This window comes from Archocentrus centrarchus, chromosome 7 (genome assembly GCF_007364275.1).
Source record: "Archocentrus centrarchus isolate MPI-CPG fArcCen1 chromosome 7, fArcCen1, whole genome shotgun sequence".
Taxonomy (NCBI): Eukaryota; Metazoa; Chordata; class Actinopteri; order Cichliformes; family Cichlidae; genus Archocentrus; species Archocentrus centrarchus.
The window spans coordinates 14,850,818-14,994,996 of record NC_044352.1 but is presented as its reverse complement, the minus strand read 5'-3'; the positions used below and the strand labels follow the sequence as shown (position 1 = coordinate 14,994,996).

The following is a 144,179-nucleotide window of genomic DNA, read 5'->3' as shown; positions in this document are numbered from 1 at the left end:
TAACAGGATTCTCTGACCTTTTTAAAAATCTAATTGGTTAATTGTAACCAATTAGATGAAGTGAAGCAGCTACCCCAGCCTTTTCTGTTGGTTACAAAATTCTGCACATAATCATCTAACTCTAAGAGTTAAAGGGACAATAACAACTGAGATTTCATTCCATACTAATTGACTTAAATACTGAGCCTTAAATGTCATGGTACGAAGATTTGTTAGTTCTGGAGAGAAACAGTTACCTCTAGCTTCATATTTGACAGATATATGAACTATTCTCTTTTAACCTAATGGGTATTGTGCTTTTGAGACAGATGAGAAAGACAGTGTGGTGTTTGCTGCACCCCATTAGGCATAATTATTAATGTTACTAATAGCAAAGAACCTTCATTCTTCATTGTAAACATTCAAATACAACATTGTGTAACAGTAAACAGGCTGCTAACTATAGCACGGGATCTCTTTGAGCAAGGCTGGGCTGCATGCATGTTACTTTTAAGGTTTTAGTTTTATACATTTTTACAGCTTAAAAATATTTTGTATGATTCATATTTCATCTTACACAACACTGGTCCGATTATGGCGTGTGTGCGCGGGTGTGTGTAGGTGCGTGAGTGTTTGTGAGTGTTTGTGAGTCTAAGTGGTTGTTTGAGTAGGTTCGCAGCCCAGATCATTTTTGACTCATAGTGAAAGATATGTTTTTGCAGTTTTTTTTTTGTCTCTCCACCCTCGCCTCTTTGCACTCTGTCAACAGATAAAATCCAAAGCAGACAATTCATGGATGTGAGAGCAAGGAAGTGTGACATCTCCACTCTCACTCTGCTGTAGCATGAGAGGACTTCCCCTAAAGTGGAACAAAAAGATCTGACCTGAGCATCTGATAAATGTATGTGATTTTATTGTTTTATTATCTTTGTGTTATCTGTCTGCTAAGTAAGCAGAAGTGCCTTTTTTATATTCACTCATAAAATGACCTTAATGATGGGTGTTTGTTTTCAAGGGTTTTGTCATTCAGAGATTTATTCTGGTAAAAACATTTAAACCAGAATAATTTGTTTTGCTGTGGAAAAAGGCAACTCCCTGAAGAGAGGGATCAAAAACTGCCAAAAAAAACTTACTTGAAAAAGCATGATTTGAATTTGAAAACTAACTGTCATTATGACAGGCGGGCTTTAAGCCTATTGTAACCTTTGGTTGAACAAATTAAAGTCACACTGTGCCAACATAACTGGAATGAAACAGCAAGGTTTCACATTACACTGTGCAGCACATACTATATGGCTGACACACAATTAATTGTATATACTCACCTAAAAAAAGACATCTTTATATCATTAACCAACAATAACAAATGTGTGTGTGGTGTGGTTTATTAAATCTGCTAAAGCAATCTGTTTCAAAGTTCAGACTTAATTTCCAAGTAAATTATTGAATCAGGAATCTATTGAAGTTGAAACTTCAATTTTATTATTTAGTCATATATATATATATATATATATATATATATATATATATATATATATATATATATATATATATATATATATATATATATATATATATATATATATAGTGGCTGTGTGATAAATAAGCATGTCATGCAGAAAGAAAGATTACATTTGCTGTAAATACATAATCAAGGGTTTAGTACAACTGGCTCCAAATATACAATAGGAAGACATGCATGCAAGAAATGTGAGGATGGCATTTCTTAATATGCATCCCTTATAATTTCCATAATATGACTTATTCAGGTCATGTGTTATCATAAAAAACGACCAGGGGAGAACTGCAATAAGAAATCAAACACATCGAGGGAAGGCAGCAAAAACAGTGAAGGAGAAAAACAGCAACATTGTGGATATTTAACTGTCAGACTGCTGTGGCAAACCCTATCCGATTATTGCGACGGTCAAACTCTGTGTAGTAGCGTGCAATGAAGTTGGCTCCCAAAATCCATACGGGACCTGTAGGCGGCGGCACATCCAAGCCTCTGAAGGTGACAATGCAGACGTCCCCTTCGATCTGTGAGTGCTGGAGCAGTAAAATAAGTAAAATAAATGTGCTACAAGTAAAAATCCTCAACTAAAACTGCACGTACAAAGTATTATCAGTAAAAAGTGATTATAGATGTAGTGCATGGGTGCGCCAGACCTGTAATTTACACATTTTATAGGCTGAACATTAAAAAAAAAACACACAAAAAAAATGGAAATCAAATAAATGTACTTCTGTAAAAATTGCAGTATTTTGAGTAAAAGTATAAATAAAAATGGAAATACATATATCTCAAAATCGTGCTTAACTGTGCTTTACTGTGGTGCTTGAGTGAATACATTGATTCAGGCTCCAACACTACGTGTTTATGTTAAAATGATTTAGTATCAATCAGTCCTCTTACCCATAATATATAATCGTCCTGTGTGAGTGCGTACTCCTGGCCACCAAGGTGGAAAGTGACACTGGGCAACGTCTTCACCGTATCACAGTTGACTTTGTACTGATGAACCACACAGAGTAATAGGTGGTGACATGTCGTGAATTTCTACAAAAATACTTCTTGTGGGAAACTGTGTTGCGTGTGTAAAAGCTTACTCCACTCTCATCCAGCTGTGCTCCGATGGTTTTCATCAGCACAGACACAGATGAGGCCGGGCCTGTGATGTAGGAGGACCCTGTGTCGATCACAGCTGTGCAGCCCTCTGTGCAAAACATCATCTCCCTCCCCACAGACACACTGAAAGAATGAAAGAGGAGGTGGAAAAGAAAACACATGTACTTTCTGAATGGCTACATCTACATATTCATGAAAACACATTATATGATGATAGCACGTAAAGCTCATACCCTTTCATGGTGACTTCCCATTTTCCTGTCTGTGTGGTGTCCATATAATGAAAATTTCCAGTGTAGTAGTTTGGATCTGTTCCACCAAGGACAAGTTCTCCACCTAGGGAGTGTTTTGGGCCCCTGAAAATGATAAATAAGGCTGTTTTTTTAACTCCGTGCAGTCCTTATACCTGATCATTTTCAAAGTAAGTCACTTAACAGTGACCTATATATCACTCTAGACTAAAAAGGCACCTTACTCAAGGGATAAAACAGTATTGTGTCTGTATACAACAGACAACTTAGCAAAGAACACATTTTAAATTATATCTTTAGGCACTTGGTTACTGGCAGCCTATTGCAAAAACACAATCTATTCCCATTTCATTTGCTGAATCCATGAAAAATGCCAAATTTAACACAGTTTGGCAGACATAAAATAGTATTTTTGCACCAACATGGTGATTCCCAAAGAGCTATTATCCAAAAACTTGGCATATCTTGGCTTATTGTGTCCTTAAAAAAAATTGAGGAAACTCAACAAGTGAAGGACAACAGACACAGCACCTGAGAGAAGCATCTGGCTCATATATGGCTATGATCTAATAGTGAAAATGCCTGCATTATTTTTATGTTTACTTGAGTCATACATAATTCTTAGCTCTTATATTAAAAAAAATGCAAAATAGGTCATTTTCATGAGTAAAACATGAGGCAATGCATGTCTCACGAGACATCCAACACATAGAATTTACAACATTTATTATATGTTTTCTCTATTTTGATTCCACCTTCCTTGAGCTGACGTTTAATTCTGTGACCTTTCATTTGTATGGTGCTCCCCGCAGGAAAAGAAAACATCATATTGTTTTTTTCCAAGTGGTTTATTCTGGACATAACTGAGCATAACAAATAGTGAAGAAATATGAGAAAATACACATACATTTTTTTTTGTCTATTTTCTCACAACACCCTTGTGTCTAAGATCTTCTTCGAGTTTTGGTTTTTCTTCTAATTATAATTTTTTGAGCTCTACAAGTAGAAATTGAAAAAACCTGATCTTAAAATCTAACAGATGTTCTAACGAGAGATTATTTATAGTTATAGTTTTAGGGTTTTTTTTTTTTTCTCATTGATCAGTTAAACACTTGGCAGTAAGTAATTTTTTTCACTGCAGCATAAATATTGTTGATTGCTTGATAAATTTTCTTCAGCATTTAAATCATTTTCTCCAGTAGAAATCTTTCACCTCAATAGTTTCTTTCCTCACACTGTCGGACTGCTCAACAATGCCCCATCGCTCTGCTCACTGCTTAATTATTGTGTTACAGTAACACACTTACTCAGGCTTAATGCACACATAATGTTCTACTTACATTTTGCCCCACCCCTTCTACCAAAAACACAACCTTGGCAATAAAACTTAATTCTGATTCTGTTATAAAATGTTAGGTCAGTTTATTTGTATTAACCCACCTGCTGTAGTAGATGGAGAATACGTCTTCTTTGAGGACCTGTTGAGACATGATGCGATCGAACACAGGGGTGATGCCATCAATGGCCACGATGGGGTACCCCATCCCCAACACCCCATCGAACTTGGCAAAGATGAAGGGCATGGCAGACAGAAACGTGGCTTCAGCAAACACTTGCACTACTGGGATACCACCAACCTACAGCAATAAAGCACAGGTAGTCAAAAGTTTGAAGTGTAGAATGCAAGAGGAGGCTCAAGAATTTATGTTAAAAGAAACTCATTTAATTAGTAGGTCTCTGACTTGAAACTCACCACAACCACATCCTCACTCAGGAATCCCCTGACATTTCCAGAGGCATATTGGATGGAAAATCCTGTTCCATTTGCAATGTAAGTCCGGGATTTGGAGGAATCATACCTGTTGTGAGTAACTAAAAGTTCAAAATGCAGTTAAGTCCAACAGCAACTGTTTACTGGGAAAGTTTTATTGAACAATGTTCCCTACAATATCTCATGTATTTTAACCAGAATTAACATATTTTCTTTTATTCATGGCCAATGAACATAAGCTAACATTGTCATCTTTTAAGTTCTCTTTCTGGCCATGTTTTGGCTCCATTTTTGGCATTTCCAAATTCCTCCACTATGTTTGCCTGCTATAGTATTCCCTGTGTCTACTTTCTTTTTCACAAGAAGAAACCTGTAAAGTTGCAGGCCAGACAGTGGAACAACGTGCTGAGAAAACTCTAAAAAAAAAAGGTTGTTCATCTCTATGAGTTTCACTGCTGTGCTGTTTTATTTACAGTTTAAAAAACATTCATTATGGTCATTTTAAGTAGGTTTTAATTTTCCTGTTTGCATTTATGTACATGTACACTTACAGCAGGCAGTGGAAAATGGTGAGCAGCTTTGTGAGGGCACCCACAGGTTGGCTGAGCCTGTGTCAAACACCACATTAAACGTCTGGGCAGGAGATCCAATACTGATTTCTCCAAAGTACTGCGTCTATTGGGAGTAAAAAAAAATGTGCTTTCTTAATGTTGTTTGAATAGTTTTTCAAACCTTTCCCCTTCTGCACTATGTCATTTTTTAGGGCAATGACAAAAAGGTGTGGAGCATCTGACTCATACAAAGAGAATATTTGGAAGATCTGATTCCATCTGCTATTGCCTTGATGATATCTCAGTGTTCTTCCAAGAGAAGTGATGAAGCTTTTAATCTTCGAGCCTAAAGTCTGTTTTTGTCTTCAGATCTTAAACAGCAATCAAGTGGTTTCAATGCTAGATTTCTTATCACCTGTATTATCTGTAGGTCTTATCTATGCATCATATTAAGGTTTCTCACATCCAAGTAGTTGGTTAGCGGTGTGGGAACAGTTCCGTTGTTGGTGTCAGCTGTGCTTTTCTGGGCCAGCTCAGTCATCACCTCCTCTACAGAAACCCCCAGCTCCTGCAGAGTCTCTCTGATGGATGGCATCTTTTTCAGGGCAATCCTGAAACCAGAGCACACAAGAGGAAACATTTTGAATTAAAGCAAAGAGGAAACATGATGGCTACAGAAATATTAAAGAGGTATATGGAGTTTATTTTCCATGCTATGTATCTGTTACATATGTCTGGTGATCATTCCAGTATAAGACCTTTAACAAAGTACAGACTGCTTTGCTCTCAGCACCTAGCCAAACAGATGAATAAAAAACACATGTAAACCCAAATGCTGAAATCATTAGCTTTTGTAATGAATCACTAAAACACATTTGTTTTCCTCTCCTTGTATGATTTATGGTTTGCTGTCACTATGTTTCTGCAGAATGTTAACTAATGCTAATGCAGATATGCAAGGAATTTGATTCTAAACAAATCACTCAGGCATATAAAGGAGTTTTTTTTTTTTTTTACCTTCTCAACGCATGGCTCGTGGTCACTGTCAGTGATAGAACAACCAAACATATCCACTGATTTATCAGTAGTGCCATGGTGACTTCTCTGACGGCAGGAGGAAAATACAGGCCAGCGATGTCGGTTTTATATACTAAGTTGGTTTTCCTGGTTTTGTGAAAATGGCCTCTCTCCCTCTCTCTCTCTCTCTCTCTCTCTCTCTCTCTCTCTCTCTCTCTCTCCTCAACTCTTTTATACCATGTCCTCTTCAAAGTGCACTCACCCATGGGGCTGGCTCTGGCTGGGAGCTTTCCTGGAGGTGACCACTTGAAAACAAACCCCCCCATAACCCCTTACCTCCACCCCCTGCACCCTACCCCTCTGCCTCAATCACAAAACCTCTTCTGTGATAAACAGGTCCCAGTGAAAGATGTGAACTCTGACCCCTTAAAAAACACTGATGACAGAAAGCAGAGGTGCAGAGGTCTGGAGACTGCTGACGTAGGTAAGCTGGGACCTTGTCCGAAGGGCTGTGAGAAGTTTTTGAGAAACCAAATGATGCTGAAAGTTGTCAGGACAGATTAGCTGCATGTTGTTTACTCAACTCAAATACAAGCCATATTACATCCCAGCTGGTACAAGCCTAGCTTTACACTTTTACTTTATTTCTTTAATTTGCGTATGTTTTCATTTTGATAGATCAAGGACTTCCCAGTGTGTTCTGAAGTGGACCACACCAGGAAATCCAAATCCATAATAACCTATAAAAACTCCTAATGTCTCCCTTTCTCTTTAGAGTAAAGATGTGCACTCTTAAAATGCTCACATTTAGCCATCCATTTATAGGCATACAGTAGGTAATGTCTTTGTCAGTGGGAAGGTGGTAAAACAGATGATGAAATTAACATTCCAGACAGCCACGCTTGATGCATTCCATTCATCTACTCACAGCAGAAGGTTTTCTAGCTCAAAATACAGTAAGTAGTCAAAAATTATCCTCCAATTCTCTTCAATTTTCAAGTGAGCGAGATAGGACCCTTTGGCGAGCCGGCTGTGTGTCTAATAACAGATGGGGTTTTGATTTTGAAATTAACAATAGTAATCGAGATTAGTTTTAAGGTTCAGATTAAAAACCGGTATGAACTGAACTTTTGATCAGAGCTTTTGTCGTGTTTAATATTTTGCTTGCCTACATTTCCCACGCCTTTAAATTTCTTAAGTGAAGCAGTCAGGTTTTACGCATCTGCACGCTTCTGATACAAAACTCAGAAAAGGCAAAGGGGGAAGGACAATGCATATCTGTAAGTTCAGTTCAAGGTCTTAGAGAGTGCTGGCAGGAGGAAGAGCCCATGTTGAGTGCATTATACATTCCAGGTGATTGGCAGCGTACTGTGTTTTTTCATTGTACCTTTTGCTGCTCCATTTACATTAAAAAAAAAAAACCCTAAAAACTAAACATCTAGTAATTTGTGCCACTTCTTACTGGGTTTTACCACAGGGGAGATTCCCACGATATCTTGCCTGTCACATTTGGGTGGGGTGTTGGTATTGTACTGACCACTGAGTCAAACCTGGAGATATGTGGAGGTCCATGTCATGCGCAAACTCAGACAGCCATGGCCAAAGCCAGAGGTCAGCTGCTGAGATACTCCCTGTGGACAGATACTCCAGGAAATGATAGCATGGTTTCACACGGCTTCCAGAGGCAGAAGATGATTCACGGCAGAATGATATAGCAGTAAGTTTGGCCAATAAGCAGTGGTTGATGTCTGCCTCTACACAGATTAACCACAATAATCAATTTTATTTAAAAAGGTTCATATTTCTAAATAAATGTTAAATAACTGCTTTTAGTAGCTATAATCAATATTTTCATAGTAATGACAAGTGATAAAGTAAAAGGGATGACTTGCAGTGATGAACCTAAAGAGTATTATCAGTTCAATCTGCGGCTCTCCTTTGGCTTAACTGAGTTCTATAGGGAGTTTAAGTTCATCGTTCAGTTATCTGCCTGAACATTACTGCTTTGGTTCACTCTCACTGCTCTTATTGCAGCTTTTCAGCCCCAGCTCGCAACAAAACAATCTCTGAAAGTCCCCCATTCACCTGCAGCTTAAAAAAGCAAATGCAGATGTAGACACAAGCAATTGCACCTATAGAGCAACTATAGAGACCAAAATCAGAGAAAACAGAGCAAATTAAAGCAAGATAAAGGGGAGTGTGTCAGACTTATATGCATCTTGTTGTGTTTACAACTTTTTCAAGTAGCTAATAAAATAAGTTATTGTAGGTTCAAAGCTTTAATGATTGATTTTTGGCCTCTTGGCAGCTATGCAAGAAGCCATAAACACATTATTATTGTCAAGTGCTTGCTAGATTTACCAGAGAGCTGATGGGGGGAATTGATGGGGGGGTGGGGGGGCAAGTAGAAAAAAAGCTGTCAATGATGATTTTATGAGTGTTTGTCATTATGAAGAATTCTTCCCCCTTTAAAGTTACACACTTTGAAGGTGTGTTATCTTGTAAAAATACTGAGACATTTTTACTTAAGAGACCAGTGCCTGTTTAATCTGTTGCACAATTAGCCCTCACAAGCAGGTTTTGATAGTGCACTTTGGCAGTCTCGCAGACATCTGACTCTTGACCTGACAGGTTAAATGGATACCCATAGGTTTCTTTCCCACACTGCCTAGAGAGACCCGTGCGTAACTCATGGTTGGCCTCCCACCTCTCCAGTGATTCCGCTCTACTGATGCACATGGGAACCGTAAAATTATCTCCCACATAACAATTTATATGAGTTTTATATGTTTTTATATCATTAATATTCCCTAGGAGTCTTTCACATCAAGTCAATATTTAGTTTTTGGCTCTACAGAACTACTCAGAAGTGTATAATTATAAAATAGAATGTAAACAACCAAAAAAGCTGTTGAAAAAGATCCAGCAGACCAAACCACAAATGTGTTTCTGCTGACAGATGCATATCAGAAGCAGAATTCGTGTGAGAGGCTATTGCAGAGCTGCATGGGGATTGTGTTATCTCTCATGATAAGAATGATAAGATGCAGAGCAGTGGTTGTTAGCAGGAAATGAGATTCAAGGAAGTTATCACTCAAACAAATACGCTTGACTCCAAAAGCCACAAAAAATGCAACATTCTCCCCAGCTGGCATGCATATAAATGTGACATGTCACTTTTTTCTAATTAGTTAGTTCATGGAATTAAGTACAAAAAAAAGCAGTGAACAACAATTTGGTTTCACAGATTTTACGCCTAGTTGTGTTTTATAATTTGAAACCCATGAACTTCAAATTAGGAATGATGAGTCTGTGATTCCATCTGGAGACAATATGTATGAAAATATGTGGTGCAGTCTTCACATCAGGAGGTAAAAAATGTAGAAACTGAGATCAAACGTGGCAGTAAAAACATGTTTTATGTGCAACAGAATGATAGCCATTCTCAAGAGTACTGAGTATGTGATTACATTTGATCTTACATATTTTATTTTTATTTTTTATATTGGTAGCTGATTTATCCTCATGAATTGGTGCTTGAATTTCCACATGGATGTAGAGTTTGGGGGGGGGGGGGGGGGGGGGGGGGGGGGGGTTGTTTGTTTGTTTGTTGTTTTGTTTTGTTTTTTCAGATATTTTAATTCATGTGCTGCACCATTCTTGGCCAGATGAGGGTAGCATTTGACTTAAAACTGCATCCTGTGAACAAACTTCATTACTCCTCAGGGGGTCTGTCTGTTCTTTGATCACAGCCAAGTCAAAAATTATGATTATGCGCACATGTCTCCATCCTAATACTTCAAGATAAATTTGTCAAGATGTATCTTGAAACTACATTGGTCTTTTGGTGCCTCCAAAAGAACTCACATGATTTCTGAATGTCCCTGGTGTGAATTTGCTTTTTTAAGGCGCCTAACTGAAGGGACAAACTGTGTTAGCAAACAATTTAGCAAATAATCCATTTTAAACATTATTTTTCGTATCTTTAAACCCTTTATCAGCAACCTGCCTTTCTCCCTGTTTCTATAGTTGAACATATAAAAAATGCCAAACATAACACAGGCTGACAGGCATAAAATAGTATTTTTAACTACAATAAGATGATTCCCAAAAGAGCTATTAACAGAAAACTTGACATATTTTGGCATGGTGTGCAGTGAGTCTTTAAACAATAAAAAATGAGGAAACTGGAGAAGCGGAAGACAATAGAAGGCTTAAAAAATATCTTCAGCAGATGAAGAGTATCTGAAAGTCATGTCCATAAGGAAAAGTAAAAAATGCAGCAAAGATCAGACACAGGACAAAGAGCGAGCCATTTATTTGTCTAAAAAGTTCAAAATGTAAACCCGGAACTTTTACTGTGCCTGGAGATCTATTCCTAAAGACTGCTAGACTTCAGGCTCTCTTGAAAAATAAAGGTGGTCACAGCAAATATTCACTTTCAAGCTTGTTGGAATTGTACAAACCCCTGTTTTTGCCTTATATACGTATTTTTATATATGTTTACACATATTTCAATAAATCCCTGCACTTATTCCCATTTTTCTTGTAAAAACATAAAGAAATGAGGTGTGGCGCAAGACTTTTGCACAGTACTGTACGGCTAAATATGGAAAGAAATGTGAAAATATTGGATTTGTGTCCTTTCAACATGTACTGCAATTCCCAGAGAGCTCTATTAGGAAGCAGGTGCACCGCTAAGATAAAAGCAGCTGGAGAACACACCAGAAACCATGGCAACTGCACTTGTTTTGCTGCTCTGTGTTTGCGACACAACAAAGTGTGCCATCACCTGGACCCATGAATATTTAATACCAGCAGTCGCACAGTGTTGCACAGGTTGAGTGCCTTAATTATAGCTAAGTAGCTCTCATTGATACTTGTTTGGCTCATACTGTACACGTGAATGACAATTCCTGTTAATGGCTGGTAGTACTACTACTCCTCTACTACTACTACTACTACTACTGCCACTATTACTACTATTACTACCACCACTACTGTTACTCTACTACTACGACTACCACTATTACTACTCCTACACTACTCCTATTCTACTACTATGACTACTATAGCTAATAATGATAATAATAGTACATTATCATAAACAGATATGTATAATGGTAATTTTTGCCTTAATTTAATAATAAATTGAGCTAGAAGTCAGACTGGCTTATAGAAAGAGCCAGCAAGTTAAAAAAATAGTTATTTAAAGTGGCATCCTGTCAAATATGTATAACGTTTAATGCCAGCAGCACAAACAATTTACAAATGGGACAAAATGTGCAACTTATGTTTAATTACATTCTACATTACATTCAATCAGTCACATCCTGTGGATGCACGATCAGATATAAATCTGAGTAGTCATTACCTTGGGTTCTTTGTCCTGTTCCTTCCTGAGTAGGTTTTGGGTATAGTAGGGGAGAGGTGACAGGGGGGTGTGAGGTGTACTTGTCTGCAATGTCTGGGTTAGTTTCTGGGTTAGGGTTAGGGACAAACACTGAATAGCAACAAGATCATCAATGCTATTCACTTTAGCTATCAGGTTTTAATATTGTGGCTGACCAGAGTGTGTTATTACATCAGTAAAAATAGTGTAGTATCTTTAAAGTAAGATAACATGAAACATTAGTAAATGGCTTTTACATGTAACATAAAAAACAAGACTCAGAATTGTTCATATTACTTTGTGTTTGTGGGATACGCTTGTAGCCAAACTGTGAACAAATATAAACCACAAGACCATTGTATGCCAGACTTTTATTTTTCAGTGTGCTGTGATGAAAACAAACCAAAAAAAAGCAAAGAAGCATACAAAAAAAAAAAAATCATAGGTTAAAAGTATACAGGCCACACAAAGACTATGTAATCTTCAAAGTCTAAAAAGAAAAATCCTAAATGACGGAGTAAAAACCTCATTAACAAAATGTGATAAGTTCCCCAAAGTGTGTAGGACTGGGGATGAACAGCAACAGCCTTTTGAACAGCAAAATGCAGTATCTGTCAAATCCATTAAATCTTTAAGACTAGCTCTCTCAAAGTTGTTGAGGTTACCTCAAACACATGACAGGATTGTGTGCACAGGATATCCTCATTTGAAAAAGACATCCTCCTCTAATTGCTTAGCTTTGTGACTTCCTGGACAACAAGCACCCATATCCTTGCACCCACCAAACATCCTCTGTGTGGCATTCACAATAATGGGCTGACTCATGTCTGAAGGAGGACAATGGAAATCTCTTATTGTATCAGTTTGATTGTTGTTATCTGTCTTGTGTGCCTGTTTTCTTCTTTGCTGCTACTGTGGCTATCATTACTCATCCAGAAACACACTGCTGGATAGATACAACAGATAAACAACTTTATTATTCAAAGCCAAAAGCATTTGGGGCAAAGTTGTGATATCAGACCAGAGAAAAGTACCCCATTAACTGCTCAGATGGGCTCAAGTCTTTGTTCCATTTTTAACTCTCAGCTTGGGCTAACAGCTACCATCCTAATTTTACCATGACGTGCCTTCAATTATAATACTTAAGAATCTATTTTGTCTGTTTTGCTGTGTTTTTCTCTTCACTCTTCACTTCATGAGAGGAAATGTGTGTTCAGCTGGGTTAGGATCTGGCGATAAACCTTGTCAGTCCAAAACCTTCCATTTTTACCCCCCCCCCGATAAAGTTCTTTCTTGGGGTGACGGTGTGTTTTGGATCATAGAGTTCCTCCTGATTTATTTGGATGCATTTGTCCATAAATTGGCAGACAAAATGATTGATAAGCCCATAAAACTTTGGGGCTCATCTCTGTACTTTTTTGCAAATTTCAATCTGGCGTTCCAATTTTTACTGCTGATGAGTGGGTTTGTGTCTCAGAGTATGGCTTCTATATTGTTGTTCTCTAAATCTCCTTTGAGTAGTAGACCATGAGATTTCCACCTCTGCTCTCTGGAGGTTGCTCATGATGTTATGTACTGTTGTTATGGGAGTTTTCTTTCCTGTTCTCTCCACTTGTCTGTCATCAGTTGTTGTTGTTGTTGTTGTTGTTGTTTGATGCCTGTTGCTCAGTACACCAGCGGTTTCCGTCTTTTCCAGGTCATTTTAAATTGTGGAAGCGGCTCTGCCCGATGTTTTAAAAATATAGTGCTGTGCAAAAGTCTCAAGCCTCTCCTCACTTTTTAAAATATTTTGCTAGGAAAATGGGAAGTACAACAAATTTATTAAAAAATGTAGAAACACACATGTAATACACTATAAAAAGTATATATTTTGACAATATATAAATGAAAGAAGGCATCCTGTCTCTATAATTATTTAAATGTACTTGTAGTAAATACAAGTTACATGTTGTAATCCAGATATTAAAACTCTGAAACATTGAAAAATGCTGTTAATGTCACCAGCTCTAAAAGTTAAGAAAAGAAGTTGCCGTGATTTTTTTGAGTTCTGCCAACTTATTTGGGTTTAGATGAAAACAGAAGTAACAGATCCATCCTGTTACTTTAAATATATAACTATTCTACATAATTTTTTGCAAGAAGTGGATGCATATTTCCTACCCCTCAGCCTCCTGGCAGTAGAAGCTTTAAGTGGCATAAATCCTGTGGAAGCACGAGCTCTAGAACACATAATTACCAGGTCTCAGTAGCTCTAACTGGGCCGCACATGAGTCGTGACTTTATTCGCCATATCAATTCAAAAGCAAATGGCTAAGCAAGAACCAGGAATAAGAAATGCTAAAATCATTATAACTGTAACCACTGAGAATACTGTCACTTTCTGTGATTAGCAGTATTATGGTAAGGACTAAGTTGTCAAAGATTTTTAGTAGATGAATCTTTGGCATCAATTTGAAATTCCTAGGTGCCACCTTTCTCCAGTTATCGTGTTAACAAGGTTGCCGAGATTCAAACTCGTCCAAGATTTTTAGTCGATGCATCTATGGTGTGAATTTGAACATCCTAGGCCACATCGTTCCCAAAGATGACAGTTGGCCGCCCACCCAGTGGGGTAACAACGATGCCCTGTCAGTCGTTTTAGGCTGAGAGGTAAAAAGCACTCTGCTCAAGAATTACATAAAATAACAATAAAGATGTTAACTATAGATGAGAGCAAAAATGTCTGAAAGAAAATTATTCATATCAACCAGCTCTTTGGATCTTTGAATGCTTTCAAACCACATGCTGGCATTTAGTACTTTTAGCTCAAAGCCAAATAACTTTGCATTTAAGCAGGTTTGCTGACCATGACAATTTGTTTCTTTCTTTTTGGTATTTTGTTATGCTCTCTGGCTTTTGTAGGTGTTTATTTTATTTTATTTTTTTGGTTTGGTTTGCAAGTTTGTTATCGCTCCCAACTGATTGAATCCTGATCAATAAAAATGTTTAAATCAACATAGAAAATGTCTATTAACTTATACTCATTTTTTAAGACTATTATTTTTCAAAGGGACAGTAAAGCAGAAAGAGGAGGAGGGAGAATGACTCACAGGAAATGGCCTGGTGCGGAATCAAACCCAGGGCCCTGCAGCAGCCTTTCAGCATATGGATCACCTACTCAACTGGGTAAAGTATACTGGCACCCTCAGTAATTATCACATTTGAAAATAATAACAAATACCATGTTAAAAAGAACGTTTTCACATGCCTGTGTGCAGTCCTGTGAAAAATGAAGTACACCCCATATATCAGTAGCTTGCAGAACCACCTTTAGCATCAACTTGAAGTAAATTTTTTCTCAGGATTTTATCAGTCTTGTGGAGGAATTTTGGTCCACTCCTTTTTACAGGGTTGCTTCAGTTCATTGAGGTTTATGGACCTTTGCACTGCATTTCAATCAGGTTGAGGTCCAGACTTTGACTGGGCCATTGGGTTGTAGGTTTGCTGGTGTGCTCGGGATCATTGTCCTGTTGCAAACCAAAGATTGGACTCTGGGAGCAGGACCCAGAAACCAACAGCAGTTTTACAGCTTTTGCAGCTATTGCAAGAATAAAACGTATGAATAAACAGGTAAATAGTACTGGCCGGATATATCTCCACTGGAATGGAACTGGCATTTCTGCTGGAGATGAGACAGGAGGTTAGTGATGACAAAGGTCTTGCAGATTTTGTAATTAAATTCTGAGGTCTTCTTTGTTTCTTGAGCAGCTGATTCAGAGGAGCAGCTGGCAAGGAGATGGGATTCCAGCAAGGTGGACAGGGATTTGGTAGAGAATGAGTAATTATTTTAGAAGAAACCCGAGGCCTGCCAGGACCATGACAGTGTTTGGTTTTTGCATTATGGTCAAACATCTCCACTTTGGTCTTGTCTGTCCAAAGAACATTGTTCCAGACATCTTACTTTTTGCTCAGATGCAGCTTTGCAGTCCTGAGCCATTCTGCCATGTGCTTTTTAGAGACAACAGGCTTTCTCCTGGCAACCCTTTCAAACAAGCCATATTTGTTCAGTTTGTTTTAAATTTGTACTGTCAACTACGACTACAACTTTAACATTTAACTTTCCTAGGGCATTTAAAAGTAGAATCAGAGGCAGAGCCTTCAGCTTTCAGGTTCCTCTTCTGTGGAACCCGCTCTCAGTTTGGATTCTGGAGACAGACACCCTCTCTACTTTTAAGCTTAGGCTTAAAACTTTCCTTTTTGATCAAGCTCATAGTTAGGGCTGGATCAGATGACCCTCCCAGTTATGCTGCAATAGGCCTAGGCTGCTGGGGAGCTTCCCGTGATACACTGGGTGTTTTTTCTTTACTCACCTCTTTTTACTCTGTTTATACCCCACTCTGCATTTAATCATTAGTTATTATTAATCTCTGGCTCTCTTCCACAACATCTCTTTTCTCCTGTCTCCCTCCTCCCCTGACCCCCAACCAATTGCAGTAGATGGCTGCCCCTCCCTGAGCCTGGTTCTGCCAGAAGGAAAAACTCCCTTTTTTATGCCTTTAGTTCTCATCAGGTGGATTGCTGATGTCTTAAAAGTAGAAATATTGCTTATTTCTCATTCAAACAATATCATTTATCATAGGAAATTAAGATAGGAAACTGTCATCTGCAAAATTAAGGCTTTTCTTTTCAAAGGAGAACAACCTCAGCATATTTACATACCGAAAACATACTAACTTAAAAACAGTTGACAAAGTGAAACACTGAAATTCTTTGATGAAAGAAGATCATTGGTGTCACTAGCAGAGTTTGAGTATCTGTTGCCTATTTTGATCTTTGAGTAGAGGTGGAAGAAAGTCATATAATCTTGTTTGGTGCAATATTTTTAAGTCGAGCATGAGATCTGCGGAGGATGAGAATCTCGTGGCTGGTAATAAAGTGCATTAGACTGAAATATGCTGCTGTGTGTTAGTCTGGAAGCAGGAAATGTGTCTGTGTGCACAGCAGTGTACATAGTTAACTTGTTATGAGAAATCTCATTATCTGTATTTAAAATTGTAATAAAGTTAACACAAAAAAGAAGATTATCTAAAATTAAAACCATGTAAGTAGATTATTATTAAAAATAATGCAATAACATGTACAAATGTACTGGCAGGGAAACAGTCTGAAGATATTTTGAAAGGTACTTTGTTTCTGAGTGCAGCAGAAATTTATGATGAACTGAATTAGCTCAGTTTTAATCTGTAGTATTATATGACCTCTGCAGTCTGTATGTTATACCAGGATTTGCACACATACTCTTCATGGTTCCTACACAATTATGGAAAGATCCACAATGTATTTTTTTAATTCTGCAGCAGATATTGCAACTATACTTTTGTGATTACACAGATGTATTCCCTTTTCCAAGAAAGGTAAAATGTTTAGCTGATCGGTGAAGCTCTAACACGAATAGAAAAACATTTAAAAGAAACAGTGAAGCTTCAACCTGCAACAAGCAGGTCTCTACAGTATTTAGAAGCAGTTAAAAGCAGAAATCTTAAATACAGTGGAAAGGGAAACAGTTCTGTGAATGCTGTTTGTGGTTCAAGCAGCCAAAAAAGAGAGCCTTTCATGATACTTATCCAATTTTCTTTACTTATCCAGTGCCTAACTTTGTTATAAAATGTTAGAATTAGATTAAATGACATTATTGCCTGTCTCAAGGGGATACATAATGTTTTTGTGAAGTGATGTTTCATGGGAATATAAGAAAAAAAGAAGTCTTTGAAATATTACTAAAGTTAAAATCACGTAAGTGGATCATTATTAAAAATGATGCACTAACATGTCCAAAGCCTTAAAATACATTATTAAGCAGTACTTTTCAGACTGATGGGGGCAGCAGAAACAATACAAACTATTGATGTCATTTTATTCTCTCCATTAGGCCAGTATTTTGTGACATCTGCATTCCGTACATTTCTGAATATATCTGTTACATACATTAGAAAGTTCACTTTTTAACCTTTTATCCTACAGCAGATTTTACAGTAATTTTTTTCTTTTTTTGATCACACAGATATCTGCTCTTTTCCCACAAAGATAGCATGTTCTCCTACGCTGGCTCACCTGTTCTCTCTTTCTCTCCACTCTTTAGTTTCTCTCTCCTCCCTCTGTCTTTGTGTGTGAGGGTGTTTGAGTTAACCACACCTTGTGTTTCAGGGGTGGGTCCCACCTCTGCTCCCGCCCTGCAGTCCTGCACACCTGACATTAATGAAATCACCTACTGGTAATCAGCTGGTTTGGTGTGATTAAAGAGGAAGGAAGACCTTCAATCAGTGCCTGATCGTTAATCTGGAAACAGTTTGTGAAGTTAGCTCCTTCTATCAGAATGTTTGCTTGCTACTACTCAGTGCCCTCACCTCACCTGTTTGTTCTCCTCTGCACAGGACTCCAACACTGTCTCTAAGCAAGTTACCAATAGAGAGTATTCCCTATGGCCAGATTTATCCATAAACCTGTCTGTACTGGAACCTTGGATTTGCTAACTGGAAATCCTTCAGCTGTCAAAAATCTTGCCTTTGCTTCATTATAAATAAACCTGTTAACTTTTATTCTGAGTGTGCGTCTGAGTCTCATCCGCACCATAAACTATGACATAAACCTATTATTTCCACTGACTGCTGCACTCTTTGCAGTAGACTTAACATATTTCCAGGCAACAAGATAAGCAGATTGGGGAAATATTAGATTTAAACATTTGTTTTTTCTGAAGGGTAACATTTTATCCTTACAGCCAAATTGGTAATGTATGCTGTATATCAAGACATGAAATACCCTTGAAGCAGGATAATGCAACCTGCCACAGTGCAGGTCACATTTCTGGTTCACAAATGGTTTGAGGAGCACAACAATGAGTTTGAGGTGTTGATGAGGCCTCCAAATTCCCCTGATCTCAATCTAATCGAGCATCTGTGGGATGCACTGGACAAGCAAGGGGATGTTCTTGCAGCTTTCACCCTCATTATCAAGTACGTTTTGTGACAGTGACAGACATTCACGCTCTCTCTCTCTCTCTCTGTCTCACAAACACACACACACACACACACACACACACACACACACACACACACACACACACACACACACACACACACACACACATACACACCAAGATTGTTACTTTGTGTATCTGTTTTTGTTTTTGCATTGTCTGTTCTCCTATTTTCTTCCCCTTTCTATAAAAAAAAAGAAAAACACTCATAAGGAGAGTCTGTTGAGAGTTTATAGAGCTCTTCTTGGAAAAGCAAATGTGTTTGACACAACCGTCCATCCAGATCATGATTTTGATTGCAAAAGCTGCCAGACAGGACAGGTTATTAAAAAAAACAAACAAACAAATAAAAGCTCACTTTCCTGTGGACAGTGATGCTGGTGTTCCAGCAGTTTCCATTTCACGGCAGGCTTGAGCCTTGGTGGTTCCTGGGTTGTTCCTGAACAATCATATCCAATGTCCTCATCCGAGGTTAACAGTTTGGGTCTTCTTCCAGGTCTTAGCAAAAATAACTTGTTCTTACATACAGTTGTTTGAACTGATGATCTTGGAATCTGCAGTTGTTTAGAAGCTTCAAGTTTTTAGCTTCTGTAAATCCACAATTCTCTTCACTGAACTCCTTGGACTTTCCCATTGTTTTGAGTATTGGTCAATCCAGTGAGTGCTGTCAATGAAAATGCTTTTCATGTTGACAAAGAGAAACTAACAGTTGTACTCAATCATGAATGGGAAGTTAATAGGCATTGGCTTTGTCAAGTTAAAAGAGATTGTGTATGTATATATCTGAGCCTTTGTGTATGCTTTTGACCATGTGTGGACTGGAGAAAATCCACACCCTATTCTTGTTTTGTGGTCATGCCAGATTAAGTTAAGTTTTAAGTTTTAACATAGACTGGCAATAGCAGCTGAATAGTTACCTTGTGTCACAGGTGTCCACACATGCATAATAAACAGTTTCATAACAAACAGTACACAGATGAATAACTAACTTTGCCTTTTTAAAATCTCTTTGCTTTATTTTCCAGACTAAAGACAACACAGGCTTCTTCTCCCTGCTGCTGCAATGTTCTCTGTGCCTGAATAATTCAATATTGCTCACTGTCTGCTCCTGTTGTGTACTGCATGGTTAAGAGCCAGTGAAGGGAAAGGCTCAATGCATGGGGACAGGCCTTGTTTTCTACGCCCGCAGCCAAGCGTGTGTCTTATGTAAGGGAGGGGGTTGGATGACCAGAATACAACATCCACTGCATAAAAATTCATGTCACTTTGTCATCATGTGTCTTCCCAACCCCACTTTCACTTTCTATGCAGTACAACCCTACTAATGCTCTATTTTTATGATGTCAGGTCAACATTTTCATCACAAATTCAAAGTTTTTCTGCCATCAGTTCTTTATCGCTCTCATCCCTACCCCAGCACTCTCCTCGGTCTTCTTAAACAGGCAAGAATTCTGAGGGACGCTTCATTTTGATAACAATGTGTTCTGATCGTGCAATTGTGCCATATTAATATAATATATAGACACATTAATTTAAATGTAAATGTGATGCATTAAATGTAACTACACCTACTTCTGCAACTCAAAGAGAAGATGTGAACCTTGTTTCCTGTGAGATTTGTGGAATATGAGAATTCAGTTGGTATTTGCATTATTTAACAAACCCTCCAGCCCTCTGATCTTTCACAGGTGTACCTGAGTCTGTTTCTCATAATCCCGCACCACACAAATAGTATGCCCCTGAATTACAAATAACCATTGACTTCATCTTTTCATCAAGTGTTTCACAGCTTCAAGTTATTTTTCAAAGGTTGTCAGGTTAAAAATTCATACTTCCACAAGATTAAAACACAGCTTTTAAATTCACTTGATCTGCAATACTTAGAAATGTACAGCAATATGGCTCAACACACATGCAGCACAGTGTGTGTGTATTGCAAAGTCAGGGTATGTGGGCATTTTTTTTCATGAGCAGCAGAAATAATTCTCACTAAAGTCCAGTCACCAGCTGTTCAACTGTGTTCTGCTAATCTCTTTCACATGCGCAAGAAGGCATCAGCATGCCCACAGCTCACAGTGTTGGACTCCACTGTAACATTTAAAGCAGCTATAATTGGTATTTGTATAGCCCCATGTATATTTATATAGAGAAAATTGTTACCTGAAAAAGAAAGAGAAAATAAACACTGCTTGGTAACAGCTCCAAGCAATTGGAGGCTAGCTTAGCAGCTAATGGGACAGCTATTTTTCTCAGGAGCAAAGACTCCTGTCAACAGGCCCAGAACGAGCCAATGAGTTTTCAAAGTAAAAGAGCTCACAGTCCTCTGGACCAAAGAAGGCAAGTCAAATTAGTTTCAAGAGATGAACTCATTCCATATCAGGTGGGCGCTTCACCCAGTCACAACAATTTGAAAATGTTAAATTTTTTAGGCTGCACCAGTACAATTACAACTACACACATACTGTCCTATATGCCAGATTTAGCCCAAGAGCTAAGTCACAAACTAAATGAAAATCCGAGGGTTATTGTTTGGACTCTAGGGAGCGTATGTCCATGTATGCACTGTATGCCAGAGTTGTATTGGCAGCTTGTTGACCTCCAGTTCCTATAATAATAAACTGTTACCAAAAACAAACTTTCACATTTTTTGCAATTTTAGGAGAAATTTTAACCCCCCTGAGCCTTCACTTGGGTAAGCTCAGTTTGCAACTTCAGCTTGTGCCTGTATTGGTTTCCTGCCACCAAGGTTAACTAAAACAAATCTAAAAAAGTAACCTGAAAAATAAACAGAAAAAATATTGTGGCAGAATACAAATGAGTCTTTGTCAGTTTGCTCAATTTTTAACAAAACCTGCATGAGGAGGTTTTGATTATTGAGACTCAGATGTCTACGTGACTTTAAGTAGCATGTTGTAACTGTTGTTTCAAACTTCTTAAATCTCGCTCCTGCAAAACGCTACATATATTGTAACAATTACAGTAACTAAACTGAAAGGAGCGAGCCCACTTTGAAAACTAACTGGAGTGAAATGAGATTAATTAACTATGAATGAACTCAGTTCAAATCAGTACAAATGAGAAATGAAAAACTATAACAATGCTGATTCCCGCACACTTTGTCTCTGTGTTAGCTCTGTGACGTACATCACCTCTTGGTCTGTGTCTGGTATGGGCTACAACCCCTTCACATAGTTACACAAACGATTAAGAAAGTGGATGGATGAGCTTTTGTCTGATGGTTTCTTGCTGTAATTAAGGTTTTTTTATGCAAAGGAAGAGCATTTCATTTATAGGATGTGTGTGAGATACAGTCACACAATAAGGACTGTATCTGTGTTTGCAGAAAAAATTTGTGTGTTTGCGTTAGAATGCATAATGTATAAACACATTTAGAAGGACTTTGAATAGATCACCTAAAGAATGAGAATCTTTTACAAAGTGAATAACAGGGATTCACAGCGTGCTCTCATTGATGCAGTATGTTTTTCTGCCTGGTGGCCAGAAGAGATGTATATGTTTCTCTTGCTGGTTAATATTTATCAACTGTGTATTGACTGTGGACTTGTGGCATTCCTGCTGTTTGGACAACTAATTACTGTTACTCATGACACTGTTACACAATAATAGAAGATTTGCATTCATTATTTCACCAGTCATTGCTGCAGGCTTGCCTTTCTGTACCACTCAGGCTCAAGCTTTTATCATTAACAAAGAGACTGGGTAAACACTATTACTGTTTACTTTCTTTTCCTATAAAAGAAACAGTTTGTTCAAATTGTTAATATTTTTATTTTGAATTATTTAACTAACCACCAAGAGAGTGTGCAAGAGTTTGTTTTATGCATTCTTGTTTTTAGGGTGTACATATGCATGCTTGTTTCTTCTGTTTTCTGTTGAAGTGATGATTTTTATGATGTTTTTTTGTTGTTCGCAAGTGCATATAACTGAAAACAATAACAACAAAATACACACCATCTGGGGCAGCATGGTGGCGTGGTGTTTAGCACTGCTGCCTCACAGCTCAAATGACATCTAGAAGATCTGGGTTCAATTCCACCTCGGCCTGGAGTTTGCATGTTCTCCCTGTGCCTGCGTGGGTTTCCTCCCACAGTCCAAAGACATGCAGTTACTGGGGTTAGGTTAATTGGTCACGTGCCCGTAGGTGTGAATGGTTGTCTGTCTCTCTGTGTTAGCCCTGCGGAAGGCTGGCGACCTGTACAGAGTGTACCCTGCCTCTCGCCCTACGTCAGCTGGGATAGGCTCCAGCCCCCCCATGATCCTGAACAGGATAAGCAGAAGAGAATGGATGGATGGGTTACCATCTGCGTCTGTTTCTTTGTCGTTGCTGCTGCAACCTGCATATACTGAGCCCACACAATTCTTCCTTTCGCTCTCCGGCGAAGCCATCAACTTTATCTCTAATGCGGCATAGAGTGACAAAGGACAGGATTTTTCTGATGCTGTCGAGTAGGACAATAGGTCTCAGATTTGCTGATAGACCACAAGGTTTGTTTGGTTTTGGCAGGGTGATCAATATACGTTCTCCCAGGATTTTGATTGGCTTGTGTAGTTCATATGATCTGTTGATGATGTGAGCGATGGGTCCTTTCACATGCTTAAAGAGTTCACTGTTGGTGTCATCAGAGCCTGCTGTATGCCGAGATGGTGATGATGCTGACAAACTTGACAAACATCTTCCTGGTCTGTGAGCTGTGCCTGAAACTACTGCTTTATTGTCTCTGCTTTCCTCGTGTCACTGCCTATAAAATTACCTGCTGCATCTTGAACTGTGATTCCTGGTAATGATTTCATGGTTCTAAGGTGTTTGGCAGCTCTAACCATCATCTGGCAGTCATCTGTTGATGTTTTTTACCTCTACCAGGCAGTCAGTTTTTTTTATGGCTATACTTTTAAGCCTTGCTGATATGTGGCGTAGGATGTTATTCCGCTCTTTCCATCTAGGTCTTGTGCTTATAGCTTGTTCCTGTGCAGCCATGATTAGGGCCCCTGTGCTATCTTTCAGCCCAGCTTTGTCCAGCCATTGGTAGGATTTTTCAGTATCAGCCACTTCTTCCTTGTGCTTGCGGTACAAAGAGGCCATCCTTCCATGATGGTTTCTGTTGTTTTTTCTCGGGTTTCTGCTGCCTGAGGTATTGACTAAGCAACTGATCAGTTGTGGGGGCATTCAACGTATCAGTTGTTATTGGGGCGTGTACCCAATCTCAGTGTGTGGGGATGATGATATCTCCCCCCTGGTGTGACATCCTGGTTTTCCCTTGCTGTAGCATTTGTGTTGTACCTCATTAGTATCTAGCTGCAATAGCAGTTGCTTCTTGTGGATGTTAAAGCACTGAGCTGCTTCTTGTTTCAATGTCAGCCTGGATGTTGGGTGTTGAAAAATGCCTGGGTCGCACATTCTCTTCATTTAACCCCTTTTACTGGTACAGTGGTACCTCAAGATATGAGCTGCTCCACATACACGTTTTTCGAGATACGAGCTGCGGCTCGAGCAAAATTTCTGCTCTAGATACGAGGTCAGTTCCAAGATACGAGCCGAGCTTTGGGACACCACCGATAGTTGGCACGTCGGAGCTCGGTCCCACAATCCTCTCGCATCCCTCATCTCGTTCTTCTCACGTTTTACCGCACAGAGTCAAGTAGTATCCAGTGTTGCCAGATTTTGCGATAGAAACAACCAGCCGGCTCTATGAAAACAAGCCCAACTGGCAACCCACAACACTGTGTTAAACTGAGGCCGCTTTTATTACAAATGTAGCAGCATTCCAGCAGTTTCTGATTCTCATCTCTGTCCAGAAGAGCACAGTCTTAGGAACAGCTAAGATACTGTGCAGGTGCAGGTTTCAGATGGTGATTTCATTTTAGAAACTGTTCACCTGTCCAATTCAGTGCCAGGGATGCCATGTAGCATCACTTTTTATCTCGTATGATCATGACAACAGATCCCACTTTGAAACAGACAGTAAATGATAGCAAGACATGCAAATAATAAAAAAAAAAAAAGTGAATCAAATAATTTTAGATCCGAAAAGAAAAAGAAGGATGAACATCTCCTGGTCATTTGAATCATACACTTTCTATGTGACAAACAGGAGAGGTAAAAGTGTCACTGTTGTCTGACCATGAAAACTTCCAGCACTCAACATTGAGATGAAATGGGATGGAAAGCTGCCTTTCATGCGCTGCTATCCAGGCCACTGCCCTCACTGTAGTAGAGTGCCAGTTATTGTACTTTATCTGAAGAGGCACAGAGAGCCTGTTTATCCCTCGCAGTGGCATGTGTTTCTCACCTGATCCCTCCTCTCTTTTTCCAAACAGCAGGAACCACAGATATTTGCATTGCTCTAGGTGATGTGAATGTGGACACTGTCACCCATTGACAAGAACACTTCTTAAAAAGGCTCATTAATTGAATTAACTTGTTTCACTTGCAAAGATTAGGCAATAAGCTTGGGAGAAATTATTCATGCCTGGTTTGGTGGCATGATTTGCCCTCTTTTTGAGTCATTCGGGTGACTTCCTCTCTTTGAAGTTCACAGGAAGATGGAGGAAGTTGCTCTGATTCTCCTCTGTGTTTCATAGTTTTTCATGAAGCTTCAGTTGAGTACTTCCAAGTGCTCGTTTTGATTTGTTCTGGAAACGGTGACCAAACAGGATCCTCTGCAGGGTTACACATTCCCACAAGCCACAGTGTTTAGGCCACTAAATGACCTTAAACTATGGGTTGCATAGTTGGTAAGAAGGCAACTGCCTGGTGTCTGGGACATAAAGTAATACATTTATCTACTGCTGGAATCATAATTACAGATGATGATATAATTTGTATGTATTCTTTTAGCAGAATAAACAATGCAGACTAAATTAAAAACCTAATATACATAAAACATTAACTTAAACACTGGAGTTATTTATCTGTTATTTATGCACTAATTTATATAATGTAGCTTTACAGATTCAGATTTGATTAACAAATTAAATATAAGACACTAAAATGCATTGCATTCTCCATCATGTATGAAGTAGTTAAGACATTTAGTATTTCACTGAATTGTGCTAATGTGATAATACATTTTTTTCTGTTTTTGTTTCTATACCTCATTAATGTCAGTATATCTTCATTGTAACTGTTCTGTTTAAATAAAGATAATACTATTTTTAAGGAGGTTTTTTTTAAACTCCTTACTTACTGTTTGTTAATTTTTTTGTGCTTGCAAAGGTTTACTTATCCGTTTTATGTAACTAAATGTAAAATTAATCGCAACACCATTGATACTGTCCACTTTCTTTTGTCTATATGTGGATCCTGTTTGTTTAACAAGTCAATTCCAGTAAATGTAAAGTACCGTTTTAACTGTGTATACAGCTTTGACACACGTTATCTCTCTTGTAACAAGTACAGCTAAGGTGTGACTGAATTAATCAGTTTGTGGCTCATCAGCTGTTACATAACTGCTGGGTTTGGACTTTGAACGTAGGGCCCTAATAAACCTGTAGCTCTGTCATATTCGGCCCCCGCTGTGTGTTTCCTTTATTTATGAATAAAGACAACAGGCTGGATCTCCTGGGGGATTAGACGCAGAGATCGCTGTAATCCGTTTGCGGGCCGGCAGGCTGGGAGGAGCTTTAGGACCCTGTAGGTGTGGGCCGGGTAGGATTTTTCCTCGTGGAGCAGCAGCTGGACGCATCCCCCCCCCCCCCCCCCCCCCCCCCCACACACTATTTTTCGAGCCCCGGCCCAGGAGCAAATAGGATAAATTGTCGTGTTATACCTGCTTAAAGGCGCCGCTGTTTGTGTGAAAAGCTCAACCTGCTCACGGGATAGGTACCGGTAAATATTTTTATTCTTAATGGAAAGTTTAAAAAGTGCCACATAGTTAAAGGAAGGAGGCAAAACTAAATGATTACTGAGGACAAGAGTATTTGAATGTAAAGCTAACAATCTGAGAGCGGATTAGATCCCACTGCGAGGAATCAGAGCGTGTGCTGTTGTTAAAGATGCGGAAACAACATCAGAAGCAACAACAATCTGGATTTTGAGCCACTAGGATATTTACATGCACTGGCAGGAGGATGTCTTGGCTCAGGAGAAGGGTAAAAATTCTCCACATTGGACCCAAACACACTAAAGTTTTCTTTCTGGGACAGTTCCAGGGCTGTGAATCGGATGATTTTTACGCCGTTCCTCGGATCTAACGGGTTTGGTTTGGACCTGAATCATCATGTCAAAAGTAATTCAGAGGAAGAACCACTGGATCACCAAAGTAAACGAGTGCGCGGTCATCCGGGACGCGTATGGGGAGCTGAATGTGGAGCTGCGCGGAGGAGCTGAGAATGGAGAGTTTCCATATATCGGACAAGTTAAAGAGGATGCTGTGTTTTATCAGGACGGCAAACTTAACGAAGGAGAACTGCTCTTGGAAGTCGAGGGACTGTCTGTGTCTGGATTACCTCTGTATGACATTTTTACTGTGATCAGTTGCTGCAAAGGTCCCGTAAGGTTGAAAACTGTGCGTCAGGGTAAGTCAGATATATATTTTTCTAAAGTAAGAATGATACATGTTTGTATACATACATGCATACGTGTATGACATGTCTGTGGGAGGGTAACACTAATACACACATATGAAAGCCAGTGGTTGTTGTACAACTGTGGTGCAAAAAGCACAGTAACAAAATGAGGATGTGAGTGAAATAGGGCAGAGGAGTGCTGCTGCTGCTGCTGCTGCTCATCTTCCCTCCACAGCAGCCTGAAGTCTTCACTGGATTTGACATGAAGCTGCCCTGACAGTCATCCTGCCCCCATTTGTCTAATATTGCTAAAGCGACTCTGGGTCAGACTTGCAGCATCACAGATTAGGCCACCTATAATACTCCAACACTTCAAAATGTTCCTATTTCCAGGGCTGCAGCTAATTCAGAATCTAGTAGTTTATTTAGTTATTTATTTTTCAGTTTTTCTAATATATATATATAAAATGAAATACAAGAAAAAAAAAAAAGAACTCAAGGTTATGTCTTCACATGTGTAGTTATTCAGACCAGTGCTACAATCAGCTAGAGAAGCACTTATATTTTCTTCTGCTTGACTGACTGGTCAAAACTTCCTCCCACCTCTTTCTGCAAATTAGTTTTATATTTATGTTCATTGGGAGGAGGATTGCTTGCGAGAGTAACACACCACAAATGGGCAGCAGGGGTTACTTCAGGAAGTGCTCCCTATGTGTTGGATGGGCTTCGTCTGGATCTGTTTGTGAGACAGACAGAGGCAGAAGGATGAGGCCTCAGAGTGAATATGGAAAGAAGTTATAGCTGAAAAAAAACATTTATAAATCAAAGAGCCTTTGTTATATTTCAAATATCTCAAATGTGTCTTTCCACATATTCACATTCACTATTTGACAAAGCATGCTCTCTGGGGAAATCATTAACTGTGTTATATAACTGTGGTTAGTGTCAGTTTAACATCTTTGTACTGTATGTCCATTAGTGGCTCCCCAGTGAACATTTCACCTCTGAAACTGAAGTCTCAACCTCAGGGACAAGAGCTCAGCACTAACTCTGCTCTGTGTTTGCAGAACAGGCATTTGTTTGACATATAATCAGACCAGGTTTGCATCATGGGAGATTTTTAATATCCACAGTGATCCAATAGGTTTCTAATTATTCTTAACTCCTATGGAAACACTCAGCACATAGACATAAAGGATATCTTGGCCCATCTGTCATTAGTTTCTTGCATTAGTCAGCAGATTCTCCTTGTCTCTAATTAAAGGAGGGGGATATTCTTTGATTATCTGAGTAGCTCACAAGGCTTCCATTGTGCCTGGCAGTCCGTTGGGCTCCCATGCAGAACCGGTAAAGGATAGCAATCCAAGTTGTCCCAGACCAGATGACAGGCTGCTGAGACAGATCAGATCTCTCTCTTTTTCATTGCAGAGAGCTGTGGGTCATATTACATGCGACCACATCACCTCAGTGCTGTAGGTGGAAACACAATCAGCATGTGCATGTAGACAGTGCCCACAGGTGTGTCCCTCCCTCTGAGGAATGCACAAAGAAAAGCACCTGAAATAAACCTGAGCATTCCTGCAGAGAGTGTGGAATATTACACCGAGTGGTCTTGACACTTTGCTTTTTTAAAATAAGCTGCAGAATACTTAAAATAAGCAAATAAGACATGTTGACATAGTTGGCATGGTCCTGGGTCTTTGACTCAGTGATTTGAGTTACTGACTTTCAAGCTCTGCTTATTATTAAATATTCTCTTTTGATTCTTATTTTGCTTTTTTTCATTTGTTATCCCAGAATTTGTGTTTTGATTGTTTTGTCAGTTTGAGTTATTTATAGTAATCCTGCATTCTGAGTTCTGTTAGTGTCATCATTCTGTTTTTACTTCTCTCATGATGATGATGATGATGATACTTTATTGATCCCACAATGGGGAAATTACAGTTAACAGAACACCCATCCAAGAAGACAAACAGAACAAACATGGGGAGATAGGTGAACTGTGGCCATGCTGCCCCCCTTCTGATCTGGTATTTGTTTGATTAGCTCGCTGTGTTAGGTATTTTTCCAGTTGAGTTATTTCCTGTATTCACCTGTGCCCCTCGGTTCTTTGTCATGTCGTATTGTTGAGTCTCTGTGTCTCACTGTTGTCTTCCCTCATATGTCTCCTGGTTTGATTTAATGGACTCTTTTTATTATTGGTTGCCACTTGAACTTCTCTGCTATGCCCCAAAAAAAAGTTTTTTTTATGTCCCATAAGTCTGCATTTGGGTCCTCATTCACACATTATATGACACTGGTATTGCATCAATATTGTGCCAGTAGCTGTGTTACAATCACCGTGTCATTGGTTATTCGAGCTCACCTGTTTGGAGCCTCAGGTACTGGGCTAAAAATGCACTGACTGCACATTTGGCCACCAATTTAAGGTATATGGACACGTAATTTTATGTTTCAACTTAAAACTGACTTACTTTCATCATGTTTTCTTGAACAGAAAGTACTTTATTAATACCTAGAATGCTCCCTTGTCAAAGAATCAGAGAAGGCATTCCCTATGAATGCAAATTGTGGCATATACTACGTGTGACGAAATGCAGCCTATATCATTCCCAGTGCTACAGCTACTAACTCTGCTTGTAAATCAGGCAACATATTTTCTTTTTCCCTTCCTGAGGACTGTGGTTACTTCAGAGGTTTTAACAACAGTGATACAAAGGTCAGGTGAATAAAATCATTTCATGTGGCATAACTTTCAGGTTAAAGTCCAAAGAGGGAGTTCTTTGAGACACCTTAAGACTGTGACCTATTTATGTACCTTTTCTCTGTTATCAGTTGAATCCAGCTTATAGATGAACAGTTTTGTTGTCACATTGCTGTATATCATTGCGTTTTGAGTTTGTATGGCTGCTACCTTGGCCATGTCTCCCTTGTAAAAGAGATTTGGTCTCAATAGGACTTCCTGGGATAAAGGCGATAATAATATCCTGACATCTTTTAGTGTCTGTAAAGGTGCAACAGTTGTATCATGTCATTTAATAATACTAGATCAACAGGAGTGCTAGTGAAAGAAACTATTGTCCCGCTTGTAAAATCAGTGTGAACAAAGGTTTTGTGGGCAGCCTTCTCAACAGTTGAGTTGTTTATCTTTTAAGAGAACCACAATACCTTCCAGCAGGCAAGGGTCTGGGCGTTTATGATCATGAGAAGGTGTGGGCCAGGTTTGGGACTGTCTGATCTCCAGTGCAAATGGCCCTTCATTCCCTTAGATCTTGTCTTGAACTTTAGCCAAGCAGAGGGAATCAAGCAAGTCTGCTAGATGCCAGGCATTCCTGAGAGGTGGACATGAGAGTTCAATGGAACACCCTGATGAAACTAGCTATTTTATACATAAAGGTTTTGCCCCTTATCTTCCTTTGTGCTGAACACATACTGTTTCCATTTTTAACATTTTTTCAGTGGAAATAAAAAGCTATCAAAGATGTACGTTGTAATTTTTTTTTTTTGTAATGAAATATGAACCAATCCAGTGTTGTGCTATGCAAATTTTAGAAGTTGTGCATATCTAGACAAATGGCTACAGGCACAATTTTTCTAGCTGGGTGCCTTTCAAACCACTGCAGCAGAAGCGGGCACAACCAAATGATAAAAGCTAGTCAAACATCACATGCTAGAAAATACTGACTGTATTTATTCATATGAAGAAAAATGCAGCATCACCATACCTCAGTCTGTCGTGAGAACTTTTCTTTCTTTTTCCTGTTTTTTTTTTTTTGGACATTTCTGGTAATCCCACGCACATCTTTGATGCTTAAAAAAAAAAAGGAAGAAAACTGCAGTTCTTCCAATGGAAACTTGAGTCTGGGTCCTAAAGCGAATTAATTGTGATAGACTCCCATGTTAAGATGTCCAGCTTAAGAGTAGAAATAAGCCTGTTTACAGTCTAGTATAAACGTGCTATTGGTCTCTTTAGCTTATTCCCCCTTCTTAACAAATGCATAAGTTGGTGAATTTTTATAAAACTCACAAGTTTTGTACTAAGGCTTAAAACTAGCCTGATTGTTGGTGTGGCCACTTTGGGTGATGGGTGGTTCTGCTATCTGTCACTTCAGCTACGCTGAGTCACTAGACTGGACCTCTTGACTGTAGTGTTACAGCACACTCTCGCTTCAGACTGGTCACATAATGTTGCATAGTCAGGAACCCCTTCTCACCACGCTTAAGTTATCAACATGGGGAAGAAGAAAAGCCTACAAGGCAATCACATGACCACCACCTAGTAGACAAGAATTTGACTCCTGCGACAGTTTTGTTTATTCACTTAGGGACTAAAACTACTTGGTTAGATTTAGGGGGAAAATACAGGCCTGTTTTTGTTAAACACACATTAAAAGTTCCATCTCCAACAAGCACTTTGGACATTTCCCAGATTATGACTGAAGAAGAAGACAGTCAGAAGAGCATTTTTGCATGTGGTTTCTGTTTCTGCTGTTTAGGGACAACCACTGACCTGTACTGGACCTCTGTGCATGTTGCTAAATGTCAGTAAAGTAGTGAAATGTGAAGTGTATGGGTCCTGCCTTTAGTATGGGATAATTTGGGAGTGGTTGGTGCCTTTTGGAACATCTTAAATAAATTTTTCTGACAAATAACTCTGCTTGATCTGTACTTAATTTTACTAACAGATTAGCTAAGAAGTTTGTTCTTTTGTTTTTCCTGGTGAGTGTAATGTTTTTAATTATATGTTAATTGGTAGGTAAGTGCCTGTATCTGTGCAATCTATACAAGCTATAGATGCAACTTGCTAACCAACCTAGCTAGTATTAACTTATAACTGAGCACTCCACCTTCTTGTCCAAATGGTCACTTCTGGCTTTAAAATATGAATATCAAAATTGTATTCAGAAACGAACGTGTGATACCACAGTGGCTACATTCATCTGTTATATAATTATATGAATAAATAAATAGAAAGTATACTTAGCAAAACTGGATTTAATTTTAGTTTGGCTTTAAATTAATTTGCCTGTCTTTACAAGTGCGATTTAAAGGTTACACTGTCTTTTATGTGTGGTTAAAAAGGCTTACACACATCCTGTTTGCAGACTCAGAGCTCTTCTGTTATGGGCTTGTTCCAGAATGCAAGTTCCTTGCATTTTTTAAGGACGAAGACTATGTCAGTCTTGATTAAAAGCAACCGCCTGCATGTAAGTATATCCTTGAAAGGCTTGTCAGGGGCTCTGTTTTTTCTGCTTTTTCCTTTCGTTTCCCTAACCACCTCCTCTTTAAGAGCTCTGTTTTAGACAGCAGTGAGACCTCTAAGATGTTTTGTGTGTTCCTATCTTTTCATACGCTTGTGCTTTTTCGTGCACAGAATAAGATTTTGACATTAGAAGAAATGTTTGAGTGGATGTCTTTAAAATAAGTGTAAATATAGCTGTACTTGCTTATGACTCATATTGTGTGAGCAGATGCATTTTTAGGGTTTATATGCTGCAGTTTTACTTGATGAATGCTATTAAAAGCAGCACACCAGCAAAGGAACTATACAAGCAGCACATAAGCAGCATGTGCCATTTGAACAAATGGCCATGCAATTCACAGACTTTGCCTCAGGTGTTGTAACAATGAGGTTAGGATGGAACGCAGGCCAGAAGGGTAACAAGAAACAACCAGTACTCTGCATGTGATGCTCTCTCAGGCAAAGGCATTCATTGTTTCTATTCTGCAGCCATGTAATAGTGGTTTGTCATGTGTACATTATTTTTGCATATATCAAACCATGCAAAACCTGGCATAAAATTTCAGATGTATAATGCTCACTTTACTTGTTCATTGCTTGTGTTTTGTTATTTAACTTTACAAAAGGTAATTTACTAAAGTAAACTAGTATTATATTTTAGCATGAGGCTAGTGCTTATTATTACATTATCAATGACTCTACTAGTTACCAATCATTGTAACCAAAAAATGCAGTAATATACTAAAGATGCATAAATGTCTAACCTAAAATGTGGTTAACATTCTGTGGTTGAGTAAATACTGTAAGCTAGAAGAGTATTATTAAAGTGTGTGTTGCAACGGTGGGGCATACAATTTAGTGGGGCATCCTGGGGGATCTCCTCAAAGATCTGTACCAGGGCATCACTGAGCTCCAGGACAGTCTGAGGTGTATTAGGAATACTTGGTCAGTAGTAACCATGGTCAAAAAAGCACGAAAATTTGTGAATGCATCACTTTGTTACAGCACTGACTGATGTTAGCATAATGGTGATTGGGAGTCAACCAATAGGAGTGGTTGGTCATTTACCAAGCTTTCACATCACTTCATGTTTCATTAAGCTCTTCTTGTGCATTCAGAATTTATCAGCATCAAGAATCTTATGTTAATAACTTTGCTAAATGGTTTCAGTTGAATATAGTTTAGTTCATCAGGAGTGAGAATTTGGTAAAATTCTAAGTACTGTGCATGAAGGTTATGCTGAGAAAATGGAGAGGTGCCTTTAAAACCACAAATATGACCACGAGAGCAATTTCTGTGAAGTTTCACTAAAACTTGATCAACTATCATTTATTTTTTTACCTTTAAAATTAATTTCAGTGCTTAGAATAGCTGGAGCTTTTTGACATCTATAACCAGTTTTCATAAAACAAGACTGTGTAGAAAATTCAAACAATCCAATTGTGGATTTGAGGAAGCATCACTTTTTTTTCATCAGCATGAACTGAAAAAGTGCTTCATTTTTTTGGTAATGACCTCAGCTTGAAAGGAATGCTGCAGGAGATAAAGAAGGGTAAATTCATGTCTGCAGGTTTATGAAGAGATACTCCCATTCTCAGTAACAAACACAAAGCGCCTACTGGGTACATCAAGTACACTCTGATTTACTGTTGTTTGGTGTATATGTCCTTACAGTTTCATGTTTACCATTACACCTAGAGAAAGCACTGAATAGGCAGTGTGTTACTGCATGTAGATTGGCAAAATGAAGACAGCTAACTGACTAACAAAGCAAAATACTCATCATTTCCCTGTTTCTACTAAGCAGTGACCTCAAGGGCTGAAAAATAAAGCCAAAATAATTACTAAATGGCCACCTGGGGTTGGTTATTAAAAAGTGACTCATTCTTCATAGATCCACATGTTAAAATGATCAACTCAACAGCAGAAATTGGCACCTTTTGGAGCAATTTTAATTTAATTTAATCCATCTGACAAAAATATGATTTGATGTGAGGATAATTGTATGAAGAGCCCAAGAAGTCTGTGCTCCAGTTTTGGACAGTAAAATTATTGTATTTTATTTGTATGCTGCTTAGGGGTGATTGGCAAGTATTTGTATCTATGCAATGCCTCCATACATCAATAAGCAAACACTGGTTGATAGCTTAGCACTCCATCCTGGCCCAAACTGGCCAATTTCAGCACAAACTGCAACAGCAAAGGTATGTTGCTGCAGAAATGTCTACACATAGTATTTTAGTAGTTCACAGATAAGGGGAGATGCAACCTCATAATAAAAAGAAAATGATAGACACCAAGCAGTGTGAACATGTTCATACACACAAATGTGCAATTAAATTTGGAATCAGTCAACCTCATCAATTTTGGAAGAGCTACCATTAAGTAGCTTATTTAGTATTATTATAGTATAGATATGATATTACTGTGAGCTAACAAGGTCCACATAAATGCACTATGATTTTTGCTCTGTCTAACTGGATGGTTTTTATTTCAGCACAAGCTGTAGCCTCCAGGTCTTTGGTTTGCCCCAATTAAGGGTCACACCTGTGCTGCTATCTGTAAAACTATCAGTCTAATTACCAAAGTGCCTCTTTTTTAGATGACTATAATCCCTATACTACATATAAGTGCTTACTTTTATATAACTTTCAAGTCTGGCATAAATTTAAATGTAATAAACTGGCTTCTGATGTGCTTGAAATCTCCATAGTTTTTTGTTTTAAACGTGGCAGTGTATTTGCCTCTCGTTCACACACAGACAGACACATTACAACTAATTCTGGATAACCAGCTGAAGTTTTATAGTTTTCTTTTTGTCTATTTTCACTGGAGTACCTCTGATACTCTGTACTCTATCTGAATATTGGTACACTCTTATTTAATACATAAATAGGATTCAGCAAGAAAAGAAAGGAAAAAAAACAAAGACAGCCACAGGCTGTTGTGCTTGTGCAGAACAAAATATTAAAACACTAATGTGTTCACCACAAATTGCATTTAAAGACACCTTCTGTAAGATCACAACAACAGGTAACTAACTATGAGAAACCAACAAAAATAGAGAGAAATGGCAATTTTGGTAATGGAGCTAAATAAGCACCTGCAAACATCACCTGCAGTAGTTAAATGGCATTATTTACTGCCAGTAATTCTTTATGTTAGAGGCAAACATCTCGCAGTGCTTAATTGTTTTTTAAGCTCCACAGGAGCAGAGTATCATTCAGCATAAAGGCTTTCAGGCATAAGTATAATTTGTTACATACAATAAACATGCTGACATAAAATTCTAAAATAGCACACATGCGAAATGTGTAAAAATGCCAAATAAGCTTAATGGAAGATAAGTTAGAGCACAAATGTTTGCCTTGGACATGTTTCAGTTTGAATGATCCCTGACAGTAGTGTGGGCGTTATAAGACCTTTTCAGACAGATTGCCCTTTTATTGCTTTATTCTTTCCAGGTGCAGTTGGTGAGATCAAAGGTGAAGTGTTGCAGGTATTTGTTGTTTTTGTTTTCTACAGAAACTTTTATTCCTGTACGTTAGCCTTTAGGGCGGCTGGAGATTTTGTGGGGAAGAGCTGTCTAAAGAATAAACTCATTGCAAAAATGTCTTTGATGTGTCCTGCCATAGCCTGCAAGCATCATGGTGCACACAAATATTCATTCTCAGGTGTTTCAGCCTGGTGACACAAGTAGAAAAATAAGAGCTTTTTCGACTTTAAACAGTATCACATATAAGAAATTACTGATTAGGGTGAACAGTACCAACCAAGTGTTAAACTATGTACTGTATATATGCATGAAATAGTCTTTTTTGATTGCTTCTGAGACCGTATCAATTGACCAAAAGTAAATCTGTGACTCATCAAACTTCTACCACTGTGGCTAACAAGGTAAAGGAAAAAATCAGCAGCTCTTAAACTCTAAGTAGGATGGTTAAGTGTGGAATACTTAGAGTAATTTACTGTGGGCTGTAATAAATTGCCACAATAGTCAATCAGAATAACCTACTGTACTTCACTGCCGAAAGGCTTTTTCTGCTGACTGTTAATTCATCTACTCTACGGATGGTTGTTCTAGAGCAGGTGAACCAAGAAAAAAAAAATAATAATACTGATGAACTTTTAAGAGCTTGCCTCCAGCTTTCCCCTCTCAGTCTGTCTCTGGCTCTCATACATGACACTCCAAAGTCAATCAAGCACACATCTGCATGCTCACCGCAAGAGAGTCCCATAGGATGGACATTAATTGACATTTAAACTGACTCCTCAATCACACATCTGAAGTGGAACTATTGCAGGCTCTATTTTATACACATGAATCACAGTTCTACTTTTAGCATGTTTCTTTGGTTTTGTTGTGGTTTTTCATGCACAGTAATTACACATTCTTGAAGAAAAAAATTGTGTGTACTCTGTCATCAACTAGGCTTCTATATCAGCTCGAGCAGAATGCCATGCAGACATGAAAATGTCTCTGTAAAGTGCTCATTTGATTATTTGTAAAATAAGATGCTGCTACAAATGTAACTTTATTTTTATCATGTGAACTGAAAGAAAGGCTTGTTGTTCTTCCTTTCACTACTTCTAGTCTGTCACCCTCCAGGGGTTCAGATTGCTCATGAGTGCTTGAGAGGCTAACTCAACCTTTCTGGGTTTTCCAGCATATAAAACATTTTATGCACCATCATCTCCATATCCTGGCTTTAATGCTCACTTGTTTCTGTGTGTTCCAGTAAAAACTAAAAGAACAAAAAGCTGTTGGCCTACAGCTCATCTGCTGGCCACGCTGTTTGTTGAAATTTAATGATTTACAGGGTTGGTGAGTTCATGTTGTACAAGGTTATCTTGACTTGGAAACAGACTTGGAAAATCCCCCAAATGTCTGTACATCTATCACAGGATCAGCACCTGCTTTATTGAAACGGGGAGGCAAAAGTTAAAACCGAAAGTTTGGGGTGATAATTAACATCAGTGCACAAACTTTTATGACAAGGATATGTAATCTCTGGGTACTATGTTAGCCATTTTGACAAGAAATACTTTTCCTGGAACATCATCAGCAGACTGAGCCTGACATTTCTGCTCTGGTACACAAAGTCCAGACTTTTGTCTGGTTTAGCAAACAGCTGTGCCAAGCTTAGTATTTTACAGGCACAATAAAATGGCATTATCCTTTATTTGAATAATAACTAGAAGAACACTCAATAGAGAGCATACCATCACCCTAAATTTTCTGTGTGCTGATACTATGCTGCAATACCACAGATACCGCTCAATGGAGATTTTTTTTACATTTTTGAAAATCTTAGGTGACCTTGTCCTTTGACCCTTAAAATTAAACTATATATTCTTGGACCCCTAAGGAATATTTCCTCAAAGTTTAATCAATTTTGGTTCATAAATGTATGAGTTATATTGCTAAAAGACAAACAAACAAAAAAGCAGGGGCAAGACCATAACCTCATTGGTGGGCAAGGTAATTATGAACTGTAACTGTCTATACCTGAGTACCAAATTTAATCGCAATAGACGATTGCAAATATGTGAATACTGAATATAGTGAATATTGTCTCTATCTCACAATGGTATCCTTTTACAAAATCCTGGATCCAGATAGTGATCCAGATCACCACCAAAATTTCAACAATTGTTCCTCGTACCACCCTCAACAACTCCAGAAATTTTCATCAAAATCCGTTCATAATTTCCTGAGTTATCCTGCAAACAGTCCGATGCTACCTCTCTAAGTGGCTGAGGTAAGAAAACAGCTGGGAGTGCTTGCTGAAATGTAGCTGTACATATAGAGAGCCTCCCAGTGGTAGATTCACGTATGATAATGGTGAATCTGAAATGCTGTAGTAATAAAATAATGCATATATGAATAAAATAGTACATGGGAATAGTATGAACACTATGAAAAGGAAATAACACTGTTTAATGAGCCAGTAGTGTATTGTGTTGCACAGTTCAGCTTTGATTGTTGTTTGAAGCTTCTAATGCACACTGGAGCATAAGAGAGAAATTTAATCATTGTTTTTAGTCACGCGGGTGTTGTGGTTTACAGAGGTGTAAATTCAAAGGAAAGGTTTCTCTTCTCGATGTTACACCTAAACCCGACCTAATACACAGTGACTGGAGTCACTAAGCAGAGCCGGCTTTGATCTTGGAAGTGTGGAAGACCCAGCCTGCTTTTCCCATGATCTTGTTCCCCGACTTTTTGCCCTGTCAGACCAGAAGACTGACAGCTTTGAACAGGTGGAGAAGAAGGTTCAAACACCTTTATGAACTCAGTGCATGTGTGTGGGTCCCAGAGTTCACATTTTCCCCTCTGTTCCCAGTCATATATTTGTGGCTTGTAGTGGGTGGAAGGACGCCTTATCTACATCAAAGCTTTGCAGGATCCATCTGATATTCTCATTACTGTTGTGATGCTTGAAGACAGTTCCGGCTGTGGTGGTCTGAGTTAGTCATAGTAAGAAGGAAAAGAGGCCACAACAATGATTGTGATTTGTGCTGCAAAGAAACATCTTTGCTAGTGTTCATAAGAGTGTGGCTTCTTGAAGAAGTAACACAAAAGTAAGGCAAGTGCTTGCTTTGTGTTTTCTTGATATCCAAGATGGCGGCGCGCACAGACGCAGTGGCTCACGGCTCTTCCTTCTCCAATCTCATTGCACATTCTGTATAATGACAATGAAGGCATTCTATTCTATTCTATATAGACAAGCTTCAGAGTTGCTAATTGCCTACAATCATATCTCATATTACTGACTGATTTTATTTTAACATAATACAAACCAGCTATTCTGCTTTATGACACATTTATGTGCAACCATCATGATCAAAGTCAGCCTGTCTTTTTATCTAGAAAACATGCTTCTGTTTGCACATTGTTTCCTTGGTCCATGTTTTTGGGCATGATCACTGGGTGAACATATCACATAAGCCTTCCCTTAAACCAATATTTTCCCTCAGTCCTCTGGCCTGCTTTCATGGACAAATTTACTACAATCTGACGCATGCCTCCACCGATCAGATCACGTTCTGTTTTTCTTACAGCTGCTCTGAAGCACTGTATTTCCAGAGTAAATTTAGACTTCTTGTCAAAGTGAGATAATTGAAGAAAGCACTTTTACTGAGCTGTCATCGCCAGCTAAGCTCACTTTGAACATTTAGCTTGTGTAACTCACTCTCTGTCTCATCTTTTGTTACACTGCCTTTATAAACTTGACCTGAAGCTGACTTGAATCTTATTGAGTTTGCAGAAGGAAAACAGTGTTGTACTCTTTTATGTTTACTTCTGTTCTCAATATAGAGTTTCTGTGTGAGGTTATATATGGTAGCTCAGTCTATTTAATCAGTCGAACATCACTGCAAATGCCATATTCTGACCAAAATATCCTCAGATAACTGTTTTAAAAATGAGGAGCAGACACAGGAGGATATTTTTAAAACCCTTAGCAGGATACATTATAAGATGATAAAAGCTAAATATCTGTTCCTGCTGTTCTTTAAAGATAAAACAGATCCATGATGCCTTCTGGGACTGTTTGCATGCTTCTGTCTGTACAAGGGAGGGACTGACCTTGAGCTGCAGCTGTTTGTCACAAATTGGCAGCATCTGGCTGTGCTTAGGGGTGAGGTGTGCCTGTGGGGGAGTTGGGCTCACAGAGAGTAGAAATACTTTGTTCCGAGCAGGTTGCATAGAAGATAGGACTAATTAAAGCATAATCATGGATTATGCTTTAATTGCATTCTAGCTTGGAAAGATCTATTTCTGTCTTCCATTTGTAGTACACTGAACATTTAGTTCCTCAGTCCTGAAGTCATCGTCACCTGCTGATGCATTTGCAGGTTGCAGGCATGCATATCGGGGTGCTCACAAAAAGATTGTGTTTGGCACGTCTTTAAATTATGAATTTACCTTATGTATGATGTAATACAGTATTTTAAAAGTTGTTCAACTGAAGTAAATTAGGGTTTAGCCAAGTTTTGATTTTTGTCATTTTAGATATCTCCCTGGGATTTCTATGCCTTTACCCCAACAAAGCTCTAATAAATGTCTGATAACTTTTTAAAACAAACTTTTGTTGAGCTATTGCTTATTTTTGGAGTTAATAGGAAAAAAACTGACAACATATATCACAACTCTCCAGAGCCCAAAGTGTGCAAAAAATAACATTTTGAGAAGTTGTAATAGAAAATATTTGATTACTTAAAGAATTAAAACTTTGTCATTAAATTAAGCCTCCAATATCTGCTTCAAAATGACTGTGCCACAGGTGTTACATAATCAGTTGTTTTGTGGTTTTAATCTGGAAATATAATATAATATAATATAATATAATATAATATAATATAATATAATATAATATAATATAATATAATATAATATATTTCTGTATATAAGTAAATGGCTTTCAGTAATGTAAGTTGCAAGCAAAGGGTTCACTATGCAGATTATTATGATATTAATACGTTTTTATGCATGACTAAATTAATACAATGTTGCACCACATAAATTCTAAATTCTTTTAGTGACCATCTTGGATTTTAGCACAGATGTAACTTAATAATGACACAAATTATTATGTGTAACCGCTGAAATGCTAACAAAGTTATAATTACTTTTATTAATCTTTTAAAATATAATAGATTTGCCATGTTTGATCAAAATATGGTTCAATGATAAATTAGAGAGATAAAAAAATGGCCAAACCAGCTATTTTTGGCTCATCTGAATGGTACTTACTCATATTTCTATACAGTATGTATGCATTTATAAATGTTGTAAAGTTATATTATAGCAACAAGATCATTTTTTCCTGTTTTTTTTTCCTGAAACCACAGCTTCAGGAACTTTTATATTTATGTTATTGCTGATGTTGCAGATGTTTGAATTAAAAATGGATTTTAGATTATTTAGGCTATTTTAACTGTGTGATGGTGTACAGGTAACACCACGATTACACATTGTTTAGATATAGTTTTGACCTATCTTTAAGGATTTTTGGTACTTTTTATGGAGCCATTTGTATAATTGTAAGAGTCTGTATAATTCCTATGAAAAAATAGAAGTGCTTGGCTGTGCCACAGTTGGGATTTCAGTGATTAAAGCTCTTCCTCTTTTTGCAGTCATGCCTATAATGAATCCTGGGCTTCTTCGGATGAAGCTGCCCATTAACATTCAAACAGAAAATGACGTTGTTGTTACGTTATTAAATTTAACACGTTAAAGATGTCTGACACTTTAAAAAATATTGTCCCGTGTCTTGACAAACAGCCAATCGGATCCTGTGGCTCAGCGCTGGTGAAATTTTTTTGGGTCTACCACTTGACTTTTTTGTTCCATAACCATCAGGATCATTTAAAAAAATGCAAAATGACTGTCTTACTGCGTCTGACCTCAGCAGCGATGGTACGCTGTGAGAGGCCTTGCTTATACCTTCAAAGTCAGTGAGCTTTTTTGCTTTTGCCATCAGGAGGTCTTGAAAGTGAAAAGACTTGACAGAAAATGACATGGAATCCAAATTTTTGCACAGCTTTTGGCTTTTAAAGTCTATGGTCTTAAACCTTTGATCAGCTGAAAAAAAATCATGTTTAAGTGTAAATGCAGTTTTCAATAAAGTCCCTGCTCAAAGGTTTTTGTCTCTTGCGCCGATTCCTTCTTTTAGCATTGTGAAGCTCTACTTAGAACCTTCTTAAGATCCAATAGTGCAAAATGCAAATTCTTGCAATTTTTTAACTGGTCTTAAGATTTTGTGTATATACATATACATATACATATACACTGCTCAAAAAAATAAAGAGAACACTCAATTAACGCATACTAGATCTGAATGAATGAAACATTCTCATTGAATACTTTGTTCTGTATAAAGTTGAATGTGCTGACAACAAAATCACACAAAAGTCATCAACGGGAATCAACTTTATTAACCAATGGAGGCCTGGATTTGGAGCCACAAAATTAAAGTGGAAAAACACACTACAGGCTGATCCAACTTTCATGTAATGTCCTTAAAACAAGTCAAAATGAGGCTCAGTATTGTGTGTTGCCTCCACGTGCCTGTATGACCTCCCTACAACGCCTGGGCATGCTCCTGATGAGGTGGCGGATGGTCTCCTGAGGGATCTCCTCCCAGACCTGGACTAAAGCATCCGCCAACTCCTGGACAGTCTGTGGTGCAATGTGACGTTGGTGGATGGAGCGAGACACAATATCCCAGATGTGCTCAATCGGATTCAGGTCTGGGGAACGGGCGGGCCAGTCCATAGCTTCAATGCCTTCATCTTGCAGGAACTGCTAACACACTCCAGCCACATGAGGTCTAGCATTGTCCTGCATTAGGAGGAACCCAGGGCCAACTGCACCTGCATATGGTCTCACAAGGGGTCTGAGGATCTCATCTCGGTACCTAATGGCAGTCATGCTACCTCTGGCAAGCAGGCGGAGGGCTGTGCGGCCCTCCAAAGAAATGCCACCCTGCACCATTACTGACCCACTGCCAAACCGGTCATGCTGGAGGATGTTGCAGGCCTGCTGGAGGTCATTTTGCAGGGCTCTGGCAGTGCTCCTCCTGTTCCTCCTTGCACAAAGGCAGAGGTAGCGGTCGTGCTGCTGGGTTGTTGCCCTCCTACGGCCTCCTCCACGTCTCCTGGTGTACTGGCCTGTCTCCTGGTAGCGCCTCCAGCCTCTGGACACTACGCTGACAGACACAGCAAACCTTCTTGCCACAGCTCGCATTGATATGCCATCCTGGATGAGCTGCACTACCTGAGCCACTTGTGTGGGTTGTAGAGTCTGTCTCATGCTACCACGAGTGTGAAAGCACCACCAACATTCAAAAGTGACCAAAACATCAGCCAGAAAGCATAGGTACTGAGAAGTGGTCTGTGGTCCCCACCTGCAGAACCACTCCTTTATTGAGTGTGTCTCGCTAATTGCCAATAATTTCCACCTGTTGTCTATTCCATTTGCACAACAGCATGAGAAATTGATTGTCAATCAGTGTACAGTTTGATTTCACAGAAGTTTTATTTACTTGGAGTTATATTGTGTTGTTTAAGTGTTCACTTTATTTTTTTTGAGCAGTGTACATCATGTGGTGGCCTCCAACTCGCACTGGAGAAGTTTGTGTGTATGTGTATGAGAATTAGCTCCTCTAAGTTTGAGCCCATGGTCCTCAGCTGTAAAAGGATGGAGTGCCCACTCTGGGCCAGGGACGAGTTGCTGCCCCAAGTGGAGGAGTTTCAGTATCTCATGGTCTTGTTCTTGAGTGAGGGGAGAGGGCTTGTGATACACTAGCCCAAACTATCCGTCTTACATCCGTATTGCACTATTTGTTTTCTTCATGTGAATTGTAGCTTCTAACTGCGTGTTTTCAACAGGAAAAGCTGTCAAAAAGGCACAAGGTTTTAGCTATGTTTGGTGACAATTAAAACACATCCTTCCTTGTGTTAGACCTTGAACTCATCACTGACTTGAATATGCCTGAGTAAGCACTGGAAATGGTCCAGTCCTATTGTCATGGCCTGTTCAGCTGTGGTGGATTTCTTGTCATTAGTATAAAGTGCGTGGGAAGGAAGGGATTACAAATTAGGTATAAACATTCATGTCACAAGAGCCTTTACTGTGACAAACCTACAAGGGACAGAGTGACAAAAGGCAACCATGAATGTTATTTACTATAATCTGAAAACATCTGAAAAAGATTCCTTAATAAATATGTTAGTTTTGGTTGACATTGTATGTGTTGATATGCAGTCACCCATTACCAGCAGACCCTCATTAAGTCAGAGCTCAGAAGCACAAGTACTTGACATATTATGTCACATCAAACACAATGAATCAGTGTCTTATTAAGGTACTTACAGCATTCACAATTAATCTTAACAGAGGCAGAAGTGATTGAGAAGCAGTGCTTAATCTCATTTAAGAGACCTCAACATATTGATGTAAACTGATTATTTAATCATTTCTGGATAAGAAAACTGCTCATTTTATTGTGTTTATTTTTTTAATTATAGACATTTTGACCCACCTCATTACTTTTCAGTCAATATTTCATTGCCAGTTTTTTTTTTTTTCATGTTGCTTGTTCATTTGAAATCAGTCCAAACTCCCAAGATATTGATAGATAAGATCATTTGTTCAGCAACCTGACAGCAGCTTGAAAATAATTGCTTCAAAAAATTTAAGTAAGCAGCTCTTACAAAGCTTGAAAAACTCCTGAAACATTTGATTATAAAAAGAGTTTCCATTTCAGAAGAGTTTCTGTCTTTTAGGATCACTGGTTCACCATCACCACTCGCTTGGTTCAGCAGCATAATGAACCCTGCACACACTGCCTCTTCATTTCTTTAAGGCACCTCTCATACAGCCTGGTCTGTGATTTCTTGTAGTCTGAAGGTCAGAGAATTGATGGTTTGATGGTCAGTGATGCATGAAGGACTGCAGTTTAACATTACACACAGACATATATTCTCTTTTAGTCTGAAGCAGTTCAAGCAGCGGTTTATGAACTGAGCACAAAGGGAAAATCTTAGCCAGCTGACATGGTTTGTGTTGCTCAAAATGTCTTTTTGATGGCACAGTGTACACTGTGTAGAAAATGTCCTAATCTTTTTGCCTTCATCATGTTGTCTCTTTTTATCTGTTTTGGGTTGAAGTCTGTCCATTGTTGCATGTTTTCTACAAAAAGGGACAGGCTCTTCTGTTCTCTGGACCATCTGTTATATTGTCACCCATGGGAATGCCTGGATTTACCCAACCAATAAATCACGTTGCATCACCAAAACCCAGAAGCGGTGCATGAGTTTGGGAAGCAGCATCCTACAACGGATCATCCGAGTTTTCCGTTTACGCTCTGCTGCACTGTTTGATTGACTGATTGTCTCTTTGTGTTCTTTTCTTTAAACATGATGTTTTCATAGCTTCTCTTTTGCCTTCCTCTTTATTTTCTCTCGTCTTGTTCTTAAGGAAATAGAGCTTGTATTGTTTATTGAGGATGATTAGGTTTGAACAGTCAGGACTGGAACACACCTGTGAAGGTTTTCAGCATCATAATAACCACACTGGCTGCTGAGATCTAGGGGCTCTCTTTAATCTTATCTCAGATGCTGATCCCCAGCTGTCAGTCTGCTGTGTGTTATCTCTGCTCATGTGTTCAACTGCAAGTGAAGCAGTCTTGCATTTTTTTTTTCCCCCCTCATCTTTCTGCAAGCAGGTTTCTTGAACCCACTTTAAAACCTGTAATTTTTTCTCACTTTCTGGTTAGGAACACTTTTTTTTCAGCATATTAAATCCTCTGACAAACTTGCACAGCTGGCATTTTTTGAGATACTGCTACAGCTCAGCACAAAATTCTGGTAGCTATTGCACTGCAAACTGAGGAAATTCATATGACAGTGATAATTTAATGGATCTCCCCGTGGGTCCTCTTGTCTTTCAGCTATACAGAGCCCTGTATATTTGATGGATCACCCCTCAGTTAAGATTGCTTTCTAAAAGCCATCCTAACATCCTCATCTTTTCAGAAAAGATCTTTATAAAAGTGGGGCTCCATATACTGTAAATTAATTATTACTAAGTTTAACACAGCAGAGTGCTTTCTGGATGTCCCATCTCCTCTTCTACCCTTCGAGCTAACTTCACTGGTTTGTTTGTGTGCTTGATCAACAGCACAAGCAGCCCCTTCAATTACAACCCTCAAGGTACAAATTAGTGGTTATTACACTGGGTGGGGAAGCTTCCCATTTTCCACTCCTTCATCTAAATGCATATAAACCATAATTCAAACCTAATGTGGTAATTTCTTGTCTTGTGTTTTATTGTGCTTCATTATATTAGCTGGCTGGTGATGACATACTTGTCCCTGTGGTGTGATGTGTTCCAGACGGCTGCAGCCGTTGAGAGAGAGGGAGAGCGGGAGGGACTGAAAGAAGAGGTGGGACACGTATCTCTTCTCTGTCTCATCGCCTGTGGTCATTGGCTCCTGTGAAAGAGGGGACTTTAATGACAGAGGGGCCCTTTGTGCATGTGACGGCCAGGCAGGCAATGACATTTAGCAGAAGCAACCAGTTAGAACTGATGGCATACTCACATACCAACAACTGTAGCTTGATGCTTTCTATCAGCACCAGGGAGGATTCATCTCGCCCAAAGCATCAGTGTTTTTACACGTGTTACCCATGGGAGGAAAATAGATACAATGGTGTATTAAAATAGTTGCTTTGTGTGCAATTTTTTTTTTTTAGAAACATGGCACAAAGAAGTGTTTTTCCTTCACTTTACAAATGAACCTGAGGGATAAGAATAGAGATCCTGCCATCTGGAGTGTGTTGAGTTTGGTGTTCCAGTATTTGACAGGAAAATCTGTTCATGTTTAGTCTGTGTTAAAATATTTTCAGCTGTTTATCTTGGATCGTGCCCACATTATATTAGATCGACCCGTTCTTCAAACCTCAACTTTCTAGTCTTTCTTTTAGTTTTCACAACTGAATAAACCTTTGATTCTCCCCCTTATGCATTTTTCTTTCTTCAACCTTTGTCCTGCTCAGCTAGTAACAGAGAGCAGAGGGAACGGTAGGCCTGGGTTCCTCTGGTTATATTTAGTAATGAACAGATGCAGTGCACTGGAGTGGAACATACTGCCTCTGCTTGCTTAGCCGTGTGTGCTTGTGTGTTTTTGTGTGTGTGTGTGTGTGTGTGTGTGTGTGTGTGTGTGTGTGTGTGTGTGTGTGTGTGTGTGTGTGTGTGTGACTTTGACTCTGACTCTTCCTTCAAACTCGTTTTCTCATCATGCTCTGCTGACTCTGACTCAGCACAGGAGAACTGGGTCAGGACTGGCCTGCCCATACATTTCTGCATGTTAAACTACCAAAACCAGAGGGCCCAACATTTTTTTTTTTTTTTGTCAGCTGTGTGGTGTTCACTCTGGATAATATTATTCAAAATAATACTACACAGAGCAGCAGTCAGACCGGCCCCCTGAAATGTTCTAGCCTTTAAAAATTGCAGAGAAGGAGGGCGTACATTTTCAAGGTATCAAGCTCTTAAAAATGGATTGTGTAATCAATAGTTGTCAGTGTTTTACAGTTAATCATAGCCTGCTGTGCCACACCAAAATAAAGAGATCAAATCGGAGGCATGTGAAAGTGTTTCTTTGGTTTAAGAGAGTTGGATTTGTTTGCAATGACCATCCTGATGGATTTTTCTTTAAACGAGAAAGTTTTTGAAATATACTTGTACAGTTAAAAAAAAAAGGAAATTGTGTTGAAAAGAAGTAACCTTTAAGATAGCTACTTTCTGCTGCTCCCTTATTCACAAGGGGTCACCACAGCTGGCAGTGCCACATGTTTGATCTGGCACATATTAATGCCAGATGCAACCCCTGAGGGATCTGTGTCTCCTCCCAGAATTGATCGTTCACTATGGAGCCACCTTTGACATGCTTAACATTTTTTAATGTTTGTCATTTTTCATGTTTGACAAAAAAAATTGTCAGATTAGTCAGTAATTATAATAATAAAAAAAAGGCCTAATACAATCCTTTCTTGACCATTCTGTTGTTAGTGTAAGTTGTTCTATTCCTCTTTGTGTCACAATAGAACTGCATTTATGAGATATGGCAGTCCAAAAATATGCAGCGAAATGCAAAACAGAAAGAAAACACTCATGTGGTGATGAGAAATATAAGTCTTTGATCAGCTTTGCTTTGTTGTTGTTGCTGCTGACAGGCAATCTTTGCAGAGCTAAAGTCAGTGTCATTGTTAACTTTTTTACTTAAATCTTCTGCTCATCAAAAATAAAAATGTAACTGAAAACAGATATAAGGAATCTGGATCAATATTACTTGTATTATATGATCCTGTTAAAAAGAATTACTTCTTCTTTTTTTTTTAATCACTTTCACTAGTGGTACAAATACCAGCATTGCCCTCAGAATTCAGCACACCCTGCTTCAGTGCACATTCAAAATTACCTCCAGAACTTCATATCAAATCATACTAAAAACCAGTGAAGTTTTAAGCACAAAGTATTCACCAATAAAAAAAAAAGAAAAAAAAAGGCTGTCATAGATTTCTATAGCATTAATGTAGTACATGCACTTTGTACTATGGGAGCTAAAATCAGCCATATCAACTCCTTTGATAGAATGACTTTTGGTTCATGTTAGCTAATCTAAGTAAGAGAAAACTAAGTGTCCTAAATATTAAGGGAGGGAAAAAAACATTTGCTGAATAAGATGGTGTCACTTGGGCTCCTATCTGGTTTCTCCATAGTCCCACTGAGAGCAGGCTTACAGTGGGAGTAACATGAAAGGAGTTCTGGGTGTGGCTGGTTATGGAGGTAATTATAGGAGGAGCTGGCAGAGGACCAGTCCATAGCTGTATGGCAGACCTATCTGTGATTGTTGTTTGTTTTCTCTCCGCCCCTGCCGCTCTGATTGCAGGGCTCGTAGCTGCTAGTGGTGAACATGTACAGATGACCCTAAATACACTTCTTTTCTGTCTCTGTATGTGCATATGAGTGTGAGGGAGGGACAGAAATCACGTATATGCATTCAGTTCCCATGAGCAAAACTGTGAGGCCCATGTTTAATATCACTACTATCAAGTCTTTGTATCAGCTGTCTGACCAGGATAATGGATGTGTAATAGCTGGAGATTTCAGTTACTTTATCACACCAAGTAAGGCACATCACTGAGAGCAGGAGTATTTGATTAGTTTTGTCTCTTGCATCCCACCCAATGTTAACCTCTCTCAGGCAGCCCCTCCTTACATTACTGGATAATGCAGAGTTAAATGCTCTCATCTGTAACTGGAGAGTCTAATGTTGACTGGCGGGATGTCCTGAGACCCACAGGAAGCTGCTGAAACAATGGAATTTACTGTTTAAGAATCAACATTTCCAGTTCCTTCTCTGTGGCTATTATTTGGAATCAGCAGAGGAAATACAATATTATTTGTCCTCTGGAGGAAATACCATTTCTTTGTTTAAGCTCAGGGTTATCAGCTTGAGATGACTTGAAACTTTCACAGAAACTGATTCAGTCCATGTGTGATTTTGTGCCACTGTCTGTTCTCCAACAGATAGAATTGCAGTCAGAGTGGAGCCTTGTCAGTAAAGCTGTGATTGAGAAGGCTTTCAGGGTTTTTGTAGTTCTGTAGAACAATTCATCTCATCCTGATATAGACAGATACAGATGACCCATCTGCTATCTCCTGTAAGTTACCGGTTAAACAGATGGTTAGTCATAGTGCTGAGTTAGGTTGACCCTGACTGAACAGAACAAAAACTAGTTAAGATTTTATGCCACTTTCCACTCTGTTTCCAGTCTCTGTGCTTAGCAAAGCCAGTCAGCTGCGGGTTTCATCATCACAGACACCAGAGGTATTGATCTTCCAGCTCGTTCAGGAAGAAACTGAATAGGAGTGTGACTCAAAATGTCAAACTATTTCTTTAAAAGACAACACAACAGCAATCCTTAATTTTGAAAGAGCGATGGGTGGCACACCTGGCATATACCCAAATATCTTGACACGGTCACCTTCGTCTAACACCCTCTGTTTGGAAGTGAGTTTTGTCTTAAGCCATAATCCTTCTGTCATCACCACAGGTGCTGCTGCTGCTGTGTGTGTGTGTGTGTGTGTGTGTGTGTGTGTGTGTGTGTGTGTGTGTGTGTGTGTGTGTGTGTGTGTGTGTGTGTGTGTGTGTGTGTGTGTGTGTGTGTGTGTGTGTCCCTCTGCAGGATTGACTGTCCTGCTCTACACATAATAAGGGCAACTTGTCTACCGTTTAACACCTAATCTGTGCCAGCTGCAACTTCCTCTGGAGGAGGAAGGTTTCTCCAGAGGCTTGCTGGTGTTACAGAGTTATCTTTGGGGATGTTTGTGTTTGTTTTGAGTCTGTTTGAATGTAAATAAAAGGGAAAACAAGCATTTAAGGTTTCCAGTGTTGCTATCTCATGATATAATACATATTTTTCTTATAGTAATTGCCACTTGTGGAGTATAAACTGTGCAGCATTCTCTCAGAGAGCAGCTGTAATTTAGGGATTTTTTTTTCTTCTGCTGTGGCCAGAATAAAACTACACCTGCTTGTGTGGTCTTTATCTTGGGATTAAACAGTTGTGTTGAATTTTTTTTTTTTCTAAAAACGTTGCACAAGATTTGTCACACCTTGGTTGCAGACAATTTTTACATGCTGTCCAGCTTGTTTTTAATATTACAAACACCTTGGTGGCAGAGGTGGAAGAATAACTTTGGTCACCAAAGTCAAAGTAGCATCCACCTGTTTGTACTTCTTTTAAAAGAATGATTAATTATATTTTTCTACGAAATAGTCAAATTGCAAAGTTACACATAAGGTGAAAGCACTTTGGTCTAAAGTGTCTACAAGTCTTTTTTTTTTTCTTATTAAAACGCACATAATTAAGATCCACCACTGGGGGGCAGCATCCCATAATGACCACACATGGCTCATGTCATTTGCCGGTTGGCTCTGTGTTGCCGTGGTAACGGAAAGTGTGAAGCAGGCCTGTTGGCTACGGGGATTGGAGACACAGAGGGCAGTGTTGAGCTTTAAGATTGCAGATGAATCCCAATCAGCAGCTGAACAGAGCTTCACACGCACACACACACACCGATGTGGTGGATATTTCCTAAAACTAATGTCGGTCCGGTATAAGCTGCTGGCTACTTTTACATAAAAGTAATCACAAACAGCCACACCACCACTGGTATTTGGATATCTGAGGCTGCGGTTTGCAGCACTAACCACCTGGCGTGTTTATTTCCACAGGCCTGATTGACAGGCAGTAGCAGTGACTCCTAGTGACAACAGCTGCGCTGTGATACTATAGACTGCAGCTGCATTACACAGTCTTGTGCTGATGTTTTAGGCAGCCACAGCCATATGTTTGTGTGCTCTTGTCATCTGGCCAGCATGTTTTAATGCATGAGAGTTTCTTTGGTTTTTTTTTATATCCTCTCCAAATCTCTCTTCTAAAGATGAGCTCTATGATAGCCTCACACATGTCCATCACATAGATGCATTTTGAGTGTATATATCTCTGCTTTCACATTCACTTTAATAAATGTGAGAATGTGTAAATCTCCATCTCTTTAGATGTTTTAAGTGCTCACGCTGCCCCCCCGCCTCCATTTCCAAAATGAGACAGGGATGCATAACTAGATTTAAGGTTATGTAATGCTGACTGGAGGCATGGAGGATGTGTATAATCCACTCTTATTTGGGTTAAATCCATCTCTCTCTCCCGCTCTGTGTCTATCTGTAAGACGACAGGGGCCTCACATCCTCACACATCTCTCTTCTGCCTCATCAAGCTTGGAAAGCACCAATCTCTGTCACACACAGTCTTTTACCAGCCAGCTTCACAAACATCCTAACTCCCAAGAACCATCTCTGGTGTCTCAGATTTTCCCAGATGGAGTGATTTGATTGTTATGAAAACCAAAACTGTTCCCTCCATCTTACAGGATCCATCTTGTCATTTAGAGACAGTTATTTTCACTTACAAACTAATATGACATTTTAAGGGCTACATGTGTTTGTGAAAGACACCTTAAAAAAGTACTGTACACTGTCAGCTACTTAAGCTTACTTTATTACCACTGTTTACCAAAACTAAGGTCTGGAGATTCAGTAGTAATATGCCGTGATCATTTCATATTACAGAAGATAAGAGAGCATTCATATTCTGCATGCTAAACCAGTAACTGTATGTGACCTTTGAGTAAAACATCTCACATTACTGTTGCAGATTCTTATTTGTTATTTAACTAATTCACTGGCAAATTGTCTCACTTCAAATTCTTAGCTATCCAAGCAGTTTTGCTCTGTGGATGGTAATGTTAGTCAGTCAGTCATGAACTAAAAGATGGACTGACATGTCATTTAGCACAGACATTTATTTTACCCAGAGAATGAATGATACTTTTTTCCTATAACTGCACCACAACTTTCTGTCACGTTTCCCTCAGGATGAATCAAGCTGAGGCTACAGCTGCATCCACACAGAAAGCTGACCAACAGTGATGCGGCAACAGGAGACAACTGAAAGTCAATGACTTTTGGCACCTTCAAGCGACTATGAACAAAAAAATCCACTTTCTTCAAATGTTCTCAACTTTAATGCATGAGAAGTGAATTGCTTCCTGTGTGAATGCCCGATAAGGCTTTTGCTTTTTTTCATATAATATTTCAATTTGATACTTTATCAATTTTGGGGTGGCTGTAGTTCAGGAGGTAGAGCAGGTGACCTACTAATCGGAAGGTTGGCGGTTTGATTCCTGGCTGCTCCAGCCTGCATGTCAAAGTATCCTTGGGCAAGATACTGAACCCCAAGTTGCTCTCTGACACAAGATCAGTGTTAGACAATAAGCATTTAGCTTAGTTACACATGGAAGTGCTTGGGTGTAAACATGTTCTATAAGTGCTTTGAGTGCTCAGTTAGAGTAGAAAAGCACTATATAAGAACTAGTCCATTTACTTTATATTCCCAAATACAAATTACAGCGGTTGAGACATTTGCCTAATAAGTGAAATATCCCTGGTTCAATCCTGGAAGAAGACACAAATCCTTTCGGGTTGCATCAGGAAGGGCATCCAGGGTAAAAAAAAATCTGCTAGAGCAAGCATGCAGAGCTAACCGCTGTGGGTATCGGTTGTGAATAAGGGAGCAGCTGAAAGTGGCCTATACTGCCAAATATGCACAAAACTAATAACTCTGCTCAGCTGAACTGTTACACCACAATTCTGTTTAGTGTTAATCATAGGCTGTATATAAAAGATTGATGTGACCCAGTGATTTGTTAACTCAGCATTTTAAAGCAGCAACATTAGAATTTTGGTTGTTGTCATGCTGTTTTTATGAAGTATCTATACTTCAATATTCAGAATTAGAAATGGTAAGTAATTAGCCAAAGCCTTAATTACACAGCCAGGAGAGCACTCGATGTCCAGCTGGCAACTGAAAATCCTTGAGACCTTCAGCAACCGCTAAACAACTGAAATTTCAGTTTTCATTGACTGGCATCAGGAAATTAAATGTAGGATTTGCATTAACATAATAAATTTGCTACTGCTGATTATACTGATAGATTTCTGTATGATATAAAAGAGCAAACATGTGCATGCAACAAAATTTTTAATGCTGTAACATGTGCCTTTTTTAAAGATAAAAATTAAAAAACAACAGCATTATAAAGAGTGTATTTAGGGGAGACAGCAAGTTGTGGATTAGCAGATGCTGTGTGAGGATGTCCAGCACATTCCCAGTAACAATATGACGCTCTTATTGTACACAATACAAGGATCTCCATTCAGCACGTGGTGAAATGAACAATTCAGCATGTCCATTGTTCAAAAAATCTGTGGAACACTGCAGCGCCGTCGTCACAGAGATATTATCTCCACTTTCTACACCACATTTAGTTGTTTTTGTTGTGTTTTTAAGCTTTGCCTTTGTTTGTGTCACATGCTGCTGGAAAACCACTTTAAATAGGTCAAGAAAAAAAAACGGTGTTTTATTTTTTATTTTTTTGGTAAATCGCTAAACATGAAAGAAATTGAAAAGATTCTTAGGCTCTTTTTTTTTTTTTTTTCACCGTAATGAAAATGTATCAGAAACTGTGATGCAGCTAATATGTATCAAATCAAACCATGAATTTTCCATCTCTCTGGTTCTAAGAGGAACTTATTTTGTTAAAGATCTGGATATAAATATTTTTTTTCCAATTTGATATATAGAGGGCTGCATTTTCACCACCATAACATCTGCTTATTTATTTTGCACAGCAGCATCTGTGATAAAAAAAAAAATAAAAAAAATCCAGGTAGAGTATAAATAAACAGCATGTGAACTGTACACACACACACACACACACTCACATGCACGCGCTACAGTGGTGCAGTGGTAATCTGTGATCCACATGGCTGTAATCCTCATAAATATTGAATATTTGATGACTTTCTCATTGATGGAGCATGACACCTAGGCGGCCCACCCTCTGTTAACTATAACACCCATGGGAGGGGGGGGTGTTCTTGACAGCGGTCTTATCTCAGGGAAAGCATCTGCACCAGCAAAACTGACAAGACAGAAAAGGCACCCACTAATGTATGTGTAGCATATCTTATTTTAGATGAGGTGCTGTTTGTATAAATCAAATTGCTACAGATGAAAATAGCAAAGGATGCACTGATTGGAAAAAATGTCTGTATGGGTTAAAGCTGTGTGTGTGTGTGTGTGTGTGTGTGTGTGTGTGTGTGTGTGTGTGAGACATGCGCTTGCATGTCTGAGAGAGTATGCTGTTGTATCTGTTTTTCCTTTTACAATCTGACTTCTGCTTGCCTAGCAGGGACTGTAATGATGGTCGTCAGCACTGGCTGGTTGCTAGGTAACAATTACCTGACTGTGCTTGTGCTGAATTACACGGTGGGCTGTGTGTGTGTGTGTGTGTGTGTGTGTGTGTGTGTGTGTGTGTGTGTGTGTGTGTGTGTGTGTGTGTGTGTGTGTGTACAACAAAGATAGAACAAAGTAGAATCCCAACCACTGTCTCCAGTTTGGGGGCAGAAAACACCCCAAAGCAAAATCACTAAAATATCGTTTGCTCAGCAGTGTTTCTGAATCTTAACTTTTAGCTTAATATCACCTTATATTTTAAGATTGTTTTCATGGCGCTTCAAATTTATGTGTAACAAATTGTGTTGGAACTGTAATCTCATTCGGTGTAACCCCGAATCCTGTTTGGTTTAGATGTGTTTTTTGTTACTCTGATATAAGGAGCTTAATTCTCTGTGCCTCACACTTCAGTGTTGCTTGAGTGTTTATAGTCATGTCCAAGGAGAGGGCGGAGAGGTGGATGTGAAGCAGGGGCAGATGATGATGTCACATTGGGCCACACCTCAGAGCAGATGACTGGTACTCCTCTGCTTTAAGAGCATTTTTTTTAAACCTCTCATGCTTTTTGATCTTGCTCCTAGTTTCTTTTTTTTCCCCACCTTCCTCCAAAACTGCAAAAACCTTTCTGCTGCCTTCCTGGCTTAGAATTCACCAACCTGAAATACCCTTTACTGAAACCCTTTAAAAGAAAATTTGATAGGTTTTTTTATACTCTTCAGTGAGTTAGGTGAGATCTAAGCTACTCACTTAGTTAAATGTTAAACTGGACCCAGAAACAGTTACACATACAGTTAAAATTTTAACTACAAATAGATGCTTTTACCATTTACTGTTCATGGAAGCAGTGCTTGGCAGAAATTACCAGTACATTTTCATTTTTTAATGCAGTGTTGTTGGTTTTTTTAACAGTGTAGCTTAGAAAAATAAACTAGGGAGTTTTCAGGTTACCTCTTATCTTCTTATTTCACTTGGTACATTTTTTTTCCTACATATTAAACAAATTTATTAGGGCAAGAAGTGGAGTTCACCAGTCTATCGCAGAGCTATCCTGAAGAACCCATAGTTGTTCAGGATAGCTCACAGAAAATTATTAAATTATTATTTAATAATTATCTTTTGTTATCTCTACCATGGTGAAAAAACTTTATTTTACATGTCCAGAGAATGTAGCTGTGGTCTATTCATTCCTCTTTTATCTTGCACCTGTTGATCTTTAAAAGCTGATGAGGGAGGTCTGGATGAACACTTAACTGTCTTCAGGATCATGTTGCTCTGCAAAGCTAAGAATTTAAAGAATTTGATCAAATCTGTCTACCTTTTCGATATATTTTGTTTCATATCGTAATATGTTATGTTACAGGAGCTAAAAATGGGCTCTTTTTTGTTTCTCTGCAGCATTAAATTCCTTCCAAGTCCAGCTGTAAAGTAAACACTACCTACCCAGTAAGGACACTGACCCTGGCATCCTGAAGCACAGAGCCAGGAGATACTCCTCTACTATGAACTGAGGCCGACAGGAGGCCATGGCACCTCCCCCAAAAACTGCTTGCCAGCTCTCCCAGACATGGATGATATATTTGGAGATCATTAAATGGTCCTAAATGAGACCCTGGCGTGAGAGTGAGCTCTGACCATCTGGCCCCATTGTGAGCGCCGGAGCTCTGTTCAAACTCAGCCAGCAGCATCCTCACGCCTGATTGGATGGTTGATGAGTGTGCCTGAATATTCCAACCAATCGGAGACTCTTTTAAACAATTATCCAAGCCTGGATAATACTGTGTGTGTTTCTCTGCTGTACTCAAACTGTTGACATGGCCTTAGCCCTTCCTTTACATTTGCCCATAGTAATTTTCTTTATGTTTCATGTAATAAGTAATTTTCATTTAATGTCTGAGGAAGAAAAAAAAAAAGCCTTTGTGGTGCTCCGTCAATGATTGAACGATGGAAATGTCGTGGCCTTTCATGACATTACTTGAGGTTGAATGAAAACATGTCAGCAGTGAAAAGATGTCCTTTTTTTGAGGTTTATTTACTTGAGCTCTTTTTGCCTGTCCGTGTTTTCCAGGTCACAAGCTCAACAAGGATCTGAAGCACTACCTGAGCTTGAGGTTTCAGAAGTCTTCTCCTGACCACGAACTGCAGAAGACAATCCGAGCCAACCTGTATCGTCATGCTGTGCCTTGTGAGTATTTTTCTTCTCTTCACATGATTTCTTCATCCTTGTTTTAATGACCCACTGTTTTATGGCTTATTTACTGACGGTTTTTATTTCTTTTTAATTGAATTCTTTTCTTTTCCTTATAAATTATCCTGTTACTCTTTATGTCCTTGTCATCATCTAAATTTCTCACAAGCTTTGCTTCTAATGAGGGAAAAGAGAAACATACATTTTCCAAACACCCTCGCTGTCACTTTTCTTATTACTGCCCATTAAAGCCACTTGTGTTGACCACGCCAGAGCGCCATTTTTGCAGCTGTCTCACATCACTGTGAAAGATACAAAAAGCGTGGCTCAAGCCAAACACCCCACTCTGTGCCAGACTCCACAGCTGGGCTCAGTTACGTCACAAACAATTGGATATGCGGCTGGGTGACACAGCCCAGCTTTACTCAGTTCATTTTCCTACTGTACTCATGTCATGTTTGTGTTTCCAAAGCGTTCTGCTTGAATTGTGTTGGCCACGAGACTCGAGGCCTTAAGCATTTCAGCGATGCAGCACAGTAAATGTGTTTAGCTTGCGTGTGTCTTTTAATGTGTTTCCCCTTGAGAAATCTATCTGATTATCATATTTACAGACATTAATTAACCAGGCAAAAAAGGGATCAGCATTACCAGGGCCACTTATCCCTGTTCCTCTGAAATGGGACTTGGTGTTGGTTTGCATTTGTTTGCATTGCAGTGCTTCCTAATAAAATGTGGCTTCTAGTCTAATGGATTTTTTTCCCCACTCTGCATCATTCTCTTGTTCTTTGCTTTCTCACTCGTTGCCCCTCAGTCTCTGGGTATCTATCCTTCTCTTGCATTCAGCCATGTGACTGGTAAATCCGCCTCTTTGAGCCTCACCCGGTGCCCCGCCTGGGATTATGATGTTCTGATATATTGAAAATAGATTCCTGTCCGATTATGTGATGAGTATGTTGGGCTCTTGCAAAGTTCATCGTATGATGGAGAGGCCCCTGCGTGCTAGGACTGTGTTGACATAAACATCAAAACAAAAAAAGAAACAACAGGAGAGTAATTACAAAGTGATGCCGCTGCAAGGTGGTCTGAGAGAGGCCCAGATGATTGAATTTTTTTGCTATTTTTCTGACTATTTGCTATTTCCCCTGAGAAATCATGGATACATATACTGTACCTTCTTCAGAATATTAAAAAAAATGTTAAGATAAATAGATAAATCTATAAAATATTTAACATGAGTGAAATGCTAATGTAACAGCTTCAGCATCTAAAAAAGGTAAGTCACATATACTGTAGTCACAGCTCCGTGTCTCTAAAAGTCAGGCCATAAATGATGAGTGATGAGTCCCAAGTACTTATTTTTTTGGGACCAGAGACCAAAAAAGTTGGGATTCCCTTGGTTTTTAGAGATAACTGTCAGCAGATTCAGTGAAACCTTTTAAATTGTCTTTAAGAGTAAGAAGTTAAGTGTGCCTTTATTAAGAGGTTGAATTTTTATAATAGTTGACTGGTAAAAGCTACAGAGGAAATGTGTCAGTGCAACTGAAGAGTCATCATGAGCCACTTTAGGTTATGTTAAATCTATAAAGTCAGCGAGGAGTGAGATGTTTCTCTCAAAGACCCTCTTTGTTTTCAGAGCTGTTACACTGTCTACATGCTTAGACTTCCGATAAAGTGTGTAAATGATCAGCCATTAACATAAAAGACAGTCCTGTACAACAAGCTTCTACATAACTAAACTTCCCTGTTAACATGACTTAGTATCAGTGTCAGGAACCAAACAATAAAGCATATTGTTGCTACTTCATCCTGATTTTGATTTTTCAACTAACATTACATAAATGGAGTTACTTGGCTTTAATGTGTGGAGGTAAAGTTATGGAGGTAAAGTTATGGAGTTGTAAAAACAAGATGATGCCCGGGTGGCTTAGTGGTGAAGCCGCGGTGCAGGCTCGAGTCCCGGCCTGTCGCCAGCTTGCCCGCGTGTCCTCCCCCGTGTCTTTCCCCCATTTCCTGTCTCTCTCCACTACAGATTAAAAAAAAGCCGCTGCGGCCAAAAATGGGGGAAAAAACAAAACAAGATGATGTAGGCTTCAATAAGGAAGCTGGATAAATATTAACTTATAACTAAGGAGAAGGGGCGGGATTAAATAAGTATGTATTTCTTCCCACTCCTTTTTGATATGTAAACTGAATGAGAATAGGAGAGTGATACTGGAGTGTATTTTGCTTTATTTGGTATATTTCTTGCCTCTCTTCATTTTCTTAAATTATTTTCTGTGTATTGTTACATGATCTAAATAAATTCAAATTGAAATAAAAAATGGGGACAAAGGTGTAAAAAGTAATTTTTTAATACATTTTAATTGAATAAAAAATTATAAGAATGGTCATAAAATTGAAAATGGTGTAAGAAAAGTAGCTACTACACAGGGCCTGACTCAAAATGAGGTAAACAAAACAAAAAAACACAACTAAGGTTAATTTAACATAACTCCCATAGCTCCCATATTAGGAAACAGGTAATATCAATGTGTCACGTTATGTTTGTGTGAAAGATAGCCAACTAGCAAAAACACTAACACTGAAGGTCATTATGCTGCTAGTAACATCATTCAGCATGACCGGTTTGGTGGTGGGTTAGTGATGATCTGGGCACATATATCCATGAAGGGGCTCACAGACCTCTGCAGGCTAGGCAACGGCACAATAGGTTATCAGGATTAATCTGTAGACCCATTGTCAGAGCCTACACTGGTACAGTGGGTCCTGGGTTGCTCCTGGTGTGCGACAATGCCTCGCCTCATGTGGTGAGAATATCCAGGCAGTTCCTGAAGGATGAAGGAATTGATACTATTGACTGGCCCTCCTGCTCGCCTGACCTAAATCCAACAGAACACCTCTGGGACATTATGTTTTGGTCCATCCGATGCCGCCAGGTTACACCTCAGACTATCCAGGCTTGCATACAAACATGTGGGGGCCATACAAACTACTGAGTACCATTTTGAGTTACTGCAATAAAATTTTAGCAAAATGAACTAGCCTGCTGCATAATTTTTTCACTTTGATTTTCAGGGTGTCCTTGAATTCAGGTCTCTGTAGGTTGATGTGGCATCCTTTGATTCATAACATATTACCCAGTCCATATCAGTATAGATATCAGCATAATTTTTTTCCATTAAAAAAAAAAAAGATGTGTTTTCAAAGTTCAAACTATGAATGTGACATAGTTGTTGGTGCCAGATGGGCTGGTCTGAATATTTCAGAAACTGTTGATCTACTGGAATTTTCCTGCACAACCTTCTCTAAGGTTTACAAAGAAACATTGGAAAAACATAAAATATCCAGCAAGTGGCTGTTCTCTGGGTGAAAATGTCTTGTTGATGCCAGAGGTCAGAGGAGAATGTAAAAGTATGCAGAAAAGCATATCTAAATGCATAGCACCTCAAACCTCAAAGCAAATGGGCTACAGCAGCAGAAGACCACCATGTATATATAAGACTGAAGGCCGGACAGTCCTGATTCCCAAGGATCCCCAGAAGGGACCAGTCCCATACAACTAACGGCGAAGAACCTGCCTCAGCACAACATGGAAACTCCTGTCAGGCATCATAGCAGCTATAGGGCAGAGAGATAGAGCATACAAGCATACAAGAAAGCCTATGACTTAATGCCTCACACATGTATCCTGGAATGCCTAGACCTATACAAGATCAACAGTTAAAGCCTTCATGAGGAACTCAGTGGGGATGTAGAGAACAACACTTGAGGCTAACTTCAAGCCAAATGCACAAGTTACCATAAAGTGCAGGATTTACCAAGGAGATGCTCTGTCCCCACTGCTGTTCGGCATAGGTCTGAACCCCCTCAGCCAGATCGCTGACAAGTCAGGTTACGGATGCTGACTACAGAATAGAGCAAACATCAGCCACCTCCTCTACATGGATGACATCAAACTGTATGCCTGAACAAGACATTGATCACTGATCCACACCACTAGAATCTACAGCAATGACACTGGAACGTCATTCGGACTGGAGAAGTGAAGTCGGATGGTAACAAAGAGAGGGAAGGTAGTCACAACCGAAGGGATTGCACTACCAGAAGACAACATTGCAGACATTGAGGACAACTGCAAATACCTTGGAAGCCCACAGGCAAATTGGAACCATGAAGAGGCCACTTGGAAAGCTGCAACTGCCAGCTACCTGCAGAGAGTAAGGCAATGCCTGAGGAGTCAGCTGAATGGAAAGAACAAGATCTGGGCAATCAGCACCTATGCCCTGCCAGTTGTCAGATACCCTGCTGGGGTAATATGCTGGCCAAAGGAGGAGATAGAAGCCACTGACATCAAGACAAGAAAGCTCCTTACCATGCATGGAGGGTTTCACCCCAAATCCAGCACCCTGAGACTGTACGCTAAGCAGAAGCAAAGAGTCCGAGGACTAGTGAGTGTCAGAACCACTATTTTGGATGAAACAACAAAGATCCATGAATACATCAGGAAGATAGCCACAAAGGATCGTGTGCTTAGTGAGTACCTCAGGCAGCAGAAACCTGAGAAAGAAGAGGAAGGACAGGCGACATGGCATGTTCCACCAGCAGATAGAACAAGTGGCTGATATCAAAAAATCCAACCAATGGCTGACAAAGCTAGACTGAAAGACAGCACGACGGCACTAATCATGGCAGGAACAAGCACTCAGCACAGATGCTACCAGGCTGGGCATACATAGACACCATAACCAAGTGGTTGGCACAGTACGCAGGAACATTGCTGCCCAGTACGGCCTGGAAGTCCTGAGGTCAAAATGGGATATGTCCCAAAGGTGGCTGAGTATGACTGCGCTAACCACCCTGTGGGACTTCCAGATACAGACGAAGAAACTGGTGATGACTAACCAACTGGACAAGCAGAGGAAGAAAGCTGTAGTGATAGACGTTCCAATACCCAATATGAGCATGAAGGACAAAGGCCACCCACAGAGTGAATGGGGAATTTTTATTTACACACACTTATATTTGTGTGTGTGTGTGTCATGTTATTTTATTTTTCTGATAATGACTGCAACAGTCAAAATGGGCCACAACATAATGCTGGTCAGTCGAACACTGAAATTTTTAATATTGTTTACCCCTTTCTCCCTCTCCCTCTTCCTCCTGCTCTCCCTTTTGGCGACCTCCTCTCACTGCCACCTCCTTTGTGTCTCTCCTACAAACACATATGCAAACACATACACGCACACACATGCAAATATATTCTTATAGCATGACAAAGCAGAATAACAAAAGCAGTCAAATAAAGGACACACTTCTGAGCCCTGTGCTTCCTTTGTCTGTCTCTCGTGTCTCCTCCCCCTTTCCTGAGTACATGTGTTGCTCTCTCTCCCCTTGCTTGACTCGAACAGGTGCCTTTAGCTCCGACACTATCTGAGGTATTTCTTTTTGCTTTTGGGCATGTGCGCGCGTGTGTATGTGTGTTTATAGGAAGAGCACCCCTGAATTGACCCACCCGCCTCTCCCTCATATCCCCACCGATACAGATGGGTATTGTTATCATGTGCAGCAAATGTCACAATTGATAGAAAAGTCGCCGTCTCGTGGGATTCATTTCCCTCTCACATCTACAGCTGCTGCTTGCGGATGAGGGTTATCTGTGTTATCCCAGCGTTTTGAGCCACAGAGTGAACCAATCTTCCCTCCCCCACCTGATCTCTCCCTCCCTCCCTCTCTCTCTCTCTGCTCCCTCGCTCTATCGTTCTCCTCTCTTCACATCAAATCCTCCTGTGAGTGTCAGCGTTCCTGTGGCTCGGCGGTGGCTGCTGCCTTCCTCAGTCTCTCTCTGTCACACTCTAGCTGCTCCCACCGTCTCCCTGCCTCTACTGCTCTCACCCTCCATCTCCTGCTCTCTCTCTCTCTCTTTCTCCCTCCCCTCCTTGCTGTCTTTCACTCCCTCGCTTCCTTGTTTTCCACTCTACTGCCGATCTTGGGGAAGTCATTGTGGGAGACAAATTTCTCTGTTTGCCGTTCACACAAAGAAAGGGATTACGGGTTGATTTGTTGGCTCCAGGCTCTCTCTGCATCCAGGCAAGTGGCAGCTCCTTGTTCTATCCTTATTCGCTCCTTCTTCTTTTTTTCACTCTCATCATCATCCGCCATCCAAAGCCTGTGATGTATGCATGGCAGTGTGTGTGTGGTTGATGCTGTGTATATAGGCTAAGGGTATCAGGGAAGGTGGGGGTAGGGGTGGGAATTATGTGAGGGAAAGGGGGGGCAGGCACACTTGGAGCAGGCACGTCCAACCCAGAGAGACAGATGGCCAGTAGCCCTGGTGCTTTTTCCTCTTTGGTTTTCTAATTCACCCTGCAGGCTTTGTATAAGGCCCACTAATACTCAGTTTCTTTTCAAGAAGCAAGACATGGCTGCTGTTCTCCTTAGCTGGGGGGGGCTGTATGTGATAAACAGACAGGGTATAGGAAAGGAGAGGATAGGAGGAGGAGGGGGTTGCTCTAGAAGCAGAGCAGGTTTTTAAGAAGAGGTTAGGACAGGAGAGAAGAGACGACATGAAGAGCTGAGAGGGAACGGAGAGGGGGGTCATCAGCCTTGAATACAAGGAGGTCAGGTCCAGATGCTGCTCAAACAAAAGGGCTTCTCTGGGGGGAACGGCAGGGGGAAGCGTGGCACTCGCCATTGTGTGTGTCGCTGCATTGCAGGGTGCTGCTGGGGAGCCTCATGCTAATGATGGCCATTCATTCTTGTAACGGATGAGTGGGCCCCAGCTTCTGTTTGCCTTCTTTTCACATACACATATTTTGTTCGTGTGACCAAATATCAGCTGCGTTAACACACAGTTCTCTCTAGAAAAGGCAAAAGAAGGAAAAATGATGACTTCTAAGCTCACTGAGGAAGCTGGGCAAATATGTGTTTTTGCATAGTAATGATGTATGAGGACAGGTGCAGCCTCTATGTGTTCAAGGACTTTGTGTGTGAGGTTTATGTTTTATGCATGTGTTGGTGTATTTAGTACATTTCACAGATACAGTCACAAATAGCAGTTATTTCCTACCATTAATGTAAATCACATAATATATACACAGGCCAAAAGAACTGCAAATCATCCTTCTTGTTTATTGTCAGTGTGATTGGCAAGTGGGTGGAAGGCAGCGCCGGAGGCTGTGGTCTCTGATGTTTTGTTATTGACAATCTCGTCAGGCCTTTTTCTTATGGTACATTATCCAGACGTTACCATTACCAAAGCACAACCTCTGTTCCTGTTCCTGCACCAGGCGTTTAGAACAAACTGTACCCTTGTCTTAGATCAACTTAATCAATCCTGCTGAAGAAGCATTGTGATCATGAATATAAAATGAGGCTATTGTTATTTAAAATCCTCCTTCTTCTTTCCCCACCGAGCTCATATAAGACAATCATCCTTTGATCTTTTGAATACTCGAGTAAGGATGTGAAAACTATTGAGAGGCTCACCCCAGTCACTCAGGTCAAGTTAAGGTGATCAGGCCCCATAATGAGCCAGAGCCTGAGAAGTGTTTCATGTACTGTAGTTTTCTCTGTTGGGTTTGGGGTGATTGCAGTCCCAGACTGTGGTCGTACTTCAGCAAAAGTAGGAGACCTTTGCCCCACATGGAACAAAATAAGATCTTGGGACTGTTAAATAAGGCAGCTATAGCTACAGTGTTTATAGAATATTTTTTTTAAAATAGCTAACTGGTTAGCTGTTGTTGTGTGTGATGATTAAAAGTCTTTGAAGAATTTGAACTAAACTGTGTTTAATATACCGAACAAGGATTCTTTGTTATGATCAGCAGACCAGTCTGTGTGTAAGTGTCTCGTGATGATCTGGATCTGCTGTGGTGGCCAGCGAGCCTACATTCTAGCTAGCCGGTTCCTCCAAGCAATGACCGTGACTGTGGCTCAAATTCTCTACAATTGGATATGCTTTAACTTTCATAGAACTCCGTCTTCATGTAGCTTCATGTAACACTCCCTTATTCTTAATAAAGCCATCGCAGATATTGAATTGCACACAAATCTTTGCTCCATTAGTGTAGTTAACTAGCATAAAAAGTTGGCAAATGAATCTTGTATTGTTGGGAAACCAGTTTATTTCCCCTTAAATGGTGACACATTTTAAAGAAAATGCATTTATGGGTTGAGCAGCAGAGTTGAGTATGTGGGTTGCACCCATGAAAAACTTGTCAAATCTTCTCAGCCAATGCCAAACAGCTTATTCTTTTATTGACTCTTGTTTGGTGTCATTTATTGGATTGGATGATTGAAGTCTGAAGAAACAAGACATATTGGCAATTTAACAGTTTATTAATTTAACAAACAAACAGTGGCCTCGGTAGCATATGGAAGAACCATACACAGCCACAACAGCTTGGCACCTCCTCCTCACTATGGTCACCAGCTTGATCACACACTGCTGTGGGATGGCATCTCATTCTTCAACCAGCATTTGTCGCAAGTCAGCCAGTGTGGTTGTGTTGGTCACTCTGGAATGAACAGCACTTCCAAGCTGATCCCACTAGTGTTCAATTGGGTTGAGGTCAGGACTGCAGGCAGGCCTGACCTCAACCCAGTTGAACACTAGTGGGTTGGGTTGAGGTCAGGACTGCAGGCAGGCCATTCCATCCTCTCCACTCCTAAATTCTGGAGGTAGTCTCTGATGAAGCCCTCTCTGTGGGGGTGAGCATTGCCATCTCGGCAAGTCCAGTCCCTCACTGCAGCAGTGTCCAAGTTTCTTTTTTACTTTTACCTGTGGTACGGTAAGGGCTTATGTTGAGGTTGGACCATGTGAATCCTAACTAAAACCTGCAGTCCTCTTCCCTCAGGGCAGCTCTGGGGTTTTGTGGTCAGGATGCCTGGGCAGCAGTCCATGTCTGTGCAGGTACAGGCCTGTGATGCCAGGTACAAGGTTTCCTTTGGTCAGCTGTTTTGCTCCTAATCCCACAAAGTTCCTAATCAAGTCAAGGCCCCACAGACTCATCTGGCAAAGGATAGTAAACAGATCCAACCAGCAAACACTGGGTCATTAGCATTTACACTTATTTGTATGGTGTTATTCTTCTACTGTATGCCCCTCTCATCTGTCTGTGCTCTATATCCTTCTTTAACCCAGTGTTCAACCCTAGAGAGGTATTCTCAGTCAAGGCACCTGCACAAAGCTGGCTGTATATCATGAGGGACCATGTGTTAGGTAATGCCAAGAGTCTATATTTATGACTAAGATAGCTGGAGAAGGGTAGAAGAGAAAGGCAGAGGAGAGGAAGAGAGCAAGAGAAAGAGAGAGGGAGGGTGACAGTGGGCGGGAGTATGCAAGGGGCTGTGGGGCTGCAGCCATTGGCCTCAGACAGGAACTGGAGTGTGAATAGCTCACATTGGCTTAGCCTCTAAGCTGGGCTGGGCTTCTAATTTGCTCTGCTTGTGGAGCTTTGAAGAAAAACGGCAGCTGCCTACTAGCTGCCTGCCTCAATGAGTTTGCAAGCTGGAAGCTAGCACTTGCTCACAGACAGCTGGATGATCCATGGATGGTTTGGATGGAGCATGGAAAGCAGAATTTAACCTGATTGGATTTATCTTTTGGAATATTTCTTTGGAAGAACGTGTAGAAAGGACAGACACAGAAGCAGCAGTGTAGAGGTAATTCTGTGACATTTACTTCTTCTCCTGGGAGTGATGCCCTGCCTTCCGGGATTACATTGGAAGAGATGTGGGTGGGGAGAGTAGATGGATGCACAGAGGCAGAAATACAGGCAGGTGGATATTTTTTTTTTTTTTTAAAGAGACTGTGGGAATCAGTGCTTATGCAGATTTGTGGTGTGATATTGATAAGCTGTAATGTGTTGTGCTGTGTATCTTTGATGATGGTGGATCTCTACTTGCACACACATGCATTTTTGTCAGGCTGAGATGGTGTTTGATTAGCAGCTTAATTTAAACACAGATCTGTTGACACACTGCCGTTAGAGGACAGTTTGCCTTGCCCCTGGCTTCTGCAGCTACATCCTTTTATTTCTATCATCCACCTTTCCATTCCCCCCCCCCCCTTGAGTCACCCTTCCTTGTGCACTAGCTAATCTGTTGTCTCAGCTTTACCTTTTAAATGAAAGCTCCTTCCTTCCATTCCTATCCTGTTCTTTCTGCAGCAAAGCACTGGTTTCTAGTAGGAAAGGGGGGGGGGGGGGGGGGGGGGGGACTGCAATCTTTATTTATTTCAGGAGATTTCCAGCAAATGATGCTTCAGATTCTATGTGCTTGGCCACTATTCATTTTCAGTCCCCCTCCCTCACGCTTCTCCCCCATTTTGAAAGGGGAGAGATGGGGAGGGAGCTGGGGAAACAGCAGGAGAATAGCGGCTGGACTTAGCAGCGAGGACTGTTGTGGCGCGAGCTGAAAGAATGCCCTGTTGTGCTGGGCAGCAGCAGTATTGTGTGTCTGGCCTCTCTCCCTCTGCCCTTCTTCTCTTTAATGGGCAACTCCATCATTCCTTTATAGAAACAATAACAGTGAGAAACCACTTTGGGTTTTTTTTTTTTTTATTTTGTAAAATAAACTAAAATAGGCTCTTTGATACACAACCTGCCCTCTACATAAATAAATATTGCTTGAAAACTTTGTATTCTAGTGCCAATAAATAGAAGTGCTACACATGCTGGCAAAAATACTTTGTTGTAATAGCGTGATTGTTCTGTATTTCATAAAAGATGCATTAAAGTCTTTGAAGTCTTAAATGTTCAACCTTGTCTAAACATTAACAGTCATAAGATGTTTTTTTTTTTCTTCTTACAAAATAATGTAAAGACGGTAACATTTTGACTCAAATGGGAAAATCTCGTCAAACCCAAACAAATATATATATCAATCAAAAAAGGTATTTGTTCATGTATAATAGCAGGGCTATCCTAGTTATTTTCTTTCTTGATTAATATGATCATTATTTTCATGATCATATTAATTTATAAAATGTTAAAAAAAAAAAAAAAGTAGTGAAAATAAATGTCATTTACAAAAATCCTCCAGGCCCTGCAGTAGCTTGTTCTCTCTGACAAACAGCCCAGAACATAAACATATTTAATTTAATCATGTAAAACAGACAAAAGAGTGAAATATTCAGATTTGAGAAGCTGAAACTGAAAAAAAACCTTTTGCATCATTACTTAGAATCCTTTCTTGACATTTCATAAATCAATTGAAGGCAGTCCATACTCTCACATACAGTTTTACTACTAAAATAGTACTGACATCCATACACAGAGGTGACACGCATCAACCACCTGCTTCTTTTTGATAAAGAGTTTTAATGTCTTTTTAAAATCTGCCATTTATTTGCATTTTTTTGCTTGTTTGTTGTGGGAGAAGCACCTTGCTGAAGCATCTCCAACATACTGGTAGTTAACTGAACCGGCTACAGCGTGGCGTGCTCCTAGCTGCACCTCAGCCTTTGATAGGCTCTGGAGTGGGATTGCTATTTGCTTAATCATTAATCTGAGGGCCGCTACTACATTGATTCTCTCCCTGTTCCCCTTCATCAATCATTATGGGCCAGCATTTCCTTTAATGGGGGGGGGGTTGAAGTGCTGATTGAACACAGCCATGGCACTCAGGACATAAAATTCACCTTGGTCTCCTGGTCAGGACTAAGGAAAACAGGTCCAGAACCTGGCCAACTCAGCAACAGCAGCAGATTTCTAGCCTTCAAGCATCGAGATGAAGTTGCGTCCTTTAATTAACTGAGATTCAAACTATGTTCCTAAAACCTTAAATTGAATTGAAATTGAAAAATATCTTGTACTATTCTGTATTAGTCTTGTTAGCTTTGCTAAAAAGATTGTCCAGCTGACACTGTAATGGATGCAAATGGCCTTCTAACCATAGTTTGCGGTTGAGATGCTTCCATCATCTGACCAGTGTATTAAGGGACTACTTGTGTAGATGAGGCCTTAAAGTGCTCCCTCAATCAATGCAGCTCCAGTAATTGGCTTAGAGGCCCAAGAGAGTTTCATGCTAACTCCCTGTGTGACTGTTTGCGTTCTCTGCCCCTCCTTCTGCTCTGTCTGTTCTCAGATGTTCTCATAAGTTCTTCTAACGTCAGCTTTCAGCCTCTGTTGTCATAACACACACCTCCCCATCAACACAGTGTGTTTATGCTGCAAACAATTCCAAATATATACTCTTGTTACGGTTTACATGCTGCACAGAAGACAGTTACAAGCAGCTGTGACAAGATTAGGTGTCTTAAAAATATAAAGTTTGTTGTTTCATTTTATTATCACCCTAATTTAATAAATAATCCAGCTGTTGTTTTCATTACTGAAACTATCAGAGCATTGTTTGACATTAATTTGCTAAAAAAAAAAAAAAAAAAAATCCAGTCTTCAGGTTAATCTCTCGCTCTCAGGTCAGTGCTTGTTCTTTTGTGTTCTCCCCCCCCACTACGCTCACACTCACAACCAGCAGGGGTTAAAAACAGCAGATGTTTGGCTGAACCGGTGTGCGTGTGTCTCTGTGTGTGTCTACAACTTTGTGTATGTCTGTGTTAGACAATGAGTGGAAGCTCCCCAGACCATCAACAGCAGGAAGGCAATTGAGGGTATCAGATGTCACCAGAGTACTGTCAGCCCACTGCCTATTGTTAATACTCAGGAGGACGATATTCACCTGGATTTGTGTGTGTGTGTGTGTGTGTGTGTGTGTGTGTGTGTGTGTGTGTGTGTGTGTGTGTGTGTGTGTGTGTGTGTGTGTGTGTGTGTGTGTGTGTGTGTGTGTGTGTGTGTGTGTGTGTGTGTTTGGATGTGATTATTGGTGTAGTGGCAGTGGTGTGTGCATGTGAGGGATGTTGGTTTTTTCATCATTTTACAAACATTAAGATTTCACTGTCACTGGCAGTTTGTGTCTTTTATATCTGATATATATATCATATATATATATATATATATATATATATATAGGAGCAAAATTCTGAGCAGGTGAACAGAGCTGGAGGCCACGTGATTGTAGTTGGAGAGGTATTCATGTTATCTTGGCCACAGGTAACAGTGAACCCGACGGACCCAAAGGTCGGAACAGGACAACATGAAAGTGGAGCAGAGGATGTAGTCACCCTTAGCCTGACATCCTGCACTTCACCTTTCAATACAAATAGAAACATCAAATGAGGAAAGTCTGTGTGAAATTCTGATGGGAAAAAAAATTACAAGAACAGAAGTTACAGTAAGAAGCAGAGGCTTATCTCATGGCTTCCCTTCGGTAAAAAACAAACTCTTCAAACCACACTTTTTGGCTTGGCCACCTGAGTACAACCTGAGTTGGTACAATAATAAATATGTTATTTTATGCTTTTGAAACATTCTTGAAATGACACACACAGGAGCCATTCAGTGCTGTACACTGAACAGAGTCTCAAGTAAAACGGCTGTAATAGTCTACAAATTCAGGGTTTTGGGTGGGTCTTCTAATCATGGGTTACTGTCAGTCTGTGCAGGTTAAGTAGGTCCCAATTCTAGTAATGTATAGACCGTGCTGGTGTTTCTTCAGTACAGAGAAGTACATCGATAAGAGAACGTTAGCGTGCGTTTTTTTTTTTTTCATCTAATAATATTACCTGTGTTAATATATGAAATATAGGTTAAATAATCAAAGATGCTTTGCTAAAAGCAAAACTGCTGAAGCAACTAGATGCCTATACCTGATTGTCTGGTGGAGAGGTGGTTCAAATGCTTGTTTTATTGGGAACCCTTCCATAGTTTCAGCGGGTATCTCATGGTCAGCAGCATTTTACCCTTTAACCTGTATGCTTCCCCTGAGTAGGGCAGTAAAGACAAGTAGCTTTCACCTGCAGAAGGGTTTCACCTGTGAGCTCTGGCCAGCCATAACCATGTGGAGCTGGTCTCAGCTGCCGTGGTTGTCTCCCCTATGGCTTTCTTCAGCTCTTGGGGTTCCAAGCTGATCTTCTGAAAGAAATAGTTCCCTGATGTTGCCAGGAAACTGCAGCAGCCAACTTTGATGGGAAATAAGGCTGCATGTCATCCTGTGGCAATGGCCTCACCAACCAAATCTTGGTACTTTGCTTTCTTCAATTCATGAGAGATGGATAGGCTGTCCTCCCAGGGCACATACGCATCATAAAGAGTTCATGCAAGCGGTTGTATGCTTCTGCTGTTTGAGCTAAATGCTAATATGCTAATGTAAAGGAGATATCATGTTACGATGTTCATCATCTTAAGTCGTTTTCACCCATCAGTTCTGGAAAAATCAAAGGTGGCTTTCAATGGTGGCATGTTGTTACTGTGGTTGGCACTGTCGCCTCCCATCAAGAAGATCCACTGGTCACCATGTTCTCCCTGTGCTTGTGTTGGCTTCTTCCCAAAGATATGCTTTGTAGGTTAACTGGTGATCTAAATTGGATATAGGTAGTTTAGGTAGCCAGTTACTATCTGGTTGTTAAGTGATGACATACAATTCCATTTCCAGGTCCAAACTGTCACGTGATCAATATGCCACAATGCTGTGTCCCTGGTTGTTTTAATCGATCCGACTCGAGAAAAACACACTCAGCTGTCATTTTACCGATGAGAAAGACAAGCGAAAATGGTTGCAGTTGATAAGGTATGTTACAATCATCTTTAATAGTGAACAGTCATTGGTTGTGCCATTGCTGTTTATTTAGGAACATTTGGACGTCGGACTTAAAGACTGGATAGCAACGCATCTGGAAATCCAGTATTTGGGATATTTCAGGTTGAATAAAGGAGGAGATCCAGGTCACAAGAACCTTGCCGTTCCATGTTGTTTAGTTGTGTATCTACAAAACAACACTATAATAAAGTGCATTTTAAACCAAAGACTTGATAAATCTCTGCATTCTTTGCAGTTTTAATTCAAAAGTTCAAGATTAGAACCAGATCTCACTTTTGTTCCTTATGCTCATGTATAGTGCATTATGTTAAATGTGGATATCCCTGGTAGGCCTGAACCACTTTTATACAATACAAATATTCACTCAGCTATATGAATGAAATATTTAGTCAGCCTCCACAGACAACAGCTTCTCTGGCAGCACAAACTTACACAGCTTTCATCAGCCCAGCAGAAAAGGCTGCCGTGCAGCTTTATTGCAAGCAGAAATCTTTTTTTAACAGTATAAAGTAAAAGACTTTTTAGCATTAGAAAACTTTTTTTTTTAATGGTTATCCTTGACCTTTGTGGAAATACTCACAGGGTCGGTCTTAGCTCAGTATTTGTGATGATGATGTAGAGGAATATAAGATGAAAAATATGGATTTTGCACTGCCAAAACAGTGAAAGTTAAGCCTTGTGCATTGTAAAAGATTCAGAAGCCAGATGGCCTTAGAATCTGCTTTTCTCTGAAGCTAGATAAAATGGCCTCTAAATGTTTTGCCACTCATCACTCGTGTGGGAGCTCATTTACAGTGTGCAGCAGCAGAAGCCTTCAAAAAGATTTGGAGAATGCAAACTCTAAATTAGACCCAAGTCAAACTTAAGATAAATTACATTTTTGATTTTTTTTTTTTTTTAACTGTGCAAGTGGAAGTGGAAGTTAATGTGAAATATATATATATATATATATATATATATATATATATATATATATATATATATATATATATATATATATATATATATATATATATATGGCGTCACCTAAAGCAATTCTCTATATGATTTCATGAGAAAGCTTAAATACAATGATCTTTGGTCAGTGTAATCCATGTAATCATGAGAGAACATGCATAAATAAATCAGTCATTATATTTATGTCAAGACATGTCTAGGAAGAGGCTTGTAGAGAGTACTGCTAGCACCATCATTACAATAATTGTTAAAAAAAAATGCCATCTCAGCCTTATCTTCTATTTGTGGCACCTAACTGAGAGATGCTTTGCTTTTGCTTCTCTGAGCTGTGTCTTCATCGCATACGTCCTCTTAACGCTCGTATTCTCTGAGACAAAGGCGGTCGCTATATGTGCGAATGAATGAGGATGTCCATTTAACATCATTATTTCAATACTCAGAGCATCTAGTCTAAGGTGAGAACATTTCTCTAAGGTGTGCAACTTCAAGGTCTGTAATTAATTTCACAGCACAGCTCAGATGCTCCTGCAGTTTATGGTGCATGTTCAGTAGCAGTGAGTGAGTGGCCCAGTATTAGGAGTAAGGATGTGGGTCACAGCATGCACTCAAACAGGCCACTTCAGGGACACATGTCCCCTGCTCCGGAGCTTTTTATGAACTGCCAGTGAGGACAGAAACTGGCTTTACTAGCTTGATATTTATAGTCCACACTCTGAATACACTATATATGTGTATTTACACGATACCTCTGTCCTCTTTGTCTCTATCTGGAAAAGGCTGGGACATTTTCCAAGGTTGCCCTTTTTCACATGCAGCACACAGGAAGAGATAACTTGTTCAGTCAGGTTGTCACTACTGGATTTGCTCTAATACTGTTTAGTTTAGGTGAGGGTGCTGCCTGACCAGCACATGCAGGAGTCAGGGCTCAGGACTACCACTCTCTGGTTGTTAATGCATTGGAGTATTAGCTGCACTATTCTCACATCAGCACTGTTAGACTTCACACAGATTTTGTAGCAGGGAGCGAAAGACTGTATAATGTCCTTACTGATTGCATTTCTTTCTGATTTGAGTTCTCCTAAACTCCTCTCTTGGGTAATGTCAAGAAAAGTTCAGGGCTCCTCGGTGCATGTGTGAGAACGGTGGATGCTCAAACCTGCGTGAGTTTTCTTGTTAACTTTGTGTCTTATACAGATTGCAGCTAAATTAAGGTCAAAGTACCACAGGGATAAAAAGTAGGCAGAGACACAATGGCTGTACTTTACTTCTTATTCAGGAAGGTCATTAAAACACAAATGCATAACAATACCATGCAATCTATTATACAATAATTTAATCGCTCTGCATACTGGGGGAAAATGTGCTTCACAAATGCGGCATTACTGCATTAGATTGCTTTGAGTTAAGTGAATAGTGTGTGTTGCTGCAACTGATGACTTTTATATCACTGAATAATTTCTTGTTTCTTTGATTATCTACAAATTTAAAATATAATAAAACCGTGAAAAGCAGAGTTCAAATCTGAGAATGTGTTTAAATTGCTTGTTAAAAAATGAGGGTCTTTTAAACAATACAACAAATGGAAACTGCAATTCTCAGTTATTCAATCAACTGAAAATGACAAAACAACTACTACCGGATTAAGCCAGTTTGCTGCTTTTCTGTTCTATAATTTTGTAAATTAAATCTATTTATGCATCTATTCATCAGTCCATGGATGTACATTAAATATTTTGGGGTTTAAGACTTCACATTTAGCTGTGAAAAACAGTGGCAGGCATTTTAATACAGTTATATTTTGTAGACTAAAGACTTGAGTAATATATTAATCAATACTAAAAATATGATTTAGCTACAGATAAATAAAAGTAGAGCATTTTACCTTTAACTTCAAAAATGCAGGAACCAGTGAACATTGAGTGATTTTGCTCGTTAAAGGACCTAAATTGATTACCAAAACTGACCAATTTATTTTCTCAGTCAGCTAATCAGTTAATTGACTACTTGTTCCAACTGTGGTTTGTTTTATATTGTGCAGAAATCTTCAGGTGGTGCAGCAGCACAGCGACACAGTCAGAGAGACAATGTTAATGATGTGACAAAGGCGAGGACAGGCTTGCCTGGACTCTTATCCTTTTAGCGGTGCTCTCTCTCTTGCCCTCTCTCTCTGACACACGTGCAAATAAACACATATCCAGCTCCTTAGACAGCGAGATGCGAGTCACTCAACATCATAATACCGAAATAGCATGAAGGCGGAGATGCGAGGGAAACCAGCACAGAGACTGTTCCACACGAGCCAGAGGCACAGTTGTACGTTTGAGTGAGAACGTGTGAGTGGTTTGTCCTGCAAGGGATGTCACGTGGCCATTAGGTGATTATTTTTGTTGTGTGAGCTGTGTGTCGGCACGGCCTTCATCCTCTTTCACCCTCTCGTTCTTTTCTGTGCTGTTCCACCATTTGGCAGATGCTCCCTGTCATAACAGCCGTGCACGCCCTCCTCTCCCCTCCCTGTGGGAACAGACCGGAGCAGTTGATTGACGTTGTTAAGGGAGAGTTTGATACTGATTGGATGTTATGTGTTTAGTTTCTAAACTCTGCAGAAGGAAGGGGATGGTAAACATCCACTTTTTGTGGTGGACATTACAAGTGGTCTGCCCACTAAAACTCAGGAACAGCCAAAGGAAACAGACACTTAATCTTTCTTCTTGTGAAAAATGAAGCTGAAAGAGGGGTGCAGAGCATTTGTAGCAATAAATAAAAGGTTATACAAATGAGGAATTGGAAAAATGTGAAATACTCAGATGCTTAAAAACAGTGCTGAATGAAGAGTGACATTTATAGTTGTTCATTTCAAACTAACGTAAAGCGCAGTGAAGGGAGAGGTGAGTGAGATGGTCGCAAACTCTCCCTTTTTTGGAATTCATACTATTCCATATCGTGGATGCATATGGCCTAAAAAATTTTTTAAAGGACTGTAAAAAAGTATAAAAAATATAGCTAAACCTAATACTTCTAATGTTCCACTCTATACCTTCTTATACTAAACAAAAAATAAAAGACAAGCAGCACTGTGGATTTGTCCTAGCGAGTCACACTGTGATTTGTTGATATAGCCACAAAACACACTGCATCACATAACTCTACTACTGCTGGCTGATCTATCATATTTTGTGTAGAATATTATTTTGTAGCCATATTGGCAGCATGGCTTGGTCCACTACTTATATGATATTGACATTTGTGTTTTTAGTGAAAGATTTCAACAACTGTTGCATTTGTTAATTTGTATGACAAACACAGACTTTCTCCATCAGGGTGAACTGGAATCTTGGTGATCCTGTCACTTTTATCCAGCTTCAGTTTCAGCATCAAATCAAATCTATAACTGTTTTAGTTTTTGACCAAATAGAGGCAATATTCATTTTAATTCCCATCAGCTGTCTTTTGTGTATTTGTGTGCTATGATGGTTAACATAAAAAACGTCGCCATCAAGCACAATCAGCTGCTGGCTTGGCTGTAGGCTCTTAGGCTCTGTCCAAAACCACTTCCTACTTAATATATATTGTGCTACACTTACTGTGCACAGTTATATTTAGGTGTCTGAATTCTGAATCTGTAAATGTATCCATGAGTGTACAACAGAACCAAAAAAATAGTGCCCGTAGCAAATAAGTATTACTTATTGCTAAGAGCCCTACAATGCAGTGGTGTCAAAATGACAGTGTCTGACTTAACACCTGACAATAATAATGCAAAATGAAAATGATCTGAGTACAGTAATTACAGTTATTCTCAATTTCCTGCTCACTGTTGAGTATGGAGCGCATGCTGGAAGTTTTGTTTATTCAAGATGCATCCACACTCGTTATCCCACTCATTTATTTTGAAAATCCACACCTCACTGGCACCCTGAGATTTCCATGTTTTAACCCATGTATGTATTTATAGCAAAATATCCTCAAAGAAGTCATTAACAGTGGCTGTGAGTCTGCAGGAGTCATGAACTCCATCTCACATGAAATTACACAAATGCTGATCTCTTTTCTGTTAGAATACAATTGATGGATTTCCTGTTTGGTTGTGGATAGCATACACAGCTTATTTGTACAGGATGCACCTCCAATAAATGTTATTTCAGCACTCACTGTTTAGCTTTTGATAGAGGTTTATATTGTTCCCACTAAAATCTTGGGTTCGTCTCATGAGTTAAACTGAAACTGAAGTACTTCAGGTCACTATTTCCTCCCTTTGACATTTCGCCTATTTTCCCCTTCAGTAAATTAGTGACCGGGGTAGACTCTAGGATGGTCATTTATCCTGCACTGTCACCACTGAACATGCAGGATAAATAAGTATTATTGCTCACTAAATCTTAGAAATACACAAATCCTACAACAAATCCGATCATAGTGTAACATCATTTGATGTGACTTAGAGGTAAGAGCCTTTTACCTGCATACCTGATTCATATTAACAGAAATGGCAAGTTGTGCTATTTATGGCCAATTAGTTATCCTGCACATATGTAACCCCCCCTCTCCAATTTGGCACAGCATAACATATTCATAATATATTAAACACTTAAAAGATGCTAGGAGATAGATTTTGTTATGTTTTTGTTTTTGTTAAGTAGAAAAGGCTGGTTTTCTACCTTTATGCTAAGCTAATAGGTCAGAAGGCTTCAGAAAGAATAGGTCTGTTACATAGTAGGTTTTATGATTGTCTCTGCAAATTTGTCATCTTCTGAAACAGGGTGTAAAATTTTGTGAATTATTTAAAATTCTTAAAGATACACAGCTTTGAAGGAAACCACAGATTTTTTTTTTTTTTTCCTGTTAGCTACACAACAGAACTTATTTTGTTTTGGCAAATGTCTTTATTTCCATATACAGATAAATGTTGAGTAACCCAGCAACAATGTGGATATTGTCTTTGGACAATAGAAAAGATGGTTATCAGATGTGTAACATTAAAAACAAGTACACACTAATGAGTGAAAATTCATTTAGTATAATTTTATTTGTACTTTTAAAATCATTTATTTTTAAATCTCTCATAACTGAGTAAGACATCAAAATGTTTCTCATTTGTCCATATTGTATTGCATATAAGCCCTGTGATGTATGCCATTTACTGTTACAGACACTACAGCCTGCAACGGTCTGCACAAAAATCATCCCACAAGCCTGTAACATAATGTGTCCTTATGCCTGCAGCAGTATCATAGTATGCATGGGATATATAGAAGTTATAAATAATTAAGTATGGTAAAGTAATGTTTATATTTGCTGTGCACTCAAGTTATGCTCTGTTAGGGACACTACACAATTTTTCTGACAAAGTTGACAACTTCACGTGTAAAATTGGCATGACATGAAAAGTAATTATAGCCAAGCGATTTAAGAAATAAAATTGAATTGAAAATGTAATTAACAATGTTAACAATCTACTAAATAACATAAGACTTACAAACAGTGATTTTTTAAAAAAAATATTTTTTTTTTAACCAAACACAGTTCTGGTCTTAACATTGAGTGGATTTAAGACAAATGTTCAAACAGTAGTGAACACACAGTCAGCAGCGAGTCCCTGTGGTAACTTCAGTCTGGGTGAGATTAGTATGTTTGAGTTACTGTTGAAGGAGCTCCTGTGTACACTTGAAGCCTGACATGAAGCCTCTCTATCGGGAACAAGTTGTCTAAAAAGCAGTCTCAGCCCATCACTGTTATATAATACTATGACTGTGTTGTTTATGAGTAGCACATAACACATTGTGCTAGATTTAGGTTTTACATAAGCCATTTTTATGCTTATTGCCACAAATTAAAATTATTTTAACACAAACAGGAAAGTTCAGAAAATGTGTAACACTATTGTAAATACTAAACACCCCCCAGTAAGGTTTCACCATTAACAAACGCCCGTGATGATCTTAAAAACTAAGATGGGTGTGTATCCAGCAAAGCTTCTGAAATTCAACAACAGTGTGAAACATTTAAATTGAAACACCATCAGCAAACCCGCAGATTTGACTGCTTTCCTTTATTTCCTTAATCGTACCATAAAATGCAAAATTGTTAATTTGTTGACTGTGCATGTAGGTTCTGGTCTGCAGTATTTGAGATCAAAACAAAGTACACAGAAGAACACAGACTTTAATTCACCAGAAAATCAAATGGAGATTATGGGGAAAGGAGCAGAATAAGAAACAGTGGAGTCAAAAATTAAATCCACTGTACAGCTCTGCAAGAAACTGCAATGAGTTTGTGAGGCTTATAGTGTTTGTGGTCGGGAAATATCATCCATCCATGTCTTTATTTTTAAGCTGTGGACTTGAATGGGTTAGCGTTAATATCCACTCTCTGAAATAATCTTAATGAAAACCAGTTTTTGCAGCTGAAGTTCAAAAAAAGAAAAAAAAAAAGAATGCTTGCACTTTTTCATACGTTCTCTTGATGAACAAGGGCCCAACTTGTGTAAGTTTAGTGGCAATTTAAAAGTGAAGATGTTTCCAAATGTGCTTGTATTACATTCAGCATCCATGCATGTACAGGCTGTTCTCTCACAGTAAAACAATGGAGTCCATTGATGGCTGACAATCAGATTTATTTAATCAGAGCGAGGGTCAGGGCTCGCTATGGCACTGTCATTATTTCACTGGACAGAGAAGACAGAGACTGACCACACTGATAATACAGAGTTGAGTTTGACCTCACTGCTACTGCTGTACAGTGAGGCTCTGTCTGCTCTGCTATGTATTCAACACAGATTATCTCCCACACTTGATAGAATGTCTTTATTTTTGTTTAATAATCTGGCAGAAGAGCCTTTTCTAGAAAGACATCGGTGGTTCTTAAGGGCACAAATCTCATCATCAAGTAGACTGTCCAAGTTTTCAAATCTTAGCTTCACAAAGTAATTTGTTCTGTGGAAGAGCAAAGGGCAATGTGACGATGTATACGAACACACAGTATTAATCAGTCACACACGTCACCATCATGTTTACACATCTCTGAATGTATCAAGGGATTGTGGGCACTGACATTAACAAGTAAGACTCCTTTATACTGAAACAGGATGTTGAGGGTTTTAGCTAATATTGCTGTTATTATTAATTATTCTGCTATTTATGATGCCAAAGTAGCTGAAATGTGAAAGTGCAAAATACAATAATTAACAGAAAGTAAATGATAAAGAAATACTCATCTAAGGAACAGGAAATGTTTGGCATTTTCCTTTTAAAAATTATTTTTTATAATTATTTTGTCATATGACTTAGTGATAAATCAAATGCTTATTTCAGCTCATTGATTTTTGCAGTACACTGCAGAAATTCCATCTGTAAGATTTTTCATTGCTGGATTACGACAAAACAGACATAACTGTTCGTTAACAATGTGCTCTCTGTTTATTTTATAAGAAACGCAACACGATGACTGCTTCTTGTTTATTTATTTTTTTTTACTGTGAGGGTCAGAGATTTCCATGTGACTGTGGAAAGGGGGGAAAATGCCGCCAAACAGTGTTCTCTGTGAAGTTAAGAGTAGTGAGTCCAAAAGTAAAGTAAAGAATTTGAAATATTGTATATACAGTACCAAGTGTCTGGTACTGTATATTATAAATTTCAGAGCAGAGGATTACTGAACGATGGCATGGGGAAACTGTAGCATTAAAATGACTGTTATTGTTATGTTGTTATTGGATCTGTGTCATCAGATAAGTGTTAGCTTGAATTCCATTCCCTGGTCACATTGATCTGGGCTCTGGAATAAAGAGCAGAAGAAGGGAGTGAGAGTTTACCTTCGGGGGTTTCTGCAAAAGGCAAAGATCGTGTTTTGGATTAAAATGGACCATTTTCACAATGTTAAACATTAAAATGCCTTTATTTAAAAAAAAAATCAGATTTGATCATTTAAAGACAAACTTCTCCTTTGTGCAAAAAAATACTAAAGCACAGCTTGTCCTAAATAGGTTCATCTGCATACACAGACTCCCACTCAGTACACCTACTACTTGATATAAATGATTACATTCTACGTTACACCTTTACATCGTTTTTAAGGCAAAAAGATAAGTGATTGCTCACTTGCAGTGATGGCCCTGGAGCAACATTAGATGTGATGCGGCCATATCAGATTGTTCCACCTGTTAAATCTGCTCGTGTATAATACGTTGATAAATGCCAGGCATTTAACTGACCAGTTTTTGTTGAAGTGATTCAGCTGCTAAGAGATCCAAGCATAGTTAAATTTCATTTTCTTTTTTTCACCCTGGGGAAAAAAAGAAACAAAAAAAAAACATGGAATATGCTGCTGCTCATATTTTCTGTACAGTTTTCTTCAAACAAATCCTTTAAAGTAAGATTGCAGATTTCAGAACTGGTGTCGGTGGGAATAATGTGACCAGTAGATTTGCAGTAAAGAAAATGTGTGATTCATCTTATGGTTTCCACTTCAGTTAGATACAGTAAAACTAAGCAGTGAGCGTACATTGACTTTGTTTGGATTGGGATAGAGTGAATGGGAATTTATGGATGTGACTTTATTAAATGCACCCAAATATGATGACATTTTGACAATTGCTCACATGTAACAAGAGTGGTTCCTTACTTTACTGATGTAGTTCCACTCATGGGGTTTAAAAGACAAAAATGTTTTATAAGAATGCTGTTTTATACATGATGGTGTGCTGATGTAGCAGAACCTTTAATATTTTATAACGTAGGCACATCAGAATTAGTCAGCCTATCAGAGCTCTCCACTGTGGGGAATAGCCCTGAACAACAGCTTCATTCCCAGCTCAGCAGACAATGTCATTAGAGCACACTGAGCCTCAGAAACATCATCTTCCACCATGGGACCACCCAGTAGTATGACTCAAACTCCCAGAGACTGTTACTTTGATCTTATCCTGATCCGCTAGGAGGAATAAAAAGCAGCACTTTGCCAGTGTCTTGCAGATGCATACGGACAGTTTGACGATTTGTCATGTTTTCTTCATGTGAGTATTTTTGCTAATGGTTTAAGTCATAGAATTTCCTCCTCATCTATTCTATTGAGTAACATTTTCAAAATGGCAGAAATAAAAAAAAGAATCAAGTGTTTCCTTTGCAGTGCAGGTGTAGGACTGAACAGTGCTTGGTAAAGACTTGTTTATTATGGAGTGTTTGTGGGCTGGATGTACCTTGAGGGATAGACTGTGTGCTTGCATACTGGATAGGCTGAGGAAAATAAACATGAAAGAGTCTTTTTGTACTCCTCACTCGTCTGGAACACAGTAAAAAGCGCAATTTCTGCACTCATCTGCTTTCTGAAAGCAATTCAGTGATCCCCTCACAAGTCTTCTGAAATGACCATGAAGTTAACATTTGTTTTTTTTTTTTGAGTCACATATCTCAACTACTACTGAAATGAGTGGCCCATACACCTATGCCCAGTCCTGATTAAATGTAATTACTAAGGTTATCCCTCTGGTTTTTCATCCAGCTCATTATCAGATAGAAATTTCAATTTGTCCAAGCTGTAGTTTCTGTGTAGTTTTAATTAATCTGAAGCTATTCAACCATCCAACAAGCAGTTCTGAAAGATTATACCAGCAGCTTTAGTCATGTTATAAGGTAGTGTTTTTTTTTCCCCAGTCTGAAAATGTACTGAATTTGTTGAGGTGCAACTGAATGTGGCCTGCAATGGTTTACACTGATGCACGTGTTACATTCAAGTCTACTTTGTTTAGAACAGGTTTTACCCCATATCACTCTGGGCATGTGGGCATGTGTGTGTGTGTGTGTGTGTGCGCGCGTGTGTGTGTGTAAATGCTACTGTGCTGATCATAGATAGGTTACAGCTTCCGTCAACCATCTGGCATGTCACCTCATCTCCTTTCAGTTAAGTCAAAGACACAATAGCCCCTGCCTCCATTGTCTGGTGTCAGCTTCCTCCTATAAAGTATTCTCACTCCAAAGTGAAACACAGCAGACCGCTAATCATTAACTCCAATAGGAGACCAGGCTCAGGGCAGTTGGGCCAGCAAGGAAAATGCTGCTTATGGTTTATCTTTTAGGAGACCAAAATGCTGAATGAGAATTATCAGACTTCTAATGTGCATTTCTTTCAGAATGATGTCAAATATACTGAGTTTCACAGTCTATTATTTTTTCTGGTATCACTGCTCAAAAGAATAAACCCCGGTTTATGCTATCTCAAATTAAATAACACCTCAAAATGTAGTGTAGCTTCCAAGCAGTGAACATGGATGCTTTAACGATCACTAATAATTTACTTAGGATCACTTTGGCAGTAATACTATAAAGGTATTATGTCAGTCCATTTTACATTTTCTAGCTCACCATGAAGAAACTGAGAGATTGATAACACTATCAGAACTATTGTACTGTATTGTGTATTGCTAAAGGTGACCTTTTTTCATCTTAGCGGGCAGCACTTTCCCATGAGATGGAGAGATGGCTCAAGATGCAAAGCCTTGATTTAATTTCCTGACATAATATTCACAGCCACTCAACAGACACTGTGCTTCAAGTGATGGCGCTGAATTACAATCACCCTCTTCATTTCAGAATGCTTTGCTATGGCTGGTCATCTCAAAAAGCTGAATGAATCTTGCAGCACTGACTGCATTTTAACATTAATGACACACTGTCATTCTATCCTAAAGATAAGGATTGAATTTAGCAGCTTATTAACAGCTACCTAAACATTTATTTTTTTTTTCTGTCCCTAGGTACAACCCGCCCCCCCAGAGACGGAGAGGTCCCAGGGGTGGATTACAATTTCCTGTCTGTGGAGGAGTTCCTAGAACTTGAGGAGAGTGGCACACTGCTGGAAATAGGAACGTATGAAGGTGAGGAGGAGGAGGATCATGATGATAATGATCATAACCGACACTTCGTGTGACTCATGATTGCGCAGGTGTCCTCATTCTCCACAGATACAATGAGCGTAGCAGCCATCACAGTGTTTCCTACATGTAGGCAGGCTGCAAAAGCACGCATTCAGTTGATTCTGATTACACAGAGCATGATGGGAGGAGATACATCCAGGAGACAGCAGGTCACTCCACATCTGCCCCTCTCACTCTGATTAGGACAGTGCCGTGCACCACTCTTACACTAACACACACCTATGTGGGTAAACATGCATGCAAGTGTGCGTTGGTGTGGGTAGATGCGTGTTTGTTCGCGAGGTGGTGTGTTACGTAGGCCTAAGTCTGATTTGCGTGTGTGTCTGCGCGCGCACGTGTGTCTGTCTGTGTGTGTGTGTGTGTGTGTGTGCGTGTGTGTGTGTGTGTGTGTGTGTGTGTGTGTGTGTGTGTGTGTGTGTGTGTGTGTGTGTGTGTGTGTGTGTGTGTGTGTGTGGGATTGGGAGGGAATGTTACGACATTAATCTGCTTGGCACCAGTTCTGCTGTGTGTTGGCACGTTTCTTCCTTTCATGCAGACAATGTCAAATACCTGTCCACAGGAGGCCGTGGCCATCGACACAAGTGGATGAAGGATGCATTCTTAGCAAAAGCTGTTTAAGATGTTCAAATATCTCTAAATATTACTTATAATTTCTTTGATTTTAGTGAGAGTTGACAGGGAGAGGGTACAACCAAATTTAAATAGTTTGACTTTTTGGAAAATGTGCTTGTTTTCGTTCAAGCATAAAGATAGATAGAAGAGCCATACCAGTCACAGGTATGTAAATATAAAGCCACAGCCTGTAAGCTAGGTAGCTTAGCTTAGCATAAAGGCTAAAGACAGGAAGACACAGACGAGCTCTGTCTAGAGGTGGCAAAGCTTTTCAGCACTGCAGGTTGTTTTTGGACAGAGCAGGCTACTCATTTCCCTCTGATTCCAATCTTAAGGCGAAGCTTATCAAACCGGTGTCTGGATGTAACATAGTGTATTGACCTAATGAGTTTTGAAAGAAAGACAATAAGTATATTTCTAACAGGCAGGCCGCAATGAATAAGGCATTGCTCCTTGTAATAGGTGTGAATGTTCTTCTTTAAGGTCTGGATTTTCAAACAAATTAGATATAAAAGATTAGCTGGCTTAGCTGGTAGGTGTATTTTTTTTTTAGCCATTGACAGAGCAGGTTTAGCTGTGCTCACTGGTTGAGTTTGAAACTGTGGTGAGCAAAGTGATTAATCGAGCACATTTTGAAAATGTCAGAGTTCACATTGGTATTACGTGATATGCATAAACCATTCAGCATAAACAGCATATACTAGCTAGAAGAGTACTTGAAAGCTCAGTTTCCCACTAGGCCCAAACCTCACGTTTGGACCAGCCTCATATTGAACGGCCTGTTTCTTTGTCTGTGCTTCATCCCTCTACTGAGTTTCATGAGATTTGGCCAGGTAGATTTTGCTTCATCTCGATGACAAGAAAACACCAAATATGTTTTCAGACAGTACTAAACACGTACTCGGTGGAGGAAAAATATACTGGTCCATGTTTTGGGTCAATTTCAGAAAAGCTTGTTGACAACTAAACTAATGTTTCAGACCGAAAAAGCTGCTAAAACAAACTGAGCGTGCTGAGCTGGTCCACTGTTTTGATCACTATGCTCTGAAGCCTCAAATACAAACTAAAATATTTTAGCTTTCCAACCAGCTTCATACTTCCACAATTTGCAGTCACACTGTGATCCAGCTTTATGTCGTTTCATCCCAGCGTAAGATTAGGAGGTTTCATAGATCCTCTGTCTGCTATCTCTGTGTCCCCAACTCTTTCATATTTATCCCCGTCTTCCTTTCTCTCAGTTTCTCCTTCTCCCTCCTTCTGTGTCTCTCTCAAGCATACTAATGTCCTTCTTGTTGCCTAGGTAACTATTATGGGACCCCCAAGCCGCCAAGGCAGCCCATCATTGGGACAGTGATCCTCAGTGATGCAGGCTCCCATCAGTCCACCCCAACACGCACCAAGTCCTACAATGACATGCAAAACGCTCGCGTAGTGCCTGCTGACGACGACGATGACGACCAGGCCACGGAAATGAACAACAGTTTTACAGGTAACGGCACCGCTGCAGATTCCAAAGTTTGTGAATCCGGCTTTCTTGTAGTGTGTGCTTTGCGTCTTCTCCACTGGATGTTTGTTTAAGCGTGTCTGAGTACACACGCATGTGCCCGAGATTAGGAACACAGAGGGAGAGAGATAATGTGTGTATGTTTATTATCCTCTCCTCTGCTGTACAGTGATGGGTGTCTGGTGGTTACATCATGTCTTTGTGATGCTGATTCCTTTTCTGTGAGCCTCCAAACACTGCCATCTGCCTGTGAGGAGGGGTGCAGTGGAGGAAGGTTTAGATTACAAACTGCACTCACAGTATTCATAATTTTCTGTCCTTGCCACCGTCTTGTTTATGTTTTCCTAACTACATATTTTTTCAAGCTTTTTTTTCTCACTAAATTCCCTCTAACATTTATTCACATTTACCAAATGTTAATATTTGTCCCTTGGTTGATGAAATCTTTTTAATGCATGCTGAATCTCAGCACATGTCAAGAGATTAGCTGTGTTTATGAATTGATTCTGAATACAAATACAAAACCAAAGAATAAGCCAAAGTTTTCCATCGTTCTCTTTCTTCTGAGAGGTCTATCCTGTTTTAAGTGCAAGAGATGGTGTCTTTTTTTTTTTTTTTTTTCTCTTGATCCTGTGAAACTATACCCTCTCTGTGTCCCCCCATGCTAGGCTGCCAGTGTTGAATTTGCATTTGATCAACCCTGAAAAGCCCACGGAAGTGGTGGAGGATATCTGGCCAAAACTGGGGAGCGAATGGGAGTGGGGGCTGGGATGACTAGCTTTAGGAGAAAAAGGCCTGTGGGCAGAGAGGTAAAATGGGTGGGGGTCAAAATGAGTTTGAGAAAGACTGTTACTGAGGAAATTAGCATATTCCTGTGACCCTTTTCAATACACTAGAAATGGGCGGGAGCCAAACAGAGTGAGGGAGAAGCACTAGGAATTTAGTGTGGATAGAGCTGCATGATATGGACTAAAGGGAATCAAGAGTGAGCATGTCTGTTTTGGTTTTTTGTTCTTTTAAATCTCTTCTTTTCCTGCATGCATGAAACATGAAACTGTGTTTTTTGTTCTTTTCTGTTGTTGTGTGTCCTTCTTGTTATGTTACCCAGGATCCTTAGTGCGTAGTCTCTTTCCCTCTCCTTTGTTGTGCGCAGGTAACCCTAACGACCAGGATGAGAGCCGCGGCGGCATTCTCCGGCCGTACCCTGCACGTGACAATGCTCTGTCCTGTGGTCTGAACAATGCGGCCACCTCTACTGCAGAAAGTGGGCAGCAAACCCTCGCAGAACCGCAGGTCTCTCCAGAAGACCCGCTGGGACCACTGCCTGAAAACTGGGAGATGGCCTACACTGAGAACGGGGAACTTTACTTCATAGAGTATGTATCAACAGCCTGCAACGCTTAAAAGTTTAATGAGCTCAACAGAGTCTTGACACTGCCTGTTTATACATTTCTCGCCATTGCTCACGCTGTAGTCAGTCTTTTCTGTATTTTACCTGCATTATTATCCCTTTTGTTCGTCCAGTTGCTTGTCTTCCCACTTGATTTGGTTTTAGGCCTTCCCAGCTAACCTGCCCAGCCCCCTGGGTGCTACTGCTTTCCTGTTAATCCCTGCATGTCCCGATCTCAAAAGGAGATCACATCCTGATCACCTGACTACCTCCACCTCTCTGTCCTCTCTGCAGCACGGCAAAGGCACAACACCAGGACATGGCTGTGTATTTTCAAAGCTTGTATGTTCATTTCTGCTATCACTGAATTACAGAATGTTCTTGTTTAATAACTGAGGGAAAAGTCAGGTTGTTTATTGTTTATATCCTGCCTGTGCCTCTCTGTTCTGTTCATTTCTGTTTGCAGCGGACACCTTCTGTCCTCTGCAAACTTGCTGATGTGTTTTTGTTTTGTTCTTTCTAATGCTCATAGATGCATTTGTGTCCCCCTGCTGTGCTTTTATATGTCAGTCTGACAGCCTGTGTTGAATTATTCGGTTGTCGTGTTTGCTTCCTCTCAGCCACAATACAAAGACCACATCATGGCTGGATCCTCGGTGTAGAGACAGAGCCTCCAGGCCACTGGAAGAGTGTGATGATGATGGTAAGCTTCCACTCCTCATTTACAAAATAAGTGTTCATCCACACTTCTGTGTTGTGGTTCAGAAACAGTAGGGGGTGTTTGAGGTTACAGACGTGGGGCTCCTCTTGTTTAGTGAGTGATGCCGTTGTTAATTTCTGGTGCTGTTTTTAGTGCTTTCATTTGGTTTTGATTGAAAGATTTGCTAGAAGTTGGAATGCGTTACATTTGTCTTGTTCCAAGAACCATTGCCATCAAAACACAAGATATAATTTTCAAATAAACAAAAAGTTTGATAAATTCCAAATGACACTTTTGTTTACTGCTCACACCAAACACAAATTGCATAATTGCACCATCAAGTGGTGAAATCTAAAATGGCATGCTGCACCTCACTAGATTTCTCAGGTTGTTTTGAGATGTTGTTATATCCAAAGATAGTCTCTTTCTAAGGGCTCTCTGTCTCCCTCTTTGTCTTTCTCTGAATGATCACTTCATTCCTCATTTGCTTTGGATTCCTCCATCCCTGATCCAATCTGCTATCCATCCCTTTTTTTTCTTCATTTTATCTTCTTTGTTTCATCCTGCTTTCGCCTTGGAGAAGAAGGGATACACACAGAAGACCTGGAGAGTGATCTAGGTAAGGTTTTTGAAGGTTTTGTGGAGGATATTTTGCTAGATTGGGTTGACATTGTTTCAAACATGCCAAACAAGAGCAGATCAGTTTGAAATCCAAGGTGCTGGATTCTGTCGTTTGTCTACAGAAGGAAGCTTATTTGATTTAGAGTAAAGAGAGCTGCAAGGAATTAAAAGAGATTTTTCAACATGCATGACGCTCCAGTGCAAAGTTATATTTTCACCTCATGCTTTGCATACTGCTGAGGGATGATGAGCATAATATCTTCTACTGCATTTTGTGAAGTATTTTCCCTCTAATTTCTCATGACATTACCAAATGTGAGAATACAAATGCTAGACTTGTCAGATCAGATGTTAAAAAATATTTAACCTGCCGCCTCCAAAGTACAAAGTCTATATAATTTCTGATTTCACCCATGTGAGAATAGGGCAGATAATTGTCCGGAGAACAGTGAGTGAGTGGGTGGGTGTAATGTCTCCTGTACAATCTACCCAGGCAGCAAACTTGCCTAAACCAAATGAAGCGTTTCTGGCAGTGACACGCCTCTGATGTGGATCGTTTTTTGTTAGCTGCATGTAAGAGAAGGCAGCTGCAAATAATGTCCCTGCTTAATTTCTTCGACATCGCCCCCCCAGCTTATGTGTGAAAACAGCTTCAGATCAGGGATTAGTAAATAAAACCATCCTCTGTACCGTCATAATTTGCATCTTGGTATGTGTCGATTTTTTGGCTGTTAGTTTTATTGTATTTCCTGCTTTGCTGTCCAAATATCTCCCTCCAGGCTTACAGCTTGTAATGCAGCCACACTGTTTTATCCAGCACATGCATTACAGTGAAATATCAGAATCAGAATCAGAATCAGAAGGTTTTTATTGCCATATGGGTGAACAGGTTCACAGCCTTAGGAAATTGCTGCGGTACTTCGTGCGTACAGAAAAAAAAACAAATAAGTATAAAAACTATAAGACAATATACAAGTATACAAATTGCAAATATACAGAGATATTAGAGCTATAACTATAGCACAATATTACAAAATTACAAAATATACAGTGCAGAGACTAATTAAAAGATAAAAGAATGTAGACTATACTGTATGCTGTATACTTATATGTTGTTGATCATGAACAAGAAGCCTTATTTATCTGAAGTGCGCTAGCACACATTTGGAATATGTTATACAGAGGTTTTGCCGGGGACACAAGTTGATATATGCACTCAGAGTTTCTTCACAGGCAGGCAAATTGCTCAGCTGCTGATTCTCATCCCATTTGCAAGTAGCACAAACAGCCCTGTAATGGAATGCGAGCTCAGTCTTAAACAAGACTTTGAATGTCTGGCATCGAGCCTTTAGCACTGCAGGCTGCTCAGATGCCGACAGTCTGTGATTATTGATTGTGAAATCCAGACTCTTATAAAAGTGTTTACTGGACTTCAGAGAAGCCCACAGGAACACAAGTAGGTAATGCCTTTGTCTGAAATCAAATACAGCAAGACATGGGAACCGAGATGCCAACATCTTAATGGAAAGTGTCAGTTTAATAGGTGCGTGTCCATTTGAAACGTGGTTAGGTCTGTGTACAATGTGTACACAGAGGTAGTGATGTAATGTGTGGTAATACTTCGCAAAATAACTGCATCGTGCTTTTCAGTTTTTTATTAAATGATCAGACCACATTTACAAGCACATGTCGTGCAGACTTGTTTGAAGCTGTTTGGTATTTTTATTTTCTCAGTTATTGTGTTTGGCCATTAATGAGGATAGTAAAAATTACAGGCAGCTGGAGAGACATTCAGCTAGTTATTTAATAATACTTTGGTGTTACTGGTGCCTGTGTACTGAAATCCACACTACCTAGAAAACAGAAAAGTTTAGGCTCCACGTATAGTTTTACTAAAAGTAATAAAAACTGAAATTTTAACATGGAGCATGTAAAAGTGTTTTCGAGTGCTCAGGAGGACAAAACCACAACTATAATTTATCCCATTTTGGCATGTGTGTGATAATCCATGCTGGTATAAAGGCAGTGTGCCCTCTCAAACATTTCCAGTGAAAAACCAAACCAAACTATCACACTGAGCTCTGCTAATGACTGGGGTGAAAATGTAACATTGTACTTAATGCTGTGTACCATCTGTTTCAGAGCTGCCTCCAGGATGGGAGAGGATAGATGACCCAGTGTACGGGGTGTACTATGTAGAGTAAGTGAATCTCCTTATTGACACCTTGCAAAGACAAACGGGGGGTTTCTCCTGATTAAACACCCTTTTACAAATCTCTTCTCTGCTTAGGTGAATCTGAGGCTAATCAGTCTTTGAAGTTATTATCTTGTTCTCTCTCCCTCTCACTGTGTGTCTCAGTCATATAAATAGGAAGACTCAATATGAGAACCCGGTGGTGGAGGCGCGGCGTCGAAAAATCCTCGAGCAGCAGCAACAGCCGCAGCCTCCAGAAGGTGAGCGGTATATCCGAGGTTCGTTTCCTGCCCTGGCACGGCACCATTTCTTTCTTTCTTCATGTCTGTCAGTGTCATGTCCTTCTAGTTTGTCCAATACTCTCCAGGGCTTTGGCCAGACTGCTTTTCCCTGAATTGATTTGACTTCAACTTACTTGATGAGACCAGTCAAAAGTTTGGACACGCTCAGTGTCCAAACTTTTGATTGATTGATCCTAAAATAAAAAGGATTAAAAATTGATTTTCATAAAGAGGTTTTACAAAAGTTGAACTGGCCCAAGCCAGGAGTTGTCTTTGATGTTTAGGTTTTAATTTATGTGATTTATAGTCATAAATGCCATTTTGTATTTGATCATTTGCATTACCATTAAAAGACAAGGATGAGATTTTTACTTAGCGATTCATAAAACTTTGATTGTTGGCAGTTGAGGGTGAAAAGACTGAAAGAGGTGAGGTAAAACTGCATGACGTTACCAGTTCAGGACAACGATGCAGTAGTAAAATGTACTGAAACACAGTATATTGGCAGAAAATTATCTGGCTTGCATGCAGGGACGGGCTGGGGTTGAAATTCAGCCTGGGAGCTTGGTTTGGAGAGGCCTTTTATCTGATCGTACAACGGAGCCGCAAAAGGGGGAAAAAGATCGTCAACCCCCCACTTAGCTGGTGTCTCGCCCTTCACCTCTCCTAATGGTGTGCTGGCTGGGGTTGCAGTGTTCATTTTGACAACAAATTTTGATTTAGTTTTAGTCATAGTCTTTTGACAAAAATCTAATTTAGTTTTAGTCATAATTTAGTCATCTGAATAGTTTTCGTCAAGTTTAAGTCGACGAAATTATCTTAAGAATACAGTGGACTAAATCTACAGTTGATTTAGTCCACTAAAATATAAAGAGTGTAAAATGTAAATGCTTTTTCTTCAGTTCCCTTGAATTAGTCATTATACACACTTACACAAAATTAAACATTTATTAAAAGTTATGGAATATTATTAATATTAACATTAGTGTTTCACCTGCTTCCCACACACCTGATCATTAACACCACCTTACTGAGATAATACCAGCATTTTACAGCAGGACACGCTCTGAAAGGTACAGGGCAGTGTTCAGGACTAAGATCAGGAAAGGCTGATCCACCGCGGTGTGGAGATTTCCTCTAAACACAAACGCTAAACTGGGAAAAACACTTTACCCTGCATGACAATAAACTGCTTACCTTTACATGGAGATCTGGGTGACTGGTTTGCAGATGTCATTTAAGATTTGTCGTGTTTTTACCCGAGATAGTCGCCACACATGGTTTACACATCGTTTTGTTTGTCACAACGTCAAAGGACAAATGTGTCCATACATCGGCTCTTCTCTTTCTCCCTGCTGACATTGTTTACATCACTTAGTTCTATCGGAAGTAAAGACAAATCACAGGCTAGTTTGTCCTTCCCGGGTTTAGAGCAAATTTGCGCAACTGTGCGTTTGATTGGATATTTTCCTAACTTGTCCCGTCCTGTCACAAAATTAAATCAGTTCTGATTGGATTTCGTCCCTGCCAAGCATTTTCGTCTCGTTTTCATTCACTGACGAAAGTGTCAGTTAATTTCGTTATCGTTTTTACCCTTTTAGGTAGTTTTTATTTAGTTATCTCGTTTTCGTCATGAAAAAGGGCCGTTGACGAAAACTATGACGAAAATATTTCATCAACAAAATTAACACTGCTGGGCTGTTGTGTTTGTAGCCCCTCCTGATGAAAAAAGAGCTCTTAGAGCCGAAACGTTCGCGACCGACCATCACTGCCTGCACCTGTGGCCGCGCCAGCACTGCTGTGCTTAATTGGGTTAAAAAAAAAAAAATTCTGATCACCGGCCTGGAAACGACCGGCCGTTAGGGAAACCTCCCGAACCTCCCTATGGCCACCCCGCCCCTGCTTGTGCTATGTTAATGTAATAGCCAGTATTCTGCCTTTAGCCATATGCTGTTTTCTCTTTTTTTTTTTCGTGCTGCCAATCCATGAGCACACTAAATTGGTTCCAATATCTTTCCAAAAAGTAACTTTTGTCTATTATTTATTCACTCCAACTCCAACATGATCAACTCAATTTAAGTCCCTATTGTTCGAAGTACACAAATAAATTAAATACTGTGTATTACTATCTAGTGTAATGGCAGAGCAATACAGGCACAGCAGTTGTGTTAAAGTTGCCTCCAGTGTGAAAGTTGTCTTTACTTCCATAAGAACATTGTAAAACAAAACTACCAATAATTAATTCAGCATACTTTAAAAAGCGCCACTGACTGCATGAAAACATTACTCTCCACACACTCCGCAGCCCCCAAAATGTGATAACAGTATTTCACAGTTTGCATGACGTAAGTCAAGGAATAATAGAACAGCAACATCCATTTCCTATTAATTGTTTTCATTTTTTAACAGTACTAACACTCACTGTGTAAACAGAATGTTTGTAATATTACACTTCTGCAATAACAGATATAATTTTGCTACATAACCTTTGCTGAGATCAGATATCAAAAGTATCATACGCACAACAAAAAACAGAAGCAGAAGCAGATAAGTACAAATAGTACTTGCTTGAAGCTCTGGTTTGTGTGCATTTTGCTGTTAAGTGTTTGTGTGCGTGTGTGGCATGTAAATCCACCTTTGTGTTGAGTGTGTGTAGATTAACACGTGAATACGGATGTGTCCATACAGAGTGGATAGAGGAGCACTCCTCTGCAGCAGCTCCACTGGCAAACTACGCTCCAAATCATCTGGAGACCTACAGGGACCCACAGGTCCCACCAACTCTACCTCCTGGCCCTACAGGAGTCAAACGTAAATCATTATATTTGTAGACTATATATTTAAATTCTTACTATTTGTTTTTTTTTTTCTTTTCTTCTAAGTAGTGTATGTGATTGTTTCAGTTTCCTTTTTGTTTGTCTGTTTGTGGGCGGCATTGGAGTCAGTTTGAATCCAAGAATTTCTGGAAGGATTTTATAATGTTTACAATGGGGCAAAATTGGACATTTCACATCATCTTCAGGAATAAAAACTGAAAAAATAGAAGACGCTGTCATGATGTTCTCAAACTAATCACAAACCAATCCAGCTAGCCTTCTGGATCCAGGGACTTATTTCACACCTATGTGGAAGAAATTTTTAGCTTTGCTGAGAGATAGTCTTGGACTGCTGTTTTTTTCCGTTTCGTGCTCTTAAGAGGCCCAAAACGGGCAAGTCCACTTAATAGCCTTAAATGATACATTTCATCGAACGGTCAGTTTCTGAGAAAACAGCTTCTTTTTTCAGGTATCTAGCAGATGCCACAACTTTATTATTACACATTTATTACACTTTTTATTTTCTTCATTTTTAGTCATCACATATTTGACTGCAGTAATTTCATGTGACTTCTGAATACATGCAAGCCATCTGAGGGACAGAATTCCCACCATACCTTGAATGTATAGTATGTGGATGGATATGAGGATGAGCCTTGTTTCTGCCCCACTCTGCAGGGGGGAAGCCTTTCTTCACAAGAAACCCAGCAGAGCTGAAAGGAACCTTTATCAGCACAAAGCTGAAGAAAAGCTGCCGTGGCTTTGGTTTCACTGTTGTTGGAGGAGACGAGCCAGATGAATTTCTGCAGATCAAAAGTCTGGTGCTGGATGGGCCTGCAGCTTTGGATGGCAAGATGGAGACAGGTGCAGTACATTACCACCACCCACAGAGGGCACTGTTTTCATTTTGAAAACACTGGTGTCATTCACTGAATCCATCCATCTATTCTTTGAATTTAACTGCCACACAGCTGTGACTAATGCCAGATATCACTAACTGTGTAACATGAATTTGACCTAAATAGGGGTTTTAACTGTGCAAATGACAATATCCCTAATACTGTGATCTCTCTTTGTGCAGGTGATGTCATAGTCAGTGTGAATGACACCATTGTGCTGGGCTACACCCATGCTCAGGTCGTGAAGATCTTCCAATCCATCCCAATTGGCTCCATGGTGGACCTTTCCTTATGCCGTGGGTACCCACTGCCCTTTGACCCTGATGACCCCAACACTAGCCTAGTGACCTCAGTGGCGATATTGGACAAGGAGCCTATCATTGTCAATGGACAAGAGACGTTTGATCAACCTTCCAACCAGGCTGGACCCATTAACGGCATGCGTGAGCCACGGCCGCACAGCCCCTCAGCTGAGGTGGCGTCTAACGGTTCCCATGGCTACTCCAGTGATGTGGTCACCCTGGCCTCATCCATAGCCACCCAGCCCGAGCTCATCACTATCCACATGGAGAAGGGAGACAAAGGTTTTGGCTTCACCATTGCTGACAGCCTGACAGGGGGAGGTCAGAGGGTCAAACAAATAGTGGACTATCCGCGGTGCCGTGGCCTAAAAGAGGGAGACATTCTGATGGAGGTCAACAAAAGAAATGTCCAAAATATGAGTCACAACCAGGTGGTGGACCTGCTGAGCAAATGTCCCAGAGGCAGTGAGGTCACTATGCTGGTGCAGAGAGGTATGTATTACATGTCAAATAATATGAAGAGATGCAGGAACTCGAGTTTTGACATGAAAGACTGAGATCAAATACATAAAAGAATATACTGCTGAAGAGACAACAGCTTGAATAGTTGGCACGCAAAGAGTAAGACTAAAAAAGCAGGAGAGAAAAGTGAGGAAGAGAGTGGGTGGCAGGATGAAAATTGCTCGGACCAGAGTGGATGAAATGAGAAGAGGTAAAGGGACGATGAGCTGAATTAGAATGACTGTGTGACTGTGGACGAGCAGATGAGTGTGGGAAGGAGTGGGAGGATGGGTAAGAGCTGAGATGGATGAATGAGAGGGGAGGAGAGGAGGAGCACGTTAGGTCAGGGACTCGTATATCAGAGTCAGCCTTCACTTTTACTATCTGATGTTGGTTGTTTGACATGTTGAGCAAACGGTGTGACTTCCCATCTTCTGCGTTTCTCTGTTTTATTCCCAAATTACCCTTGAAATTACTTTGGTCCTGAAAGCATCCTGAAAAGTCACTGTTGAACTATTCTGGCTTCTGCTAGGTTGTTTTTATTTTTGTTGATGTTATTGTGGATTTTTCATTTCTCAGCCTGCTCCCTGGCCACTCTGCTGACCTGAAATGACTCGAAGCGAAACGTTTTTCTCACTGAAATGTCAACAAAATATTTTGCGTGTCAGAGTTTAAAGTATTCACGTGGCTACTGAGTGACATTGAAGGTCCCTCATTTGTGTTGAGTCCTTATTGTTGTTAAATTGTCATTCATGCTGGCTGACCCAGATCTGTATTAATGGCAGGTTGCACCCCACATGAATTATGTCCTCTAATGAGCTGACCTTGTGCACTGCTGCTGGAATAACACTGCTGTATTGTGTTAAATGTCAGCATTATTATGGACCAGTGTGAGAGTAAGGATAATATGGATGCAGAGCAGTATTCCCTCTGACAGAGCAGAGATGGGAGAGGTACAGAAAGAGGGTAAATGGGAAGGAGGCCACAGCCAGTCACTGAAAAGGGACTGACAGCAGCGCAGATCATCTCTTTTAGATTTGATATCAGCTTGCCATGCCTGAGAGTTCAGGTGAGTGACCAGGTCCTGAGGCACAGAAATTACACAACCACAGGGAGCCAAGCAGTTCACAAAAGAAAAAAAACCCTTGCTCTTAGATGCATAAATATTTAATGTATTTTAACATATTTTATATTTCAATTTCTTTCTCTCTCTCTTTTTTCTTTACAAAATAAGCCAAATAATTAAATTCTATCTAAATGAAATATATTAAAGGACTAAAAGAATTTAGCTAAATTTGACAAAATTGTGTTTCAGAAATAGCTGATCAAAGAATTAGTATATCGTATGATACATGGTAGTTTTTTTGGCAATGGTTCGCATACAGTGTTTAGGGATTTATACATTTTAAGGTGGTTAGAGAATCCTTCCATCCATCTATTCATTTTCTTCTACTTATCGAGTTCAGGGTCATGAGGCAGCTGGAAACTCTCCCAGCTGTCATAGGTGTCAAAGTGGGGTACACCCTGGACAGGTTGCCAGTCGATCACAGGGCTGCTGTCTGAGAATAACATTTATAACTGTGAGATAAATGTTGTAAAAGCCTCTAAACCGAGACATGTCCAAACACTGACACTTTAGAGATTTGGTGACAAAAGACAACCTCAAGCTAAATTCAGACAGTGTCCAAAATGAAGGCCTGAATGCTAGCGATGTGACTTATATCTACAAGCATACAGAGTGCACTGGCTAATGCAACATTTTTTTAGCTATGTCTAAAGCAGATTTAGCTAAAGACCACCTTATGATAGCATCAAACTAACCATGCAAGTGGCTTATTGAACACCCACTTTCAAACTCTGCTTTCATTGCCTTCATTCACACAACTATGTATGCATTTTGCATGGCTGTAGTGGTAACATGCTAACAAAAGCCATTCACAGACAGTTACAGTACTATGCACACGTCCTGAACCTCCTCATTTTTTTGTTTTTTGCTAGGAAAAAGGGAAATAGGTGCAGATATTTACATGTGCAAACAGACATGGGAATACCATGTGTAAGGCAAAAAGCCTTAACTCTCTTGGGCAAGATTTCTTGTAATTTCTTGAAATAGTCTTCAGGAATAGTTCTTCAGGCTTCTCCTTTTGTTTTATTCTCTATCAAACCGTGGCAGGATCTCCAGTATGTTTTACAGATGATTGTATACTGTCACCTCTTCTTCTTGCACATTGACAGTGATTTGAACCAAAAATTTCACTCCATGAGACCTGTTGTCACTGATTTTCAGTCCAGGTCTTGTGTAATTTGGCATACCTCAGCTTTTTCTCCCTGCTTCCCTTTCTTAAGGATGACTTTTTGACAGCCACCCTTCCACTAAGACCATTTCTGATGAGGCTTTGGTGAACAATAGATGGATCAAATGAAAGGCCAGATGCACCATCAGGTCCTGTGTCAGAATTTTGCTGTTGTGTTTTGTTTTGTTTTTTTGCTTTTTTTTTTTTTCTTCATATTTCTTAATTACATGACTTTCAATTACTGTTCATTTGCTGCAGGTAATTTAGGTCTCCCAGTTCCTCCACTTGTCAAATTTCCTCAAATTTTTTAAGGACACACTGCATGTGCCAAGTTTTCATCTAATAGCTTTTTGGGAATAGATCACCTTGTGGTGCAAAACTGTGTTATCTTTGGCATTTTTTGTAGATTCAGCTAAACAAATTTGACTGGCTGCTTGTAACAAATTGTCTAAAGATACAATTAGAAATTGGTTCTTTGCTAAGTTGCCTGTTATATATAGACACAATACTGGTTCATCTTGTGCTTTTATATGCTTGGATGATTCCTAAATCAGTGTTGAGTTGCTTAAAAATCCAAAAAACATTCTGAAAATGATCAGGTACAAGGACCGGACTGAAAGTGATTGCAAAAGCAGCCAATGTCCAAAGAAAACCTTTGTAAGAGCTTCACAAAACCTGGAGAACTATTGCTCAGGACCACTTAAAAAATTTACAAGTATGGATCCTTGGAACCAATTAATTTAAAATAATTTAAAGTAATTTAAAAATGTCATTATGGAAAATTACTTATGAGTAAGTGCATGACAGATTAACCAATAAATGTGAAAAATAGTCAACAGCTGTGACTGTATTTTTTAATATTCAATCTTGGAACTGAGATTTGAGCTCTGTTTTCTGTGTTAGAATTATGCTGTAACTTTTCAAGTGATTCCTCGCAGCTCGCACATAATTGTTCAGAAACAAGAGCTAGAGGAGCTAAAAGGAGCGAGATAAGAGGAAAGCAGAGGATAAGAAATATGAGACCCAGGGATCATGTTTTGAGACACTGGAGGTGGAGGATTAGAGGAGAGTGTGTGAGATTTGCTGAACAGCACTGAAAGTTCAGCAAGGGGAGAGTATATGAGGGGATTGGTTTTTGAGAGGGAGAGGAGGAGGAGGAGGAACAAGGTGGACTTCAGCTAGAGGAGAAGAAGTCTAATCTGTTCATCTGTGACTCATCAATCTGCGCCGTCTGACTCAGACTCAGCAGAGTCCGGTCTTAAGAGAAGGTGCAAATCACAAGGTCAGAACATCACACACTGATTTATCACCAGGATTGTTTTCCTTCAAATATGACAGCTATTTTCTGTTTCCCATGCTGACTGCAGTTTGGAATCTGCTTTTTTCTTTTTTCTTTTTTTTTTGCACTGAAGTAGCATTTATGGAAAATATTGTGTGGCACATCTATAAATACATCCTCATAGCATGAGAAAAAATACAAAACAAAATTAAAAACTGAACTTAAGACAGTCTTTATTATCAGATATGCACAACAAAGTAAGAAAACATCTATTTGATGCAGCACTCTGAGCAGCAATGCTGCTCTGAGGCAACATTCCTGCATTCCTGCTACCATAGTGCTCCCTGTAGTGACATAACAGTGAAATGAATGGAGCCACACTGGAGATAGTTTTTCCTCCAAATGTGTAGCTGTCAAACATCCAGAGCAGAAGTTCTCAAAGTTTTGGTGACTGATTTAAGGATCCTTCATATAATAAATAAAAAATAAAATTTAGCCAGTGTTTATTTTGGTCCCTAAAGATTTTTTGAATCTTTTTATATATTTTTTTATAACACTAAGGAGGCGGCTGTTGCATTTTTTTTTTTAAACATCTTCTGTATTTATCGAAGATGGGAAGGTTCAGTTTGCTGTGATGACTAGGACAGAAGTGAAGAAAAATGCTCCTTTAGTCACCTTCTGTGCTGCTGTATCATACCGTGACATGACTGTGGATAAATTAAATGTACTGTAGTGTATCATTTCCTCACTGCACTCTTGCTCCACTGTTGGCCCTGTGGGCTACACTCGGAGAAGCCTGGATCTAGAGGAAGGGAGAATGTCAACATGTAATCTGTGCAATTGAAATAGCAGGCACAAAAGGAGACTGTGCAGGTGAAGGAAGTCCATGTTAAACTCCTGCAAAGCAGAAATGATTAAAAATCCAAAACATAGTTTGTCTTCGAGCCACGCAGGTATATATATACCTCAAATCTGGAAACTCAAAGTCTCATTTAATCAACCCTCATGTGACTAATGTGCAGTGTGAATGTGTGGATTGCAGGATACATTTTTATTTAAAACCTTTTAAGTATATTTTAAGCTTTTTTTTTTTTGTCTCAAATTTTTTAAATAAAACTTTAAAGATAACATCTGGCGTTCTCAGCTCCAGGATTCCTCTAATGTAAAGGAGGACAGGCCAGCTTTGACTCCTCCATCTTGTCTTCCCATCGTTGTTGCCATGACAATCGTGCACAGAGCTCTTGTCCCCTGAGAGACGGCGAGAAAGAAGAGAGAAAATGAAAATATAGAAGGAAGGGAAATAAAATGTAGAGGAAATAAAGGCAGAAGAATAACAGATGAAGATGAAGTGTGGGGCGATATAATTTAAAGTAGATGAATAGAGAGAACCCTGCTCGATAATGGGACAATTCTTATATGTAGTGCAAGGACAAATATTTACAGATTTGGCTCAACTAAAGAGAGCATTACTCATGTTGTACGCCCTCTGACCATGTATATAGAAAACCTGGAGGAAGGACTGTTTGCACTCTTCACTCTGTGTGGGCTCTTCATAGACCCACCAAGGCCACAGCATGAGTTGCACATTGAAATAGTGGGCCATTCACAGTGCTGCAGATTCAGTTTAAAAAAGCTCAAGCTTTTTCACTGCTGTCACTCCAGGATAAAAGAATGCCCCTCGCCCCCACCCCCTGCATACGTACTTTGTACCCACACAACAATGCAAAAATACTGTGATATATTATTGCTTTGAAATGAAAAATAGCTACATTTGTCAGGTTAGATCCGCTCCACTCAGGTCAGACCTACTCCATCATCCACGGTATTTGTTTTACATGCATACTTTTCAATCCACTGAACAAATATCTACTGGTTTGTGCTAATATTGCTGCTTCATAATGTGAAAAGTCATTTTCACACACTGCAACATAGCGAGTGCGCTGCATCAATAAATGTTTCTAGACAGTATAAAATGGAGGTGCGTGTAAGAATGCAAAAGTGTGATGCAGTCAGATGGGACAGTAAACAGTCTTCAACCTGCCAGCTTCCCAGTACAGTGTCCATGTGATGTCCGGTTACACCCATATGAGAATAGCACAGGTAACTGTCTGGGAATTCAAAGCAAGCGAGTAAGCTTTAGTGTTCAGTAATTATCCCATTAACATCTTTATTTGTAATTCTGTGTGTTGTCACAGGTATGCTTCATTCTCTACTGTAAAAGCATCAGAAGAAGCTGCCTCCTTCACACTGATGCTCAAAGCCACTTCAAGATTGTTTAAGTCGTTCCCCATTTGAATGCTAATGGACGCTATCGTAGTCATTCTGCCCTGAGGTTGCCTCAGCATTAATAAATGCAAGCCATTTAAGTCAGTCTTTCCTTCTTAACTGTCATTTCAGAGTCTTTTAAAGAGAACTGTGTTTATTATGGAATACAGAGCATAGCTTTACCGTTATTCAGCAGGATTACGGATCAGGTGCACAATGTAAATGCTGCGTGTCTACTGTATGTATGTGTGTGCATTCCTGCTTATTCGTCAGTATTTTTGTCTCTGCATAAATACATACCTTCATGAATGAGTGCCAGGCCGATATTATATATAACATGTATTAATGGATGTATTCACGAATGCTTTATCTGAGTCGCGTGTGTGCACCAACATGCAATCCACATATTTATTTCATTGCTGCTCATAAAAGTTACATTTGAGCAGATCCAATCAACTATGAATTCCACGTATGCATCACATCAGCATCACAGTGCCAGATGAAGTTAAGCAGATTTAAAGACCGCATGTACGATGATGCGTTCACACTCTGCAGAATGTGAAGCGGCTGTTCTAGCTGACACAAGCTTCAGTGGATGAATTTAGAGCAGGGGTCAATACATGTTGGCTCCTCTAATTCTTATTCCCCTTTAGTTCCACGCACAAATTTATCAGCCGTATGGCCACAGTTGAGTTCAATTTCTATATGCTTAATGCTGATTATGTTGACCTTGTTGCAGCTTGCTGATTTTCAGAGGTTGTTTAAAAGTTACGGATCTTCACTGACCTTCCACACTGCAAGGGCCACGCTGCTGGTGTAAAAGTAAACCATTATTAATGACATCTGACCTTGTTGTGAATGTCCTGTGTTAGACACACCCACGAAAGCAATCATCCTGGTGCACAAAAAAAATAAAAATAAATAAAAAGCATTCCTCCACATGTCAGCAGCTGTGAGATGTTCCACTTGCTCCACTAGCTAGCCCCCCATAATCTGAAGGAGAGAGAGGGAGAGAAAATAGGGATAAATTATGAATCGTGTAGAGAGAGGGGCTTTGCGGCAACAGAGACTTTTAACATTTAATGATTTTTTTGCCAGTGCAGCAGAAAGAGCCTAAGATGGATGCTTGCATGTTGTTGCGTGTGTTAATGTCACTGGAACTTTCCATTAATAACCCCATACATGCTCGTCCATGAGCTGTTTCACATTTTTATTTGTCTCTGCAACATTGATGAAAGAAGATCAGATCAAAGATCTGCAATTATGTTGCATTGCTGCTGCTCAGTCCTTAACAAAGCGGACTGCTGCCGTTGTATAAAGAACTACTTGACTGCCTTGGCAACGGCAACTCCTTGTCCCAGTTCCGCCTCATGTCGTTCATGCCTTCATTTGTCTATTTTTGTCTCAACATACTGTACCCTAGTAAGTGTCAGGAAAAGGAGATTCGGGCTGGGAAAATAGTTTTCTTGGAATGCAATGCATGAGGTGTGTGCAGGTTAAGCAGTCAGGTGGAGTCTGAATAGATAGGTTGGTCTTAGAAGTAAAGGAACATACCCATTCAATAACTGTTTGATTGTGATGGATGGGTGGAAAGGCTATTATGTGGGAATGTATATTAGTCTGCTGTGAATCATCTCTCCTGACAGCTGGCTCCATGTATTAATATTTCATTAGCACAAATGAGACTGATCTTCTTGGTGATTCTTAACACTGTGTTAACTGGCACATATATGAGAGAGAAAGAGAGAGAGAGATGGAGGCACAACAAGTCATGGTGCACAGAAGAAGAGACGGGGGAGGGAACAAGAAGGAAAGGGCAGAGAGAGAAACCTTCTCATTGTAAGCATTGAGCAAAACAGCGGAGTTGAGAAGAGAGAAAACAGCTCTGTAGTTACTAAGAGGATGTGCATAGTAAGGCAGAAACTCGGGCTTTCCTTTGACATGGTTCTCAAACTGCTGAGCCCCTGCTCTGTGGGTAATAGTTGAGATTCTGTCAGGGAGCTTCTGCTGGAGACAGCTGTGGTGCAGACAGTGGAGGGAGGACGGTAGCTGCTTATGAGGACCTGTAGCTTGTACCAGCAGTACAAGGCTGCAGCAGCCGGTCAGCCTGTCTAATGCAGATAGATCAGTAGCTCTTCTTCTAACAGCACGGGTGAGAGCGCGGAGTGGAGCAGAGGGGGGAGGAGATCACTTAGATTAGCGAGCAGCCTAGCGCAGTGTGTTGCTCAGAGAGAACGCAACAGAGAGGGGGAGGAAGAGGAGACAGAGCCGGGCCAGTTGAGCTCTGCTCTGCAGCAGGAACCAAGGGTTCATCTGTTTGTCCTGGCGAGTTTTTAATAAGAGGGGACAAGCCGAGAGCACCGCAGGTCATTAATGCTCTCTCTGTCTCTCTGCCGATGTTTTGCAGGAGTGGTGCCAGCCAAGAGGAGTCCAAAGCTGGTGGTGAGTACTATCATCTCCAGCACTTTCGTGTGTGTGCATTTTCTTTCGTTTTCCAGAGTGAAAAGAGTGCTATTTAAAGAACAAAGGACAGACATATGATAGCTAACTCCCACTTTACAGTATCCAGAGCTTCAAAAATTCTTCCCATTGTTCCTACTGCCATCATATTGCTTTACTTCTTTCCCAGTCTGCCACTTTGACTCTTCCTGAATGCTTCTGTCAGTTGTTTTTTTTTTCTTGACTTTTCTTGCCTCTGTTTTGTCATCTTTTTGTTTTATATCCTCTCGCTTTATTTCTGTATCCCTCCACTCCTGCCATGCTGCCATCCTGTGACTGATTAAGCATAGCCTAGGCAGAGCAGTGTAACATTGACCAGCTGTTGGGGAGGGCAAGCAGTCACAGCTGAGGGAGGATGGGAGAAAGGAGCATGAAAAAAAGATAGGAAAAAGAAGGAGAACGAGAGGGGGAAAGACCAGTGTGGAAATGGTTTGGCTCACAGCAGTAAATCACTGCGATAGCCCAGAGATAAAGAGGGAGCACTGAGGCTAACAGACAGGGAGAAGGGGGCAATGACTCCAGAGTGAGCTGGAATCAAACAGGAGGAGAATTGGGAAAGCTGGAGAGGAGATTGCAAAAGATTGCAATGTGTCTTGTAGTTGTTATTGATTGATAAAAGAGACTAAAAAGAGCCAGAAAGATGGGTTTGGTGAGCAGTGCGAGGGTCTTTCAGGGGCCAGTGCAGCTATTCAAGAGTTTCAAGAGCAAATGCTTCCTTGTTTCTACACCTCATCTCAACCTGATGAAAAGTCAATACAGTCTTCAGAAGAGATGCCAGTGCAGTTTCAAATTACTGTCACCCTGTTTTACTCCAGGAGAGCCACCAAGTTGTGGTAAAAAGATGTCTCCTTTGGGCAGGTTCACCCAAGGTCAGTGAAAGGTTCAATTCCTACCAGTTGAGAGGCAGAAATCCTTGTCCTGTGTCTCTTCATCAACATTAAAAGCCTCCCCTTAGCTTGCTGGATATTAGGATTAGGATTAGTTTCAAAATGGCATTCGTCAGAGCTGTGGGTGCCACCTATTCAGGTCACATGGTGTGACGGATGGAGGAGGGGTGGGCACTGTAAGGGGGTTGAGTGGGACCAATAGTGGCCCAGCCTGACTGTCACTTTGGATTAGCTTTCCACTGAGGAAAAGCCAGTTTTCCCCCCTCTGTGTTATGTCAGTGAAATGTCACGCTGCATGCGACTTTGTGTCAGCCCAGAAGAACCGCTTTGCCTCCAGTTCAGCATCTAAATAGATGCTCACAGTAAACTCCCATATGCAAGAGAGACTGTGCTGTCTCAACTCATTAAGCAAGTCTGCAGTGATCAAACACAAAGTCAATTTCGCATGGCTGTAATGCAATGCATTACTGGAATTTGACCCTTCATCTCATATAGTGTGATAAGTGTGAGGCTGGGAGACTTCTCTATCATTTCTTCTATTATTCATATCAGAAAGAATGATCCAGTTGTCACATTTATACTTTTTTAATATTAGAATTAGTAGTAGTAATTTTCTCAGTACAGTCACCAAACAACCTGTCATCTAATGAACTTCTACAAATAATAATGGGGTAAGATATATGTGCATTTTCTGTTTGCAGGAATAGAACAAAAAGATTACAGAAAACCATAAGAGGTGTAGCAGCACTATAAAAAAGCATAGTTCTCTTTCATCCAATCCAGCATTTAGACTCAGATCAGCCCTGCATTAAAACAGTGCAGTGGGTTTTATTTTCATTGGTGCTTAAAGCACGTGATAGAATTAAACATGACTCCCGGTTTAGTAGTGGCTCTTTGAATCTGAAGGCTTATCAAATGTCAAAGCCAAGTGACTCTTAAGGAAACTACTAAGGTATTTTAGGTGTGTCATCTTACTCTGTCCTATGATTATGACCATGAAGTTAGGAAATATTAAAAAATACAAAAGTAATCCACTGTTTACTGTCAAATTTTGCTGAACAACCTTACATATTTCTTGTGCTTTATCAAGCAAAGCCAGAGCTGGTCTAAATGCAAACTAATGTGCAAAATGACCAAATACTTTCTTTGGAAACAAAAAAAAAAAAAATTATTTCATAGTTTAAACTGCCACCTATTTACAGCAATTTCAGTGGGGTTTTTTCTCTGCAGTTGAGATTTTACAGTTTGCTTTGAAGCCAGATGGCACACATTCCTGTTTCAACTCAGACCAACCTTGATTTTGTTTTCATGCAGAGAACCTTCTGCATGAACAAAGAATCACAGGGTTTATAAAAGGCAATATCTTTGTTCATTAAAATTCCCTCATATTTCTTTCTGTCTTTGTCTCGCAACCATGGAAACCAAGGCAAGATTTTTTTTTTATTTTTTATTTTTTTTTTTTAGTGGGAGATGTTTTACTGCATCTAAAAAAGATGACCTTGGATACTTTTCTTTCTTTTTGTCCTCCATCAACTCTTTTCTAACTGATCTTGTTTGTCCTCTGTCACCCTTAACACTGACTCATTTTCTACTTTTACATTTTTTCCTCTTCTCTCTGCCCTCTATCTCCATCTTCTGCATGCATGTTTATATCCACCCCCATCCTTTACACACACACACACACACACACACACCTCACTCTCTCTCTCTGTTCTGTCCACCCAGCACCAGCTAGAAAGAAAAGACAGCCAGAGCAGCTCCCAGCACAGTGTGTGCAGTCATCGCAGCACCCACACTGATTCTCCCAGCCACCCACCCTCTGTCATGCCCAGTGAGGCGGTGGCTCCCACTCCTGCTGCCCCCACCCAGCCCCTGCCAGGCCTGCCCCCTCAGGACCCTGCAGATGGCACCCTCACCCTCCAGAAGAAGCCAGACCCCTTTAAGATCTGGGCACAGTCCAGGAGCATGTATGAGAGTCGACGTGAGTAGATTTTTTTTTTTTTTTTTTAAGTAATTTGAAAGTTTCGCAAACTTTAGAGTTTAAACATTCAGGAGGGCTTATTCTTTATTCTTTTTACTGTGTGTAAGGATGAGTACAGCCTGTCAGGATAGATGTGATGGCTTAGATTCAAGATAAAAACTAAAGAAAAAGATAATCTCCTTAAGGATCTGAGGATTCTCGTCACACATTTTTGCATCGTTTTTCTTGCTTTGTCTGTGGGCTTTTAAAATTCTGTGCTATAATATTGCTTATTGTGCTTTTCAATTAAATAATGTTAGATCACTGTCAATTTAGTGGTATGTAAAATGGTCTGCTGTGTGATTTGTGGATTAGGCATGGAGTTAGGAAAGAAGATTCAAACTATAACATCTGCGGGTCCCTCTAAAGCACAAAGACACCCTGGAAAAGGCTGATTGTTTAAAGTGGATCAGAAAATGCATTTCTTCAGTGTGGGGTTTATGCCTATTTGTGTCTTTTAATGTCTTTTGTTTGTTTGCCCAACAATTGTGTGCTTACCAAGTCACAGCTGATTCTGTGACAAAAGGTTCCTCCAAGATAGAAGTGTCCTTGAAAACACAGAAAAGAAGCTGACAAGTGTGGTGGCGTTTGTGCGTGTCAGTCACACACACTGTTATTTCCAGACTGTGTGATGTGATGTGTGTGTGCGCGCACTTGACTGCACATCATCCAGTGCAAAGACAAAACGTCACCTTTGCTTAAAGTTTAAAAGAGGCCATAGTTACGTTATTAGCAGCCAAACAGCTCGTGTCGAACCGTGTTTAGTGAAGGGAAAGAAGAAAATTTAAATCTGGGACACCAGAAGGTAGGCAGCCTCTCCATAAAAATTCCTCAATATCATTTACAGTCATGACCCACGCTTACATAATCCACAGGGTAACACTGTAGGGTGTCAAACCACTTATGTGTCTCTAATGGAAGAGTGCGAGAAACAGAGACGTGTGCGATATCACCCAGAAGAAGTACTCCGCTCGCCTGTTCTGGCAGAATTACATCTTTCACACCTCCTGTACCAGTGGTGATATTTAAGAAAAGGGTGGGTTTATATGGGCTGTTAAAAAAACAACAACAACTGTATTGCCAAAGATTGCGCTGTAATGTAGAAGGTGATGTCTCTGGCAGGTCTGTTGTGTTAGCTTGTCACACATTTGTGACTGTTCCCAGCCAGATGTGCAGGCTGCCCACATCCTGTGTATTGCAGTGTATTAACAAGCATGGCTGCCTGTAGAATCTAGGACTGCTGCTGATTAAATATTAACTGGGCCTGGAGAGGTCTGCTTTAAGCTGTAGCTGATTGGTATATCTGTTTGATAACCCCTGAAGGAGCCACAGCCCTTCTTTTTCATTCAGTGGGGGAGGAGAGGAGACACAGTGAAACAAGAAAGAGAAGGAGACAAAGAATGACAAAGAGGCCTGGATTCTGCCTATGTTTTCATGTTTATTCATGTGCATGCGGCCACATAAGAATGAACGCAACTTGAATTTGCAAGTAGGCGCAGTCATGTATCCACCAGAAGAGCAGCATTGCAGCGGCAGGGCAGTGTGGCTGAAAGGTGAGCTTTTGGGAATTCATGTTACCTGTTGCTTGATGAAGCAGCACACAGCAGTACTGTTTGTTACATTGAGTGTTGATCACTATTCTATAGATGTGGGCCAGCAGAGGGTTAATTACAAGTCAAGCAGCTGCAGTTTAATTCACACCAGGCAGTTTATCGAGGGACCCGGAGAGCTGAAACTAATGGGTTCAGTACTGGCCTTACGTGGCAGCCGTGTAGACAGCAGGCAGAGCAGGAAGAAATGGCCTGTGCCTTCTGTGCATAGTGGCCCTGTGGGTTGAACAGACTGACACCAAATTGCCTGTGTCCTCCTCCACAGTCTGCTCCGTCGGTGCATGCAAGTGTGAGGGGAGGTGTGTGTACAGATATAGTACATAAAAGGGAGAAGCCATAAATTAATGCACACAAGAAAGATTTGGATGTAAATGAGGGCTAATAATAGGCATCTGCATTGAGTAAATATTTAGATTTCAGGTCTGCAAGTATGATGAGGTGACAGCATGAGACCTTGCAGCCTAGTCTGCGCTCTGAATGTGAGAACAAGGCTGGGCTGAGGCGGGGAAGGAAGCAGCTGCTGGCCCAGCCTGCTCTCATTTTGACACTGATAGAAATGCAAATTCCGTATTGATCGGCAGATTTACGATAATCAGATGAAAACAGGAAACAGAACTATTTGATCAGAGAAACAAGAATTCAGTGATTAACCTACATAGCAGGAAAGGCTGAGCAGAGCCTGCAGATATTTGGTGGTGTTGGTTGTTGATCTTCGTGGAGTCCTCTCATTGTTTCTCTTCTGCATTTCAGTGCCAGATTGCCAGGAGCAGGACATTTTCCTTTGGCGGAAGGATACAGGCTTTGGCTTTCGCATTTTGGGAGGAAATGAGCCTGGGGAGCCTGTAAGTATTCCTTCACTTTAAGTCTCATCAGTTTATTATAATTGCTCATGAATTAGAAGGCCAAGTGTACATATAGATTCATCCACAGCAACCACTGCTGAATGCTCTGTTTCCCAAATGTTTCTTTGCTTCATTCGTTTCCTCTGTTTTCCTTTCCTTCTGCCTCTCTGTTCAGTCTGCCTTTAAACCAAAGTAGCAGAAAGTCCTAATGCATCACTTTCTCTCTTTAACTGGAGCTGTTGCTCTCTGGAGGATTGTATAGACAGCTTGTTAAGAAAAGCAGAGGCCTTATCCACCATTCCTTCTGGTTGTGTGCCATATATTTGTTTTAAAGGAGGGATTGAGAAGAAGAGTGGAAGGCAGCTAGAGAGTGAAATAAAATGGCAGCAGGCTTCAGGTTTACCCCACAGGACTTAGTACTTGTTGTTTGTGCCAAGCATGTTGCATGGTATTTGTGCGCTCGTTTCTGTGTGTGCGCTCCCACACAGTGCCTAGAGCACACTAGCTTCTCCATGGCCCCAATAGGCTGCACCGGTCTTCTTGGTTTTTCCTATGTCAGCCACAAATACCTTGAAGTACTGCAACAGTAAACTCTGAAAAGCTGCTGCCTAAGTCATGCTAATTCAGTGCAGTATGTCTTGAATGATCGCATGTTTTATAAGCTAATGTATTCATTCTGTAGCAATGAATTTGCAATGAATTGCATTTCATCATGCTTTGGGTGTGCTTTCCTTTCCCAGATCTACATAGGGCACATAGTGAAGTACGGGGCAGCAGATGAGGATGGTCGCCTGCGGTCGGGCGATGAGCTCATCTGTGTGGACGGCACAGCAGTAGTGGGCAAGTCTCACCAGCTGGTGGTGCAGCTGATGCAGCAGGCCGCCAAACAGGGTCACGTCAACCTCACTGTCAGACGCAAGACCCCTGGATATGGAGGTGAGGAAATTGTTAGATAAAACTTAAGCATGTGCGTTCATGCATGAGTCATCCAGGGTCACATGTATGTTATGCAAATATATTGCATGCTTCTTGCTGTAAATGTTGAAAACAAACATTGAGGGTGTAGTCTAAACAGTCTCTTCTCAATCTCCACATCTTCAGTTTCAAAAGGAGAAGGTGATGTTCCCCCTTCACCGGCCTCCTCCCACCACAGCAGCACCCAGGCACCGAGCCTGACTGAGGGCAAGCGGACCCCCCAGGGGAGCCAGAACTCACTCAACACTGTCAGCTCTGGCAGTGGATCTACCAGCGGCATAGGCAGTGGTGGCGGAGGAGGCAGTGGAAGCGCAGTGGTGCCGGCCTCCCTGCAACCGTACGATGTGGAGATCCAGCGAGGAGAAAACGAGGGATTCGGTTTTGTCATTGTGTCATCTGTTTCCAGGCCTGACGCTGGAACCACCTTTGGTAAGTGAGGCAGACTGAGCTGGAGCGAGCTGAGACTGACAGCAACTTCAATTCAGTCTGACATGATAAATTATTTTGTTTACTATAGCCTGGCTTTGTCTTCACAGCATCAGACAGTTCAATTTAGACATTAATCAGGTTTAACAGTTTGATTGTTTGGGCATTTGTAATTTGAATTGGTGCAAGTGATGCTTTCATTTTCTTCTATCTTTACGTCTCTGTCATTAATTCACTTTCTGGCTGCAAACAGGATGTGCAAAAAAATTCAACCCATATTTTTGGTCTTGAAAAATCAATACCTGGCACTGACAATAATAGTTTTCAGGGGTTTTTTTTTTTTTTTTTAAATTCCTCTAGGTTAGCACAGTTAAAATCAGCCACCACGTGGAGCTCTGTGAAACTGTTCAGTGACAATTCAAAATACGTTTTTCTTTCGAGCAGGGCGGCAGTGTCCTTTTGACAAATCAGAGAAAGCCACTGCTTGAGTGAGCAGGTCAATGGCATGTTGATCCTTTGCACAATCTGAGTGCTCTAAGTGTTACTACGGGAATTCTGGCCAATTGGGCATTTCTGAATGTTTCATTAAGAGAAATAGAAATAAATTTTAAGCATTTTTTTTCTTCTTTTGTACCAAAATGACACCGAACTGAGAATGAGATTAATATTTTACCATTAATTTTGTGCCCCATTACACTCCACTCTATATCACATTATCATATTTCTTATACAAACACACACACACACACACACACACACACATACATGCCAATGACTATTACAAATTATCATTTTCTCGTTATGAGTCAATGACTGAATAAACTGAAACTTCTTTAATTAAAAAAGTGCTGAACAGCATCTTGTGCCCAATTTAGTTTTAAGATCATCTCCTGACAGCCTGCTTCAGAGACAAAAACAATGTATACCTACAATTACTGCAAATTGTAGGCAAGAGAAAAAAGGTTATTTACAAAGTAATTTATAAATTTTAATACATTCCAGAGTGTTTTTTTTGTAAACTAAACCCAGAACAGTTTGTCTTATCTCAAAGAAACTGGCAGTTAGTGCACAAAACAGCCTCCATCTCCATCCTCCTAGCAAAACACATCCACACAAAGTATGAAAGCACCAGAGTTTAATGATTGATGTCATCTCCTGGCAGAATTACCATATTTTCTCTGAGTTTTCCTTGCTTATGAGCAGCAGGGGGGAGGTGTTTAACAGGAGTGTGCTTAATACCACAGACTGAGGTCACAGACTGTCATAAGCTTAAGGATAAAGAAACCGTTGGTGCGCAGAGTGCACTCTGTCAGGATCGGACTGGCTGTAGCTTTATCACAAACACCATCATCAAATGCCTCGCAGAGGCACCTCACCAATTCATTCAGCATGTAATTGAAGTATACTCAGCACAGTCCATAGCTGTCTGTACCATTTATGTATCACAGCAAAAAAGCATAACCGCGTGTATTAAAGTGAGTCAAGCACTGATGAGGAATTGTAGATGTCCTTGAACAAATTTGGTATTAACCTCCGAGTGATGAATTTCAAACATCAATGTCATACCAAGGTCCCTTGTGTAGTAGCCATTATGATGATGTACTGTGGTCTGTCATAAGCGTAACACAAGAATGGATGATACGTTAGCCATGCTGACTTGCCCAGGGAATATTTCATCGATCCCATGGGCCGAGGGTGTCGCTCTGCAAAATGCAGTGCAAGAATTAATGAGTTATTTATAATGACACCTGTGACAGTGCTAGTCAACAACCTCGTGTAGACATGTTCTGGTCTTTTTAGGTTCCTGTTCTTGCTGCTTCCTCGCTATGCTCCCCTTCTCTCCTCCGTCACTATTCCTCTCGAGAGGATGAGATGAATTGACTTTGTGCTTTCACTCACTGATCTAGGATCACGCTGTAGCATCCTGCACTCACTGCTCTAATGGATTCTAACCATGTGGGACACGAGCTGAAATCTGAAAGAGGAATGTGTATTACTAAAAACATGGCATGACATTGCTGCAAGGATTCTTCCAGGAGGCTAGATTTTTTTTTTCTTTTTTTAGTCCTTGGAAAAATAAAGCAATTTCAGCTGGTTCTGACTACCATACATCGATGATGCATAAATCACTTTGCTCAAGCCCACTGGGGCCCATCCCCCTCTCATTTCCTACCACCATGACCTGGGGTTAGTGTTGTGCTTAATAGATTGGGTATTAAATCCTTGCCACACCCTGTCCCATATTTCATTATTTAGATAGACTGACAGAATATAAGTGCATTTTTTAAATCAAGATACAACAAGGGTAAATTAAGGTGATGTAATAAATATGGATGCCGCAAAAGATACTGGAGGGAAGAATGTCGTGAGCAGCAGAGATAAAGAGAAAAAAGCTGGAGGGAGGGTGAGAAGAACTCGAGATCCCCGGGGTGTGTTCAAAGCTTCTGTGTAAAGGAGATGTGCAGTGCTGAACACTGTCAATCTGCTGCTGCAAGTATTTCTTGCAGTATTTGCACTGACTAAACTACTATTGCAATATAGACTAAACATTCATATATCCAAATTTACCTGCTTTCTGATCTGGTCAAGCTCAGTTTGTTGGATATTCAACAATAGCAATGCTCCACCTGCTCGACAGCCCCACTGATTACTGCATCAAACCAAGTGGGCAGAGGATTTTGTCTGCATTGTCTTACAGGGACCATGAGTGATGTTTGACATTACAGTGTTTTTTTCTTCCTCCTTTACAGTGCAGGTATTATTTTGCCACAAGTCCTCAACTTATTGGTTTTCTGTGGGTGAATTGGGATGGAATGATTTTGCATAATTAACCTTTCTTCTTTCTTTCTCTCCCCGTTTTCTCTCTTTTCCTCTTTTATAAAATACAAATCAATGCAACCAATCAAAACAAATAATCACCACACCCTGTTTCTGGCATGCAAAATACACACACAAAATAAACATGTATGCTAACACAAAAGCTGGAAATGCTTGTGTGGCCATGCCCCACAAAATAGGGCGCATCATTGAGGGCAGCCCGGCGGACCGCTGCGGGAAGCTGAAAGTTGGGGACCGAATACTGGCTGTTAACGGCTGCTCCATCACCAACAAGTCACACTCAGACATCGTCAACCTGATCAAGGAGGCCGGGAACACAGTCTCGCTCAGGATCATCCCCGGTGATGGTAAGACGCGCGATGGCTTCCAGCCTCACATGGCTGTTTCATAAGGCAGCATGATGTGACTTATTCATGGCTGTGGTGGGAAGCACAGGGCATAGGCTCTGTTCACAGGCGAGAGCACTTTTCATCAGGGTGTGAACCTTTGTCTCCTGAAAGTGAGTCACTGAGGAGGAGTAAGGTGAAGTTGCCTCCAGAAACTGCCATAACACTTTCACTGTTTCGTTCTCTCTGTTTTCTGATTTATTTTATTTTATGGATTTATTGTCACTTTTAACGGATTAAAAACACTGCTCACATTTAATCAAGCGCTTCCTGATGGTGTTAATCTCTTCAGCTTAGCTTGGAAAAGGAAACAGAACTGCATAATATTGCAACGTAAGCAGTTTGTGACTCAGACCTCCACATTTTGGCTAAAATATGTCAAGTGCTGACACAAAGTGCATGTTAATAAAGACCGAACCACTGGTCAGCTTATACAGACAGTGCAAAAAGCTGTGCTGCAATATCCTCCACAGAGACATAAAATGAAGCTTAATGAAGACTGGAGGTGACAGAGGTGGGAACAAACTCCCACACACACATGTTCAGCGACTCACAGGCTTGTGCATGTAGAATCACACTGCAAAGTTTACTAGCAGAAAGTGTGGCTTCAGAAAGCCGCGCACCTCAGAGAAAAAGCGAGCTGGCCATGAGGAAGCTGTATTTCTTGAAGTAATGATGGAAGTGAGTGAGGAGTCTGAGACGAATGAGCCAGGCTGTTGTTCTTGCAGACAGAGCTGTACACCCATCATTGATATCGGCAACTCATATGCACTGCCGAGCTCTCGCTGGTGATACAAAAGAAAAGGAAGAAAAGACAGTTGTCCTGCCTTTTTTGTTTGTTTATTTTGTTTTGTTTTGTTTTGTTTTTTTTGACCTCTTGGAGTAACAGCTAAATCAAAATGATACATGTCATGTTTTCCCCCTATTTCCTTTTATGCTATTTTCCTTGCATGCAGTGGGGCCAGTATTGCACATGAGTAAATGGCAAATGACAGCATCACAGGCTGTTAGCATCAGGTTGAATAGAACTGCCTGTGGGTGATTCAGGGGCCTCTTCTAGACACTAAAATTTTGGTGTCTAGAGTATCTTTTAAAATGCAGCTACAGGAAAATGCACTTAACAAAAGTAGTCACTTTATTGTATATTGTTTATCTGTAAATTGTATTTTCTTTGGTCTCTTTTTAGAATCTTCCAATGCTTCTCTGCTGACAAACGCTGAGAAGATAGCCACTATCACCACCACACATACATCTCAGTCTGCAGAATCCCGGTAGGTGATCATATATCATGTCTTGTCAAATATGCATGAATAAAAAATCATCTCTCTAGAGTGAATACCTTCTTATATCACCAAAACAATCAAACCAAATCAATACAGCAACAAAAACATAATGTTACAGTCACACTAGGGAAATGTGTTTGGAGACTGTGGCATGATGAAAATTAATGCAACCATGTGCAATGAATTTGGGATGCTCCTGCATTTGAAATAGTTGCTTCAAGGCCTGAAATAGACCTGGAACCACTTGCAGTCAGATGTTGTCTTCAGGCTTAGGTGCTTCAAGACAGCAATAAAACAGCAATAAGACAGTCTATCACTCTACTACTGGTTTGCAGTTGCATAGGATCAAGTTGGCAATTGCATGCAATCTAATTGTGATAATATGGAGAGTAACTGTGATAAAGCTACAAATTGCAAATTGGTTGGCATCTACATACACAGATATTTACATTAAACAGGAATTCACATTAACTACTTACATTCAGAGTCCAGCTAGAACCTCATAGATTTGAAACTGAAATTCTTCCACAAAGAGTGACAGAGTTGCTGCAAAAGAGTAATTTTACTGCAAAATGATGTAGGCACCCAGTACTCTTATATATGAATATAACTAGAATACAACTGGATGGCAATCAGTTGAATCAAGCTTAACGCGCTGCAGACAAACTGCTCGGCACGGCACAGACTGATCCAGACTTTCAACACGTTGGCAATCTGTCTGCATTTCTAAATTTCATGACAAATACTTGAAGACCTTCAACAATCTGTCTGAAAGTGATTGCTGTCAGTCTCAAGTCAGTCTGTGATTGTTTGGAGACAGGTTGCCAACCAGTTGGTCAGTGCAACTATCTGCAGTCAGTCACCAAATGCAAAAGAAAAAAGAAAGAAGGAAAGAAAAATCACTGAGCAAACACTGATTATTTATTTATTTTTATTTTTTTCCCCATGTTGCAAAGAGGTTGCTGTTCTATTTTTATCCTAGTATGACTGAGCCATAAGAGGACCTAGACACTGAGTAAGAGCAATGTGAGGTGATCTATTGCAGCATATGTGCTGTAGCAATATTCAGGTGGCAGAAAATTGCATTGTAATGAGATGATTGATTCACTTCAACTGCCAGTGGTTTTTGTGTTGTTGTGGATGGATGTACTCATAAATACAGTACAATAACTACATGTAAGTTGTTTGTGTGTGTGTGTGTGTGTGTGTGTGTGTGTGTGTGTGTGTGTGTGTGTGTGTGTGTGTGTGTGTGTGTGTGTGTGTGTGTGTGTGTGTGTGTGTGTGTGTGTGTGTTTTAAAGGAATAACCCAAAGTCAAAAGGAGCTCCGCCTCCTCCTCCCATACAAACTCAGACAACACAGGTAAGAATGGATTTTTCACTCCATAGTTAATGATCATTACCATTTTCAGTTGGGCTTTACCTAAAAACTGTCAATAACATGCGAGGAGACATGCTATATCAATAAACAAAGATGACTACATAACGTGCAATAGAAGCTAGTATGACTGTGTGTAATGTTGTTCCGCTACTGCTGTTGGTCATTTACTTTAAAATTAGTGGACAATTCTGAAGTGGCACAAGGCAGAAAATGAGAAGAGGTTGTATATGAGTGCAATGCATTACAAAAAGCAGGCAGTGGTATCACACTGTTTTGCTGATTATGTAGTAAGTAAATTATGAAAGTAAGTATATTTTCCGCAGTGTCTGTTAAATCCGACATTCACATGAGTAAATGCTACAGTCTGATTAGGAATAAAGGTTTAGACTTGTGAGGGAACTCTTCTAACTTTCAATGAGTCTGGTAAGTTTTGGGTCCAGCCCTTGCAGTGCCCTTCCTTGGTGATCTGTACCCAGCTCACAGGCTCATGCATCATTAATTATTCATGCATTTGAGGGTATTGCACTGCCATTGACACTTTGTGAGTTTTTCTGGGACATAGCTTGATTAGTCCTTAAGTTTGAATTCACCTTTCGACTCTGTGCACTATGGATTAGTCACTCTTCTCTTGTGTCTCTGTGACTTTCTCTTTATCTACCCTTTTCTATCTTACAGGATGCAGAGTTCTACTCTGTGGACCTCGAGCGAGACAGTAAAGGTTTTGGCTTCAGCTTGAGAGGCGGCCGGGAGTACAACATGGACCTATATGTGTTAAGACTAGCAGAGGATGGGGCTGCTGTCAGAAATGGCAAGATGAGGGTAAGAAACTAGAGGGGGGGTTTTTTGGGGGTTTTTTTTGTTTTTTTTTTAATTCTACGATTCGCTACCAAAATACATTTTCATACAGTAGCAGTCACAAATTTGGACACATCCTTTCATTCAATGTTTTTACCCCCCCCCCCCCTTCTTTTTTTGTCCTACATTGTAAATTAATATGGAAGTCATCCAGACTATGAAGGAACACAAGAAATCATGTACTAAACAAAAAAGTGTTAAACAAACCAGAATATGTTTTATATTTTAGGCACCTCTTGCTTAGATGACAGCTTCGCGCATCTTGGCATTTTCTCAGTCAGCTTTATGAGGTAGTCAGAAAGCTGATTAGGAATGGTTTTCAGTTAGCAGCTGTGCCTTGTCAAGAGTTAATTTCTTGAATTTCTTGACCTCTTAATGTGTTTGAGACCATCAGTTCTGTTGTACAGAAGTAGAGTTGTATACAGTGAATAGCCCAATTTAGTAATATTCTAATCCATATTATGGCAAGAACTACTCAACTAAGTAAAGAAAAATGACAGTCCATCATTACTTTAAGAAATGAAGATCGGTCAATCCGAAAAATTTCAAGCTCTTTGAAAGTATCCTCAAGTGCAGTCGCAAAGACCATCAAGCGTTATGATGAAACTGGCTCTCCTCAAAACTGTCCCAGGAAAGGAAGACCAAGAGTTACCTCTGTTGCACAGGATAACTGTCATGCCTGAGGGAACAGGGAGGACCCAAAATGCAGTGCAAAAGACAATGAATGGTGATAGCAGAGGAAGGTGGCAGGCTGGAACTCTGCATGGATGCTCCGAAGGTTCACAGGACTCTACCCAAAGAAAACGATTGGACCTCTCTTCTTTTCCTCTCCTCACTCACTTACTCTCAGGCGTGCACGCAAGGGTCCCAGTTTCCTGTGCAGAGAAGAAACAGAGGGTCACTAGATGTCCACTGAACAGTTATTAGCAAGGTACTGGAGAGCTGATGTCAACTAACTGAAAGGTAAGTAACAATCCAGCGTCTAGTGTAGGTCTTCCTCTACTTAAGTAGGACTGATGATCACTTAAACCATCATCAGCTGCGGAGACCAGCCCAGGTGCATAGCAACTGAGAACTGGAGGAGGACCACCTCTACAACACAGGGATTGGTTAGTGAACATGCACAACAGAATGGGAGACCCAGAGTGAGAAAGAGGCCAGCTGAGTCCATGACAATAAGTTCATCAGAGTTACCAGCCTCAAAAACCACAAGTTAACAGCACCCCAGATGAAGAAGAGGCCACCTAAATGCGTCACAGAGTTCAAGTATGCATGAATCTGGACTTTATGGTCGACTTGCTACAAAGAAGCCACTTCTAAGGAAGATCAACAAGAGGAAGAGAATGGCTTGGGCCAAGGAACACGAGGAATGGACATTAGACCAGTGGAAATCTGTCCTTTGGTCTGATGAGTCCAAATTTGAGATTTTTGGTTCCAAACGCCATGTCTTTGTAAGACAGAAAAGGTGAGCGGATGGGTCCTACATGTGTAGTTCACACCGTGAAGTATGGGGGAGGAAGTGTGATGGGACGGGGGTGCTTTGCTGGTGACAAAATCCAAGGCACACTTAACCAGCATGGCTACCACAGCATTCTGCAGCGACATGCCATCCCATCTGGTTTGCGCTTAGTGGGACCATCATATGTTTTTAAACAGGACAATGACCCCAAACACACCTCCAGGCACTGTAAGGGTGATGGAGTGTTGCATCGGATAACCTGGCCTCCACAATCACCTGATCTAAACCCAGTTGAGATGATTTGGGATGAGTTGGACGACAGAGTGAAGGCAAAGCAGCCAACAAGTGCTCAGCACCTCTGGGAACTCCTTCAAGACTGTTGGAAAACCATTTCAGGTGATTAGCTCGTGAAGCTGATTGAGAGAATGCCAGGAGTGCAAAGCTGTGATCATAACAAAAGGTGCTTTGAAGAATCTAAAATCTAAAACATATTTTGTTTAACACTTTAAAGTTTACTACATGTTCCCTTATGTGTTCCTTCATAGTCTGGACTTCAGTATTAATTTACAATGTAGGAAAAAAAGAAAAACACTGAATGAGAAGATGTGTCCAAACTTTTGACTGGTACTGTATACTAAATTTCTTCTTTGCACAGTGTTGGCAAAACCCTACTTTTAGCCAGTTGCCACAGTAATGTGTCCTCTGTTTTTAGGTGGGAGATGAGATTTTGGAGATTAATGGTGAGAGCACAAAGAACATGAAGCATTCACGTGCCATCGAACTGATCAAGAATGGTGGTCGGAGGGCACGGCTCGTCCTCAAACGGGGAGATGGATCTGTGCCTGAATATGGTAGGTAAACACACTGTGATGTTTTACGCCATAAACTGTAAATAACACTTTTAATGTGTGCACTGAAATCTCATGGTTCTCCCTGCTGCACCACAGGCTAAAGTTTCTTATCTTCCTAGTGTACCAGAGGAACTTTATACTCTTTAGAAATGATCTTCAGGGGTGTTGCTATGTTGTATGATGAACATTTAACAGGAAGACACCCTCAATGTCTAATTAATCTAACAACCTGTCATTGTTTCAACACAAAAGTGAGCTTTCAAATATTACTGAGCAATGAAGACTTCTTGGCATCAAAGCTTGTCAAAAGCTCTATACTTAATAGATCTGTAGCACAGGTTTCCTGTGTAGGATTATTCTTCTCACAGTATCAATCATATTAATACTTTCAGCATTATTTACTGGTATGTCTGGGGTTTCATTTTCTGATATTTTTACCCTCAGATTGTTTTCTTTTTAAGCTTAATAAAGAGTTTGTTTCAAGAGTTTCAATATTTTCTTGTCATTTACAACAAATGACTTCCTCTCTCTATTAAGATGTAAAACAGCCTCTTGTCTGTTTTATTTGTTTTCTCCTCTCTACTTCTCCTCCTTTCTCTCTCTCTCTCTCTCTGATTGTCTCTTGTTGCTGGGCTCTTCCTCCTCTCTCCAGCGATGATGGCTCCTCATCTCGCTGTTGGTACAATGAGAAATGACAAGATGGGAGAGCCCTGTTTCTACCTAATGGGCCAAAATCAGACAACGGTTTGTAGCCAAAAGTCTGTCCCACTCCACTCTCCCTGTCACTGTTTTCCTTTCAGTTATATCTACCACTTCTTTCAGCCCATACCACCCTGCATCCAGCTGTGTGTGTGTGTGTGTTTGCGTGCAGACTTGTTTACATTGTGTACAAGCTTTATGTCAGCCTCATTTAACCTGTTATTTAACTTCTGTGAATCTGTATGCATACAATCTCCCTACCCATATGCCAGCTTCAGACCAAACATTTATTAATGGGACTAATTTAATGCCACTGGTCATCACAAGCTCCTGCCACTGCAACCTGTGTCTTTTTTGGCAGACTTTCAGCCAAACACTGTTTTTGTTGTTTTCTTTCCTTTGTTATTCCAATTAATGTACATTAAACTCATCATTTTATTTTGAATGACTTCCTAGGTGCCTGCTGTGTTATTGATAACCCCTGCCCTACACTTGCTGATGTGTTGCACCTGCTTTTGTTGCTGAAGCCACCTTATGTTTTAACCTGCAGCCCTATAGTGAAACCATACTGAAACGATATATAACTTCAATGCATTTTATGTCTGTAGATGTTAAAAAATAAATAAAAATAAAGGTGTGCTACACATCAGCTTAGATAAGCCGGATTTATTCTTAGAATAAATACAGCAAATGAAAGTACACCAGTATGCATGATATCCATCAATATCTGCATTGATTTTTGTTTCATGTCAATGCAAGAGCTCAAATCAGCCAGCAAGGAAAGTCATGTCTGCTGATCACGATTCATGTCACATGTTATTCTCTTATGGGTACATGTTGACAACAGGTTTCTCTTTCTTTCTCCTCTCCTGCAGACGGCAGCAGTGACAGGCACCCTTCCGCACCCGGGGCACAAAACACTCCGGAAGTGAGAATGCTGCCACACAACAGTCAATATCACACCTCATTGGAGTCCAGTTATCCACCAGACTTTCACAAACCATCACGCCAGGAGGAGGCTGTGCGTGGCCAAGACATGGACAGGAACAGGGACAGGGCTGGGTCAGATCAGATGGACTACCAAGGCTGGCAATATAAACCCCATCATCATCACACCTGGAATAACAATCACAGTCAAAGTACCCCCAGACAGCAGTCTCCTGACAGCACTAGCAATGGCAACAAGAAGAGCCGGGGTCGAAAAGTCAAGAAGTCTGAGTCGGAGAGCGGCATCTCTAAACTCCTAAAGACTCTGAGGAAAGACAGCTCGGGGAAAAAGGCTGCAGCTGCAGAGAAACTGAGGGAGCAAGAACTCTCAGATAGCAGTTCTACTTTGGACAGGAGGTTTCGTCTGCAGCGCCGTGGCTCCCTGGACCGCTCACCAACCCAAACACGCACCTCGTCTCCTGACCGTCGACGGGCCAAATCGATGGACCGCAGGGCAGAGCGAGCACATCGTGACCGTACTCCTGAGAGGGAGTGCGATGATGGAGGGTTCCTCGCAGTCACCCCCGATCGGAAGTACTATGAGCGGAGGTTCCTCAAGGACTCACAGATGACTGGACAAGTCAGGGAGTTTACAACCCCCGAGCGCACCAACAACAAAGGAGATTCCTTTTCTCAATCCAGGGGCCGTACATGTGATAGAGCCACAAAGAACGGTAACCTTCTGCGAGACTCTTCCTCTGAGAGGAGAGAGGAGAGACATCGGATGAACGGGAAAATGGAGAGACTATACAGGGTGGACCGGGACTCTTCCCCTGACAGCAACTACAGCCGGGATGAGCTGAACTATGCAGCTGCACCAAGACTAAAGGACTACTACAGCATGATGAAGAACAACACTGCACACAATAACGCTGCCTTCAACAACACAGGCCACAACAATAACACAGTAGGCCGCAGCCCGAATCGGTTCCCTGAGCCCAAGAGAAGGTTATACAAAGAAAGCCCGAAAGACCTCAGCATCTAGAGCAGAGCAGAGATCCCCCTCACCACTCTCCCTATCTGTGCAAACTATGTACAATACACTGGAATTGGACTTATGAGGATACTAACTCTTGTGCTTTATTTGGTCGAATGGTTTATTGATTGATTTGATTGACTTTACTACTTGTGATCCCATCCAGAGATTCATAAAACAGCAGGATTACAATCCTATCAGTTCACACTGTTTTTGTCATTGTTCTAGTTATTTTTGAACATAACAGAAGTTGTTGTACTATAGTAAAGGTATTGTATGTGCCTGCATATAAAATCAGTGATATTGCTTTTTGTAGGCATTGCTGACTCTAAATATTTGTTCCCTCAGAGGTATGAAACATGCTTCCAATTGTGGTAACTACTAAGCTTGTTTTCAACTTGTTTTTGATGTCTTTTTCCATTCCTGAATTACTTTATTAACAAACAAACAAACAAACAAACAAACAAAAAAAAAAACTATAGCACAAGACACTGATGGTTCACAAGAACTGTGAAAATGGACTTGCAAAAATCTAAATTTTAAGATTTGATGGTAAACCTAGAATGATAATTAGATAAAATAATATAACATTTTCGCATTTGCTCACTATTTATTTTTGATTCGGCACGTCTTCAGTAAGCTTCATTCGATCTTTAAGGACCAAGGTAAAAGTACCGTATTTTTCGGACTATAAGCCGCTACTTTTTTCCCACGTTTTGAACCATGCGGCTTATAGCCCGGTGCGGCGTTTCTGTGGATTTTTCTTTAACCACCAGGGGGCTCTTTAGCAGGATATGAATCATGGGACGTCAAAGTTGGAAATCAAAGAAGAAAGCGCCAACAAGTGCTAGCAGCAGGCACAAAAGAGATTTTTTTCAAACTCCCTCATCATGGAAACCACAAAAAGAACTTCCTATGATGCCGCTTTTAAGTTGAGGGCTATCGACCTGGCACTACAGGAGGGAAATAGAGCCGCTGCACGTAAGCTCGGCGTGAACGAATCAATGGTGAATTGACTTGTTATAACTCAAATTTGGGGTTGTCTGTCCCCCTCTGCTGAGTGCCGAGTAATTGTGGAAAACCGAGAGCGGCGGAGATACCAGCGGCTTATAGCCCGGTGCGGCTTATATATGTACGTTTCCAGTTTTTTCCAAAAAATTTGTAGGTGCGGCTTATAGTATGGTGCGCTCTATAGTCCGGAAAATACGGTATACAATGTACCTGAAAATGCATGATGCTGTACCTGTAATCCATTAAACTGTGTGGCAGCTCAGCCTCTTTTGCCTAAATGCACTGGCACACTTCCAAAATCTAACAAATAATGTGAAAATTGGCAATGCTATTTTTAGATTTCCCCTGGAGTAGTATTACAAAAAAAAAAACTCCGTGTGTACTGATGCGATGGGAAAGGAGCTCAACTCACTTTCAGCTACAGGCAACAATGTTCTCTGTTGTGGGAAAATGACATTTCAGCTTACACGAGTCTGCATTATGCCATAATACCAGCTGAAGCTGCCATGATATGATATTTTTGAGATATGCCAAAAAAAAACAAAAAAAAAAAACAACAGTAAATAAATGTGTAAATTATCCCCGTGCAAAATGCATGTGTAATTTAAAATGTAGTGTGACCACATTATTTGATAGGTCTGAGTAAGAATAACTCATGAGGAATATGCACTGTAATCCCACACTCACTGTTGGCCCTGTCCTCATGCTTATTATACCTACATTTGTGCACCGACCACCTCCTGGGTCCAGACACAAAGAGCCAATGTGGTTACATGTGTTGGTAACATGGAGATTCCCAGAACAGGGGACAACTAATCTGCCATGCTGAGCCATGCTGTCATGCCACTGGAGTCTGACTGCTGCTTTTTAATGTGTTTTGTGTGTATTCTCTGTTTTATGTTTCATTTACAAACAAAAAATATATTGGGGAAAAAACCACAACAAATGCATTGTTTAATCACCATTGTCACCATGGTACTGTATTTAACAAAAAAAGGAAGAAAAAAAAAAAACACATCTGAGAAGTTAACCTGTTGGCCATCACCTGTAAAGATTTTTTTTTTTTTCCAATGTAACTACAAGGAACCTGTCAAGGAATAAAATGTTGCCTTTTTCTTGTACAAAAGAGAAATTTATGAAAACCCTCAGCAGTGAGGAATGTGATATTGTGTTTATATCTCTGAAATGGACCTGATGATTTGTGGGAAATATGTTGATTTACTCTGGATCAGGTATGTAAAGACATTTTAAAATGAAAGACTGTATGTGGTCAATCAGAAACTGTTTAATGGTTTGAATCTCTCTCAATGGTTAGCCTGCCTTTGTATTATACAGCACTTGTATGCAGTCTGTGTTCTTCAAGCATTATTTCTTGCAATGTGCGCCAGACATAATGCTGTCTCTGTGTTGATAAAAGCAGTACATGTATATGGGCCAATCTTTTTTATATAACTATGCATATATAAATACTACATTGTTCATAGCTTTATTTGACCCATGAAGCTATACATAACATTAGTCAAAGTACAAGTAGATGTGGACTTATCCAGCTTCTTTCCTTGAGATGGATTACAATGTATATGTAGCTATCAAAAGAAGTCTGTGAATGCTATTTTTATTATCAAATAAAGTTTTCCATACAAATTCAAAAGGATTTCATTTTTATGCATGACTGCATGTCTTGGGATAAGGTTTTGGGTTTGCTCACTCTTTTTGATCGCATCACTCTGGTGAACCAGCTGTGGTTTTAATATGCAAGTTCAGAGACTTGCGGCTTGAAGAAACATCTAACGGTGATTATACACTCACCAGCCACTTCATTTAGGTAAACCTGTTCAACTGCTCGCTAATGCAAATATACACAAAAAAAAATGGAAAGGAACGTTTTGAAAACACATCAGATCTCTATGGAAAAACAAAAAAATCATGCTGGATATCTACACGGATGTGGTCTGCGTAATGCATTAGGAACAAACGGATGCCACATTTTTTGATGGATATAAAAGTTATCAAAGACTGAATTCAAAAGACATCCCAAAAATCAAAGTGAAAAGGGGGCTGGTCCATTTTGCCAAAATTTCATTGCAACAACTCAAAGTGGACCAGGGCATCACTGAGCTCCTGGACAGTCTGAGGTGAAACCTGGCAGTGTTGGATGGACTAAAATGTAAAGTCACAGAGTTATTCTATTGGATTTAGGTCAGGTGAGCATGGAAGCCAGTCAATGGTATCAATTCCCACATCTTCCAGGAATTACCTGCATACTCTTGCGTCAAGACCAGGCATTGTCGTACACCAGGAGAAACCCAGGACCCATTATATATATCTCAAGTTTTGATCCACTACCAGAAGCCTGGGTCACTGCCCTGAGTATTCCCATAACCACTGTTAACTTCACCTTCCACATCCTCTCTAGCTCTTCTCTCAGCCCTTGGTATTTATCAAGCTTATCATGTTCCCTCTTCCTGATGCTGCTATCTCTTGGTATTGCTACATCTGTCACTATGGCCTTCTTCCTCTGCTTGTCCACCACCAATTTTTCTGTTTCTATCTGGAAGTCTCACAGGATCTCGTTCATTCTCGACTACCTTTGGGGCCATATCCCATTTTGACCCCGGGCCTTGACACAGATGTTACTGTAAACTATGCCAGTCACTTGGTTATGACTTCCATGTATGCCCTGCCTGCTAGCATCTTGCACCCTGCTGTTATGTGCTGGATTGTCTCAGGGGTGTCTCTGCACAGTCTGCACCTGGGGTCTTGCTTTGTGCGGCAGACCCCAGCCTCTGTCAATCTTGTGCTTAGAGCTTGTTACTGTGCTGGGGTAATTAGTGCCTCTGTGCTGTCTTTCAGCTCAGCTTTGTCCAGTCATTGGTAGGATTTTGATTTTTCTATATCAGCCACTTCTACTATCTGCCAGTGGTACATGCCGTGCAGGGGCCTGTCCTTCAATGATGTTTCTTATTCTTTCTCGGATTTCTGCTGCCTGAGGTACTCACTAAGCAGATCTTAGATCACTTAGATTAGAGATAAGATCCTGTGGGACTTCCAGATACAGACAGACAAACGTGTGATGGCTAACCAACCGAACATAGTAGCGGTGGACAAGAAGAGGAAAAAAGCCATAGTGATAGATGTTGCGTACCAAGTGATCGCAACAACAACCACAACAAGAAGTAAACATGAGAAGCTCAAGAAATACCATGGGCTTAGAGAAGAGCTACAGAAGATCTGGAAGATGAAGGTAACAGTGGTTCCAGTGGTAATCAGAACACTGGGAGTATGGCTCCAGCAGATTCTAGGAACGACATCCGAGATTTCTGTCCAGAAGAGTGCAGGCCTAGTAACAGCTAAGATACTGCTCAGGACCCTCAAGCTCACAGGCCTCTGGCAGAGCACCCAAGCTTGGAGGCCAAAGACCACCCACACAACACAGCGAGCTGGGAATTTTTTTAAAATTTTATTTCTATATATTCATTCTCCATCAGAATTTTATTACAGTGTTTTTGTTTCCTGTCATTTATTTTCTGTTACCATACCAGACTTTTAGAAATGCTGTGGTTTATGCTGTGAGTTGTGGTTGCTGACGCTGACAAATATTTAAAGCACGTTTATCAGCTTAAAATGATTGTACTGTTAAAACATTAGAGAGTTTTATAAACCATTAAATATTTACATTGTAGGTTAACTTGTAGTAAAGTCTTATTGATTCTTTCTTTTACACTAGCCTTAATTTCTCCATTGCATTTGCATGAAGGTGTCCCTTGGTAAACCTGATTTGCATTACCCAATAAATCTTTCTTAACCTTTACATAATGTGATTAATAATTACCATCAGATAAAGTTGAGTCTGGTGTCATGTATATTCCCTGGTAATAATATCTCATAATATTGTAATCCCTGTATTAGGCCAAGTTCTAAGTCCAAGGTGACCCATGACTGAAGTGTGTATAGTGGGCACTTCTAGACAAACACTAAGTACTTACTCTAAGTAGTATGTTTGTTTTGTACTTTACCACCAGGTTTAACAGCAGAAGAGCAGTAGTAACTGCAATAATAGTTCTAAAGTAGAAACTGACTCAAGACATAAATGCGTTCTGAATAAGTCATTCAAATTTATTTGATTAAATATACTACAGTCATATGAACTTTGCCACCCAAACTGTAAGTAAAACATAAACAGGATGTGTCATTTGCAAAGTGCGTTTTATTTTACATTGCCTTGATTACATGCCTCTACATTCAAAAATAAGCCAGTATCATATAGGATCCAACTGTGAAAGATTAGCATTTTTCCTTTTCCTCTCAGGAAAAAAGAAATCTCATCGATTGTTAAGTTGGAAATTCTGTACATACAGGAACAACTCTGTAATGGACTGACCTTTCCTGCAACTGTCTTTAGGTTGAATCAACTCATTTGTAAAATACAAAAAGGAAATTATTTCTGTAGACATTAGCCTTCAGTAGTTTCCCTGGGGGAGCAGAAGTCTTCGTCTTGGACGGTGGATCATGGAACCATTGCTTGACGCCCCTTTTATGCAGGAGACACAGAGCTGGAGGAGACAGAGGAAGCCTCGGTCTTGGAGGCAGTAGTAGATGCTCCCTCCTCTTCTTCAAAGGGATTTTTCCCACAGCACAAGGTGGTGATCATGCAGTGGCGGAACTGCTTGTTCATGCAGATGTAAATCAGAGGGTTGTAGATGGAGGAACTCTTGGCAAAGAAGGCTGGGAGGGTCATAAAGACTGGTCCAAATTCAGAGCCTTGATGTGTGAAGATCCACCAGGCCACTCCGGCATAGGGCAACCAACATATCAGGAAGGCAATAACCATGATAACAACCATGCGGGTGACTTCCCTCTCAGCCCTCTGGGTGGTCTCAGACTCCTGCTGGGCAGCAGCAGCCTCCTTGACAGCACAGAGCAGGCGGCCGTAGCAGAAGAACACAACAGCCAGTGGAATGAGGAAGTGGCAGATGAACATGTAGATAACAAACGACTCGTTGTTGAAACCTTCTGCACGTGTGTAGTAGTCGACTCCACATGAACACTGCATGCCCTCAGGGATGTAACGAGACCAGCCAACAATAGGGGGTCCAGCACAAGAAAGGGCCATTATCCAGGTGAAGGCCAAGCCCATAATTGCGTGGTTCTCCCCAAAGCGGAAGTTGCTAATGGGCTTGCAGACAACCAACCACCTTTCGATAGCCAGAGCAACCAGTGACCAGAGGGACATCTCACCACCGAGGGTAGCAAAGAATCCTTCCAGATTGCAGCCAAGGCGACCTAGGACGAAGTAGCCATGCATAGAGGTGTACATCGTTGTGGTGAATCCTCCAAACACCATGAAGAGGTTAGCCACCGCAAGGTTCAGAAGCACGTAGTTTAGAGGGGTTCGCAGCTTCTTGTGTTCAATGGTGACATAGAGCGTAAGGAAGTTGATGGGGAAGCCAGCAAGGATGAGAAAGAACATGTAGGCACCCAGAGCAGCATAAGCTGCTGGGTTGACAAGGTAGTACTGAGGGTATTCATAAGGACTCCGGACAATGCCGGTGGTGTTTACCATAGGGACATAAAAAAAGGGTCCCTCTGTGCCATTCATGGTTGCGGCTTGTGGTTGCGATCAGCCCTTCAGAGGTGTTTCTTCTGGCTGTTTGGGAGAGTGATGGAAAGGGACCTTGCTACAAATGGAACCAGGTGGCCACAGTCTGGCTTTTAAAGGCACACCTTGGATTATCAATTTCCAAATCGGTCAGCACAAACTGATTTAGGCCACAGTTAATAACTAATCCAGCCACCACTGCAAACATAACTGACCACTCATCAAGATATTAAGGTTACACCTGCTCACGTCTAACACTGAGCTATCCAGTGACTATGTGTTTTAAAGCATGATAATAACACTGTATCTAGTGAGAAAATAATCTTTTCATGCACAATTTCAAAGACACTACAGAGCTGTGCACAGTTCATCTGTGTTTTCATTTTGCTGCAATTCTCCTCCAGATGACTCCAAGTTATAAAGCATTAAAATTAAAATTTCAAAGGATTTTACCACTAATTTGCTCACACATTTATGCCAGTTTTAATAGCAATCTGTTTTAAATGTATGATTCAGGGTGTCTGCCCTTTGCCAAAACCTGTATCCCCCCCAAACTAACATGTAATTTTCTTCAATATTATTTTACAGAGGGCTGCAAATGGATACTATTTCTCTATATAGATCATATCCATTTACAAGTCCATATTAAATCCAATGCCATCATCTATTATATGCTAAAATAATATTAATGGAAAGGGGCATAGCAGAAAGCTTCATTTCACTCTTGATTAAATATTATATGTTTTTTTTTTTGTTGTTGTTTGTTTCTCCAGTATAGTTTCCTAGAATCACCACTAAACTGTGAAGAAACAAAAAACTTCAATGAACAGAACATTACTACAATACTAAAATTCACACTAAAGTAGTAATAACTTCAGAGTTCATAGGGTTTCATTACTCTCATGTGCTACCCAAAATTCAAAATAAAAATAAAAGAACAGGAAAGAAAAATGAGGTATCACATCTGATGACTGCAGTATCCTACTGAGTGAGAGTGACCCTCTGCAACATTAAATCCATTACAGGCTTGTCAGAGGAACACATCCATAAGCCCCAAATCTCTCTAATGCAACACCCATTAGGAAAGTGCTGAGCTCTTTACCAACAGCTAAGATGGTCCACCACTCAGCAACATTACTACCTCTGCTCTACATTCAGTATAGTACAGGAAATTGCAACTTAGAAAACATTAATATGTGAGATGAGGATGTGCTTTGAGAAAATGATAAGGCCTTTTTTTTTCCTCCTGCTGTCTTGGCCAGTGGACATTGATGGACATGTACTGATGCACCTGAGACAATGTTAACTAAAGTGGTATTTGTAAAATACCCACTCGGGTGCAGGTTGTGTTAACATATATGATTAAGCAACAGAAAATTAATTAATTGGTCTGATACAGTGCTGTGCAAAAGTCTTGTGCCAGCCCCCCATTTCTTTATGTTTTGCTACCAAGGAGTCTTGAGCAATAGTTCTCCAGATTTTCTGAAGGTCTTTCAAAGTTTTTCTTTGGACATTGACTGGTTTCGCACATTCACATTTTCAGTCCAGCTTTTATACCTTTTCAGACCATTTTCAGAAGAATGGTTTGTCTTTATTTTGGCTTTGTGTGTGTGTGTGTGTGTGTGTGTGTGTGTGTGTGTGTGTGTGTGTGTGTGTGTGTGTGTGTGTGTGTGTGTGTGTGTGTGTGTGTGTATGCGCGCTAAGCTACTTAACACTGACCTATGAATCATTCAAGCATAAAAAGAAGAAAGCACCTAATGCAAGGCTCTTTCCCATTTCTTTAATTGAATTTGCAGAAAATTCCAAAAATAACACATTTTTGGAGGGATAAATTAGTATTTTTTCAACACCAAGGTGATTGTCAAAGAGCTATTAATTAGGTCTAACCCAAAATTTGGTATACCTTAACATGGAAGACGTTTGTCCTTAAAAGAAAAAGAAAAAAAAAAAAAAAAAAAAAAAAAAAGGAACCTGGACAAATGGATTACAAAATAATAAGTGGCAAACTTTAAAACTGTTTAAAGTATCTGAAAGTAATATCATGAATACATTATACACATATTAATGGTGTGCTCAAGGCTGCTTTATTCTGTTTAGCACAATACAACACAGTACCAGGTTTCTAGCCAGAAAAAAAATTTCAGCCCAGCTTGCATGTTGGGGTGGGGCTAATTGGCATTAGCTTGCTACTGCCAATTAGCTTCCTAATGCTAAATTCAGCTAGCTAATTCAGTGATGGTGAACAGTTGGATAATATGTATGTAATATTCAATGGTTGGTTCTACAGGTCATTGAAGGCACCTGAATCTGATTGCACCATGCGACGTGATGCTGATAGGGAGTGTGGATCCCTCTGGTCTGTGTTTTACGATGCTCTGAAAATAAGATGCACATTTACCAGCAGCTATTGTTAATAAACTTTCCTTAAGCAACACATGAGTGTGTTATCCTTGTGAGTCTATGAAAACAATAAAGAAGACAAGCTCCTGGGATTTTATATTTAACAGGAAGCCCAAAATTGTCCTGATGAGGTGGCGTGCATGGAGTAATCAGGGTGCTTGCCAGCTTGCTAATTGCAGTGAAATTCTCAGCCTGGCGCAAGACGATCTCAGCGTGGTGATCAACTGCTGGCTAGAACCCTGAGTACAGAGTTAGTGCTCTTCATCTACGCACTAACTGCACATGACTAAGCTCACTGCCGTAAGAGTGTTATATCGCCTGTGTCTATTAGAGTTATCAACTTTAGCACCATTAAAATATAAGGAAATAGATATATAACATTAACAAATAACACCAGAAAGGAGTTGAAAGTGTGCTTACTAATGCGTGCTAACAGTGTAAGCAATTGAGTTCTGTTAGCATTTTAACAAGCATTTTCCATGCACCCCAGTTTAGCAGGCGAATACTATGTTTAAGTGTCACAACCCATATTAAAATTAAAACAGAAATGTGAATAGGACTTCAGCCTCAATAAAATGAAAAATTAGAGGGGGGGTATACTTCCTAATCATCCAATATGGTGCCACAAATAGAATAAAAAATCCTGCAAAGACAGCTGTGACAGCTGAGACATTTTTGATGTGGCTTTGGCAGGTTCGCCAAAGCCACATCAAAAATGTCTCGGCTGTCAAGAAGCCATTCATAAGGAAGGGAAACAAGTAGAAAAGGCTGGGGTGTGACAAATTACACAAGAAGTGAAGTGATGAACCTAAACATGGTGCAGGGCCCGTGGTGTTGGGGATCTTGTCCAAATTGATGGAATTATGAACACAGAAAAGTACCATCAAATTTTGGTCCACCATGCAATACCATCTGAAAAGTGTTTGATTGGCAGCAGCTTCATTTTTCAGCAGGACAATACCAAACACAAAATAGAGAAGAAAGAAAAAAACAGTAGAACACCATCAGTCATGGATTGGCCTCCCTAAACGCTGGACCTCAACATTATTGAAGTAATGTGGGATCACCTTCACAAAGAACAGAACTGCTCAAAGAAATTATTAGAAAGCTTGCCTAAGAGAGTTCAGGCTGTGTTGAAGAATTAAGGTCGCCATACCAAATACTGACTTGCACGCTCAGTATTGCACAAACTCTGTTTTTGCCTTATATACTGTATTTCTATGTGTGCTTGCACAAGTTTCAATAAATTGCTGCACTTATTTCAGATTTTCCTGACAAAACATAAAGAAGAGTGGCTTGAGACTTGCACAGTAATGTAATTAAATTGTTGACAATTTATTAAGTAAAATGGAAAACAAAATATTGGATGTCCTAATTATGGGAACTGGAAAGTTGTGATTGGTTTTCTTTACTATAATTTGACATTTTGTAGACCAAATGTAAACAGAATAACTAATCTGACACCATTAAAACTTGGAACCATGGTATCTACTATTTGTCCCTAAGAGGTATTACTAGAGATTAATCGATTACCGTCTTTTTCGGACTATAAGGCGCACTTAAAATCCTTAAATTTTCTCAAAAATCAGCAGTGCGCCTTATAATCCAGTGCGCCTTATGTATGAATTCTTGTTGCGCTTACTGACCTTCAACCAATTTTATGTGGTACACTGCGCTCAAAAATCTGTCAAAATGTTTTAGTGCAATATTGGTAAGGGACACTTAACAAATATCTACATTTTCCAGAGCGTACAAAGCGTATGACAGGGGGGTAACACCCAGCGTACGCTTTTCAAATAGAAAATGTTGTCGGTCTGTGTAATTTGAGCCCTGCCGTCATCCACAGGCATCCACACCACTGCACCATTGCGTGGTCTGCAGCGATATGACCTCTGGTCTGGTGGATCAGTTCAAAGGCCTCATTGAATTTTCTAAAATAGGCCCTCATCGATTCACAAAATGACTCTACTGACAATATTAGACAGGAACAAGCTGTGAGTGCAGTGCAGCAGGTGTGGAAAGCAGCCAAAGCTGCCAGAGATAAATTCAACAAGAAGTGGAAGCACTGTTCCAAAAATAGAAACCGGACGCAGTAAACCGCAGAAAACGATGATGGATCTTATTCTACATGTTCCTGGCCTATTTTAATCTATGCTGGCCCGTATATTTGTGCGTAATCTGGCGATCAGCGGCCGGCACTGCTGCCAAGTTTTGTGCAACAAAACTCGCTGTTGGCTGTCTCAAAAATTGCTAAAAGACGAATCGAGTTCTGGGGGTGTGTGTGCTGTCCCCCTCGGTGCCAAAGAGAGGTCCGGGCGACGCCCCAGCGTATGAAGGGAGGCAGTATGAGCGCTGTACGTACACAAAACATGGTGACAGCGGAGTTTTCAAGTTTCCGGTGTTGAGTCAAAAAGGGATTTCTTTTTTTTTAATAAATGTTTTTTCTTTGTTTATATCAGTAAATATACTGGTGCATAGGAGTTATGAAGGGCTTATATATAAAACGAAGAAATGACTTGTTCTTACCCTCATTAATAAAGAATATATTGTCACATCTGTTAAGACGTTGACGAAGATGGCGAGAGATTGCCAGCAAAAGTTGCCCTGTTATTAACAATTAAATGGTTGCTCTGTGCTGCAACCAAAACAAAAAGGTAACGAGACTGACTCAGATAATGACGAGAGAGAACTCGGCATGCTTGATGCCGAAATCGCCCAACTGTTCAACTCAGACACTGAAGATGAGGAATTTGATGGATTTGTGGAAGATGAATGATTTAAAATGTGTATTTTTCTGTATTTGTTGCAACTGAACAATATTCTGAGTTATTGTGAATGAGTTGAATAAAGTTCAACTTACTTGACACTTTTGTTTCGCTCTACATATGTTTTATCATGCGCCTTATAACCCGGTGCGCCTTATGTATGAAAATAGACCCGTTCATTGATAATGCACCTTATAATGCGGTTCGCCTTATGGTCCGCAAAATATGGTACTGTGATATCTAGAAATTACTTTTCTGGATCAGGGAATTTACTAATTATTTCAGGCTTGAGCTCACAAGCCACACTGTATCAATATACATATTTCTTCCTCTTTTATAGTCTTTTTAACAGCACCAGACAATGTGAGAAACACCAACTGTAAAAACCTTTTTATATAGTTGCATTATATTAAAAGAATTCAAGAAATTAAGCTCATGAAACACAGTCAATAAACTTGCCTTTTGAGAATGCAAAGCCACTCACAATCAGCTGATCTTTGGAATAAAACACCTTCACCTATTTGCTTTCTAGACCTTACTACCATTTTCAGAGTTGCAGGATTATGGAAAATATGTATAAAAGTGTAAAAAAAAAAAGAAAAAAAAAAAGTATAATCTTTCCAAAACACAAAAAAGAACAAGAGAATCGATCCAACTAACCAGACTTTCAGAACAGGTCTGGTATTCTGACATGGTTTTAAGGAAAATGGGAAATAATAGTAATGGAGCCTTCAAATCTTATAGGAAGGTCAGGATAATTTTTGCTTCATGAGCAAACGATGCTCTCTGGTGGAGAATAACTAAAATGTATTATGTGAATATAACAGTCTAGATTCTTTATTTCATAATGACAAAAAGACAGTGGAAACTCTGGAATCTAGTGACTCAAATTCAATATCTGTTTCAGTTTCAGTAATCAATCCACACTTGATTAGGGTATAGAATTAGGTTAGGCTATAGAATTGGTCAAGTGGCCACTCAAACAGTGATAAGTGGTTCAACTTCTGCTTTCCACTGTTCATGTCTGCTTGTTAGGATTTTAAGTATTTTTACACCAAATAAAAAGTTTATGAAATGCTCAACCCATACATACCAATTTCATTAAGTATTCCAAAATCTTAATGATCATAAATTCACTTAGAAAAAAGCCTGTTTGTACCCAGCTGACTGTTTACCTTAAGTGACACACACTGCTATATTTCAGAAGATACTTCAGTATTTTCTTTGTGCAGAGTTGCAGTTGAAGCTAAAAATCTTTACCTTAATTCCAAGCATTCTACAAACTTTCCACCAATTTCAAATTCATGTCAAGATTTTTTCTACCCAAATTTCCAGTTATACATCATTTCACTCCTTTTAAATTTAATTTTGAAGCCTTTCCCTTTGGATTTTTAAAAATATCTCTATACCAAAATAAAGCTTTTTAAGTTTTCTTTAAAATCAAGCAGGTCCCAAACCTCACCCCAGCTAGGATCCATCCTGGCAACCTTGTTTGGCCCCATTTTGTGAATGTTGTATGTACATTTGTAGTCGGTCACCTGATCGTGGTGCGGCTTTCTGGTTGGTTGCTGGTATAAACAACACCATGTGCTGCATTCAGGATTTTCTTTAAGAAACAGAGATCTAATCTAATCTATAATTGTCATTTTCAGGTGATACCAGTCCATATGTGATATGTTATCTAGAAAGTGTTTTTCATCAAGTTCACATGAATTATGATCATTTTAAGACTTCATGAAAAATACCTAATGTCGATTTTCGGCCATATTTTTGTGATTTGCCACAAATGCCACCTGGACCTTTCGATGGCACCCCAAAAAAAAACAAAACAAAGATTTTTAAACTTCTGTAAATTAAAATTTTAAATTGCCATGAACCTGAGCTTGTACATATGTAAACTACTGGGTAGAAATGATGAGAAAATGAGAATAAATATGTTTAAATATACTTAATCTTTATTTTCTATGACTATTTTCAATTTTGCATAGGGTGAAATCAGGGGGGTACCCCAGGTGCCATATCTCAAAAGTTGATATTGACCTGAAATTTTCTGTGCTTCTTTTGTGACAAACAAAATGAAACAAAATAACCCCTAACCTTGACTTTACAATGATTTTGAAAATTTGGCTGCTGGTACCTACTTAAGTCTCTATAAATTTAAATTATTTAGTACCAAGAAAAGCACAACACAGAATGCTGAATAAGAAGAGTTGGGGGAGAAGGAGGAGGAGGATGAAGATCATAAGAGCAGGGAAAGATGTAAAGACATTTATTTGCTTCTACTAGAAGACGACTGAAAGCACAAATAAACCAGATGCTAATAGCTAAGACAAACCCGGAATGGCTGGACAGTCCTGATCCCTAAGGATTTCCAGAAGCAACCAAGCCCGTCCAACTACCGGCCAATAACCTGACTCAGCATAACATGGAAACTCCTGTCAGGCATCATAGCAGCTAAGATGAACAAGCACATGACTTAATACACGAGTGGGGCCCAGAACGTAATTGGCAGAGATACCAGAGAAGCAACTGTACAAGATCAACAGGACTATAAGAGCCTTCATCTGGAACTCAGTGGTGGAAGCGGAGAACAACAGAGGCCAATTTCCAGCCAATTGCACTAGTCACCATCAAGTGGGGGATTTACCAAGGAGATGGTCTGCCCTCACTGCTGCTCTACATAGGCCTGAACCCCCTCAGCCAGATCATTATCAACACTGGCTACGTATACCGACTACGGAATGGAGCAAACATCAGCCACCTACTCTACAATTGATTGTATGATACATGGATGACATCAAGCTGTCCAAGACACCAGGTGCAGGCTGTGCAGAAATCCCACTGAGACAATCCAGCACATAACAGCAAGATGCCAGCAGGCAGGGCATGCATGGAACACCATAACCAAGTGGCTGGCATAGTATACAGGAACATCTGTTCCGAGTATGACCTGGAAGTCCCGAGGTCAAAATGAGATATGCCCCCATGGGTGGAAGAGAATGAGCTAAGATCCAGTGAGACTTCAAGATACAGACAGACAAACTGGTAACAGCTAACCAACCGCAAATAGCTCTGGACAAGAAGAGGAAGAAAACCGTAGTGATAGACGTAGCAATAACAAGCGATGGCAACATCAAGAAGGAACACGAGAAGCTCAAGAAATACCAAGACCTGAGAGAAGAGCTAGACAGGATGTGGAAGGTAAAGGTAACAGTGGTTCTAGTGGTAATCAGAACATTCGGGGCAGTGACCTCCAAACTAGGAGAGTGGCTCCAGCAGATTCCAGGAATAACACCTGAGATCTCTGTGTAGAAGAGCGCAGTCCTAGGAACAGCCAAGATACTGTGCAGGACCCTCAAACTCCCAGACCTCTGGTAGAGTACCTAGGACAAAGACCGCCCACAGGCTAAGTGGAGATTTTTTTTTTTTTTTTTTTAATAAAATCTCTCATAGACCTGCTTCATTTAAGCCACTGCACAGCTCTAACACTCATTTTACAACATCTCTGGATCTAGCTGTTAGTATGATCTTCACTCTCCTCCTCTTCCATCTCTTCTCATTCATCATTCTGTGTTGTGCTATAAAATCTCCCTAATGTTGTGCAGGTTTGATAGGCAGACAATTTTATTTATTTATTATTTTGAGCATGATTTTGCCAGATATTTAACCCAAGGGATCCACTCTCTTTTCCCTCGCACTGTAAAACCTGATTCCATAAAGACAGCAGCAATTATGATTGATATAATTGATTGTGTGATAAGCAGAAGAACATAGATGGATGATTGTGCTTCATTAGCTTTAGGGTGCATCAAAATCAGTGCACATTTTAGCAGAGATGAGTGCAGAAAACCAGGTTACTGTAGGTTATTACTTTTTTCCTTCTACTGTATACAAAAAATGAAATATCTTACGTGTTGAATTGTTTGTTGAAAATTAAGCCATATAAGTCACTGTCATGTATGTATTGCACCCCTGAACTTTTGACAGTACCCAAGGTACTGTGAGAAGAAAGTATCTGACACATTTGTAATGGATTTTAAATGCTCTTTAACATACATCTCCTTAGTATGAATTAACTTTGATGGCCAATTGCATGATTTACACCAGTGTGAACACAGCATAAGAAATGACTCAATGGAATAAACCTGTGACATCAACATTATAATCAAAACATGACTGACTAGACTGCAACATTAAAAACAAACATCCACCTTGAATTTATGAAGAAAATAACAAAAGCAGTAGCCTAGTGAATTCACAGTGAGTGCTTGTCCCATCTCTTGTATCCTGCATACGCTATATGGACAGTTCCATCAAGAGAGCAGCCAAAAGTAGCAATTTAGAAGCATTATAGACCTATAAATTTACTTTTTTCAAACAAAAACAATAGTTTTAAAAACTGTGCTGACTTTGCCCCAAACAAAGGTATTAAAAGCTTACTTGCCCCGTAGGGAAGCAATGCTTCTACCACTGTCTTTGCTATTTAAGTGCCATGTTTTCTTCGAGTGCTATGTTTCGCTCTCTTATAACGTCTCTGATGGTAACAATTCTGTGCACCACATGTGAGAAAGGAAAACTCTGGACAATATCCTGGCCTTTCCCTTAAGATTTTATGAACTCATGTTTGAAAACAGTATACTGTATCATCAGGACTTGCAGGTCCTACAGGAGATCAGGACTGACCTGTTGCTGAGCTGCAGAATGGTTTAGTTGGAGATCTGCAGGTGTTTTGCTGCCCTCCTCAGGAAGGCAAACAAAATGCATATGTACACAAATCCATGGGGTCAACAAAGCTTCATGATAGCCATTACTCAGTTTTCAAAAATCAACTCGACATATCAAAATTAGGCTTTTTCTTTGGCATGCCTTATGGAATATTTATACATACATTTATACACTCCAGTTTTTCTGATTCACCATTCTTTTCTTCAAGCGTGACTCTTGATTGAATTTGCCTTTAATCGTTCAGTTACTGCATTTGAGGGGCAATGCTACTTCTACTGAAAGTGACTTCATTTTTAGCCTATGTATATGTTTTTAATTCACTAAATTTATCTGGAAGCAAAAAATACTAGTTACCATTCACGTTCAGATTATCCATTTAAAAAGTACGTTTTTATGTTATTCTTTTTTTTTTCTGTAAAATAACCATTTTACTTTAGATATTTCAAACACATTTAGCTGACAATACAGCGGTACTCCTACTTGAGTACAGCAAGAGTAGTGATACTGTCCACAGAATACTTTGATAGAGAACATGTAGGAAGGTTACAATATAGAGGTTATAAGTGAATTATATTTCATCTGGTTTTGGTTTTCAGCTCTGAAAAATGAAGCCAATCTTGATATTCCTTAAAAGTGCATGGCAGCAGGGTATGACCTTCCTGGTTGCAGAAATACTTCTGGTTGTAGAGAAGTCTATGGTAAAACAGCCCTCAATTTCTTTATGGGCTCCATAGCTAGTTTGGAGCAATATATTAAGTTCTTTTTTTTTTTTTTAATTATGGTCATTGTGAGAACTTGAGATGAGGATCTGGAAGGAGACATACTCCTTCAGGAGGGGCATCCAGCATAAATAAAAAATCTGCCAAATCAGACATGCGGAGCTACCTGCTGTGGTGACCCGTTGTAGCTTCTGTGAGAGTTTGAAAGGAGGATTATCCAGCATATGCTCATTGGCTAACCAGTTCTTAATCACAATTAATCAGCCAAAAAACAAGCAGTGTCCTTGGTTTCACAATCCAATCCAATCCTGGAGTCTCCACTAACCAATGTATGATGTCACTGTGAATACCTCCATCTTTTCTACTCTCTGTGGTCACCACTGAACAAACTTCATGCAAAGATGATTGGCTGAAACTTTGGAGTACACAAAACAAAAGGGAGCAAAAGAAAACAAAAAAAACAACAGCAACAAAAAGACAATTTGTTTACTGAACTGCTAAACTGAAAGTTGACAAGTAGACAGAACAGTGGTATTCAAACCTTGAATTTATACAGCAGATGTCTTAGGCAAGGACCTCTCTAATGAATAATACACCAATCCAGCCTCCTTATAAATAGTGAAAGACTTTCTCTCCAAACAGAAGCATGTATAAGCACAGGAGATGCACTGTTACTGCCTTGGACTGTGCTTATTTGTAAAGTAGAAACAGCTTGGGTGAAGCTAAGGTCAATGTTTGAACAATAAAATAATCATGACTTTACTTAGCAAATGAGTAGATACTGAAGCGGTTCATTGTCTTTTTATCAGTGTCTCATGTATCTTGTCTATGATTTGGGTATTAAAACTTCAGGACATCACACATTCAAATATGTCCTATGGCAAATTTGTTAAACAGCATCAGGTTTATACAGAGTGTCAATTATAATATTTGATATTAGCATTTATATGACATGTTTTTGTTTTGTTTTATTCAAATCTTAGACTATGTGTGCCATAGCCTCACAGCCCGATTCCTTTCTCTCTCTCTCTCTTTCTTTTTTGCATATGAAGATGACTGTGGTTTTTGGAGGACAAATGTGTGGGCTGAGTGCGATGCTCTCTCACTCTGCCCACAGGAACTCTCTTGCTGAGTGACCGGTAGAGAGGAGGGAACACTGTGACCAGGACATGGCACATTCCACACCTCCAGCTCCCACATACATTCACACTGCAGGGTTATACATCATCAGGGCCGTAACAGCAAAAATAACATCAGCTGGTGTCGAGCATGTCAAGATTCATTTTGAGTTTGACTGTAAAAAATCTGTTGCAATAAAATATTTTCATTACTAATTAATCTCTTGCAGATATGTAAGGATCAGTTGAAAAGTATTTTACGTTTTTTGTTTTTTTTTTGTTTTTTTTTTTTTTTTAGTTGTTTGTTTGTTTGTTTTGGGGGGGGGGGGTTAATGGGAAAGGTCCTAGTTTAATATTTTTGCATCTGCAATGTGATTGGCATCTATCAGTATATTGTGCAGTGTTTCTTTAAAAAAAAATTGAGGAAACTGGAGGAAACCTCAGCCATTTGGGGAGGTTTGCCAATTATTAGTGGCAACAGGTCTTATGGAGCGATGAATCCAAATTGGAAATTTTTGTTTCTGTCATGGTTTGGCTCTGCATTTCAGTCAGTGATGTTATGGAATTATGAATGCACATTTCAATCCACTATGCAATACCACCTGGAAAGCATCCAATTGGAAACGGCTTCATTTTTCATCATGACGATGATCCCAAACACACTGCCAGTCACAACACAGTGGGGTGGCTGTGACTTAGGAGATTGAGTGGGTTATCTACTAATCAGAAGGTTAGTGGTTCAATCCCTGTCTACTCCAGTCTGCAGGACAAAGTATCCTTGGGCATCCTGAACCCCTGAGTTGCTCCAGATGCTTCCGTTAGAGCGTGACTGTGTGTGTGTGTGTGTGTGTGTGTGTGTGTGTGTGTGTGTGTGTGTGTGTGTGTGTGTGTGTGTGTGTGTGTGTGTGTGTGTGTGTCTGTTAGATAGAAAGCACTTAGATGTAGAAAGTGCTTGTATGAATGTGTGTGGAGAACTATTCCTGAACACTACTTAAAGAAATTAGACAAGAAAACTGCCTACGACAGTTCAGGCTGTTAGAATTGTACTACTCTGTTTTTGTCTTATATATTGTATTTCCATGTACATTTGCACACGTTTCAATAAATCGCTGCACTTATTTCCTGTTTTCCTAACATAGGATCTGAGATCACTTTTGTTTTCTGAGGCGCAATTCTGCTATTTAAAAAAGAAGAATGAACAAATAATTATATCTGTAAAAGACCACAAAACAAAATGCCCACAAAACATAATTGCTGTTTTGTTCAGCTAACAGTCTAAACAATAAACAAACCTCATAAAACAGAGAAAAGCAGTAACTGCTGCCAAGACTGTTGCCTGATGTTTAATTTTTACATTTTCTATTGGTATGAAAATCTATTGTGTAGACGAAACACAAAACAGTGACATAAACAAAGGTCCATTGCATAAGATCAGTTTTCTAAGGTTGCTCCACAAATTGGTTAGAAGATCATTTGCAGCCAGTGATTTATAAGTATCGTGCTGGGACAAAATGATGTTATTTATCTTCTGCTGGAGAAAAGCGAGCAGATAAATGACCTAAAGAGGTAATTATTTGCCAAAATAGTGGCTGATTACTTTGCGGACCAAAAGTTTGACCATCATTTGCTTCTAAGTAATGAGCGGTTTACTGACGGCACTATGGTCAGTAAACCACTCATCATGGCATACTTCCAAGCCCACCAGAGAACAGACTTTGAAGCTCAACCCTTTATAAAAAAGCAGCCGAGTAGAACAATTTCTGTTGCTGCACAAGCCTCCAGCATGTTTACCAGCAGTGGGAGCTGTTTGCCTTCAGTATACTGCATGACATAAATTGTTCACGCACTGCATTATTATTGATTCTACAGGAACCAGCTGAAGCCATATTTGCATCTTGTTGCTGAATTAGTAGCAGCGTATCAGGCTGGCAGTATCTGAGGCTGTCAGGCTGCCCCTTTTTAATGTTATGTCCTGAATCCTGGTGTATTGCTGCTGACACGTGTCCATGCTAAATCAGTGTCTTTTATACCATCACTGTTATTATTGTGTGGCACTAACGCTTCTCAGACAGACCTCTCAGACCCTCCCTCTTGTCAACAAAGACTGTTATTTGTCAGGAATAGCATCCAGGCTCAATAAAACATAGAGAGGATGAGGTCAGAGGTGTTGTTGCAGCTTCATTCACTGGAGCCATGGAGGAAATCAAATCATACAGCATCAACACCATCTGCTCTCACCTGAAATTATCAGGGGCTTAGATCTATATTTACATCTGTGTATAGCAATTGATCCTGAATGCGTCTATTTGTTAGTGAAAAGTATAAACAAGCACCACCACAAGAGTCATTTTTGACACTTTGTTTCTTTAGATTGTTCTTCAAGTTCTCTCACGCACACACACACATGCGCGCGCACGCACACACACACACACACACACACACACACACACCATTCTGCTCGTGGTGACGTTTCTGTGACTCTTTCTTACCACCCATTGTTCATGTTTGACAACTGCAAAGAAATTAGCAGTCTTTGGCATGATTCATCATCTTTCAATCGACCGGTTGCTAAGGTGATGAATCCACAGAGTATGTGCAGAGTGCTGAAATCCTGTGTGGAGTGTGTGGAGAGCAGCATCTTCAGTTTGACACACATACATGTGGTGGATACAGGACTAAACTGCCAGGGCTGAGCTTGGTTCTTACCTCTTCTGGCTTGATGTTTTAGGGTTCAGAGTCCCAGATGCTGGTGGTTAAACCTCTCACTGTGAGCACAAATGTCACCCTCATCAGCAAGCACTTCCAAACACACACACACACACACACACACACACATCCACACACACACGACACCTCCCACGCGCTCATCTGCACACGATCACACAAGAACCGCTTCAAAACCACACATATTCATCAGCCCTCTCTAAACTCCTTTTATCATATCTCATCATTCATATGCTAAACAGCCGTGCAAATTTTAGGGTTGTGAACTAAAGCATGGCAGCTATAGGTAAACGCCCAGGTCAGAACTGATTCCAGTTAGTGCTGGCTTTTTTATTATTGATATTTTTCCTCCTTTGCTTTTGGTGCACTGTTAAAGGGTCACTTTGTTGATGTGTGAATCTTTCTAGTGTGCTCACATCACATGAAGACAGGCAGGTAAACAGGGACCTTAATCAAACACCCCTGATTGCTGGACTTATTCCAGACTAGTTGTGAACAATGTGCCAAAATCAGACAGTATTGGCAATCACGGGTCCGAATACAAATGGAATCTGATTCTCTGTCTAAATTTTCACAAGTACACACCCCTGATGCATAAGCCAAACTGGCAGCTGAACATCAAAATCAAAATTTATATCCAGAAATGTGGCACGTCCAACTTGTGAAAATACAAATGTTCCAGCATTTAAATGCAATTTGCCCTGCCTCTTCTGGCAACTATAGCCAAATCAGAACTGGATTTTTGAGGCCAATAAAAATATCATCAGATATAATATCAGAGTGTTTGCAATAGAACTGCAACAGTTATTAGATTAATTAATCACGAGATGAGATCAGAATTTCAGCAATAAAGTAATTATTTCATCCATTTTCAAGCAAAACTGCAAACAATGCTGTGTTATTCCAATAGCTAGGTTAACTTTTTTGTTCTAAAATGAACTTATTCAACTCCAAGTC

At 40.0% G+C, this 144,179-nt stretch overlaps 3 protein-coding genes across 16 annotated transcripts; 1 reads left to right on the top strand and 2 right to left on the bottom strand.

Annotated features, from left to right (window-relative positions):
- Nucleotides 1-1,642: 1,642 nt before the first annotated feature.
- On the bottom strand, nt 1,643-6,361 carry ren (renin). The gene is made up of 9 exons (XM_030733863.1): nt 6,199-6,361; nt 5,645-5,792; nt 5,182-5,305; nt 4,613-4,731; nt 4,300-4,496; nt 2,842-2,964; nt 2,590-2,731; nt 2,396-2,494; nt 1,643-2,028 (listed from the first exon to the last, which is right to left on the bottom strand). Exons 1-9 carry the CDS (start codon nt 6,273-6,275, stop codon nt 1,867-1,869), a joined length of 1,191 nt encoding a protein of 396 aa, XP_030589723.1. The 5' UTR covers nt 6,276-6,361; the 3' UTR covers nt 1,643-1,866.
- A 20,036-nt stretch (nt 6,362-26,397) lies between these two features.
- LOC115782448 (membrane-associated guanylate kinase, WW and PDZ domain-containing protein 1-like) lies at nt 26,398-122,947 on the top strand. Of its 14 annotated transcripts, XM_030732613.1 has the most exons (25): nt 26,398-27,140; nt 56,876-56,992; nt 83,352-83,471; nt 85,444-85,632; nt 86,756-87,023; nt 87,332-87,379; nt 87,658-87,740; nt 88,318-88,356; nt 90,501-90,558; nt 90,718-90,830; nt 93,522-93,644; nt 94,328-94,513; nt 94,731-95,342; nt 103,597-103,631; nt 106,301-106,556; nt 108,956-109,047; nt 109,788-109,983; nt 110,149-110,451; nt 113,430-113,633; nt 114,859-114,943; nt 116,256-116,316; nt 117,010-117,153; nt 119,361-119,499; nt 120,152-120,243; nt 121,074-121,261. In XM_030732613.1, the coding sequence occupies exons 1-25, from the start codon at nt 26,843-26,845 to the stop codon at nt 121,128-121,130; spliced, it is 3,918 nt and encodes a 1,305-aa protein (XP_030588473.1). In that variant the 5' UTR covers nt 26,398-26,842; the 3' UTR covers nt 121,131-121,261. The 14 variants fall into 14 exon arrangements, with proteins under 14 accessions (XP_030588473.1, XP_030588466.1, XP_030588476.1 ...); XM_030732606.1 differs by lacking the exon at nt 120,152-120,243 and having other exon boundaries at nt 86,801-87,023; nt 121,074-122,947; XM_030732616.1 differs by lacking the exon at nt 120,152-120,243 and having other exon boundaries at nt 88,321-88,356; nt 113,466-113,633; nt 121,074-122,947.
- A 4,412-nt stretch (nt 122,948-127,359) lies between these two features.
- LOC115782673 (rhodopsin) lies at nt 127,360-128,873 on the bottom strand. Its single transcript, XM_030733000.1, has one exon. It carries the CDS (start codon nt 128,769-128,771, stop codon nt 127,707-127,709), a length of 1,065 nt encoding a protein of 354 aa, XP_030588860.1. The 5' UTR covers nt 128,772-128,873; the 3' UTR covers nt 127,360-127,706.
- Between the last annotated feature and the right edge of the window lie 15,306 nt (nt 128,874-144,179).

Coding starts and splice junctions, on each gene's coding strand:
- ren (XM_030733863.1), bottom strand. CDS start 6,275: ATGGCACTACTGATAAATCAGTGGATATGTTTGGTTGTTCTATCACTG. Junction 5,793..6,198: donor ACGAGCCATGCGTTGAGAAG/GTAAAAAAAAAA, acceptor CTCTGGTTTCAG/GATTGCCCTGAAAAAGATGC. Junction 4,732..5,181: donor ACCATTTTCCACTGCCTGCT/GTAAGTGTACAT, acceptor TTGAACTTTTAG/TTACTCACAACAGGTATGAT.
- LOC115782673 (XM_030733000.1), bottom strand. CDS start 128,771: ATGAATGGCACAGAGGGACCCTTTTTTTATGTCCCTATGGTAAACACC.
- LOC115782448 (XM_030732602.1), top strand. CDS start 26,843: ATGTCAAAAGTAATTCAGAGGAAGAACCACTGGATCACCAAAGTAAAC. Junction 85,633..86,755: donor AATGAACAACAGTTTTACAG/GTAACGGCACCG, acceptor TATGTTACCCAG/GATCCTTAGTGCGTAGTCTC. Junction 113,634..114,858: donor CAGGATCATCCCCGGTGATG/GTAAGACGCGCG, acceptor GTCTCTTTTTAG/AATCTTCCAATGCTTCTCTG.